The 144179-nt window shown below is 35.6% G+C and overlaps 3 protein-coding genes across 3 annotated transcripts; 2 read left to right on the plus strand and 1 right to left on the minus strand.

The window, feature by feature from the left end:
* The first annotated feature begins 43646 nt into the window (after positions 1-43646).
* Positions 43647-78747, plus strand: LOC138710878 (uncharacterized protein KIAA0513). Its single transcript, XM_069842062.1, has 8 exons — positions 43647-43784; positions 54731-55290; positions 59156-59257; positions 67617-67786; positions 69602-69791; positions 72540-72765; positions 73069-73163; positions 78141-78747. Exons 2-8 carry the CDS (start codon positions 54747-54749, stop codon positions 78203-78205), a joined length of 1392 nt encoding a protein of 463 aa, XP_069698163.1. The 5' UTR covers positions 43647-43784; positions 54731-54746; the 3' UTR covers positions 78206-78747.
* Positions 78748-89235: 10488 nt separating this feature from the next.
* LOC138710877 (phosphatidylserine synthase-like) lies at positions 89236-107405 on the minus strand. The gene is made up of 8 exons (XM_069842061.1): positions 107071-107405; positions 106414-106672; positions 103774-103932; positions 103475-103626; positions 99268-99522; positions 96610-96832; positions 94307-94409; positions 89236-89470 (listed from the first exon to the last, which is right to left on the minus strand). Exons 1-8 carry the CDS (start codon positions 107289-107291, stop codon positions 89385-89387), a joined length of 1458 nt encoding a protein of 485 aa, XP_069698162.1. The 5' UTR covers positions 107292-107405; the 3' UTR covers positions 89236-89384.
* A 3740-nt stretch (positions 107406-111145) lies between these two features.
* Positions 111146-126350, plus strand: mTerf3 (mitochondrial transcription termination factor 3). Its single transcript, XM_069842063.1, has 5 exons — positions 111146-111780; positions 113608-113790; positions 121401-121524; positions 123475-123565; positions 125371-126350. The coding sequence occupies exons 1-5, from the start codon at positions 111314-111316 to the stop codon at positions 125646-125648; spliced, it is 1143 nt and encodes a 380-aa protein (XP_069698164.1). The 5' UTR covers positions 111146-111313; the 3' UTR covers positions 125649-126350.
* The last annotated feature ends 17829 nt before the right edge of the window (positions 126351-144179 follow it).

Consider the following 144179-nt stretch of genomic DNA (forward strand, 5'->3'; position numbering starts at 1 on the left):
AAGATACATTGTAGTCAAATTTGGAATTCCTGCTACTTCATACTTTACTAGTGTGACAGCAGCTGGAAAGGATAGGTAAATCTGAAAAATCTAGATGTCTTTTCAAGTTTAAAATTATTTTCAGTAAGCTTATTTACTTACAAATAGCTTTTAAGGAACCCGCAGGATCATTGCCGCCCTCGCATAAACCCGCCATCGGTCCCTATCCTGTGCAAGATTAATCCAGTCTCTACCATCATATCCCACCTCCCTCCGATCCATTTTAATATTATCCTCCCATCTACGTCTCGGCATCCCCAAAGGCCTTTTTTCCTCCGGCCTCCCAATTAACACTCTATATCAGCGGTTCTCAGCGCAGAGCACCCTGGGGCTAGCGTCTCTTACCCGCGAAAACACAGTGCACCATGGTGCATTCGTAGCTGCTAGCGGGTATGCTCTCTACCTCTTCCTGCTGCACGACGGTGCACACGGGACGGCACCGCTTACCCTTTGCACATTTCAGCGAGTGCTGACGACCGCTGCTCTATATGCAGTTCTGGATAGGCCCATACGTGCTACATGCTCTGCCCATCTCAAACGTCTGGATTCAATGTTCCTAATTATGTCAGGTGAAGAATACAATGCGTACAGTTCTACGTTGTGTAACTCTCCATTCTCCTGAGGGTGGAATGGAATTTTATTAATATTTCTATTTAATCCTGTTGGAGTTATTTGATCCTGTTTGGTGTAGAAATAATAAATGTACTATTACAGCTGCTATTACAATAAATGGAAGTAAAAAGTGGAATGTGAAGAATCGATTTAGTGTTGCGTTATCTATGGCAAAACCACCTCATGCTCATTGTACTAAATTGAAAAAAATTAATCAACAACATATACAAAAACAATTAATTAATTTTAACATAAAAATTAAATTAAATTTAAAAAATAATTTATATGATACTTCAGATTATACCGAATTGCACGATAAAATTATTCAGTGTAAATGAAATTCTTAACTTAAAGATTTAATCCGTATTAACATATCGTCCCAGCCACACCTTCCGGTACAACCACTATGTTACGACTAACTTCATCTCTTTTAGCACCAAATATTTTCCTAAGAAACTTATTCTCAAACACCCTTAATCTCTGTTCCTCTCTCAAAGTGAGAGTCCAAGTTTCACAAGTTACATACCAACCGGTAATATAACTGTTTTATAAATTCTAACTTTCAATAATCTACGAAAAAAAAATAAATAAAGAAAAAGTTATCGATGGTAAATTAAAAAGAAAGAAAATCCGTCAGGTTTCAGGAGTATCATTTTTCACGCCGCAGCGAAAAATTGAAAATCTTAAGTTTTTCACATTTAGAAGAGGCTATGCTGAAGCGAGTAAAGAGTACTGTATATTATGTATGGGTGAGAGACAGAGAGAGAGAGGGGGGGAGGGAGAGGGACATTGCAATTTGTGGCAGTTTAGTTCTCAAACAAGTCGAGAAGTTTGCTAAACAATTTGGATTAGATCATTCCAGGCGAGTTCAGAATTGCTCGAAACATTCAAGCTTTGCAATGGAATTCTGCAACATGTTTAATCAGATAAACGTGTTACTGTATCTATATTGGAGTGTGAGAATTATAGGAGTAATGTGTTACGAGGACTTACTGTGTGCATTAAAGATGAACAATGCCATTGTGGGAAGAGAAGTAAAAAGAGAGAGTTACACTAGTATGACAGCAACTGAAAGGAATAGGCATTCTGAAAAAAAAATCTAGCTGTATTTCACGAGTTTGAAATTCTTTTCAGTAATTCAAGAAAAAATAAGAACCGAAGGAATAGTTATCGATGACGAATTCAGTTCATAAATCCGCAGAATTGACACAAAGGATTTCTTTTTTTCTTTTTAACCATTGTTAACTGTCCAGCATCTTACACATCTTAGCATCTAGCATCTCTCACTATCGTTCGTGCCATAATCATCAAGATTATCCATTAAAATATTATTCATCATCTTGCGTCAGGGATTTAATTTTTATGCAAATCTGGCTTTCAGGTAGTAGCACCCTGTAAAGCAGGTTCGAATAATTTCAAGGAAAAATTGTTCAGGTACCGGGCATCGATTCCGGGACCTTTCGCTTAGCGCACGAATGCTCTACTGACTGAGCTACCCTAGGAACCGTACACGGCACCATCACAATTTTTCCTTCATATCCACGCAACTCAAATGGGCTGACAAAGCCAGAACCCAACTTTGAGTGCACACAAATACTATATGACTTAAATTGTGGCCTTCTGTTAACGTACCTCCAGTAACGAATAAATTAAGCAAATCTGCTTTTCAGGTAGTAGCTTCCTGTAAAGCAGGGTTGAATAATTTCAAGGAAAAATTGTTCAGGGGCCGGGTATCGATCCCGGGACCTTTCGCTTAGCGCACGAATGCTCTACCAACTGAGCTACCCTAGGAACCATACACGACACCATCACAATTTTTCCTTTATATTCACAACTCAAATGGGCTGACAAGACGCCAGAACCCAACTTTGAGTGCACACCAGTGGTGGCTGATTGACTGAGGCAAGTGAGGTCGGGCCTCAGTCACTTGGCTTAACTGAAATCAAATTTTGTGTTTTATATAATGTATTAGTTATTTGAATGAAGCATATATCGCTGTAGAAGCATTTGAAAACTTTGATGTATATAGACCTGTTTTGCAGTAAAATTTGTTCCTGAGGCCAGGATTGCTCGTGCCGGATCTGGCTCGTGATGTATATAGCTCTGTTTTGCAGTAAAATTTGTTCCTGAGGTCAGAATCGTTCGTGCCAGGTCTGGCTTAATGTATTTCATGTCCTTTCGCGGGCTTTGAGTTTACGCTTAAAACGTTGTAGCTGAGGCACAATTCGGCTGGCCTGGTCAGGTTTCACTCGTCCCATCCATGGGCCGGCCTCAAGGGTAGAGTGGGGTGGGAATAGCAGTGGTGACTTGTCTTCCTAACTAGGCCATAAATAACAAAATTCCAGCTCTTTGGCAGGCAGAAACCCACTCGATTCTCTCCCCTCATGTCTCAGTTTATGACATAAGCGAGGGTGTTCTTTCTACTATTGTACTTCGTAGTACAGTAGTGAATCTGGGCCAATGTTGTTATGTATTTTGGGAAAATATAAACAGAAACAAATGAGAGAAATAATGCTGGTGCAGTTAATTCATTGTTAGAGTGTCCTTTTTCGAGAAGAAATAATACTAAAAGAAAGGAAGTTTTAAATAAAGAGAGAGACTACCGAGATACCTACGACATCGCTGATAATTTTTCTGACACATAATCTTAAAACGCGAGTTTCTATTGCATCCTGGTATGGGCAACATAAATGGTTATGTGGTAAAGTGATGCAAAATAAACTTCTCTTGGCCTTGTTTGTTGCTGTCAAAGGAAAAAAAATAAAAAGAAAAGAAAGAAAGAAAGAAAGAAAGAAAGAAAGAAAGAAAGGGGAATTTCAACACATAATATGGGATGCTTCATCACACTGAAACAATCACTGAAACTCAGAGCATAACAGCTTATTTGGTGAGTGAAATTATTATTTTTCATTGATAGTAATAAGAATAGACTAATAATAGTAATAATAATAATAATAACAATAATAATACCGTAATAATGATATTAATAATATAATAACAATAATAATTAATATCATAAACAAACATTTCCTATCGGAAGCACTTAAACTAGTTGCATCTGGCCTCACCGAGGATTTTGATCACCGGCCGCTACTGGTGCACATAAATACTATGTGACTTAAATTGTGGCTTTCTGTTAACGTACCTCCAGTAATGAAAAAAATCATGCAAATCTGGCTTTCAGGTAATAGCTCCCTGTAAAGCAGGTATGAATAATTTCAAGGAAAAATTGTTCCAGGGCCGGGTATCGATCCCGGGACCTTTCGCTTAGCGCACGAATGATCTACCGACTGAGCTACCCCAGGAACCATACACGACACCGTCAAAATTTTTCCTTTATATCCTTACAACTCTTCTTCTTTTTCCATCCTCATACTGATGAGGTATTTTAAACCTACTCGGTGTTGAACTTCCGGCAGGTAAATGGCTCTTCAATGTAACCATTCCCATGTGTTTGATTACATACTGTCTCCAGCGGTGGTCTTGCATCATATTGATCACAGGCCTAGGTGTCCCACCACATTGAACGTGTTGCTATTGTTCAAGTTCTCCACAATAGTGAGAAAAGCACTAGCAAAACTGCTCCCTCCTTGAAAACAGTCAATGACTCTTAAGGAAAGACTGAGTTAGTCTTAATTAAGGTAATTTCTTAATGACCTAGATCTCGATTACCACAGAGTGAAGCAATAATCATAGAGGAAGTCATGACTCTGCATTAAAAATAGCGCTTGCTTTCGCCATCTCGTGAATATTGTACTAATTGCGTTACCACGATCGCATTAATGTTGCTCGTATACATTTCGACAGAAATAGGAAGAAGGTTATTCTCATTACCCATATATACTGCACTTGTAATTCGTGTCGTTTTATCTGTTCTGTGTTGTTTTGTACTATGCTGACCACAGAGGCAAGGAATTTTATTATCCTGAAACTGTTAATTTGGGCATCCCTCGAGGAACTGTGTTAGGACCTCTATTGTTAATTACCTATAAATTATTATTGACTTATTAATGAGCCCAGATAAAATTAGAGGAAACCTTTACTCTTTTGCTGATGACACTGTTTTAATCTTTAGTGGTACATATTGGGAAATAGCATATCTAAATGTAAATACGGGAGTTAACATAAAAGTGGTTAGGTACGAACCTTCTACCTCTCAATATTAATAGCAGTGATATGTTTTTATTTCAATAAAACAGTAACTCCTCAAGTGAAATTAGTTCCCAAATAACCTTATTTACATGAAATTATTGAGATAATCCTTGTTTATGTCCTAAGATTCTTATACAAGTGACAGACTACAATCACTAATCGCGATTATCGACCTAATCGCGATCGGGGTTGTATTGTGTCACCAGGACGAATAGAAGAAATAGTGTAGCGCACTCTGTGAGTTTACACGGATCCGCCGCAACGCGGCGCTGTTACTGCTAAGCGCCAGCTAAGCGCGGACTCGGAAGGAATTCACAGTACTTGTTACGCTGAATGTAGTCTTTTTTTTTAAAGCAAATTTGTTTCATTTAACCCTGCTATTCGTAACTTAAGAAATACCTTTATAGTCTCTTATTCATAATTAATAGTATTCTATCAGGTATTACTATTATGAACGTTCGTAACAGAAAATACAATGGGATCTGAAACGTTGTGAAAGAAAATATACGTTCAGTATTTAAATAATCTTTTCGTAACAAGTTGCGAATTCAGGGACAGAAAAACCTACGAAATGCTAGTAAATAAAGAGTTGAATGATATTTTACGTGCCTATAAATGAATTAAATTATTCACCATGATTAGTTGCTTGCTACCTTTGAGAGTTTGCGAGTTAACTTGACGGATTTACGAGCTTGTAAAATCTTCGGATTTACTTTGTCCTGAAGAAGAATCGGCACTTTAAATAGTGGTAGACTAATTTCGGAATAATATCGATGATGTGTTCTCTGCAACAACCTGCTCCCGAAGACTGGATCGAAAGAGCGTCAAGATAGATCTCATCCCACATTGCACTTGCTGAGCTAATCTTTTCTTTAATTTTCAATTCTGTTTGAATAAGTACGTCATATACAGCTTGGGAGGGATGGTTTAAAAAACTGACGTTCCTACCTGATCGGTAGTCTTTGATTTGGGTGAGAGCAGTGACATTCCTGTCGAAGGGCACGGAGGGTACACGCAATAAACTTAGAGGAATGATTTACTACATAATCGTCCACATAATACACTAAACATGTCAATCAACGCAGCAGAAGTGGTATTCACCAACTCGGGCACAGCACTTTCCCAGTATTGACCATGTATTTTTTCATGAATAACATGTTTTTCTTTTACACAGGTTTCTACAGACTTACTAACTATCTTGTTGAGTAATTCCACATTTCGCGCTAATGTTCGCATTTGGTTCACAAACGATGTGAGTAGTTCATCATCACTTTTCGTTTCAGAGTTCCCACCAATGTTAAGAAGGATCTGCTTCGTAGTAAATGCATATGGAGGAAATCTGTCGTCGAATGATGGTCATCTGAACTGAGTGAAGACAAAATTCCGAAGTGATGTTCCAAGGGGTCTTGGGCGAGTTTCCTTGTTAGGATATACAGGGACATCATTTTATTTTTACTAACATTTTTAATATTAACCTGGCTATACCTTTGTATTAACGATTGAGAACCGGAAACACAGTTTGCTACCCCCTTCCATGATTGGAGTTCGATGATACTGGCGTAAAATACAAACAAATCGCTTTACTAGGTATAGGAGCGAATGAAATAGTTCATCCATTTACGTAAACTAGAACATATCGCAATTTTGATTTTGATAACTTTCATTAGGTTTTTGTTTAATCAAAATACAGTACAATATTAACAATAAGTTTTTTTACTCACGAACAGAGTTATCCATGCGAACGTATTCATTATGCAGTGTATATTATACCGTCTACAGCATGTTAGCTTACAATATAGAGAATGAAGTTAAATTGAAAAATATTCATAATATGGATATTTAAACACTTTTTTTCAAAATGGTGCCGTTCATTTCGATACAGACTTCAGTTCTTTTGTGCATATTATCGCACTATAGACTATTGCATCTAATTCCAATTACCAGTTTCATCCTTCATACTAGTAACTCATGTTGAAATAATTCTGTACCTACTCTATAAAATAGTAGGCCTACCTTACGTACTGTAAATTCAATCTTCACTTCTGCTCGATCCGAAAAGGTAAAATTACTCAGACATGCTATCTACTGTCCGTTCAAGTGGTTATGTCGCAGGATCGTAGAAAGGGGGAAATCACGTGACAATTAATTACTTAACGAGGCCTTTTATTTAAGTTATTTTAAACAGTTGTATAATATTACGTAGAGGTCCAATTCCTAACAGAAATTAATGTTTTCAGAAAAGTGCTGACAGCCCAGACGCTAGTCTTTGCAGAGACGCGAGCAGAAGCAAGCAGGGGAAATAGGGATGCGATGTAGGCAAACGGACGACAGTACCTGTGCGAAAATATGATTCAATATTGAAAGCTCTTTCGTCAATGGAAAACGCGAACATATTTCTGGAATGTACTATACTCACTAACTCAGTACCGGTACTGTTCAATACATGTGGCCTTGGTTCTGTATGGAGGACAGTTGGAACTTCATTAGTAGAAGGGGTGGGAATGAAGTACATCCAAAAACTCAGGTACAATAAAAATTGAAGTAAAAATAAAATGATGTCCCTGTATTTGTATCCTTTTCTCCGGAGCCATTCGCCCATTTCTAAGGTACTCTGCAAGGTTACTACTAAACATTGTTGTAGCAGACGAAAATGTGTTGGTTGTAGTTGTGAGACACTGAAGAAAATCAGTAAGGAATTAGTGATCAAAAGAGTCTTCATAAAGAGTCTTAGCAGAAATGTGTGAATTTAATGCGGCGGCAATACAGTTTAAATGCCTTGTAAATTCTTCAGTGTCCTCACTGCCTTCGAACCCGATGACCCTAATTCTCGATAAAATTTGAGGCCTTTGGAGACCTGTTGCTATAGAGTTGGAACGCGAGTCTGGTGGCATCCTTTCTCTTAAAGGACGAGAGATATAAATGAGCTGTTGTCAAACTGGGACAAACCCTACACATTCGCACATCCAGATATGTCTTCCTTAAAAAGTCTTCTATAAAAACTAAAATTGATATTTTTCTCCTTGCAAGAGAGTTCGATTTTATCATGGAAATAATTTCTTATGCAATTCAGTATGTGCACAAAATCTGAGAATGCCCGTATCTTTCTTTTTGTCGTCGAACGGATTAGGAATATAGTATTATGCTGGAAATTTTTTCCATTGGTTTCTAAGACTTCCAGGCCTTTCTATTTGTTTGACTGCCATCACAAGTGAAGCCGAATACTCTCGTCCCAACCGCTTCTAATTGTAGTATAACTTGTATAAGAATTTTAGCGAGAATGTCACCTGGAATAGCGTTTCTGCCAGCGTAAATAGCAATTGGTTGAATCCAATCTTGCATAAATACTAATGCATGGTTTGCTAATTGTTTCTTTTGGACATCAGACGTGAGATCTCCGAAATCAACAAATACGTCCACTTTAAGGGAATAATTATTAAATTGAATTTCTTCTCTGAATTTTACCTCATCGAATATTACCACTCCGCAACGTTTATTTTCATATATTTCATCATTTCGGTAAATTAGGGAAAATGTGAGGAACAACTCTTGGTTGTAATTTTCAACGCACTCGCGGTATTGCTGTCTTATGACGTTTTATATTAAAACAGTCTGATCGGTTATTTACCGAAAGCTGCCTATCTTTCCGCGGAATCGCTCTAGCCCACTTTCCAAACTCATGTTTTTCTTTGGGAGATGAAAAGAAATGTCTTGTTACACTATTTCTACTGTATTCCGATCTACAACCCGGAACAAAACAGTACGGAATTTTTGTAATTGTTTTGTAAACCACCACACAATATTGTTTTGTCACTGGTTAATTCAAAGCACAACCAATTGAAGACATCTACATAACTCTCAATAACAAAGCACATTAACAACTCCTAGCAACTTTCATCATTAAACGAGCGAGAAATATATTTTCGAGGTATCTGACTTCAGACAACAGATGGATCCTAGCGATCGAAGCGCCACTAGTTGTCAGGTCCGCCACCGACAATGGGAAAGCATGGAAGTGCGTACACTATTTCTTCTATTCGTCCTGGTGTCACAGTCCCGATCGCGATCAGGAGCTTAATCCTGTTTTCAGAACTAGATAATCGCGCTGAAGCACGGCCCAGTGGACGAAAGTAACATTTTAGTAATCTTTAGTTTCGAATCACCTCGATTTATATTATTTAGGAAGTCGTGGTAGCTTCTGCTGTTGAATTTTGTTATGTTCCCCTTCTATTGTATTATGGATATATATGGTATTATGAATATGAAAGAGAAACGAAAATGAATGACTACTATTAGACGTATTGGAGAAATTTAATGCAGGTGTGAGAAAAATAAAAAGAAATATATTAACAAATGGCAGACGAATTATTCATATATTATGGAGGACAATAGAAGTCTGCTTTTTATTTTTATTTTATTGGGTTATTTTACGACGCTGTGTCAACATCTAGGTTATTTAGCGTCTGAATGATATGAAGGTGATAATGCCGGTGAAATGAGTCCGGGGTCCAGCACCGAAAGTTACCCAGCATTTGCTCGTATTGGGTTGAGGGAAAATCCCGGAAAAAAACCTCAACCACATAACTTGCCCCGACCGGGATTCGAACCCGGGCCACCTGGTTTCGCAGCCAGACGCGCTGACCGTTACTCCACAGGTGTGGACTAGAAGTCTGCTGAAAGATGTTTCATTTCAATAAATAATGGATTACAAACTGGAACTGATTTCTTTTCCAGATTTTTAATTTCAATCTCCATTACGACGATATTGTTGAAGTTAGGAATCATTTTAAAATATGCTTTATTACAAAATAATATAAATCTTACGCTTAATGATATAAATTTTATAGGTTATAAAATCTCTTTCAAAAATAATAGTAATGGCGTAAATTGTATCAGTTTGGATTGTAAAACACGTAAAAAATTTAACAAATAAATTCCCATATCAAGCTGCAAGAAACATGCAAAAATAAAGAAAAAAAAGAAAAACAATGAACAAACACCAAAACAAAATATGAATTTCAGATGTTGTCCAGGAGGTAAACAAACATTTTAAGTATGTACATAGAGAAAATTATTTGCTCTATGGTAATTCAGCTGTTGACCAGAAGGGACCAAGCGTGACCTAGTGTTTCAACACATTTTCGGTAATCGCGATTGGAGATAATCGCGATAATGCTAATCGCGATTAGTGGCTGTAGTCTGTGTCTGTCACTAGTATTACATGCAAACACATGAGATACTGTATTTAAGCATTACAGTGGATCAAAACTTACGTTGGAAAAAAGAAAAAGAATTATTCACTTAAAGTACACAAAAATATTAATTCAAAATACTGTATTAATCATAAAATAAACATACCCCAGTTTGGAAGCAGATTTTCAAACATTTCTCCTTTCATTTCAATGCACGTGGCCGCACGGATGTGAATGGCGCGCGGTTCGCTTAGCTTTTCGTACCTCGGCAAGGCTGACCCTGATGAGAGGATCTGATAATCACCAAATCTATCTTCCCTTTCTCCCCCGTACTTCACATCACAGAGCACCCTCCGTTTAATTTACGTTCCAATGTTTGTATTACGATGCAAGCAACTCCAAAGCCTGATATGAATTTTAGATTTTTACGAATAAGTTTGAAACTAATAATATTCGGACACATGTTCATATGGCATTTTATGCTCAAAATGGCCTGCAGAACCGATTCCTAAAGCCCGAGTCATTAGTCGTGAATTATTCTGTATAGTGTGATTTATAGAGTATGATCTGCACTTTAGAAGAGTTCTATCGTAATTTTGAGCAAAAAAGTCATAATAACATGAGTCCAGTTATCATTAGTTTTCTTTATTTATTTCTAAAAATTCATGTCGTACTGTGGATCAGTTTTACAACTTGTTTGCGTGTTAATACACCTGCACTAAATGGAATAGGGTTCCATTGTCATACGGAGTACGAGGAAAAGAGTAGATGAGGTCAGATCTGGTGACACCAGCTGTCGATGAGTAGGCCTAACATCAACGTTTTGCAATCTTACATTGGAAGAAATCAGGCAATACAATGCTTGTGTTATCACTAGACATCGGATTTTTAGGCACTAAAAATTGCAGTTTTAGGCGCCTAAAATAAGCTCAAAATTTGTAAAATTAGGCTCTATTTTAATGAAAATAGGCATTTTAGGCACATCAAGGTATCATACTTATTTCTTTCACTGAAAGTTTTAGTTATACACTAAAATACGCACAAAAAAGTATGTTTAAACATTAAAAAAGAATACTATATTATATTTATAAACAGAGCTTCACAAATTTAATATATTGAAACTAATGAAATAATGATTATTGATATCAAGATTACTCATTTTGAGTTATTGAAATTCAGTTCCATGCTCAGACTTTATTATAATTATCTGCACAGTACACCACCAGAATTTTTTCTAAATTCTCCACAGTTAACCTTTGCCTTTTGTCACTGAGAATCATTTTGAAAGCAGAAAAACTTCTTTCAACCGAAACTGATGTGAGAGGCGCAAATTTTAAATTAGGTACAATAGAAACATCAATACTTACTGGAACATTTACACTTTCCCCCGATATCACTCTTGATACTTTTTCCAACAATGAAAATCCTACATTCTTATTTAATACGTTGTCCCACTTATTTTTAACTTTTTTCCCAGTTTCGCCCAAAGCAGAATGTATGTTCACTTGAGCTTCCTTTACTATTGCTATTTGGCTACAAAGAGATTGTTTTTCACGTTCTAATTGTTCAATGCTTGCAGGTATGAAAGAAAAGTTTGATGTTATGTAGGCAATATCGTTTTTCACTCGTGAGTCATTCAGACAATCTTTCACTGCTTTCACACACGCTGCACTATCAGTTTCAGGTAATTTATCAATAACTGTGACCACTTCTTTAAAATACTTAGAATAATACACCACTGACTGAATCCAGGTTCCCCATCGTGTAACAACCGGATGAGGTGGGAGTGGGATATCTGGAAAGTTCTCTCTGAATATTGAAATCCTGGATGGGGCTTTACAAAAACATTTTTTTGTGTTAGAAATAAACGAATTGACAAGAGGAAATTCATTCCGGATTGTTTCAGAAACCCTGTGAAGGCCATGTGCTAGACAGGTTACATGCGTGAGGTTAGGATAAAATGTTTTAAGAAGTGGAGCTGCAGCAACCATGTATGAGGCAGCATCAGTACAAAACAACAGAACTTTAGAATCGTCTATATTACCTGAGTATAAAGAATGTAGTCCTTTATTTACAAAAATAAGCAATGGCTTGGCTATTCACTTTCGAAAGTTCCTTAACACATACGAGGTGTGGAATCGAAGGTCCATCAGGACCTACTACCATATTTGCTATATACCTATTCATAGGATCTGAGGTTTCATCCACAGAGACCCATATGTAAGAATCACCTATATCCTCCCGAATGGAAGCTAAAGTTTCATTGTATATTCTGTCTAAGTAATTTTTTCTTAGGGTAGACTCAGATGGGATATTTTGTTTGCAGTATTTTTGTAAAAACTGTCTTAAAAGCGGATTTTCAATTGCATTCCAGGGAATGTTAGCAGCAACAAACGCTCTGGTTAAATCAGCATAGAAAGTGCTGCTGAGATTGGATGAAGTAGGCTGTGTTAGTAAAGTTTGTTGCAGTTGATTATTCTGCTGAGCTTTAGCCTTAAGAGCCGCTCCTTGCACATGCTGCTTTAGGTGGCACTTCTTTTCTTGCGAAATCTAAAAATGTAAATTAAACTGAATTAAAATAAAATCCTAATTGTTGTATTGCCGTATTTATATCACAAAGTTAGTGGGTTCGAACAATCAAAATTTTAATGACCTGCAAATACTTTAACTATCGGAATTTAAAAGGTTAAAGTGTAGTGGTCTTAAAAAGAATTATACCTCAGGATAGCACAGTCAATGTATAAATATTATAGGCCTACTCATTAAAATTAATAGAATTTATATATTTCAACTATTGTTACATACCTGTTTGCTACAAATCTTGCAGAATATTATTTTTCCACCATAAGTGAATTCTGAATATTCTGTTAGCCATTGCCGGATCAATGTAGATTTTGCACTTATATTTTTCGGCATTATCGCGTTAAACTTCACAGGAAAACGTCCTACCGCTTAAAACTTCTCAACACAAATAAGGTGAGGGAAAGAGCAACTGTTAACGAGCATTCAAATGAACCGTTGTTATTGAGATTCAATTGGACAAAAATACAAAGTTCCACTTATTGTTGCATTTCCTGGTAGTGTTAACACTAGGAGGGCCATTCTTTTAAATATTTTGTAACGGTTTACCCAACTAATTCGCAGTTTTACGACTTTTCATAAATATTTCAAAAACACTCTTTCTCCAAAAATTGTGATTTTATGACACTCTGAAGGGCAGTACAGCTAATCGGTTTCAGACCGAAAACAGTCATTTTTATAGTATAGTATATCTCTGAATCGGTAGCAGCACATGTTGTGATTGTTGCCTGCTTCAAAACTAAGGTTGGTTCTTTGTCGGCATTTATGCCTCCAAACATGTTAAATTCGGTGAAATCTATTGCGAGTGTCGTGAGATTCAAAACATTTTGTTTCCTTTATCAATGGTTTCATGGCCGGTGTGAAGCAAACTTTCCACTTTTTAAATGCCTTAAATTTCGCAGTGAATGCATGTATAAATTATAAAAAGTAAGAGTAAAATGCGAAACTTTACAGTGAGTTAGGCATTTTTAGGCGAATATTAACAAATTAGGCTCTAATAACCGTTTTAGGGCATTTTAGGGCACTATAAAACTCTTTGAATACCTTTCAATTTCCATGAAACACAAATATTAATAATTATTTTTACTTTTCTCCTAAAGAAACAAAATAGGCATTTGCCCTAGAATCCGATGTCTGGTTATCACCAAGACAGTTTCCGACCTCACTTTTCTCGTGAAGTTTATTATTACTTTTTCTGCGCTAATCAGACTTGTCAAGATACGATATTCTACGAGCGCGATTCACATCCGTGTGGTTACGTCCGTTGACGGGAAAAAGGAATATATTTAAAAATCTGCTTTCAAATTGAGGTATACTTATTTTCAAATAGAGTAGTTTTAATAACCTTTCAGTGTATTTTTAATTCTACTCACAACTATTTTTACTTTCTTTCTTAGGATACGAACGCCCGTGTAGCTCCTTAAATATTTATAATCGAACATATATTCGTGGTAGTGGTAGTGGTATTGGTGGTTATGGTGGTTAAATTTACTAGTCACTAGAGACATTTTACTGCTGAATATGTTTGTACTGTAAGACACAACAGAACAAATCAGGGACATCATTTTATTTTTACTAACATTTTTAATATTAACCTGTCTATACCTTTAGAGAACCGGAAAAACCGCTTGCACCCCCCTCCAAGACTGGAGTTCGATGATACTGGCGTAAAACACAAATCACTCTACTAGGTATAGGAAGGAAGAAAAGTAGTTCATCCATTTACGTAAACTAGGAAATATCGCGATTTTGAGTTTGATAATTTTCATTAGGTTTTTCTTTCATCAAAGTACAGTACTGTATTAAGAATAAGTGTTTTTACTCACGAAGTGAGTTATCCATGCGAACGGTATTCATTATGCAGTGTATATTATACTATCTACAGCACATTAGCGTACAATATAGAGAATGAAGTTAAATTGAAAAATAATCATAATATGGATATTTAAACACATTTTTGAAAATGGTGGCCGTTCATTTCGATACAGGCTTCAGTTCTTTTGTGCATATTATCGCACTATAGACTATTGCATCTAATTCCAATTGCCAGTTTCGTCCTTCGTACTAGTAACTCGTGTTGAAATAATTCTGCACCTATTCTATAAAAGAGTACTTTACGTACTGTAAATTCAATCTTCACTTTTGCCCGACCCGCACACATAAAATTACCCAGACATGTTATCTACTGTCCGTCCAAGTGGTTATGCAGCAGGATCGTAGAAAGGAGGGATATCACGTGACAGTTAATTACTTAACGAGGCCCTTTTATTTAAGTTATTTTAAACAGTTGTATAATATTACGTAAACGTCCAATTCCTAACAGAAATTAATGTTTTCAGAAAAGAGCTAAGACAGCCCAGCTTTTACAGAGGGGTGAGCAGAAGCAGGTGCGGGAAATCTGGATGCGACGTAGGCAAACGGACAGTACCTGTGCGAAAATATGATTCAATATTGAAAGCTCTTTCGTCACTGGAAAACGCGAACAAATTTCTGGAACGTACTATACTCACTAACTCTTGATTCTGTCTGGAGGACAGTTGGAACTTCATTAGTAGAAGGGGTGGGAGTGAAGTACATTCAAAAACTCAGGTACAATTAAATTGAAGTAAAAATAACATGATGTTCCTGTATATTCGTGGTAGTGGTAATGGTATTGGTGGTTATGGTGGTTAAATTTACTAGTCACTAGAGACATTTTACTGTGAATATGTTTGTACTGTAGGACACAACAGAACAAATACAACACAACATAAGGGACACCATTCTGCATTTAACGTATATACAGTAGCTCCACTTTTCCGCCGAAAATCTATCCGAAAACTTGTAAGATCAATTATTTTTTGGGATAGTTTAGGACGATTCTTAGGTAAGGGAAGGGCAATTATTAAATTTTGATTTATGCCAATGTGCAATATTTGTTTTACCGAATATTTTACTTCTATTCTCATAAAAATGTGAATGTTTCACGTAAAACTGGAAATGTCCTTGTACGTCGGTGGTCTTCCATTAAATACAGGATTCGACGTCAGTGTTACCAGTTTCTGCGGTTTAGTAGACAACCGCATTGTTCCTCACGTTTAGCTGGTAACACTCCCAGTTTACTGTTGCCGATAGCTTTCCATAAAACATTGCATCACAGATTTTAGCTTACTGTGTGCCAATCTTTCATTAGCTTGGTGACGACAAGATATTTAATGTGTAAGTTTCTTCAGTAAGTCCACACCTGTGGAGTAACGGTCAGCGCTTCTGGCCGCGAAACCAGGTGGCCCGGGTTCGAATCCCGGTCGGGACAAGTTACCTGGTTGAGGTTTTTTCCGGGGTTTTCCCTCAACCCAATACGAGAAAATGCTGGGTAACTTTCGGTGCTGGACCCCGGACTCATTTCACCGGCATTATCACCTTCATATCATTCAGACGCTAAATAACCTAGATGTTGATACAGCGTCGTAAAATAACCCAATGAAATTTAAAAAAATCTTCAGTAAACTGCGACATAAATTTCTAAGTGCCTATGTATTTTTATTGATGTACATGGGCATAGCATTAATACAAGGAAACAAATAGCATGTACGTGAAGTGTTTCGTTTTTTAACTTGTTCACTATCTAGTTCTAGGTGGAAGATAATTTAGCCTGAACACATTTAGAAAGGAAATAGGACCATTATCCATTGTGAAAAATATATCTTCCAATCATACAAATGATGTCTCAGTTTGTTTCATTACTTAGGGTGCAGTTTCTATTTAGACATAGGTAAGACTATAAAAATCAGTATAAATGTAATTCATTCAACATAATCATAGTTGACAGTATTCACAATGTTTAAAAATAATGCACAAAAGAACACAAAAATGAAGTTCTACAAAACATGGCCATTAATGTTCTTAGGCAAGGAAATGAATATCATATTATTTATATAATATGTATCATTTTTCATATTCGGTATATATCATATCATATATATCACATCATATACCATTTAGGGGGAAAGGAAATGGCCACCCTACCTCATTATCTCCTGACTTAGTTGCCTCACGAATGATGCATTATTGGTATTAATTATGAGGTTCAAACCTGTCTTCGAAAAGTTGATGAACATCATATATCATATATCATATCATATCATATCATATCATATCATATCATATCATATCATATCATATCATATCATATCATATATCATATCATATATCATATCGAGGGTATAATACTAGAAGGATGTATCAACAAATATAGGGTTATTGAAAAATTTTAATGGAACCTATATATGTTTGAAAACAATCGTTTGAGAATTACACTGGGCATGGGAAAGAATCAAAGAATCAAAGAAAGTAGACAAGGATAGAAAAATTATTCTATATTTAAATGACTCTAATGTAAGCTTGCAGTTTTGTTGATACACTCTTCTGGTATGATAACCTCGATATGATATTATGTACCATATCATATATCATGCCATATCATATATCATATCATATCATATATCATTATTTTGATCCAGTAAAATCACAAATGTACAATAGTACACGGATATTGGACAACTCAAAGCCATACAATAAAAATTACTAACAATACAATGAAATAACAGATAAATACCAATGCTATAAAAGGGATCAATACAATATTAAAGCAGGCTATAGACACAAAACAGCTGATACAATACAAAACTAATAAAAATTTACTTAAATTTAAAATGAATTTAGTTACTGAAATTTAAAATTCCAATATCCCTGAATAATATAAGAGCAGTATTCATAGATAAATGAAGAGAAGATAAGAGAAGAAATACGTACTGAAAAACAAAAGTTCCGTAGAAAATCATATACCGGTAAAAAAATAAAGACTTATGGGAAGAAGGTTTATAATAAAACATTCAGAAGTCAAACGAATTATCCTCACTAACATTAAAACTTATCGTTAGGTGCTAAAGTAGATAGATTCTGATAGGTTTGTACAAAGATCAGTAGTTGAGAAAATGTGTTGTAGTATGCCCGACTATAGTTTAGCTTGAAATGTTAATAGTTTGGCAAATATGTCCTTAGGGAGCGTTTTAACCCACGTAATTCAATTACAGCAGAAATTGTGTTTGGTCGGTTTGCCTTCTGAACGCCTCACATGTATCAACCACTTCTCACTCTCACTCTCTCTCTATCTATCTCTTTTGAATAACAAGGTAGAAGAATATTGCGAATCATGGAGACAACGCAAAAACCGAATGAGTAGCGAAAGTATAACATGAATAATAATAAAATCCTATCCCAAAGGACGCAGAAACATTGAGCCCCACAAAAAAGACATTGAGCTGAAATATATAATGTAGCTAGAGACGGAACAAATCTTTGAAATCAAGAAAAAATGTTAGCGTCAGCCCAAAGTGGCTTAGGTTTATGGGGATGGTAGGAGATCTATAGTGAGGGTCACATAAGAACAGTTCCTAAACAGCAAATACTGCCGTATTGTCAATGTTGCTAACTGTTACCATATATCACACGATCTCTCGTACTAAATGACTTATTTACTTACCGTACTTTATGTTGGAAGGTTATTCTAAATAATTCAATAATTTGTAACATGTTTTCGTAGGCAAACTATACGAGAAAGGGATCAACATGTCAAATATTTTGTCTGGCATTACGAAATTCATTGGTTTGACTAAACAATTGACTCACGAAACCTAACCTAAAAACGTACTGTATTTTGTTTGACCACATGAAATTATTAGTGCTAACTCCAAAAACTTACCTGACTATAGTCTTGAATTAGGCCTGTAACTACAACGCAAACATAAAATAACTATTATGTATTAATATTAATACTGATATTAATTAATTATTAGTATATTCAAATTTTACTAGTTTCCAGTAACAGGCTCAGAAATCTAGTAAAGTTTCAATTTCATGGAACTCCAGTACAGACAAATATTGTCGATATTTGTCTCAGCTGCCAACATACTAGTTACAAAATCACTACCATTTGTAGTATTTGCCAGTATCGAAATTCGAAAAGAAGTTGGCAAAAGAAAATTCAACCTGCAAACTAGAAAATCACCACAATTCACTAGCATATGTAGTAATGGGGGAAAAATGGTTAGGTTTCACTCTTACGGTATGAAGTAAGCTGACCCGGACTATAGCTTAAGGTGATATGGGTGTGGGAGAAGTTCGAGGGCCTCGTACACGCTTTCGGTTTTTTCACTACCCTCGCCGCTGCCGATGTTGTATTCTGTCCGAGTCGAGTTCACGAAGGTCAACAGTGGATCAAATTTCTACAGTGAATGGTATAGCAGAAAAGTTTTGGGAGTATGGCCTCGACTTTAGTCACCTATTTATAGATTCATAATCCGTGCCAATTGCTCCTTAATAATTATTTGCAATATGCATGAATAAAATTTAAATATTTGTAAAAACGTGTAACCTTTATAGCATACGGTATGGAATTATTAAAATATTATACTATGTGTTTTTGTTCAAACTTACAAACACTATTTAAAATTAATAAAAATTAGATGAACCAGGCGATTAATCGATTAAAGCATCTGGTTAAGACATCAACATTTTTAGTCGATCGACAGATTTAGTTAGCAGCAGCAGCAGTTTATGGACGACCCTTCAACACGCCGGTCAGACTGAGGCCTATGATGCACTCGTAATTGAGGCGGTAGCCGGAAAAGGGGCCCATGGGTGTATAGGCCCTTTTTTGGGAGAATGTTTAAATCGATTCTCCGTGTTAAAATCTACTTGCTTACGTAGTTTCGTTTCAATATCTTGTACACAAAGGGCAGGGTAGCTAATTGAATGAACCCATGCACTCTTGCGTAGTTGTGGAATGCAGCAAACATGAATACAGTCAGTTTGAGGCAGGCACTGCAAGCAGTATAATTGTGTTGTGTGTAGCAGTTGTGATCTGTGTGCGATCTGAATTGTTTCAAAATGGAATGAAATGAACGTAAACGAAACAAGAGGAGACCGGACATGAAAATGAACTTAAAACGGGGAGACAGAAAAATGAATAAACAACATGATATCATGCATGTAACTTCGAAAGGTGCTATTGTTGAAGGTAAGTTTTTGCACCCATTACTCCCTGCTACCAGAAGGAATGTTTCTCCAAGTTCACTGCTGATGAACGGAAAGATCTCTTCGAAATATTTTACAGTGGGCAAACAAAGTTACTGCAGGATGCTACAGTGGCAGGCTTGTTATAAAAAATCTACTAGTCATAAATGTAACTTAAAATCCAAAAGTAAGTCGTAAAAATGCATGGACATATTCTCTGCGTCGAAGTGGTGTTCAGCAAGAGGTGTGTCTTCAAATGATTTTGGGAATCTCCAAAATGTTTGCCAAAAGATTGAGAGTAATACAAGGGAAAATATTAAAAGTGAAACACTTGGGGGGGGGGGGGGGGGAAGGAGTTCCCATGAAAACAGACCATATAAAATGGACAACAATATAATGGGATTTACTGCAGTCATACCTACAATCGATTCCACATTGCAAGATCTATTATTGTGCACTAACCCAAACCTAAATATCAAGATTCTCGTTGGGTTATTCTGTGATTATTACAAAGAAAAGACAGGTGAAAAACTGAATGTGAAGTACGATACATATTAAAGACAGAAAAGTCAGACTGGGAGAAACTTCAATGTACTTAGATGATTCCCAAAGTGAGTGTGAGTCCATCAAGATGTGCACTGAAGTATAAACTGCACTGAGTGTGAATCCATTCTAGATTAATATTAAATAACTTATAATCTGTATTCTGTACCCAATAGATATTCTTGATTCTTACGTATTCGGTACAATTTTTACGTAACAATGAGATATATGTAAGAAATATAATTTTACTAAAATGATTATGAAATCGTAAGCCTCCGTAATGTGCGCCGTTCAATGCTGATATCAAATTTTGCTAAAATATAATCATACTGAAAGTATTTTGATAAAATAAACTTTTTCTCTGGAAAAAGGGCCTATAAAATGCTTCAATAAAATATATTCTTTTATTAACACTGTTAAAGTCGGAATATATTATTTAACAAAAACTTATAGACAGATATTATTGTAACAGTATGGAAATTGTTATCGTGATAAAAGTGCATCCAAATCGCAATGACATACAAATAAATTTTTCAATCATTGTTTTCTCGAAACATGACTTTTGCTTATGGGCCCTTTTTCCGGCTACCGCCTCAATTATGGAATGAATGAGGATGAGGTGTACTAGCCCACCGGCCGCATGAGACCCCTCTCCCGTTCACCCAATAGGTCCCCTATACCCCTCCCCCGCCCTAAGTTCATGCCACAGCACAGGATCCATTCCGACGGCCCTTCCAAGGTGTCGAAGCGCTGTTAAGGAATGAATCCTGGCAGAGATATTGAGGAAGGCTTGGAACCCAGAGACGGTTTCGGAGAGGACGCCTCTCTGGCAAGCGGATGAAGACATACGTCATGACCTGAATGTGGCATGGAATGAGATGATGAAGGTGAATTATGTGAAATATAAATTCTTGTTCTACAGGGAAGAGAAAGGGAAATGGACCGTGGCAATGAAAATTCCAACCCGACATTTGCCGAAGTAACTATGGAAGACCACGGTAAAAACCACCATCAGTTTGGTCAGTCCGGGGATTTGAACCGCAGATCTCCCGAATGCGAGTCTCGGTTAGTAAGTAGTAGAGCCAGCCGACTTCAGTCCCGTCAACTCGCATCTGAATAGGATGGCAGAGACGAATTGTGACTGGTAAACTATTATTCCAGACCACTTCAACAAGTGATTCCTGTTTACCCGTCTAAGCAGAGGAATAAATCCGGCTTCATTTTATCCTTCCTCAAAGTACTATGCTGATGGCAGTAATTCAATTGATTTGAGTTTTTTTATTTGTATGAAACATATTTACATACATTTTAATACACTTTCATATAATACTCATATTTCGTCTTTAAAATAATCTCCATACGTATACAGTAGCAAGGAGAGTCCACAATATTGGGCTGATGGCTGTGTTAATGGAATAGAATGTGATACACTAATGATGGATTGATGACTATACACACGTGGCTAATTAACTGAAACTAGAGCTTTGCTAATGGCTAGCAGACAGTGAATGTAATTTCTTTGTTTATTTACGCAACGTGTTTGCTTTGGCTAATTATATGTATGTTGAAATAATATGACATTTACATTTACCGGTATTTCAAATGTCATTATTAGACTTCGAAGATGAAGCACATTTACTCCGAAGTTAAGTGTACACAGAATAATACAGTATTTACAAAGCAGCTGACAGGAAGTCCTTTCCCCACATATACAGTAGACTACATATCATGTCAGTTTAATGGAGCTGTTGCAAAAACTTAAACGTTCGCCTGAAGGAAAAACGTAAATGTCATGTATGTTGCTTAGAATACATTGCCTTATCGTCTCTCTAGTGTAGAAACGTAATATTTTTCTTAAGCCTATAAACAGTCATATAGGGCAATACTATTTACAAAGGTAGGCTACTTTGCAACAATTATAGTAATAATTAGGGTGTGGATGTTTATGAAAAGTTTTCTTATTTTTCACATTAGGACGATGCCTATTATTATAGAAATGAATTTTACTTTCTTCTTCTTTTTCTAAGCAAATAGGTCAGTAGTAATTACCTACTGAATAAGTGAATAACAGTGAAGTTTGAGTTTTATAGTTTGAAACAAACTGTAGAGACCATCCCTCATTCCACTGAAAGCTTCATCTCACACAACGGAAGTAATATAAAATGCTTGACAACAGTTTAAATGAGGGCTTTGACCGCTACTGTTCTTTTGTCGGTACGAGTGTGTCTTTAGAATTTATGTTTGGAAGGGAAAAAACTTTCACCGTGTCCTGGACAGGACGTTGTGTCCCCATGGAAGGGAAAGGACAGTATTTTCAACACAACGATTGCAAGACTGCATGCTGCACCCACAATTTGGTTTGTCATTCACACTCCCCCATTTGGAAGATCTGGTAACAAAAGTGAAGGAAGAGACGGAAAATGAAGGCACTGACATGGATCACCACCGATTGAAACACATTGTAAATCCCCATTAAAATCTATAGTTTTCCTTTAAAACCTTCATTTTGTTTATATTATTGATTTATTAATCTGCCCTACAGAATAATATCTGTAATATTGACAATTAATATTTGAGGAGAAAAATTCGCTCTCGCGCCGGGGATCAAACCCGGGTTCTTGGTTCTACGTACCCAAGCGCTCTGACAACTGAGATACGCCGGATCGAACCCTCCTCCTTCAATGTTTCCCTTTGTGGCCTGATTCCAAGTCAGGCATATATGTTGACGTATATATCCAATGTTAACTGCCATTATATTAGGAGCGCACTCAGCTGAGTGACTTGTTTGGCCGGGATTCCGCAGTTACGTGCACAGTAATCTGTACAGACATATGCACTGCTAGCTATGAGACTATTATAGATTTATTAATTTGTCCTACAGAATAATATCTGTAATATTGACAATTAATATTTGAGGAATCCCGGCCAAAGAAGTCACTCAGCTGAGTGCGCCCCTAGTATAATGGCAGTTGACATTGGACATAAACGTCAACATATATGCCTAACTTGGAGTCAGGCCACAGAGGGAAATATAGAAGGAGGAGGGTTCGATCCGGCGCTGTAGATTCAATTCGGCGTAGCTCAGTGGTCAGAGCGCTTGGTACGTAGAACCAAGGACCCGGGTTCGATCCCCGGCGCCGGAGCGAATTTTTCTCCTCAAATATTAATCTTCATTTAGTTGCATGTTCTTTTCCTTTATCTTAGCTAAATTCTAGGAAGTTGCCTCCTCTCTCCGAGATTTGCAGGGCAGTCAATGAAACAAGGTGACTAATTTTTAAGAAGTTGTGGTGCGAGTACTTTTAATAATATTTAAATGTCATTTTCTTTTAATTTAATGTCCTTTTTCCATTAGTTTAAGGGCATTTTAATGATCATTTTAAGTAGATTTTTAGGTCATCAACATCCAACCCCTAGTAATAATACTTTATTATTATAATACTGGCCGTACCCGTGCGCTCCGGTGCACCTGTTAGAAATAAATATAAAGTAATTACATAATTAAAATAGGACGTTTGAGCCAGGCAATAACTTTTACAACAGCGCAAGATAATCTGCTTCGCTCATTACCCAATTTTTTTTTGCATTGCATTTATTGCATATATATTCTATGTATTTTAACACGATTCAATTGAGCATAGTTAAAATTTGAATTATAAAAAATGGATTGCTAAGCTAATGTACTTTTACTGCATACTAAATCAATACACTCTCGTTGTTCGTTAATTCTCTGAGATTAAAATGAGTGTACATAAATATTATTTTAAGAAATACAGAAAACGAATGTACAAAATAGCCTATCAAATTTTCTGTCCATAAGAAGCTATTTTAATCTTACCTGTCCTCGATTTACTCAGACGTTACTGTAATAACATTATAGCATTATGTCCATCTAGAGAAACTGCACTTTCCAATGGTGAATTAATAATTAATTATACAAATCGGTTAATTTAGCTTCTGATATTACTTCATACAAACACAGAAACATTCTCTGTAGGCTATGTTTAATAGATTTCGATTGTTGATGTCCCAAGGCCCCTGTTTCGATTGTTGTTGTCCAAGGTCCCTTATAGACAAGTCATTTGTTCTTAATTCATTGCACCTTCTTAGATGGCGTTATTTTAATTTTAAAACTCATTTATCTCATTAAATATCAGTCCTATAAAAATTTTGCATGGAATAAAACTTATAGGAAATTATTTTTAAAGAAACTCTTGTTATGTAATATTTTTTCATGAAAATCAATAATAAGCGAGATATTTCGATTTATTTAATTCAGGCCCCCTTATAACCCCCCCTTTAAATAAAGTATTTTGAATGCCATATAACCTAAAATCTAAGTTACAACGAACTTAATTTATATTCCTATTTTCATATAAATCGGTTCAGCCATTATCGCGTGAAAAGGTAACAAACATCCAGACAGACATACAAACAAAAATTTCAAAAATGCGATTTTCGGTTTCAGGGTGGTTAATTATATATATGTTAGGACCAATTATTTTTGGAAAATCGAAAATTACCAGAAAAATTTCGGCTACAGATTTATTATTAGTATAGATTTATTTATTTGCTAGCCGTACCCGTGCGCTCCGCTGCACCTGTCAGAAATAAATATAAAGTAATTACAGAATTAAAATAGGACGTTTGATCCAGGGAACATTCGTGTTTCATAGAAGGATAAATCGTTTAATATGTTACTTAATTTAAATTGCATTTAAATAATTAAAATGCGGTCATTTTGGTCCAGAGAGCAATCATTTGAAGCAATGGCAATTCCTTTAACATGTTTTTTAATTGTTATTACATGTAGCCATAGTTTAATGAAGATTGACATATCATTTAGTTTTAATGTGTATACTTTATATTACTTCCTATATGTTTCAGAAGTTACTGTAATAACATTGTAGAATTATGTCCATCTAGAGAAACTACACTTTCCAATGGTGAAATAATAATTAAACAATTAATTAGCTTCTGATATTACTTCATACAAACACAGAAACATTCTCTTAGGCTAAGTTTAATAGCTTTCGATTGTTGTTGTCCAAGGCCCCTTATAGACGAAGTCATTTGTTTTTATTTCAGTACAGCACCTTAGATGGCGTTATTGTAATTTTAAAACTCATTTATCTCATTAAATATCTGTCCTATCAAAATTTTGTATAGAATAAAACGTATCGAAAATTAGTTTTAAAGAAACTTTTGTTATGTAATATGTTTCATTAAAATCAATAATAAGCGAGATATTTCGGTTTATTTAATTCAGGCCCCCTTATAACCCTCCTTTTAAATAAAGTATTTTGAATGCCATATAGCCTAAAATCTAAGCTACAACGAACTTAATTTATATTCGAATTTTCATATAAATCGGATCAGCCATTATCGCGTGAAAAGGTAACAAACATCCAGACAGACAGACAGAGACATACAAATAAAAATTTAAAAGAGCGATTTTCGGTTTCAGGATGGTTAATTATACATGTTAACACCAATTATTTTTGGAAAATCGATAATTACCAGAAAAATTTTGGCTACAGATTTATTATTAGTACTAGCCATACCCGTGCGCTCCGCTGCACATGTTAGAAATAAATATAAAGTAATTACATAATTAAAATAGGACGTTGGATCCAGCGAACATTCGTGTTTGATGGAAGGATAAATCGTTTAATATGTTATTTAATTTAAATTGTATTAAAAAATTAAAATGCGATCATTTTGATCCAGAGACCACTCACTTGGTCATAAAAATTATTTTAGGAAATACAGGAAACGAATGCCTATCAAGTTTTCTGTGCATAAGAACCTATTTTAATCTTACCTGTCCTCGATTCACTCAGAAGTTATAGCATTATGTCCATCTAGAGAAACTACACTTTCCAATGGTAAATTAATAATTAATTATACAAATCGGTTAATTTAGCTTCCGATATTACTTCATACAAACACAGAAACATTATCTGTAGGCTATGTTTCATAGCTTTCGATTGTTGTTGTCCAAGGCCCCTTATAGACAAAGTAATTTATTTGTTATTTGATTACACCGCCTTAGATGACATTGTAATTTTGAAACTCATTTATCTCATTAAATATCAGTCCTATCAAAATTTGCATGGAATAAAACTTATCGGAAATTATTTAAAAAAAAAACTTTTGTTATGTAGCCTAATATTTTTCATGAAAATTAATAATGAGGGAGATATTCCGATTTATTTAATTCAAGCCCCCTTATAACACCCCTTTTAAATAAAATATTTTGAATGGCATATAGCCTAAATTCTAAGCTACAATGAACTTAATTTATATTCCAATTTTCATATAAATCGGATCAGCCATTATCGCGTGAAAAGGTGACAAACATCGAGACAGACAGACATACAAACAAAAATTAAAAAAAAAAAGCGATGTTCGGTTTCAGGGCGGTTAATTATATATGTTACGACCAATTATTTTTGGAAAATTGAAAATTACCAGAAAAATTTCGGTTACAGATTTATTATTAGTATAGATCAGAACACACCTTCATACATCAAATTTCTAGGACCGTAGAGAAGGACTACTGTATATTGGTAGCCGTGCTTCCGTAATGTTCGTGTCGGTGCCTGTATAAATGTTCAGCTTAAGCGTTTTTACCACGCGTTTGAATGCGGGGAGTGAAAGTTGGGCATTGACACGAAAATAGAAACACGAAAACGCGCTGTTGCTAGTTTGTAGAGTGTGTTGTGTTCTCGGAGCTTGGATTGTGTTGATCTATAGCATAACTCGTTAATTGCGAGGCGTTCCGTTTGTGTGTTCAGCAGTGCTGAATTGGAAAACAATTACAACGGTGTTTTACGTCGGACCTTGACACAGTTATGTGACTGTGCTCATGAAGGGCGGGAAGGATGTGTTATCGTCCGCCACCCGTGTACTGCACGATACCAAGTGGAAATTTCCTTGCAGGCGGAGGAAATGTAATCAGCGAAAACTATTTTTGGCATGTTAAGCATTTTAGGTTCCCATCCGCTGGATAAGGTATGATGACAACACGTTACACGCTTATTTGTTAAGAGAAATACCTATGTTGATTAGCACTTATGTAAATGTAATATTTACGGCTGTGGATTAGAAAGTGCAGCGCCAACAAACAAGTTTCTGCCTCCCCCCACCCCTCTTGGGTCATTCGAAAATTAGTGGCAAACTTAAATTAGGAATACCTACTTATCAGTAGGTAATAAAATAATAGCTGAAATTGTCTGAATATTTATTAAGAATGGAAGACAATAGACTTCCCAAAAGTAGCCTTAAACTATATGCCGAGGGGAAGAAGAGCTCGAGGACGACCCAGGAAATGCTGGAGACAACTTAGAAGCCGGAACGGGCAAATAGCCTAATCCTTGAGGCGGAGAAGAAGATACTTTTTATTTATTTATTTTATTGGGTTAATTTACGACGCTGTATCAACATCTCAGGTTATTTAGCGTCTGAATGAAATGAAGGTGATAATGCCGGTGAAATGAGCTCGTATTGTTTTGAGGGAAAACCCCGGAAAAAACCTCAACCAAGTAACTTGACCCGACCGGGATTCGAACCCGGGCCACGTGGTTTCGCGGCCAGACGTGCTGACAAAAAAGATACTTATTTATTCACAATTGACATACAGTTATCTCCACCAGTATCACGTACCCGGGTCGGCCTGGGTAGCGTAGTCGGTATAGTGTTGGTGGCCGTCTATACTCGAGGTTGCGGATTCAATCCCGGCCCAGGTCGATAGCATTTAAGTGTGTTTAAATGCGACAGGCTCATGACAGTGCATTTACTGGCATGTAAAAGAACTCCTGCGGGACGAAATTCCTGCACACCAGCGACACTGATATAACCTCTGCAGTTGCGAGCGTCGTTAAATAAACCATAATACAAATTTTTAATCACGTACCCGTCACCACATCTCTGGAAGGCGGCGGTTTCTGTCCACAGCGTCACTTTGCTGTAACATTCTCATTACTCTGCAACTGATCTCGATGGCTAAGAGAACAAAGGTTGTCTATCCAAAAAATTGAAGGAAAAAAAAGTAGTTATTGGCATTGGATGATTATCTTGGATTAATCTTCATTCTGGAAAAAAGCTAGTATGTCCTTCCTTGGAAATGCTACAAAATGATTGTTAGGTAAAATCCCATATTCTCAAAAACTTATTTTGCCATTTCCTACAGATTGTGTTTTATGGACATACAATTTTTGTATTCTTAATAGAGATGAACAACGATCGAGAAAGCAAGACTAGCAGCGCCCGAAAAGCCGAAAACCCGCACGACATTGTTCTACACGTCGCGTCGTTGACGTAAAGACTGCTTGTGAGTGTTTCGAGACGTCGAGATTGCTCACTCCCGAAGTCCCGAACGTCAAGCAGCCTTGAATCGCCACAGTTGTTTATACCAGACTAAACTTTTATCTACTTTGGCAACTATTATATATGTCTAAACAATCAAGTAGCCTATTTGAAATGTCATCTCTACTTTTCAGTGTATAATAATCCGTTCCCCAGTCTTTATTTAATTACTAGGCTCTTATTAAAAGGCTAGGAATTTTCTTTTCATATGTTTGAGATCAAGTGTGCAACCTCAAGTAAAAAGATGCAGTATTACCGTTATGTTTTATGTTTCCTAGAAATGCAACTTTATTTGAGATATTTTTTCTATTTATATAACCATAGGTAATATCATATAACCAGAACATTATGATAACTAAGATACTGTTCTGTTTTGTCTTTTTGTTTCATTTAAACATTTATAATGTTATTCAATTCAATTATGTATGTTATTCAAAGTTACGAAATAATACGAGATAATATTTGAAGGGATGAGGCCGAGGTATCGCTGTAGAATTACTTGACATCATCTTACAATAAAGGAAAACTTCTTAAAAATTCAAACCGCGACCATGCGCAGCTCCTGATCGGCAGGCAAATACGCCTATCACCTGAGCTACACTGGTGGCCTAATTTTTGGGCGCAGTGAGTGCCACACTCTTCAGCTGTTGAGCAGGAAGTCAGCCGTGTGAGAAATTGAGAATCTGCCGACAGAATCTCAGACGATATCAGGAGAAAAGTGATCAGTTCTTGCATCGTGCATCCCTCTTACAGCTCAGACTTATATCTATGCAATTTCCATATATGTATATTTTTTTTATTTGAAGAAAAGCCTGAAGGAAATCACATTTTCATCGGACGAAGCCCTGTAAACTGCTGTTGAAAATGGTTCACCTCGAGATCAAAGGCATTCTATGTGGATGGTATCATTCATCTGGTGTCACAGTGAGGGAAGTACTACGTTAACAAAATTGGCATATTTAAGGAGCAAGTTTGATTGTTTTCTTTCTACTAGCGATGGCCGGGCTTCAGTTAAAGACCTAATAAATACCGTATTACATAAGTGCAGAAACGGCTCATGTAATTATTATGAGGAGGTCATATTATTGCAATTGGAAAAATGATTCCAAAATTCCACTAGCATATTTTATATTTTGTATTTATTATTATTATTATTATTATTATTATTATTATTATTATTATTATTATTATTTATTTATTAATATTAATGTTATTTATTAGGCTATTATTATTATTATTATTATTATTATTATTATTTATAAAGGAATTTTCTGTGATAACACAGGTTTCCTCAACGAAAATATATCTTCCTTTTGCAGTTCTCTCGATCTAACCAGTCTTTATCTATCAGGTTTCTTTTCTGCATAATCATCTTCATTTCCTCTCCCCATGTGGGTTATGGTCACCTCTCTTCCTTCTTCCTACTGGTTTCCAAATTAGAGCTTCTTTATTTAATCTGTTTTCTCTTCTCATAACATATCGGTACCATCTTAGCTGCATTTCTTCTATCACTTTAAAAATATTTTTAACTGGCATTTTCTCTCTTATCGTGGTATTTATTTTTCCCCTTATTATTATTATTATTATTATTATTATTATTATTATTATTATTATTATTATGTATAAAGGAATTTTCTGTGATGACACAGGGTTCCTCAACCAAACGATATAGCCTATTCTATTTGTAGTTCTCTCGATCTAGCCAGTCTTCATCTATCAGGTTCCTTTCCTCTGTCCATGTGGGTTATGGTCACCTCTCTTCCTTCTTCCTACTGGTTTCCAAATTAGATTCTTTATTTAATCTGTTTTCTCTTCTCATAACATATCGGTACCATCTTAGCTGCATTTCTTCTATCACTTTAAAAATATTTTAACTGCCATTTTCTCTCTTATTGTGGTATTTATTTTTCCCCTTATTATTATTATTATTATTATTATTATTATTATTATTATTATTATTATTATTATTATTATTATTATTTTCCATCATCATCATCATCATCATCACCATCCTTACTATCATAGTTGGTTCATTTTTTTTTCTGTCCAAGGACAGATCTTTCACCGCAAACCCAGCATTCTCCAATCTTTCCTATTTTATGCTTTGCTCTTAGTCTCCTCATATGATCCATATATCTTAATGTCGTCTATCATCTGATATCTTCTTTTGCCCCGAATTCTTCTCCTGTTCACCATTCCTTCCAGTGCATTCTTCAGCAGACAGTTTTTCCTCATCCAGTGACCCAACCAATTCCTTTTTCTCTTTCTGATCAGCACATTAAAATTAATTAATTGATTAATTAATAGACTTTAGCTCCACGTCGCGTCGTGCAAGTCTGGTCAATAAGGTTGAAATTGCCGAAGTAAGTAGAAATGAATCCTTGAGTTAAGCAAACGTGTACCCTAATCAGACATGAGCTCTATATCTAGACAGGCAGCCTTGAGGACGACGCCGGGTACCAAGGTTCGATCGTTTATTTTAGACCACGATGAAGCGAGTACACATGCCTTAGTAGTTACACATGGAGGTAGCGGGTCTTGCTGCTGTTATTCTGTTGCCCAACAATGACGTATAAATCGCGCTGCTTCGACGTGCCGAGTGGAGTGGTTGCGAGTTCAGAATTCTGAAGTAGCCCTGCAGTGTAAAATTTATTGTGGTCGGCTTTCCTACTCGTACAATAATTTATGGGAGTGTACGACGACAATAGTGAGCGTGCATGAACCTTATTCTCAGTCGAAGGAGAGTTACTTTGCTTAGAAGCGTAATAAAACATCATAGGCCTATACAAATTATATTATAACATGTCTTGAAAATACTCAATCCAGACGCAGTGAGATATTTCTACGTTTGCATTATTTTATATTTCTGTCAGCTGTTTGTAGAAATGTACTTGATATTTATTCCAGCTCCAAGTTTTATAAGCTTTCGAGTATGAATTCGAGATTATAGGGGGGCAGTACCCCCTCCCCAAGTCAAAGTGACGTAGACTACTGTTTCTCTCTAGCATTAGGTATGAACGAAACATAATTCTGAGGAATTATAATACGTTTATTTGCAAATTAAGGCTATGAATCTCTGAAATTTCTAACTTCTACATTTTTACACCAATAGTAAAGCCATAGGTAGGGAAGTAAATCCCGTAAAGACAAAGAATATGATTATGTCTCGTGACGAGAATATTGTACGAAATGGAAGAATAAAAACTGGACATTTATCCATCGAAGAGGTGGAAAAATTCAAATAACTTAAAGCAACAGTAACAAATATAAATGGCACTCGGGAGGAAATTAAACACAGAATAAATATGGGAAATGCCTATTATTATTCGGTTGAGAAGCTTTTGTCATCTAGTCTGCTGTCAAAAAATCTGAAAGTTAGAATTTATAAAACAGTTATATTACCGGTTGCTCTGTATGGTTATGAAACTTGGACTCTCACTTTGAGAGAGGAACAGAGATTAGGGGTGTTTGAGAATAAAGTTCTTAGGAAAATATTTGGGGCTAAGAAGGGTGACGTTGCAGGAGAATGGAGAAAGTTACACAACGCAGAACTGCATGCATTGTATTCGTCACCTGACATACGTAATTAGGAACATCAATTCCAGACGTTTGAGATAGGCAGGGCATGTAGCACGTATGGGCGAATCCAGAAATGCATATAGAGTGTTAGTTGGGAGACCATAGGGAAAAATATCTTTGGGGAGGCCGAGACGTAGATGGGAAGATAGCCTAATATTAAAATGAATTTGAGGAAGGTGAGATATGATGATAGAGACTGGATTAATCTTGCTCAGGATAGGGACCGATGGCGGCCTTATGTGAGGGCGGCAATGAACCTGCGGGCTTTCTTAAAAGCCATTTGTAAGTAATATGAAACTTTTACCACATATTTCTCACAATGTGAACATGCAATACACAAATTTTTAGTTCGATATTCCAATTAGTTTACTTATAATTAATAATTTTTTTAAATACTGAATTATAATTGTCCCAATTTTCGAAGTTTATATAATTTTTCCTTAAATTTATATTTAATTTATTTCTGATAGATGTATGTAAAATATGACACATGCGTTTGATATTTCTCCAATTATTTGTTGAGAAAAAAGTATTTACCCTTTTAGTTGTTAAAAAAAATAGTCCAGGACGTTCATAACAATGCTGCGTTCCTTCCCCCTAAGTTTATCTATGGAACGTTTCTTAATTTGAGAATCCATTTTACACTCTGATATCTTATAGGCCTATATCTTGTTTTATCTTGCACAAGTTTTATTTTAAGAAACTCGAAATACTCATGATCGTGAATGCACGTGACCGTCTCAATATTGAAATGTATAACTTCGTAATCTCCGCGACTTCGAATGTGTGAATGTTGTACGATAGCTGCAACCTTGAGCTAACTCGGCGCGTCAGAACGAAACAGAACAGATATCCACCCTTTCTTAACTAAAACTAAATGAGCTATAGACTTGAGGTTTGTTTTAAAAATAACTTCCATCTTCGAAGAACATTTCTCCCACTTTCACCTCATGTACAATCAACATCAAAAAATGTTCTCCGCTGGCTGAGTTTTTCTTGTTTTCATGTAAACATTTCTGACTAAGACTGAAAAGAACGAGACATTCTTATCATTAAAATGTGACTAGTTGCAGGAAATGGGACCTAAAGTCGGATTTTTCATGTTTTTTTTTTTCAAAAAGAGGATGAAATACTGAGCATTAAAAAATCATGGTTCTAGGTGCTATAGTTTTTAATATATTACTTATTGAATGTTGATATTACATTATGTACTTTTCGAGAAAAATGCAATTAAAGTTTTCATTTTTGTTTTCTATAGTTTTTAATATATTACTTATTGAATGTTGATATTACATTATATACTTTTCGAGAAAAGTGCAATTAAAGTTTTCATTTTTGTTTTCTATAGTTTTTAATATATTACTTATTGAATATTGATATTACATTATGTACTTTTCGAGAAAAGTGCAATTAAAGTTTTCATTTTTGTTTTCTATAGTTTTTAATATATTACTTATTGAATATTGATATTACATTATGTACTTCTCGAGAAAAATACAATTAAAGTCGCATCCCGCCTAGGACTCGCGTTACGGAATGCGCGCTGGTTCGAGTCCTCATGGGGGAAGAAATTTTCTCATGAAATTTCGGCCAGTGTATGGGACCGGTGCCCACCCAGCATCGTGATGCACTTGGGGAGCTACGATAGGTAGCGAAGTCCGGTTGCGAATACCAGCTATAATGGCTGGGGGGATCATGGTGCTAACCACACGATACCTCCATTCTGGTTGGATGATCGTCCACCTCTGCTTCGGCATGTGGGCGTGAGGCCAGCAGTCGGCTGGTCGGTCTAGGCCCTTCACGGGCTGTAGGGCCACGGATTATTATTATTATTATTATTATTATTATTATTATTATAGTTTTTAATATATTACTTATTAAATATTGATATTACATTATGTACTTTTCGAGAAAAGTGCAATTAAAGTTTTCATTTTTGTTTTCTTAGCACAGTGCTTCTTAAATACCTAAATTTATTTAAGAAGCACTGTGCAAAACTACGTCCTAGTTTAGTATGTAAAAAAAAGCCTACAGGTAGCGCAAGATGTCAAAACATAGAAATGCAGTTTTTACACCGCAAATTCGTTATATCTTTCTCCTGTAAAATTTCCTTTTACGACTTCAGGTCCCTTCTCGTGCAACGGGTCACAAATGTAGATTTAAACTTACGTACGTGAAGAGTGAACTTCTCTTTACCAAGAGTAAAAAGAAAAAGTTTCTAACGGATGTAATATAGGATTTATGACGTGATATGTTTCGTGCATCGAAGATTTTGCATTTGGGGTAAATTTTCATTAGGCCTATATTGACATTTTAACCCTTAATTTCTTCGTAAGACATTTTTCATTAACGCCAACAGATGCAGCTTCAAATTCTGTACGTAACTACATATTCATGTGTTTTAAACGATTACTATATATTTTAAGAAAATGTAGCAACCTCGTTAGATTAGAAAAGGATAGCGCTTATGGTGAAATTCATGAGAAGGAAAGAGACGAATGGAGTCCATTCTCTGCTCTACTACAATTTAAGGTCCGAATACTCTTATAAAGTATGTGCTCCAAGATGGATGTACTGTAAGTAAAGTTGAACAGCGATCGTACAGTAGAGGGTCTCGTTTAGGCACAGTGAAAACGTAAACAAAGTGCAGGTAAAGTGTGGGGGGGAGGGAGGACGAGCCGTACGATAAACACGAGGGATGCACAAGGTTTTAGTTACAACATTTATGGCGGAACATTAATTGAAATTATATTCTCCAAAACAACACAAAGCAAAACAAAAAAAAAAAAAAACACAAATTGCATAACGTTATCATATACACATTTTAACAAACAAGCAATTGTAATGTTGAAATAATTCAATATAACAAATCAAACTTTGCTACTTATATGATGTTGCTTTCAAGCAGCATTTTTACGGCCATGAATTTCATTCTCTGTAGGACTAACATAATATCACCGTCTTCTGTGGCCGAATTAACAAAACTACAGTATTTTGGTTTGAAGTGACAACATTATTTCCTAAACATAATTACAGAACTGTAGTTTTGTTAATTCGTCCACAGAAGACGGTGATATTATGTTAGTCCTACAGAGAATGAAATTCATGGCCGTAAAAATGCTGCTTGAAAGCAACATCATATGGACTATTCCATACGAAATCGATCATTAAAAAACCTCGCATTTTTTTAATACTCTAATTTTTTCCCTATTTATACAAGGTGCTGAGGAGAGTGCATTTGCAAAAATATACTATCGAAAGTCAAACGGTTTTCGTATTGTTAAGCGACAAATTTAGTGTATTTTATAAAAACAAGCCTCTTTCAGCGCTCAGAACTCTGGAACCATTTACTGCAAAACATTGAACGGGAGCTCATTTTGAAGCTGACATTTGGTAGGATATGTTAAGATGTAATCCTTATTTTTATTGTATACAGAGAGACAGATAATCTGATTTTACTTACTTTTAGGCTTTTTGCCCATTTGTAAAAATGTAAAAAATATTGAGAAAAACCTTGCATTATTAAGAGAGATTCGGCAATGTTTGCTTAGTGGCTCGGCAATAAGTTTCGAGGGTATTAAATAAATTATTTTCACACGCCTGGACTTGAACGGCGCAGTACCGCGCGCACTGGCCGAGAGCAAGAAGATAAGCAAGCATTGGGAGTCATTTTACTCCTGTGTTTATAAAAACTTGTGACAAAGCTAGCCCAGCTATGCGCTACTAGACGAAACATCACGTGTTTATGTCTCCTGGCCTTGCTTGCCTCGGCTAGCTCCCGCCTCACAGTCAGCTGGTTAGTTCACGCGCGTACTATTCATTTTCTTTATTTGATATTTTCAATACTTTCTTATCAACGGTGCACCAGTAAAAAATATGCGTTTATTTGTTCTTTCAATGCGGAATCTAACCACATATTTTAAAAATATTTTTTTCGTGGGCAAAGGCGTCTTAATGAAGAAAAATCTATATTTCTCCATTTCCATAAAAAGTAAGAAAAACTGTTTACATGTCAATATAAACTTTAATTTCTCAGCATCAAAATAAACCATGATTTTGATCATTGGGTGAAAGGGTTTCGGAGCCACAACAGTTTAAAGTTGCTAATTTTATGAAAATACGATAAATTTAAATATTTTTAATTTAAACACTGTGAAGTTCTGATGCCTCAAACTTTACACAAAGCATTGTATCACAGTTGTCAACGGACAGAAAAAGTTTCATTGTATTTAAAAATTGCAAGGTCAATTTTCTCTATATTTCGGCCGATTTGAGATGGAATAGTCCATATAAGTAGCAAAATTTGATTTGTTATATTGAATTATTCCAACGTTACAATTGCTTGTTTGTTAAAATGTGTATATGATAACGTTATGCAATTCGTGTTCTTTTGTTTTGTGTGTTTTTGGAAAATATAATTACAATTGTCCACACCTGTGGAGTAACGGTCAGCGCGTCTGGCCGCGAAACCAGGTGGCCCGGGTTCGAATCCGGTCGGGGCAAGTTACTTGATTGAAATTTTTTCCGGGGTTTTCCCTCAACCCAATACGAGCAAATGCTGGGTAACTTTCGGTGCTGGACACCGGACTCATTTCACCGGCATTATCACCTTCATAGGCTATCATTCAGACGCTAGATAACCTAGATGTTGATACAGCGTCGTAAAATAACCCAATAAAATAAAAAAATAATAATTTCAATTAATGTTCCGCCATAAATGTAACTAAAACCTTGTGCATCCCTCGTGTTTATCGTACGGCTCGTCCTCCCCCCCCCCACACTTTACCTGCACTTTGTTTACGTTTTCACTGTGCCTAAACGAGACGCTCTACAGTACGTGAAAATTGCAGTTCTTCGTGGCAGAAATGCTCGTCAGTGTCATTCTGAGCTACGAATAGCATTTGGGTGATAGTGTTTTGCCTTATGGAACTGTTGCACGTTGGGTGGAGGCCTTCAAACGTGGACGCGTAGCAACTTACTGTTGACCTGCCGCGCAGTGGACGTCCCGAGTCCGCTCACACAGTTGTGCACGTGCCTGTTATCGAACAGTGCTTAACAGATGAAAGGCGTTGGACTGTGGAGGAATTATCATCACATGCTGGTATTCCTGCATCGACAGTATTCCGCATTTTACGAGAGAACTTTCAAATGCGCAAGGTTTGTGAAAAGTAGGTGCCACTCAGTTAACGGGGGTACAGAAATGGACTCGATACGAGACATGCCATATCCGTATGGAACGGTTTCAACGTGAAGGAAACGACATGTTGAATCGAATTATTGCAATGGATCAAACCTGGGCTCGAGAGTATGAACCTGAACTAAAGCGTCAGTCAAATGAATATCGTCACCCTGGTTCACCACGAAGACACAAGTTTCGACAGAATCTATCGCCCACAAAGATCATGATCATTTTGGCATATGATGGCCAATGTGTTCTGGAGTGTCATTCTGTTCGTGAGGGCAAAGCTATCAATCCCCAATACTATAGAACATTCCTGATGTACCATCTGCGTCGTACAATTAGGAGGACACGTCCAACACTGCTGGACAATGCCATAATCCTCCATGATAACGCAACAGCCACACTGAAGCTCCTGTCAGGAACCTTTTGTAGCGGTGGGGGGGGGGGGGAGATCTTGGAACATCCTCCCTACTCGCCTGAGCTCAGTCCATACGACTTTGATTTCATTCCGCAATTGAAGCCGCTGGGTGGAAAGCGGTTTGTAAACAGGAAGTACATCTTTAACAACGGTTCGACGAGAGGTGGTGCACATAAATGAATCGCACACAGCCGATGGTATTCAACGCCTACATTATGGTTGGCAAAGATATGTGAAGCCTTGAGGGATTATTTTGAAGGGTTTTAGCTGTGAGTAATGAACCTTGTTTTCTTTTGTGCAGTATAAAACAATGATTTCTATTTACGCATCTGTCAATTTCCCTTACCCATTGCCTCCTGTACCCGGACCCAATTTGATACTAGCATTGCGAAGCACATTCCAGTGACCTTCAATCACATATAGTGAATTTCTATTCTTGCAGCTTTATTGGCTGATATAATATAGTTGCCATGACATATGAAATGACCCTCGTATACATTATATGTGCTAGAAATTTCCATTTTACGCATGTGGGCGCATTCGTTTGCTCACGATAATAGGCCTAGGTATTTTTGAATTTGCTTATGATTCTAATGTGCCCTCTCCGTCTATGCTTCTAAGGCTACGCTGATATTTGGTTGGGCTTTTTCGAGGTTTTCTCCAACTGTAAGATGAATGTCAGCCACCGGCGTGGCTCAATCGGTTAAGGCGCTTGCCTGCCGGTCTGAAGTTGCGCTCGGGCGCGGGTTCGATCCCCGCTTGGGCTGATTACCTGGTTGGGTTTTTTCCGAGGTTTTCCCCAACCGCAAGGTGAATTCCAGGTAATCTATGGCGAATCTTCGGCCTCATCTCGCCAAGTATCATCTCGCTATCATCAATCTCATCGACGCTAAATAACTTCGTAGTTGATACAGCGTTGTTAAATAACCAACTTAAAAAAGGATGAATGTCAGGTAATTCCATGACGAATCCTTGGTCTTAATTCACGAAATGTCATCTCACTATCACCAAATTTATCGAAGCTTGATAATGTAGTTGATACAGCGTCATTAAATAACCGACTAAAAAGAAATATTATACAAATTAATAGTATAGCTTGTGTAGGCGTATTATGTCAACATGAAAGAAGCACATCGTTCTCGTCACGTACACTTAGAAAGTGCCATTTTAGTGACTCGGTTCACGACGATCGCGGACCCAAGTTCGAATCCCGGCTTTGGCGGAGTTGTGTTTGCGGTGCACAAAGCTAAGATTGTGAAGGTTTTCTCGAGGTTTTCCGTTTTTCCCTCGCCATTCCAACATTCTCCAAAATTCCCCTTTCAATATCATCTTCATCTCGAAGAATAGGGCACCACCTGTGTTTCCTTGACGCCAAATCCATTGTCCATCATGATGGATGTTTCTCTCAGTTTCCAAAATATTTGTATATGGCAGTGATCGTAGATCCTAGCTGACTCATACATCATAAAAGGCACTGAAGCCTCCTAGGTCCTTTCTTGCCTGACGAGGAGATGACAACTCATGTAAATTTGTGAAGTACAGTCTGCGTCACCATTTTTGGCGTGTAAAAAAAGTAAGGGGAACGTTAAGTGAGAGTGTTTTACATTTTCCGCAGTCAGTCTGACAACTGTGTTTGGCAAATGGCTGATGTGACGTGTATAGGAAGTGGTACCATTCTCAGCTGCACTAGCAACATGCTCACAAACTGGGCATTTCATATCTAGAACACACGCCAAAAACGCTGGCGCCAGCTGTACGGCAGATGATTTCCAGAATTATAATATACGAATTTGATGGCTGGACAGAAATGAGCAGTGTGGCGGATAGTGGAGCCAGCTTAGCAGGCAGCACAATCGACACGCAACTCTTGCCATTACGGTTGCAGAAAAAGCCTACTTGAACAGTTGTCTTCAGAAATGCTCCATGATAATAATCATCTACCTGTCAAATAATAGGCCTTGTGACCTGTTACGTTCTCCTGCCATCTTTAGAATGGTCAACCGACAAATCTTCTTTCTATGCCTTCCCTATGAACAAAAAAAAAATCGAAATTTTAGGGTTTTTTTTTCTATTATAAGTAGGCTGTACCGTTTTTCTAAACTTTTGACTTAATATCATGAACAATCACGTTATCATTAACTGCAAATTCATAAACTTTTTTAGTTGTGATTATTGTAATGAGATGATTGTGAAGTTTTATTCATAACTAAGGTATTTTCAATAATTTGTAGTTCAAGAGTCGTCGATGGTACGGAAACTCTTGTTCTTAGGTTCTTGTCCATTAAAAGTTGAGCAGGTCAATAAAGTAACCCAGCTACAGTGGAATTTCAATAATTTAATAAGTAATTGTTAAAAATCTTCCTCATTATATGCACTTTCCTTAATATATCCTTTGCTGTGCCAACTACTCTTTCTGCTAAAGCATTACTCTTATGGTAATGAGGACTTGCAGTTCTTTTTTTTTTCTTATATAATTAAGTAAACTTTATTGTGCAGAAATAAGTACATTATAGTTGTGCTTGACTGGAACGGAAAAAAAGGAGAAAATAACTTATAGTTCTGACATAAAAATTCCAGTCTTTGGCAAAGCTTAAAAATTCAAAAGAGCTAAATGGATTATTATCTGCAATTAAGACTTTCAGGTTCCAAATCTTGAAAAAAATGGTTTTAATCCTATTACCGCGCTGCTAGATTTGCTTTTAATTGGAATCACTTGAAACCGTTTGGACTAGGCTATTAGTGAACTAAGACAATACAGTAATTTTGGGATAACTCGGTAATATTAGCTGCAACTTTGTATAGAGGAATATCATCTGACTAAAGATCTTCTTTAATTTCATAGGAACCCTTCTTTCAGGACACACTTAAGGAATGGAACCATCTTCTTATTTCAGTAACTTACATATTGGCAAGGAAAGACCCTGTCCTGCCCAATAAGTACTTGTTAACACTATGTTTAGAACACATTTTACACTTCGCAATTAACTTGTGACTGCAACATTATCTGCTTAATTTCCTCGGATTTGGTTTCGGATATAGAAATAATTAACAACAGAATTCAGCCAACAAACAAGCTAGTCTGAACCATGGTCATCTGACTAACGTAGGTTCTAATGGATGTTTTAATTGACTACCTGCATAGAGCAGTCCGCATACTATGACCTCACATCTGTTTCAAAATGCCTCCAGGAAAAAAATAAAATAAAATACATACAGTCTTAGAAAAAAGTTTTATCGCACAGATACTCTTAAGCCTTGGTTTTTCTGAACCGACGCATGCGACGTGCGAGTGGCATGGTTTCTATAACTATGCGAGATCTCCGCACCTCGCAATTATAGACTATCTTTCGTGTAGTCCGGGTTTGTGCGAGGCGGGCCTCGCACCTCGCACGTCGCATGCGTCGGTTCAGAAAAATCAAGGCTTAGCAAGTCCCAGAAAGGAGACAGTGCACATGATCAGAGGACAAGCGACCTGGTTTACTAGAGAATAATAATAATAATTTATTTATTTAATCTGGCAGAGCTAAGGCCAGTAGGCCTTCTCTTCCGCCCAGCCAGACTCTAATTCTAATTGAATACAATTGCTTACATAGTTATTACATTAATATATAGACCATAAAACAATATAAAAGTAAATAATGAAAGTTGGATAAGTAATGTTAGTGTGACAATAATAATCATTGGTAAGAAATAGTTATAATAATAATAATAATAATAATAATAATAATAATAATGGGATAATTTAGATATTTATCTGTGATATATATAACCATTAAACATTGAGAAACCTGAAACAGCTATTATTGTTAACAAGAATTGTTAGAAAAATATTTCGTTAGCCTATTCTTAAATTGGTTTGATATCTGACAGTCCCTGACATTACTCGGTAGGGAAGGGTTAGTTTAGGTAATAAAATTAGTTTTGTTTCGTTGTATGTCTGATCATGCACATTGGCTCCTTTTTGGGACTTATAAGTTTTGTCGCATAGATACTTTATAAGACTTTATTATTACTTGCAGTACAAAGTAGCTTACTTTTATCCCTTATTAAAAAAATCGTAGACACTAAGTAGAAAAAAAAATACAGTGCATGTTTCCAATGAGTATCTTGAACGATGTAGGCCTACAAATTCGTGTCGCGTCCGTGACTCAAGCGCTAGCGCGCTCGTATTCCATCCAGGCGGTCCGTGTTCGATTCCCGTCCAGGTCGTTATGGAAATCGTAGATTTTCGATGATGATATGGGAAGGGCTTGTGGCTTTGGGACCTGAGGCTTATTAGGTACTGGTCTAAGGATGATACCTGACTGAGGCCTAAAACAGAATGGTCCACTTGTCAGCATCGGATTCACAAATGCCAAGGCCACCTGTCAGACTTGGACAGTCATCGCATATATGGGACGCAGAATGGGCCAAAGTAAGTCTTACGTGCGAGGAAAAGTCAAACTAAGACTCAAAATTCGTGACGTGTAGCACCTCTTATCACAAGGTCGCATTTAGTTTGTAACGTTGGAAATACTCTCCTACTCTCCATGAAAACGATACTGTACGAATAAAGTAACATGTTATTTGCATACCAAATATGAATAAACTGAAAAAAAAATCGTGCCAGTTGTCGTGACATAGTCTTAAAACTGAACACGGAATGAAGTTTGCAGTCTTACCAATAAAGTTCCTTTTACCTGTAAAACCTATTAATAGATTCGTTGGTTATTCCTATGTGTGTATACAGTTATATTATGCATACAGTATAAGGCAATTGTAGTAATGTCACAAAGGGAAACTTCATTATGCTAGAACAGGTGTTTTTTAAGTAGGTTATTTTACGACGCTTTATCAACATCTTTGGTTATTTAGCGTCTGAATGAAATGAAGGTGATAATGCCGGTGAAATGAGTCCGGGGTCCAACACCAAAAGTTACCCAGCATTTCCTCATATTGGGTTGAGGGAGAAAAACCTCAACCAGGTAACTTGCCCCGACCGGGAATCGAATCCGAGCCACCGGACCACCTGGTTTCGCGGCCAGACGCGTTAACCGGAATAGATGTTCCATACTCAGTATTTAAATGGGATTTAGCTATTTATTTGTTTATTAATTAATTAATTTATTTATTTATTTATTTATTTACTTATATATTTATTTGGTCGTAGTCGTGATTGTATTATTGGTGGTCGAGGTGGTGATCATAGTGGTAGTGGTGATCGTGGTCGTAATCATTGGTGGTTAGTAGTAGTAGTAGTAGTAGTAGTAGTAGTAGTAGTAGTAGGATATATTTTAATGCTAGAAGATGTGTTGTATTTTAGTACCATCATATAAACGAAAATCAGATTGGGCAATAAATAAATCAATAATACGTGCGGAGACTGGGTATGTAACTTTTTCTAATAATTTTACCGTTCTTTACTTCATCTCCGTCTTTCGGAGTTTGTGTCATGAGATTTTATGGTCTAGAAAATCGACAGACCTAATCAGATTGCTTTCATTTATATACTGCGAACTAACATAAAAATTTCGCTTTTGGCACGTTTTCCTTCCGTAAATAGTACTCTATTGCTATTAGTTTTATGGGTTGTGTGAATACGCTCCCCTGGACCATTAAGAACAGGGACTTATCCGGGAACGTCTTGCTTATACAATGTATGTTAGGTTTTCCGATGCCGCAATGCTGTTGTCGTGGTAACCGTGACGTCGCATATAGCGCCCAATCGAATTTCAGAGTCAGGTCGCTGTTCAGGAAAGCACGCTTGCTCCGGCACGTTAGCCCAGTTGTCAGACAGGGACAGTATCGAGTGAGTCGCTTGGGGAAGCTAGGTCGTAGTACATCGATACGAAACTGGCTCGTGGGTGGCTAGCTAGCTGGCCTCTTGCACTTAATTCCCTGTAAATGAGGTTCACAAAAGTGTCATTCTTAAGTGTGTGTATCATGTGCTAATCACCGGTGAATTACTTCGTTAGCTACCAGCGATTTATACGGATATTGATCTTGTGTTGTTTTCGTTTGAATCAGCTGATGTCAGTGTGCCGGTACTTGTGACAAGCGAGTGGTTCGTGACTATAAGAAACTTTGGAAAGTATGTTATATTTTTACTTTATTTATTCCATATATTATACTTTTATCTTATTATTTACTGTATAATGCACGTTTCATTGCATGCCATTTCGAATATTTCGATGTATTCAAATTAAACTAGTTAAGTTGTCGTTATTTTCTTACTATAGAGAGCTGTAGTATTATTATTATTATTATTACTATTATTATTATTATTATTATTATTATTATTATTATTATTATTATTACTTATTCGATTGAGAAGCTTTTATCATCCAGTCTGCTGTCAAAAAATCTGAAAGTTAGAATTTATAAAACAGTTATATTACCGGTTGTTCTTTATGGTTGTGAAACTTGGACTCTCACTTTGAGAGAGGAACATAGGTTAAGGGTGTTTGAGAATAAGGTGCTTAGGAAAATATTTGGGGCTAAGAGGGATGAAGTTACAGGAGAATGGAGAAAGTTACACAACACAGAACTGCACGCATTGTATTCTTCACCTGACATAATTAGGAACGTTAAATCCAGACGTTTGAGATGGGCAAGGCATGTAGCACGTATGGGCGAATCCAGAAATGAATATAGAGTGTTAGTTGGGAGGCCGGAGGGAAAAAGACCTTTAGGGAGACCGAGACGTAGATGGGAGGATAATATTAAAATGGATTTGAGGGAGGTGGGAGATGATGATAGAGAATGGATTAATCTTGCTCAGGATAGGGACCGATGGCGGGCTTATGTGAGGGTGGCAATGAACCGGGTTCCTTAAAAGCCAGTAAGTAAGTATTAGTAAACACAAGGGCTTTACAGATTTGACGATTGCAAGAAATACCTACTGCATGAGTATTTCTTAGTTCTCAATACGATGTGGAGGCCAGGTGTCGTGTTAACGCCATATCATTATGAGTCCTACTATATTCGTTTAGTGTCGCATGGAAAAATTCCAAATACAGCCTTAGAGGATATCCTACTCAAAATATGAACATGCTATACTGATGTTGATAAAGATTATTATTATTATTATTATTATTATTATTATTATTATTATTATTATTAATATCATTATTATAATTAAATCACAAATAATAGTTTAATAACTCTGTTAAAACACAAAACATTTCAAATAATCATTCATAAATTTACTTCAAAATCGAAAATAAAAACTGAGTTATGAAGGATTGTTTTTTTTTAATATAAATGCATGTTTCTCAGTACAAGATAATAAGTCACAGTTGTGTCTTAAAGATTATCTCCTACTTCTGTCGGAAGGAAAAAGAAAAAAAAAATTGTGAGGAAATATCTTGCATTTGTTTAATTTTGAAGTGTAAAAATGCAATTTAATAAATATAATTGTAAATTAATGTAGGGCTATGCTAGATTAAATTGAAGTTGAAAAAGGTCACCGGCGTAGCTCAGTTAGCAGAGGCGTTTGGCTCTTGTTCGTAGTTATATTCGGGCGTGAGTTCGATTCCTGCTCAAATTGATTACCTGGATGGTTTTTTCTTTCCGTTCGACGAATGTTTGGTTATCTATAGCGAATCCTCAGCATCATCTCGCTATCACTAATTTCATCGATGCTAAATGAAGGGTTCAGAGCCATAATGGGCCAAACGCCATTTATTAAAAACGGAGAAAGCAAGGGTTAAAGTTAAGTGAATACCGTAGTTTAATGAAGATTGACATATCATTTAGTTTGAATGTGTATAGGTACTTTATATTACTTGCTATGTGTTTCCATTGAATTGTGGTAATAACTTCATTTTAACCCTTGTTTTCTAAGGGTTTAGTAAATGGCGCATGGCCCACTATGGTTCTGAACCTTTCAAATAACGTAATAGTTGACACAGCGTCGTTAAATAGCCTATTAAAAGTGAAGTAAAGAAGAACTTTGTTAATATTTCATAGGTGTTGAGATCTGTATAAGGGTAAGTGTCGGAATGAATAGTGTTCGATGGAGGTTTCAAATGGATTCATTTTTTATAGTTCTGTTACTTTTAGCCACTAGCGTTGTATAGGTGGATTTAAGGGTGTTCACATCGGACTTGAAGGTTATAATTACTACAAATTAAAACGTGTAAAATTTTTCGCACGCTTATCTTATCACGTCTTATCGCATTAATTTTCCGCTTCTCATAACCTGTTGTTACAGTTAATTCTGTGCCATATCCATACAATACCTAGAATGTTTTTATAAAATTTAACCGCGTAATTCCCAGGATTACAGTGAAACTAGTCTCCATATTTACTGATTCTTTCTATTTTGGCGCCCTCGTATTAGGGTTATCTTGTTTACTTTACCTTGCTTCTCTACCAAGACACTTGGTTAATGTTGTAAGTTTCCTGATTGTAGCCCTAAAAGTGTGGTTCGTATCCGAGTCCTCTTTCTTTATTCAGCTTACATTCGTGCAAATAATAATAATAATAATAATAATAATAATAATAATAATAATAATGATAATGATGATAATGATGATAATGATGATAATGATGATAATAATAATAATAATAATAATAATAATAATAATAATAATAATAATAATATAGAAAATCGGCGTTTTCAAGTCAACCACACGACGGCAATCTTCTCTCCAAAATCTTCTCCACTAAAATGTTAGCCATTTTGTTAAAATAATGAGAAAAATATTAAAGGCGGACTACCGATTTTTACTGCCCGCGCGGCGAAACTTCAGGTCTAATGTGTGAAAATAATTGCCTAACACAGCGTTTCTCAAACTTTTTCGAAGTGGGGACCACTTTTTTAAGTAAGAACAGTTCCGCGGACCACCTTACTCTTGTTCCCTTCGAAAGCAAATTTATAACTTTTGTAGCATATTTTAATACCAGTATACTTATATTTTAAAATAGAATTAATTAAGTAAAAGTAATTAAATTAATTTTATATTAGTGTTAACTAATTAAGTTAATGTTAATAGAAGAAAATTCATTTCTTTTTTTAATAATTCAAGGTATTAGAATTTGGATAATCTTTAACTAATTAACTAAAAAAATTAATAAATATTGGTACTCGCATTAATGAGATGGATGAGCCTGCCGAGTCTTGCACAGTTGTTCTATACTTGGATGTATGCTGGTAAGTTTAAGTCGTAGATCGTCACATACATAAGTCGATTTCGGTACTTTGTTTTTATTAGAGTTAGTGATGAAAATCTTTTCTCTTACAGATGCGTAGAAGCAAACTGAATTATAATCTCTAAAGCAACATTGTACAGTTCACTGTATTCTCTTTTCATTTGTGATGAAGTCCAGAAATTAACCATATCTTCCGCTTCGAATTTCATTTTAAGTCTGGTGTCATTCCAGAGTTCAATTAACTGATTTCTTTCACTCAATGAAAGTTTGTTATTTTCAATATCGCAATGAAAGGGATCATGAACCCATGAAAATTCGTCATATTAACTTGGAAAATAAATTTCAAATTGTGATCTCAGAGTTGTATTATTGGTGTACTACGTACAGTACGTGACCATTTCAATGTGAAGACTGGGTTTCGGCAAAACTATTAAGTCATAAATACATGAAAAGGTTCGGTCCTCTGTTATGAATTCGGGTGGTCCCTGGCTCGGTTACATGCGCCATATGTGCAGGGAAAAGATGGCGAGAAACACCACGTTCATAGCGCTTTAAATCCCTCTTTTGTTGTTAAGAGTAGAGTGGGAAATCGGTAAACAGGTAGGGTAATAAATTTCATTAAATGTCAATATTGGGAGAAAAAGTGAAAGGCGATTGCCATGTGTCATTTTCAGACTCCGAGATTTTCAGCTATAGTGTGATACGCAATTCGTCTGAATTTTATTTTTTCTTCTGTCTTTTTTGAAGGACCACAAGGGCAGACTTCGAGGACCACAGATGGTCCGCGGACCATAGTTTGAGAAGCGCTGGCCTAACATGAGTACACAAATGTTTTTCTCGTGTAATAGCAGGGCGCTTAACTTGCCGTTATTCGCCTAGTCTTTACAAGAGTGGCTCATAGATGTTGCTACAGTGTCGTGAAGCAAGGACCATTTAGTTTGTCGGAGACTAACCAGAGTGTATCACAGACTGTGGGTAATTAATTGAAGGGTTCAGAACCATAGTGGGCCAAGCGCCATTTACTAAAATCGTAGAAAACAAGGGTTAAAATGAAGTTATTACCATAATTCAATGGAAATATATAGCAAGTAATATAAAGTATACACATTCAAACTAAATGATACGTCAATCTTCATTAAACTATGGTATTCACTTAACTTTAATCCTTGCTTTCTCCGTTTTTAATAAATGGCGCTTGGCCCACTATGGCTCTGAACCCTTCAAGTATGAAGATGGAAAATTGTTGGGATGTCAAAATTAAACCGGAGTATTCGGAGAAAACCCCTGTGTTGCCCGGACCACGGTCTTGTCCAGCACAAGTTAAAAATTCAGGCTGGATCGACCAGTGCTTGAACCCGGGTCCTAGTTTATAAACTGAGCGCGCTAGCACTGAGCCACTGTGGCGGTTTTATTACATTTAGATTTAGATTTATTTAATAATATATACATAAAAAAACGCTACGTGAAAGTACCCCGAAAGAGCAAAGCTCGTGTTCGGGAACAGTTCCGTTTTGATAGAAAGACTTGAAAATGACATACAATTTTACATTGTTCACCAAACATAGTTATTTTTTCTTAATTAAAATTTAAGATTCTGATTAGGCCTACACAGATTATTCATACCGGTAATTCACAAAAATAGAAATCTCCACTGTTCCTAAAATAAAATTTTAAATTCTTGCACTAAGATCACATTCTCAAGAAGAGTAGACAAAATACTTAAGAAAAAAGGTCATATAAAGATGATAATAAAATTAGTAATAATTAGACTTCGTGGAATTGCCACGAGAATCGTAAGGTTTACTACGCACGCGGTGTAGACTGTATGAGAAAGGGGCGTGCAACGGATGGAGTATGCCTCTAATGTAAGCACTGAACAGTATACTACGGTTACAATAAAAACTGCATCCTGCATTCAAGAAATATAATGAATGATCATTGAAGTAGGAAACTTCTAAACATGTAAATACACAATTATTTTATAGTGACATATATTAACTCTTAAAATTTAATGTAATTATACTCGCATCATTCTTGAATATGTGCATTGCAGTGAAGAGTTACGTACATTTTGAGCGACTCCAAAATGAACCTCCTCCGATGGTCACTCAAACAGTTTTTATATTGGGAAATTGTATGTTCAACAACACACGATGTAATACGTACATATTTGAAGAACGGAAAGTCACTACTTTTTAGTACACCAACTTCAGACGTCTTGTCGTGATCTGATGGTACATCATTTATAATACGAAGTTGTGAATAGGCAGAATTTTTAGCAATAACGTTTCTCAACTTATATTTCATTTTTCTGAAATTAGTTAATTGTTATTTTGGATAGCGGTTTGTGATACTTTATACACTATATTAAGAGCTTCTGAGAGTTGTAGTTTAGACGATTCTAACAGGGTGATGCTTTTGGACACGATTTTAAAATTAGAATCAATGAACAGAATATCTTCCAATAGCTGTTCAGAACGCAATGATTTTACAGCTGCAACAGCGGAACTGTCTGTACTATCCAATGCATCAATTACCTCCATTATTTTGCCGTAATGTTCTGCATAATAATTAACAGTATCCAACCACGTTCCCCAACGGGTCAAGAATGGCTGCGGGGGTAAGGGTATTCCAGGGGCAATTATTTGGAACAGCAACACTCTCATTGTAGTATGTTTGATTGAATTCTTGTCTGCACTGAACAAATGTTAAGCTTTGACTATTCCAACCACAGTAATGCAAAAACAAGTGCTTACATAGGTATACATTAGCTGTAGCTGCTCTATCTATTTGGACCGGTCACAACTCTTAACATGAACTGCTTATGCTACGAGACCGGGCGGTCGCTCACCTCCTCTATACTACCGTACATCGGCAACCTGATTGCATGCTGCGTGTGGCAATTCAACGAAGTCTAGTAATAATAATACTAATACCCATTTCAGTTTGGTTGATAGGCCTTCCCCTCTACTTACACTCTCAAGCATCAGTGAAGGGGAAGATGCTAGTATCCATCTTACTAACGTTCGACTAATTGACTTTTAACATAGTGAAAAATTATATTATTAAAAATGTTTACTGATAAACTATATTTAGAAAGTCTATACTAAGCGTTTATATTTTATTTTATTGCTGTTTATATCAACTGGCACATTAAAAAGCTACTGAGAGCAGAAGATAAATGTTTCCTCCACTGATAGTTGCTACTCTACAGCATATACATTGGGACAATCTGCACTGTGACACTCCCCCTGACTTTATAATACAAACTAACATTCCTTACTATAATTATTAGTTGAAATATTGTAAGAACGACACTAAAATATACTCAGTCATGTAATTGTCAAACATCTGTGTCACTGTATTTTATATCCACTTATGTACTTTATTTAATATTATATTTTCTTGTGTGTACAACTTGGGGGGTGCAGGTATAAGAGATAACAGCTACCGCCCTGTTACTGACGAACTCAGGGCAAGTAGAAGGGGAAAGAAATGCTTTCGCATCCTCTCAACTTGTATGAAATGTCGTTTAGTAATAACTGAGTGAAAAAAAAGAGATGATGTTGAGATTGGTGGATTAATATTAACTTATTATTAGTAGTATAATTATTATAGGTCATGTTGATATAGTAACCAAGATAAGATAGAAAAAAATATACTTAGGATAGAAATAAATGTGCATATAATATGTATTCGTCTCTGTACGGACAATGACCACATAAGACCAATGTCCTTTTCTGGACGTATAAAAACCCTAGAAATAATACTACGAAAATAAAACAAATTCCCAGTTCTTCTCCTGCAAAATAGAATCATAAAATTTTAAGAGAGAAAAATTGTTTGTAGACATAGGTTGGCAAAATTTTTTAGTATTATAGCGTAGGCCTATTGGTTGTTAACTAAACCAGTTTAGTTCTAATATCGCTATCTTGTCAGCTGTAAACATTATGAATGAGACTGCTATTCGTTGTTGCATGACAGACTTATCACTCTTTTTTCATAAACGATATGAATTTTATCAGGCGCGCAACAAAATATGAACAGCAAAGAATACATGACCTACATTCGTTTGTAGGAAGCGTCCTGTGAATCTCTGAGAATTGAAACACAAAGTTTTATATGACCTTGTTGCTCATTTTCCCAGCCTTGAGCTATTATATAGTCGTAGTTATTAGGTAGGTTTATTCCAGCAAGCCATTCAGAACGCGTTATGAATTAATACTGAACGTTTTTCGACGCATGCATTAGCTAAATACGTTCTCAGAACTAGTTCGGGATTTTACGTTGTTGGAATGTTTCTTGAACTGTTCAATCGTGATTAACGCTTCAGTGTTATGTTATGACGTATCCACATGGTTCAGTACGCTGTGCTAAGATGTTACCCGATAACTAGGGTTACTGGAGTGGCTGTTAATTTCTTGATGCTGGGCGAGATGCAAACCCATGCAAATTGGTAGGCGTGTGCCTTTGCTTCATTAGCAGCCATGTGAACTGCTTAACCAGAGAGAGAAGAGAGTTCGATGAGGCTAAGCGTTCGGTCAAATGTTTACTTATTTAAAAAAAATAGTATAATCCTGTTTAGTTGAGGGAAAACGTAACTTGTGTATTATATGGGCTATTCCATATTAATTCGATCAGTAAAAAACCTCTCATTTTTTTAATACTCTAATTTTTTTCCCTATTTATACAAGGTGCTGAGGAGAGTGCATTTTCAAAAATATACTATCGAAAGTCAAACGGTTTTCGTATTATTGAGCGACAAATTTAGCGTATTTTATAAAAACAAGCCTCTTTCAGCGCTCAGAACTCTGGAACCATTTACTGTAGAACATTGAACGAGAGCTTATTTTGAAGCTGACATTTGGTAGGTTATGTTAAGAAGTAATCCTTATTTTTATTGTATACAGAGAGCCAGATAATCTGATTTTACTTACTTTCAGGCCTTTTGCTAATTTGTAAAAATGTAAAAAAAATTGAGAAAAAACCTTGCAATATTAAGAGGGATTCGGCATTGTTTGATTAGTGGTCCGGCAATAAGTTTCGAGGGTATTAAATAAATTATTTTCACACGCCTAGACTTGAACGGCGCAGTACCGCACGCACTGGACGAGAGCTGAAGATAAGCGAGCGTTGGGCGTCATTGTACTCCTGTATTTATGAAAACCTGTGATAAAGCTAGCACAGTCATACTGCTAGACGACACATCACGTGTTTATGTCTCCTGGCCTTGCTTACCTCGGCTAGCTCCCGCCTCAGTCAGCTGGTCAGTTCACGCGCGTACTATTTATTTTCTTTATTTGATATTTTCAATACTTTCTTATCAACGTGCCATCAGTAAAAAATATGTGTTTATTTGTACTTTCAATGCAGAATCTAACTATATATTTTTAAAACATTTTTTCCTTGGCAAAGGCGTCTAAATGAGGAAAAATCTAAATCTCTCCATTTCCATAAAAAGTAAGAAAATCTGTTTATATGTCACTATAAACTTTAGTTTCTCAGCATCAAAATAAACAATGATTTTGATCATTGGGTGAAAGGGTTTCGGAGCTACAACAGTTTAAAGTTGCAAATTTTATGAAAATACGATAAATTTAAATATTTTTAATTTAAACACTATGAAGTTCTGATACCTCAAACTTTGCACAAAGCATTGTATCACAGTTCTCTGCGTACAAAAAAAGTTTCATTGTATTTAGAAATTGTAAGGTCAATTTTCTCTATATTTCGGTCGATTTGAGATGGAATAGCTCTTATATATTACACATATATAGGATGTTAAGAAAAAAGTATCCAATGTTTTAGGAGGTGCTAGTATGCATCAAAACAAGAAAAAATGTCTAATAAACATGGGTCCTACAACACATATTTTCTGAGATCTGAACATCTGTTCATGGGAGGTGCTCAATGTGACGGCAATGCATTTCTCTGCCCTACATTACAACAGACTAACAGATAATCATACCGTAGTTGACACCCCTGACATGAAATACTGATACGTCGCAAGGAATACTGAAAACAAGAGTCTGGTTACGGATATGAGCGGGGATTGAGCAGAGATGGCGTTGTGAATTTTCGTAATCAGCATGTGTGGGCTGATTAAAATCCTCATGCAGTTGAAGAAACAAGGCATCAGCACCTTTTCTCAATCAACGTATGGGCAGACGTTCTTGGTGATAGATTAATAGGGCCATACGTGCTACCAAAGAGATTAACTGGGGCTCGTTATCAGGACATTCTTATTAACGTACTACCACTGTACTGGTCGGGAGCCCACACCTTGGCCTGCTCATTTCCCAAACCTAAATCCACTTGAATTTTGGTTATGGGGACACATGAAGGAATTAGTCTATGCCACTCCAATCAACAATGTGCAGTCACTACACCAGTCATGTCAATTGATGCCCATAGGAGCAAGCGCGCGCTTTAGAGCTCAGGAGAGTCTGAGCGTTTTACAGCTGTAAGGAAAGAGACAGACGAAAGAGGTAGTATATGCCGCTTGATCGAGCTATATTCAGGGATGGCCAGCACTGATTCTATAGATAAAGGGAAGAGAACTTATTAAAACTGTATCCGTGTTAATTTTTAGATTTGTCTCAGAAGTGTAAGTGCATTATAAGAATGTAAGTTTTAATTTTAATGCTCATTTTTCACAAGTTTGATTTTTTATTCAAAAGAAATATTTTCTCAACTTCTTTTATAGAAAAGTGAAATTTTCAGATATAGGCCTATTTATTTAGTAGCCTTAAAGAATGTTTTCGTAAATCTAATATACCGTAAATACGTATTACTGAAGATAGTGTATTGAAAATTTTTAAAATATTCGCATCGAAATTGTTTGTAAGGAAATGAATTAACAAAGCAACTACTATTACATCATAAGCAAAAGATATGTGCCCATGTGTTGTAAAAATGTCAGCTCTATAGCTTCAACACATTTCGAGAAAATAATTTAATATTCTGATGTTAGGAAGTTGCTAACCAATATCACCTTGAAAGCATAATTCGATAAAAGTTTTGTTATGGAATATTATTTACACTTAAAACATATACAGTACCTAGGTAACTTTGCTTTGTACTGTAATATTGTTTTGATTAGTTTATTGATTACGTTTATAAGGCTAAAAGTACCATCAATATCAATTCCAACTATCATGTCATACTCAATCTCTTATTTTGGGATATCGCTTTCTTTATGATTGGTGTATTTCATCCATTTAGTACAGTATAGTTGTACTACTATGGAATTTATGTGAATATTTGTTCTTAACTCTTTATTATGTTATTAACGTTCAAAACACAACTGCAATATTAAGAAATTAGTGTTAGTACTTTTGTTTTACAGAGAGTATAGATAATATCAAACAGAAAGAAGCCATATAAAAATAACGACATAAAATTTCACGTTCCGTTTGAAGTTTGTGCACCACTGTTTTCGTAATCCAACAGGCTGCTTATTCATATACACAACCCTTCCTCTTTCCATACTTAGCGCTTGATGCCCGCGCACGACGTCAAGGTCAGAAAAATGCGCTTGCTTTGACATTACTGCACTACAGGATCGCGTTTTCAAAGCATGTCAGCACACACAAGAACAAGGTCAGTTTCAAAGAGTGCGTGTTTCCTTACGCCGAAGGGCAGAGAAATGCATTGCCATGAATGGATATCACATTGAGCACCTCCTATGGACAGGTGTTCAGATCTCAGAAAGTATGTGTTGTAGAACCCATGTTTATTAGACATTATTTTCTTGTTTTGATGGATACTAGCACCTCCTAAAATATTGAATACTTTTTAGCACCCTGTATAACGGGTATTAGAAAGTGAAATTTGTTTCACATGTATATGTAAGTTTCTAATTTCAGTTTGTCTTTACAGCTTGCTTGCTTTGGCAATGGTGGACTTCTTGAATTCAACTCCTAAAGATGGGAATGACGGCCACTTTCGACATATCATGGGGAAGACACAAGGTCTCTTAAAATCAAGACTTCTGTCAGTGATAGAAGGAAGCAATGATCTCATAACTGGTCTTTCATCGAAACTAGAATCTGCCCTCAGTCTCAGCACAGACTCTGTATCAGAAGAGAGTACAGAACAAACAAGCAATGTTGAAGTGGAGAATCTGGTGGGAAACAATCAAGCAGCCACAGAAGTTTTTACTAGGAAATTACGCTTCCCACACTTCGGCTCAGGACTCTCGTTCGAAGACTACACAACAATTGCGAGACATAAACAAGAAAAAGCCCACTCAAAAGAAAATATATTTGACTCAAGAAATGGTGAAAATGGACTGAAAACAGATGACGACACACAACACAGTGAAGGCCATTCACATGCGTCGAGTGAAAGTAATAACGATATATCAAGCAAGTTCAACCAACCCATTGAATTGAGAGCAACCGGTCCTGACCCCTATGACAAGCTCAGATATAAATCAGGTATGTCGTCATAACGTAAATACATTTAATATATTTATAATATTAGGAACAATGGAAGGAGTCCGTACCTATTTTTAAGAAGGGGGACAAAACTAACTGTGGTAACTTTCGAGGAATATCATATTTGTTGACGTCGTACAAAATTTTGTCCAATATTCTTTTGAGAAGATTAACTCCGTAAGTAGATGAAATTATGGGAGATATTCAGCGCGGTTTTAGGCGTAATAGATCAACTACTGATCAGATTTTTTATATTCGACAGATAATTGGAGAAAAAAAATGGGAGTATAAAAGTACAGTACATCAGTTATTCATAGATTTCAAAAAGACATGTGACTCGGTTAAGAGAAACGTTTTGTACAATATTCTTATTGAATTTGGTATTCCCAAGAAACTAGTTCGATTAATTAAAATGTGTCTCAGTGAAACTTACAGCAGAGTCCGTATAGGCCAGTTTCTATCTGATGCTTTTCCAATTCACTTCGGGCTAAAGTAAGGAGATGCACTATCACCTTTACTTTTTAACTTTGCTCTAGAATATGCCATTAGGAAAGTTCAGGATAACAGACAGGGTTTGGAATTGAACGGGTTACATCAGCTTCTTGTCTATGCGGATGACGTGAATATGTTAGGAGAAAATCCACAAACGATTAGGGAAAACACGGAAATTTTACTTGATACAAGTAAAGAGATAGATTTGGAAGTAAATCCCGAAAAGACATATATGATTATGTCTCGTGACAGAATATTATACGAAATGGAAATATAAAAATTGGAGTTTATCCTTCGAAGAGGTGGAAAAATTTAAATATCTTGGAGCAACAGTAACAAATATAGGCTAAATGACATTCGGGAGGAAATTAAAAGCAGAATAAATATGAGAAATGCCTGTTATTATTCGGTTGAGAAGATTTTGTCATCTAGTCTGCTGTCAAAATATGTGAAAGTTAGAATTTATAAAACAGTTATATTACCGGTTGGTCTGTATGGTTGTGAAGCGTAGACTCTCACTTTGAGAGAGGAACAGAGATTAAGGGTGTTTGAGAACAAGGTTCTTAGGAAAATATTTGGGGTTAAGAGGAATAAAGTTACAGGAGAATGGAGAAAGTTACACAACGCAGAACTGTACGCATTGTATTCTTTACCTGACATAATTAGGAACATAAAAACCAGACGTTTGAGATGGGCAGGGCATGTAGCACGTATAGGCGAATCCAGAAATGCATATAGAGTGTTAGTTGGGAGACCAGAGGGAGAAAGACCTTTGGGGAGGCCGAGACGTAGACGGGATGATACTAAAATGGATTTGAGGGAGGTGGGATATGATGATAGAGAGTGGATTAATCTTGCACAGGATAAGGACCGATGGCGGGCTTATGTGAGGGCGGCAATGAACCTGTGGGTTCCTTAAAAGCCATTTATAAGTGTTATAATATTAGGAACCTTTCACGCAGCCATTACAGCAGTGTTTCTCAACCGCCAGGTCCTGGCATCAATTATACCGGGTCGCGAGATATTCTCCTGGAATTTGTCATTTTACTTTTCTAAGCTTTTTTCACGAATAAATATTTTATAGCGGAAATATTTTTAGGAGAATAATGTTCATGACTGTGTCGAAAAGCGCAGATTCAGACTTTCTCAATCGAAACATACATGACATATCAATCAGATTTCTTTCTTTGTTTTTCCACCACATATCTTTGTGAAGCTGTATTTTCTGCCATGGTTGTGCTTAAAACGAAACAGAAGAACCGCCAGCGATTTTTTGTCTCCGTTTGGCTATCACTTTGCAGGAGAAAGAGAAAAGCATTGTCCTTTTTAATTCCCTTGATTTTCAAAGCAACTTTCGGTATAATTTCAATCACTACAAGATAAATAATGAAATTAGATATAGCCTAGGCCTACCGAAAGTAATGTTGACAACGCTTTTTCCTTCCTCCTGTAAATTTTTTTAAAACACATAGCGGATTTTGAAAGCTCAGCTATGATATGCTTTACAGTATTCTCTAGAATTCTAGATACTAGAAATGAACAACGATCGAGAAAACTAGACTAACAGCGCCTGCAAAGCCGAAAACCCGCACGGCAATGTTTTATTACATCGCGTCCTTGACGTAAAGACTGGATGTGAGTCTTCCGAGACTCGATATTGATCATCTCCCGAAGTCAGCAGTTGTTTATACTTGCCTGAACTTTTATCTAATTTGGCAACTGTTATATATGTATAAACAATCAAGTAGCCTATTTGAAACATCATCTCTACCTTTCAGTGTATAATAATTCGTTCCCCAATCTTTATTTAATTACTAGGCCCTTATTAAAAGGCTAGGAATTTTCTTTTCATATGTTTAAGATCAAGTGTGCAATCTCTAGTAAAATAGTACATTATGCAACGAGTCTATAATGGTAGTAATTAAGACGCGAGTATGTTTATGAAACGAGCGCAAGTGAGTTTCATAATTTTCATACGAGCGTCTTAATTACCATTATAGTCGAGTTTCATACGACTTTTTATGCTCGACCATATTTCTAACTTGAAATTATTCATAAGTATTCATGTTATTCTTATCTGACCTTGTGCAATACCTCGTAAATTGTGAGATGTGCGCAGACGCGAAAGTATTGATTTTTTTCCGAGAAACAAATGTCGACATTGACCTTGATATAATCCAGAGAGTAAAATAAACATTAATCTTGATATAACCTTGAAATTGAATTGATAATAATAATAGTAATAATAATCCGTGGCGCTACAACCCGCAAAGAGCCTAGACCAACCAGCCGGCTGCTGGCCTCACGCCCACATGCCGAAGCAGAAGTGGACGATCATCCAACCAGAATGGAGGTATCGTGTGGTTAGCACGATGATCCCCCAGCCGTTATAGCTGGTATTCGCAACCGGATTTCGCTACCTATCGTAGCTCCCCAAGTGCATCACGATGCTGGGTGGGCACCGGTCCCATACACTGGCCGAAATTTCATGAGAATTTCTTCCCCCATGAGGACTCGAACCAGCGCGCATTCCGTAACGCGAGTCCTAGGCAGGATGCCTTAGACCGCGACGCCACGGCCCGGGACTGAAATTGAATTAGACATTGAAAAACGAGATGACAAATTGAATTTATTTGAATATTATTTACAGTTAACGCTAATTATTATAGTAACAGAACTAGTTGTCTTTTGATTGCATATCCGAGAATAATTGATACTTGCGCTTTCATATTGGTACAATGGTATTTTCTGATTGGTGGAACACCTGAACTTTAATGAATAGGTGTACTTTAATGAGGTCCATTAAAGGGCTGCTACCAGGTGTATAATTACTACATTTTGGCATGGTCGAGCATAAGGATATTAACGTCATGTTTTGTTTTTTAGAAATGCAAATTTATTTCAGAATTTTTTTTTATTTTTATATAACCATAGGTAATATTATATAATAGAACCAGAACATTTTGAGATACTGTTCTGTTTTGTCTTTTTGTCTCATTTAAACATTTATGTTATTTATTTCAGTGATGTATGTTATTCAAAGTTACGAAATCTTTCTACGCCGACCAAATGCTATTTCGAGAATGACGAGCTAGACTCGAAGCGCAGCGAGAATGACGAGCCGAGACTCGAAAGACAAATGCAGCGAACACAGCGAGCGAGAGCGGCAGTTAGTTTTGTTCATCTCTACTAGATACAGCATGATTCAAATATATCCATTTCCCCAGTATATTTCAATTGTGTCTTTGGTTGTAATAGTCAGGCGTGGATTTTAATATTGATTTACATTAATATTATGAGATCAACATTATTTTCAGACGCATTTCGTTTACTAATTTGTCACTAGTGACAAATGCATGGACTTTGTTAACAGAGGCTCCCAGTAGCGGCTCTGCAAGTGATGGCGATGGATATGGTCCCAGCACAAGCCTTGACTTCTCAGATCATGATGGGAAGAAATATTGGGTGAGATCTGGTAAGTAGGAACGTGCAAATGGGACAGTACTATTACTCATATTTTCTCTCAGACAACAATATTCATGTTGGAAAAATTAAGACAACAGTGTTATTTGAATGTAACTTATGACCTGCACAATAATACTGACAGGGAAGCTTTGCTCATCAGATCGAAACCTTCTTTGAGAGCCTGCACAAGCGAAAATACTACTGTACTGAAAAATACAAGTGACATTCCAAAACGTAACTGCGAGTACAAACTGTAGACAATCCGTAATAATAAGTAACTCCTTGTCGGCCTTCATTTTACTGTGTAAACAGAAATATAAACTGTTTACATAAATTTTATGCCTGTAAATTTATTAGTAATGGTGTTGATTTCTAAATTTTAATCTCAGAAAGTGAGCTTTATTACCAAGTCAACTCAGTACTACTGAGTCAGTAGTCTTTTTTAATGAGCTATAAGAATTCTAAGCATGACTTTCTTCGAAAAGACGCAAAACCACACTAAAGCAATCCCGACCTAGGCAAAATTATCGTTTAGCTTCTCGCCTAGAGATAACTTGTCTCTCCCCACAAAGTTCTCTACTTTGCAGACAGATGGCTTCCTTAGAGACTACAGATATGCGTAAATTTAGATTAGCTTTTTTTCCTTTTAAAATTATCGAAATCCCCAGTAATATGCAATAGGCTACTCCAGAGTAAGAGAAGTGATCAGTAGGTTTCGAGTTCACATAGATATTCCATTAGCCCTAAATCTCTTTGTAACTATGCGACATACATAGGGGAAGGTTGCCTATATCGTACCACTTTTCAGTCTTTCTTTATTTATTTCGAAATGGGAAGGAATTTTAATTGAATATATTATTAGACATTCGGACAGTACCATGGGACACAAAATATATTTTTTTCAGAATTTTTAAATAAGTATCAAATGTTTTTAAAAGGCATTATTTAAAACTCTGTGAGCGGTACGATTTATGCGCCCGGTTTCCTAAATCGTACCTATTTGTAAAATATACATATAATTTTCAAAATAAGAACTATAACAGAGGCAAGCTACCCGACGTCTGTTATAGCAAGTTCAGAAAGAATATGTTGAACCAATTCCTCTTCTATTTCCCGTGGAAAAGCTGTATTCCTCCCGTTGACGGATCCATTTACAGGACGATCCAGACCTCTCTTCACCTTGCCCATCAAATGTCGCTTGAAAGTCTGTTTTTGAATTTCGTATTTACGGCAACATTTATTCAATCCCACTGCTCCGGATCGAAACTCCTCCAGTGCCTTAAGTAAATCACTTGGTTCCCATTTTACGTATTCTCATTTGCCCATTATCCAGAGCTGTCAAGGGTCTCCATGGTAACTGAGTGAGATCACTGGTCAGAAAGAGTGAAATTCAAGGAAAATGAGTGAGACAACAAATTTCTTCCATATATCCATTTATTTCATAATTAATTAATAGTAAAACACAATTTTTTATAATGCAAATTATTTTTATGTAATATTCATCATTTTTGTGGAAACCAACACAGCACAAAATAAGTTAATATATTCCAAATGTTGCACTTAATTGTAAACGATACAAATCTCACTCTTTATTGCAATGTATTTTATTGAACTGATGCGTTGCGTTCTTACCATTAGCCACCACTTCCTTTGGTGGTTCTAATATGTGGCATAGATCAGAGATGGCCATTTTCATGGTCAAGACAGGTGATAACGTACAATCCATGTTCAATGAAGGTCTAAATGCTGTTTTATTTTCCTTATCATAGAAAAACAAGTTCTTCGTCAGTATTAGAATGTGGAATTATCAAAACCAATTTTGCAACCTTAGATAGCTTCTTGTACCTTATTTCTCCATTTGCTAGTTTCATTTGAGATAAATATGCCCAAATTACATCCATTCGGTAAATGTACCGACTTACTTGCACTTCATCTTAAACTTCAGCACTTTCCCATACATGTTCACGGATACTGTCTTTGTTTTAAAATTTTATAATCCACAAATGCGTGAGATTTCAGCTCGCGTACGTGTGAGCGTGAGATCAGCCTCAGGTCCGTGTCTCACTCACAATGCTTCAGACTTGGCAGTTCTGAATTATTTATTCTAAAATTTAAAAATTTTATGCACGTAACGTTAATTGTTCACGTTGCCAAAATCGTACTGGTACGAGGTACGATATGAGCAACCTTTTAAAGGTACGATTCAGGAAACTAGCACCCCTAGCAAAACATTCAGATTATAACCTAAAGAAAGCTGTTAAAGTGACTATTTTTACCGTTTAAATAATGCAAACAATCTTATATGTTAGGTGTAATAAAAGACATACCGTATTGGCCCGAGTGTAAGCCGCACCCGAGTATAAGCCGCACCCTTAATTTTAGGGGGAAAGGAGAAAAAAAAAAAGAAAAATTGAGTGCAGAATGAGAAAAAAAGGAAAATTGAGTGCAGTGAAATTTACCTGTCACATTATCCAGTTACAAAACTGTTTACACTATTTAAACACTTTTTCTTCAATTACGGTATTACGTGGGTAAATCACCAAAAATACCGGTACAACTAATCACCGTCTTCTCCAATGTCACTGCTGACTTCACTACTACCGGTACCGGTATTTGTTTCATCACTGTCACTTTGTTCATCACTCTCCGCTCAAAGTACGCCGTCCTCACTGCCATCCAGCGCACATTAGACTCATCCACACTAAACTTTTTGCCGGCTTCTCTATTAGACGTACTCCTAGCATGACGAATAACTGCAAGTTTGAAACTAGCGTCATAACTGCGCCGAATTCCCAAGCTTGTTGAAGCTTTTCTTTCTACGTTTCCGCTCATGGCTGAACCCGTAGCTACGTACAAACTGTTTTAATCTGTCCTATCATACAAAAGAGTACGATCACTGTAATATGAAGACTGGTACATTGTTGCGTCATATACCATACTACTGCTGACAATTTCAAACACGAGCGCGTGGCATTGTTGCTCCATTTCAAAATGATAAAATTACCGGTAGCAACATGCGCCACATTTCAAGTTTAAATTTATCGGCCGCGCAAATAAGCCGCACCCCAACTTTTCGAGTTTGAAATTTGAATAAAAAGTGCGGCTTATATTCGGACCAATACGGTACATTAAATTAACTCAATGTTTCAATAAAAGCTTACGAAAGAGTAACAAAATCTTACATGAGAAACCAAAACTTAATATTAATTACGATTTAATACAGCTGTTGTCTTCGGTGAAAGGCGGGAAACTGAATGAGTGTCAGTTTCTATTTGTATTTCATGAAAAATTCCCCAGATGGTCCCTGCATGCAATACTTTCCTCAATATTAATAGTGGTACGATTTCGACGCCGGTACGATTTAGGCTACTTTCCCCTATAGAGTTAGGAATCAGTTCTATAGGTAATTTTGAGCAAAAATAATCCTATGAACATAGGACTGATGATCGATATTTAAGAAAATTTAGTTGTTTGAATCCTAAGAAAGTGGAAGGGCTTGTGAGCTGAATAAAAGGGAATCAATTAAAATGACAGGACAGGAAAGAAAAGAAAAGACCAGGATAGCAGAAAAAGATAGGAAAGACAAAGAAACAAAATTGTAGGGAAGAAAACGAATGTACAAAAAAAGAAAGAAAAATGATCGGGAAGAAAAAGAAAGGGAAGGATTGGAATGTACAGGGAAGGAAAGGGTAGAATAGGAAAGAATAGTAAAAGGAAGTATAGGAAAGGAAATTATAGTAAAAGGAAAGACATGTAAAGAACATGATGCAACAGAGATGTGATGAGTAGCCAGAGGATTGATAGGCACTAAATATGGAAAAGGAATACCGTATTTACTCGAATGTAAGGCGCACCTCAATTTTTAAAGACTTGAAATAAGAAAAAAATGTTTACTGGCAAATGTAATACGCAGCTGCGAAATATAATTTTACTTTACCAATCTATCTACCTACAGTGTATACAAAATTAGAACGGTATTGACAGTTCTCTCTCACACGCGAAAATTGAGCGACGTTGTAAAGTTGTGCGACCGCCTGCCTGCCTGTCGTGTAGGAACTGAGCAGCTGACGCGAACTCATACTAATTATTATTATTATTATTATTATTATTATTATTATTATTATTATTATTATTATTATTATTATTATTATTAAGCCAGTGAATGTGAATATGGCACAATGTGCAAACAATATGTAGTATAAACCATAATCAAGATTTCATGTTATAAATTTGGAGTTCTAAAGGAAAGATACAGTTTCTAGCTCCCTAGAGTACCTTACATCAGCTAATAATGTCTGGTGGAGAAGTGTCAGACCTACACAAATCTGAGCGTCATAATGTGACGAACATATGGTTCATTTCACCCAGACTTTTCAGATATAGCATCAGTAATAATGACGCGGAATTAATTAGGCCTATTTAATTTTATTCCGATGACTTAGAACGAAAGGTGATAGTGATCCTATTTCTGACGATCCTACAAGGTGGATAATAAATGAATTCCTTCGCAATCATATCGCTAAATGAAGTTACGTTACTCAAAATATGGACAGTGATTTTAAAAATTCACGCAGGTAATATTTTAACTTTCCGAGGTACACTTAAGTAAAAGTTTGTTTTACAGAACCATGAGAAATGATGAGAAACAACAAATAAAGTGTCATTTCTTTCCAATGACATCTTGCGGCTATTGACTTTTTTGTACTTAAAATCTAAGTTATTTACGATAGTGTCCAGAGAAGAAACGCTGACTTGAAAGATTCTGCATCTCGTAGCGAAATTTGCATTTTTTTTACCGTAGACTGTAATTTAAATACACATGCCGCGGGAATAACTACGAAAACAATAGGCACGACAAAACACCAATACTTTCTGTGACACACTAACGAAGATTAAACTTCCGAACAAAACAGCTGGCTACCACGTGCTCGCTACGAAACAGTCGGCAACGCCGATCTGTGACCGTGGAATCTGGTTGGCTGGTTTGAGCAGTTACCATGGTGACGCCTTGAAGCCGCTGAACTGTCAATAGCTTTCTAGTTTTGTATAGACTGTACCTACACTTGCCTTGATATACCACAGGCTATAACCACCTCATTAGCTTTACTTCTAATTGTGTCACTAGTCAAAAGGGAGCCCTTTCTCCTCCTTTCTTATATGAATTTCAAAACCTCTATTTCAGGATCATTTCTTGTTGTGGGCTGGGGAACTTCTTCCTCGTTGCTTCAGACGCAAATATCGTCATTCTCTGTTGGCGCCATAAGCGAATGTTGCTCTCTGCTGTAACGAATTCTCTTGCAGCCTGCCTGTTTCCGTGGTTTTCAGCATAAAGTGCAACCTTTCGTTTGAAGCTTGGTTCATATGACACCCTTCGCTTTTTGTCTTCCATCTCGTGATCAAGTACAACTCACTTTGAAGTTTTGGGAGGTAAAAACGTAATACGGCGAACGCTAAGCTCCGCCCACGACCCCTTTCCACTTTTCCCCTGCAAGCTCACCACACACTCTACGTGATAGGCTAGTGTTGTGTCGAATGCACATTTCATGTGGGTGGGGATAACTTCCCCTACTGAGTGTTTAACGATATTTTAACAACAATGCCTACAAAAATACGGACGCACTCAAGTGAGTAGTGATGGGCGAAGTTGTTCTTTTCCCGGAACAGTTCCGACTGTTCCGGTTCCGAAAAAATACTATGTTCCAAATAACAGTTCCGAAATAACAGTCACCAGTGGTGATGAGTCGGAGTCGTTGAGTCGTTCAAACGAACGGTACAGTACCCTCCCTCTTCACCATAGACAAATAACACCATGCAGCTCACACTGGAGCACTCACAGGCATGACATAGTACACATTCTTATCTATAGATGGCACTGCAATGCACATTCGAATCGATTTTGGAAAATTGCTGTGCATGCGGACAGAACTCAAAAGCTTAATGTTAGTAATTACACAGCTGTTGACTACAAGGACAGAATACAACACTTTGTTTTCGTACATAAAGTTATAAAGACATGGTAGCCAAGTAAAAAAAAATAACATAACATTTAAAACATATGGTATGTAATTTCTGTTCTCTCTATTACATAATAAAAAAAAACAAATCATTAATTTTTAATTTTACTTTTCTTAATGCACAGTTATAATAATAATAATAATAATAATAATAATAATAATAATAATAATAATAAATATTACAATTTCATAAATAAAAAAGATATATATTGGCAGTACTGAAACCTGGAAACCCCGCAGTGGGTTAGTAAAATGTTGGAATCGCATCTTTACCAAAGTGTAATTTAAACTTCGCATTAAACCTCGCTCTCCAAATCAGTACTTATATGGGTAGTTTCCAACAAATAATGCTACAACATTTTTGTCGTTCTTTGATAACAGAGAAGATAGCACAAAAACTTGTGCTTGTCAGACTTAACCTCAACAAACGACATACAGACATTGTAACTAAACCACTCATTACCATTTACGACTTTAACCTTTGTATAGAATCAGCTGATCAATTAATTAATAATAGTATGCGTACTTTATGACTTTGTAGAATGTTTATAAAACAGAATTAGTCAACTAATGGTGAAATAAACCATAAAGCGGGAATCAATATTACAGATTATTGAATACTTACTATAACATTACAGATGATTGGCCAGTCTTACAAATGTTGATATTAAAGTTCGCGCCACCGCAAGGATTTCAATGTCCATGCGCCCCCCTCCAACCACGTGAGAGTTTAAAGTACAGTGTAACTGCAGCTGTCGTTGGTTCATCGGAACAAGCTCCGACGTTCCGACTGTTATCTCGGAGTCGGAACATACCTTGTGCAACGCGGTACTGCGAGCCCGCAACAGCTGGGCAAGTGAGCAGCTCGGAGTCGGAACACTGTTGTTTCGGAACAGGAGGTTCCGACCTACTGTTCATTTTTGCAACAGTTCCGAGGGAGTCGGAACATACCTTGTGCCACGCGGTACTGCGAGGCCGCAACAGTTGGCAAGTGAGCAGCTCGGAGTCGGAACACTGTTATTTCGGAACAGGAGGTTCCGACCTACTGTTCATTTTTGCAACAGTTCCGAGACCGGAACAGTTCCAAAATAACTGTTGTGTTATTTTTTATCCATCTCTACAAGTGAGGAATTTTGAAGAACGAGCAATGGAGTAACTCGAAAAGAGCCAAAACACACGCAGAACCCAAGCAGAATTTTCGAGTTTGCATACGAATCTAGTGCGCCATCGATTTTAATGTGCATCCCAATTTTTGGAGATTAAATTCAGCTGAAAAAAGTGCACATTAGATTCGAGTAAATGCGGTATTTGAAAACCTGCTTTCAAACCTGAGCTGTGCTTATGTTCAACTTAATGCAGCATTTTTAATAATCTTCTTATGTATTTTTAATTGATCATTTTATGAGACTCCTTTTCTTTCCCGCTCTTTTACCTCCGATTGAGGTTCTGGCTTGATAGCCTACATCTACGAGTAATATAAACTCATACAATGTCACACACCACACAAAGCACTTCACTAGTCTCTTCCTTAGTTCCTTTATTTTGCTATTAAAAGCTTCCTTTGCCATTACTATCCTCCTTTTGACTTCTTGGCAGTTACTGCTTGTAGTATACCCGAAGTATTTGAAGCTCTCCACTTCTTCCGCTGCCTCATTTCGAATTCGCAGGTTTACCTTCTTTAAATATTTTAGCAATGTTTTGCATAAAACAATTAATGCTCAAAATACTTGTAAATTTATTTGGTAGATTATTGTTTACATGTTTAAACCTAAAGTGTAGCTACAATATAAGGCCAGTGATGGCATTTACGAATTTTCAGCTTGACTCCCTAATGAAAATGATGCTCACTGACTGGTAAGGCATATCACATACTCAACCGCATGTATGGCTCAAGTGCCATCGTTCCGCCAACACATTTCATCTTCCCCTCACTTTATCATATAGGCCTACAATACACTGTGTCCCAAAAGTCGTCATGGGTTTTCAGTTCTGCTTGACGTCACTCTACTTCTCTTGGGACATTGTGTTCATGTGAGTGCCGAATGCTGCATAAAGTTTTAAAATGCCGTCTTTACAAAATGCAAATGGTTCAGGCATTACAGGAAAGTAGACGTGCATTTATGCATGCATGCACAGTTGTCCCCTATGAATCTTATTCCTAAAGTGCGAGTCATACTTCGTGTGTATCTTTCAGATTTTTGTGTTCTCTTATTTTCACCTTGTTAACATCGTAATCATCATCATTATTACTTTAGAGGACATTCGTAAGAAATTATGATTTATAACTCTTCAATAATAATGTTGATAATTTTTAATAATCCTCGACTTTGTTTTCTGTGTTTCATGAATGTGTAGGTTCTGAGGGCTCAGTCCAGTCGTGGGCCTCAAGTTTAAGCTTCGACAGTCAGTCCGATGAGATTACAGCTGAAGCAGTGGAGTTCATGAGAAAGTTTGTTGGAGATCTGTTTAAAGACAGCGCAGCAATTCCGTTGGACCAGAAATCTAAATTTGGGCAGCTTGCTCAGGTATTTTATTATTTATATTGCAATATTTTATTAAAAATAGTATTTTTGTCATAAATGTTTTCACCTCGCTTAACAACTTCAACAGAATTAATTAATATATACCGTATTTTCTCTAATACCTCGCGCCCTCGGATAAGCCGCACACCCCATTTGAAAAAAAAAGCACTCACAAATTACAAAAATAAAACTTAATATAAAGGTAAGCGTCCACTACATCGTATCGCACTCGTACGAATCGCACGCAACGGATATTTTAAGTGCGCACTGTAACGGCTCCACCTCATCGGATTCCCCAATCAGCTGTTTTTTAAACATGACGTCGTACGATATTGACATTATTGAAAACATAGGAGTTGAGGTTAGGTCTATTAATTACGTCTGTTAGCGAATAAGAATTTGTAATTGCTTCATGCGTCTTAATTGAAGAGGAAGAAACGAAAGAAATATTGGTTACATAATAGATTTGCAAGAAACGACTTGATTACTATAATGGGAACGCCTCAAATTATATAATTCTCCGCAATTTTCTACACGCGAAATAAGTTTTCCGTCTGCCATTTTGGCGCGACACTGAACATGGCACAACATAATAGTAACAGTTGACCAATTAAAATTGGTTTATTAAAGAAGGCCATGATCGCAGGCATAGGAAAAGTTGCCCATCCGAGAAACGTGAACGGATTAGCTGAGAGGCGATGCGTCTGATACGATGTAGTGAACCCGGTTACGTAACAATTACAGCAAAGATAGTCTTTTTCCGATCCGTGTGATTCGTCCGATGAGTGTGATACGATGTAGTGAACGCTTACCTTAATATATTTGTCGTCATACCAACTCATTCTTTATAGACCATGATTTTCAGACTACTCATCATTACAAATTTAATATGTTATTTCTTTATTAATTGTTTTATAATGATGTCATACAAAAAAATACCATATGAAACATGTTTTATAATGCTATACAGTTTCTGCATTCATCAAAATTAGGAAACTCTCTTCACTCATTTCCTAAATATAGACTCGTGCATTATAAACTAGTTTCGATCCTGCAGATTGAAAAAGAAGATAGGGTATACTTAAATTAATAGAAAACCTATATTACGTTTTGTGATTAAATGCACAGTTAATTAGAAAATTGAGTTGAAAGTTTCAGCAATCTGACATCGCCACACTGCTCTTTCTTCTTGTAATACAGATGTAAGAAGTCAACGAACTCAGGTCTGTCTCCCTAGGTGAACTATCTCCCACCTCCCTCTCTGACTACAATGTTGCAATCTGTTTGCATTGTTCAGTGGCTTGAAGTTGTGGTTTTTAAATAAAATTTACACGAAAATCATCCACACTATTGAAATATGTCGGAAGGGTAAATGATTCTTTGTTAGATTTTTTATCAATATGGAAAAAAATCACGATTCTACTCGAAATAGTTAGCGAATAAGGAAAAAGATATTTTTTCTAAGAAAACTATGAACTTTCCACCAATACATATTACACTTTTTTGTTACATACAACATGAGCTATTTGCTCTGAAAATCTGCAGGGTTATATCATTTTTACCTTGTATAGGGTGTACAATGGGATAAAGCAACCCTAAGTACAAGGCTCAGTCCTGGGTCCGGTTTCCAAAAAGCCAAGCCAAACTCACCTGCAAGAGATCAGATTCATGGAAGGCCACTTCATGAAATTGCATGAGATTAACTTTTCCTCTGCTATGATCTGACCACTGTGATTTAACTTGCAGCTTATGAGTAATGATTATGATGATGATGCTGATAATAATAATAATTCAGACTTTTGTTTTTGTCTCCTTCAGCATGAAGCTGGAAGACTGTGGTTCGCACGTTTTGTGAATGCTCAACGCGTCCACAACAAGAAGGTTGATGAGTCAACATTCTACAGCCTTGTACAATATTTTGCTATTGTATTATTTGAGTGTGCTGATGCTGACGACTTTTCTCCAGCCAAATCACTTATGAACATGTGCTTCACATTCTACCATGAAGGTAAACAAGAAACACAATGGTTATTCTATAAAATTAATTTCTTATCAATACTTTATACTATAGGTACTGGTAAATAAGAATAAATCATGATAGCTGAATAATGTATATGAATATCGTCGTTGCGCCTACAAAATCTGCCGTATCTTTTTTTTTTTTTTTTTTTTATGCAGGAGAAAGAAAAAAGCCTTGCCACTTTTAATTTCCTTGATTGTCAAAGCTACTTTCAGTATAATTAATCATTTTTCATGTAATGATCGAAATTATACCGAAAGTAATCTAGAGAATTAAAAGTGATGATGCTTTTTTTTCTTTTGGCTGCAATAGTAATATGCGTTACAAGAGCGGTATGTTGAAGTTTTCATGTTCGAGGAAAAGTTTGAAAAAGCGAAACGTAGTTGAGCTTTTTTAATTTCCGAGAATTGAAACAAAACATACCGCTCGTGTATTGTACATTATTTTGTGCGAAGATCGTTTATTACATACCTGAAAGAGGAATTTCTAATCAGTTGCAATGAAATTTCCATCTTGGTTTCTGTTCAATGACGGCAAATTTGCAAAACAAAAATATCTATCTTCAACATTGTTGCTTTAAAATGTTTTCTGTGTTTACTATACTCCGGCAGGCCGTGATATACGTCTGTCTTTTTTTTCCCCCCAGTCTATGATGAGTCTGGAATCTTGTTGATTTTTTCACGGCTTCCTTATTGTTACTTGCATCACGAATTCAGTAACTTTAGTGGAGTTGTAGAGTTTACTTAATTTTTGCAAATATTTAAAAACAATAATTAACAGTGCAATTTAGGTGAAATTGTAGTGGTAAGTTTCCAATTTATAATTATTACTATATTGAATGTCTCTAAAAATAATATGTTAAAAGTCTAAAGCAGTAAAATCAATATGTCACTTAAGCGGTAAGAAGAGGGAAATTGTTGTGTGTGTTAGGTTGGGAATACTGAATGTGGAATTTTAGACTTTCCGCAGATTGGTTTTGTGCGGAAACCAAGCAAATACGCACGATCTCGCACAAAATCTTTTTAAAAACACATAGTGTATTTTGGAGGCGCAGCAACAATATATAATAGGGGAAGCTTTAATATTCTTTATTTCCTTTTCATACAAAGTTATGAATACATTAGGTTTTACAGAAATACATTTTCTAACCATTTTTAATAAAGAAAAAAATACTTTTGTTGCATTGTCGTCACTCTCTATCTCTGTTTACCAGTCGCCAGACTGTCAGTTATTGGCCTATTTGTTAGTTATTTGTTCATCTCTTGGTTTGTCATTCTTCCTCTCTAGGTCCTCTCATGTCTATCAGTCTCACGGTCTGTCAGCATATGATTCAGTCTCATGTTCTCTCAGTCTGTCTGACTCCATTCCAGTTGAGCTCTCCTTTTGTCGAACTGTTAGTCTCACATATTGTTAGTCTTCCATTCTATCTCTGTTTCTGTCGACCTTCCCTTCTGTTACTGCTCCTGTTGATCTTCCCTTCTGTCGATCAATCAGTCTTTCATTCTGCCAGAGTTCACTTCAGTTGATTACTCCTGTTGAATTTTCAGTCTTCCATTCTGTCTCTGCTCCTGTTGGTCTTCCCATCTTCCCTTCTATTAATCTGTTGAAAGTATCTGATAATTTCTTTCAGTTCATAGAAATGAATTAAATGTAATTGCATTGTATAATCACATTATCAGAAGTACGGGTGAGAGTCGGTACCTAAGTTACAAATTGAAGCAGTGACCTACAGTTTTGAATGAGATGCCTGAAAATATCACCACTAGAAGGCAGAATTATCTATGTATGCACAAGCGAAACAAAGAAGCAGCAGTTTCGACATGGCTGCATCTTAATCAGATCACTGATGCACACTTTGCCTCAGGCTGGTAATGTTGCAGCCAAGACTCATCACCTGGAACCAGGGTGCGAATTAAGATTTCTGATTAGGGAGGGATAGAATTCTAGATAGAGAATACTATACATAAAATTATTATTATCCTCATTCGATACAGCTCAACGCTTGGTCGCACTGAGTTGCTTGTCTTGCATCTTGATCATTGATTGTTGTCAGCTGGCCAGTGATGATAGTGCATCAGTATTATTTTCTTTGCTTACTTAATACTTTATAAAGTACATATACTTGCATTAAAACAATTATATTTTGTGAAAAGGGGATATAAGTTATCCCTGACAGGGATGTTAATATGAATTTATGAGAGGGGGGGGGCAACTATCCTCCCCATTAATTTGCACCCTGCCTGGAACTATCCAGGCTAGCATATCGTCCGCTTCATCCTGATTGCTTGGATCAAGTCACAAATCTGTCGCACATTTTCCTCCATGACAATCTCCATTGGCTGACTTACTTGTCCACCTTTCAGAGAATTTCTTAACCAAATTTGTAGAGGCAATGCTCGCCATACAAAAGCAGAATATCCTTATATCTTTGGTTGTACAGAAAAATTGCACAATGAACTACTGCTCAAAAATGGTACACTTGTGCTTAAGTGCTGTCATCTTGCAACTGCTGTTTCTTTGTTTCCCGTGTGCCTGTTTTGTGCACATTGACAGCCTTCACACCTGGATAATACTGCCATCTAGTGATGATAGCTTCAGGTATTTAATTAAAAAATGTAGTCATTACTTCGATTTGTAACTTAGTGACTTGCCTATGTATATTTGGAATAGTTTTCATGGAAATTTTGTTAGGTACTGGATGTGTGTTGACCATGCTCTTCTCTTCTGTCTTTTCAGTGGATGTGCCAGGCTGTGAACCTTACAAAGAGTACCTGTACACATATCTAAAAGACCAAACCATTTGGCATAGTCTGCGCTTCTGGAATGCAGCTTTCTTTGATGCATTACAATGTGAACGCGTTCACAGACCTGTTGTGACACGAGAAGACATCCAACACAATAGCTTAGAGGCTATTACAGATGAAAAGCAGTACCAAGAAAACATCACATTCGGCCAACTAGGGTGAGATTTTGTAATACTTTGTATTCCAAGCAAGATTTATTTATCTTATGTTCCTTCTCTCACTTGTCTTTTGGTATTTCTTTTCTTCTATTTCACTTTCTTCCACTGTTTGCCATGTATTTTTTGTTACATACTAGTCATTCATAATTTCCAGGCAAATATTGACAGAAATCTTGAATTACAAGTATAAATGCATTCAAAAGAAGGTCACAATGACAAATGGCACTGTTTTCTTTATCCCTCTTTGATGGAGACATTTCAAGTAAAAGTTCAGATTTTATTAATTGTTCGTTTTCTTTACAGGACTTTCACATGCAACATGCATGCATTTGGTCTTAGCAAGGAACTTTGTGCAGAGTTTCTGAGAAAACAGTGCACAATTGCGAATTTAAGAGAAGGTGAGTCGTTTCTTTGTAGTTAACATTTTAATGAGCAATATATGTAATACCAGTGGCTGGCTTAGGTCATATATGTGTTTGATCATCACTCAAATCCATCATAGTATATTACGCTTTGTATTTATTATGACACAGTACAAAGAGAATAAAATATTTAAGTCATCTGGCAATAAGGATGTACTGGCACTGAAACCTCATGTATGTCTGCTTTGATTAATAGTATAATCTGATTCCTGGTACGCATTTCTGTTGGAGATTGAGTGAACCCCAAGGTCGTATGAGTATCAAATGTAAACAACTTTAAAAAGTGATAACTCAAATATTTTTCTTCGGAGACCCTACATTTTCAATTTTAAATTGCTTGTGTACAACCCCTCTATAAGCAGATAAATTTCTTCAGTTGAATTCTAAAACACACTGTAATTCAAATCGAGCTTTCAGGTATAACTCCCTGTAAAGTTGATTTGAATAATTTCGAGGGAAAAATTGTTCTGGGGTCGGGCATCGAATCTAGGACCTTTGGTTAAACGTACCTCAAAATTATTCAAATCAACTTTACAGGGAGTTATACCTAAAAGCTCAATTTGCATAATACACGTCACTGTTCGTTAACAAAAAAGCACAATTTAAGTCACACAGAGTTAGTGTGCACTCAATGTTGGTCGCTTGACAGTTGTCAGCCCCCTTTGAGATCTGTGGATATAGATGGGGAAAAATTGGATCAGTGTCTGGTAGAGTTCCTGGGTAGCTCAGTTGATAGAGCGTTGGTAGGTTTAACCAAAGGTCCCGGGTTCGATACCCAGCCCCGGAACAATTTTTCCCTCGAAATTATTCACTTTGTAATTCAGTTTAAACTCAATGTCAGAGCGACAATCAAAGCAAAAGATAGATAGTTGAACTGATAGAACTTGTAAAATAGTGCATACATACTAAGGATGCAGAAAAAAATAATAAGCATTAAATTTTCAAACATTAATTTTCTGGTAATTTTAAAATTCTACTTCTTCTTCTACTGGTATAAAGTAAGACATGCTTCATAATTTCAGTCGCCTTTTAAAGGCTCTCCTGAAACACATTTCTCACGATGGACATAACACAGTGGATGGAATTTTGTGTCGTGTAATTGTTTACATAAGCAACCAGTTTTATTTATTGTTCAGTATTTATTTTCAATTTTCTTATATGATAATATTCTTTATTCTGTACTGTCTATTGCAAACTTTAACTGACTGTAATAATCCAATTTCTATTGATTAGAGCTTGTACAGCCTTACACACATAAAATGACCGCTCTCCTATAGCGTGAATTTGTCTAAGTCCACTTCAGACAGCGCCCAGTTCACACGACTAGGGAAAGGATGTTTATTTTGCACCTAACTTACTCCTTGAATATATCTTTTTTTATTTGGTTATTCAACGACGCTGTATCAACTACGAGGTCATTTAGCGTCGATGGGATTGGTGATAGTGAGGTGGTATTTGGCGAGATGAGGCCGAGGAGTCATAGGCAGAGTTATGGAGGTGGGGGCAACTCTTTTTTTTTTCTATTAACGTTATAAAATATTGAATTCAAAAGATCTTTTTTGCTTCTGTTTATGATTAAGTTTCTGTGCTTAAATTGATGAATTAATATCTTCAGATCATGTCTGGACTATAACATTTATTTTAAATTTCTGAATGTATAAGAATTCCTATACCTCATTTGAGGAATGGAAGCACTGTAATTTTTCTTTTGTAACAGCCTGTACTCATGTGTTACAAGTCTTCAAGTGTTCAGGCCACCAATTGGAGAAATATGAATAACACTGCACAACAATGCAGGAAAAAGAAAAGTGATCCCGGTATAATATATGCAAATTTAAAGATGAAATTAAATAAAATAGAATTTACATTTCATATGATATCTTCAGGAAGGTAAACTTCATATAAAAAAGTTTTTGTTAGCACTGTTACATAGAGTTATTGATGTATGCATGTGTTTCTGTACGAGAGAGAAAAAGAGGGAGATTGTTTTAAGTTATGCACTATTATAATTTGCAGTAGACTTACAGTTCAAGCCCTATACAACTCGGTCCGAAACATCGCGGATATGGATGTAACTCTGTAAGAAACATGCCCCCGAAAATACCTTTATTAAATGATCATATTCCGATATACTGTACCACGGTTGAGTTATAATGGGAAGAGGAGGTAAATGATGTCCTCTATAATCCCATTATAGGTTTTGCTTTCCCTCCCCAAGCAAACTGTTCTCTCTCCGCCTATGCGAGGAGTCGCCATAGATTACCTGACATTTGCCTTATGGTTGGGAAAAACCTCGGAGAAAACCCAACCAGGTAATCAGCCCAAGCAGGAATCGAACCTGCGCCCAAACGCAACTCCAGATCGAAGCGCCTTAGCCGACAGAGCTATGCCGGTAGCTAATATATATATTTTCGTTATAGATTATTCATAACACTTGACTTATAAACGTACTTACTTACTTACTGGCTTTTAAGGAACCTGGAGGTTCATTGCTGCCCTCACATAAGCCCGCCATTGGTCCCTATCCTGAGCAAGATTAATCCAGTCTCTACCATCATATCCCACCTCCCTCAAATCCATTTTAATATTATCCTCCCATCTACGTCTCGGCCTCCCCAAAGGTCTTGTCCCCTCTGGCCTCCCAACTAACATTCTATATGCATTTCTGGATTCGCCCATACGTGCTACATGCCCTGCCCATCTCAAACGTCTGGATTTAATGTTCCTAGTTATGTTAGGTGAAAGATGCAATGCGTGCAGCTCTGCATTGTGTAACTTTCTCCATTCTCCTGTAACTTCATCCCTCTTAGCCCCAAATATTTTCCTAAGAACCTTATTCTCAAAAATCCTCAATCTCTGTTCCTCTCTCAAAGTGAGAGTCCAAGTTTCACAGCCATATAGAACAACTGGTAATATAACTGTTTTATAAATTCTAACTTCAGATTTTTTGACAGCAGACTAGATGACAAAATCTTGTACTCCCACGAAGTCTATTCTATATCTAGCGAGTTCTTTTGCTACTAATGTTACCCCTCCTGTTCTATAAAGACTAGTTACGTTCCATGTACCAAATCTTATAACCTTATTCCTTTGCTGTGGTCGTGCCGGAGAATCAGTCCCATTCCGAGGCTGATTGTTAGGTTTCGTAACAAGCTGTTTTTTACGGTGATGGGTTGTTAGCCCTTCGCCCAACCCCCAAGCTGGAGGACCACCCCTTATCGGCTGTCCACGACTGCTTATTCAACATATTCACAGCTACCCTCCATATCTGGATGCCGTCTCCTCTATCTGCAACTTGAGGACGCGCCATGCCGTGGCGATAGGGACCCACATTACATGGCTTGACTTATAAACAGACAGAAAAAAGCAACAAACTAACAAAACAAAGGAAAGACAGAGCGGAGTCGTGCATAAGAAATTCCTTCACTTGTAAATGTGCGCTCTCACAGAATCAATCGAAGTCTTCTGACGGGGACTTAGCATATGGCAGCAGGTTATTTTTTGTGTCTAAGAATGTACATTTTCTTTTCTTTGTGCAGTACAGAAGTTAGTTTTAAAATACAGATAATACAATATAATATTTGTTTTATTCAGTCTTATGACAAATCAATTATTAAAACAATGACATATATTTCATAACATGTAGTCATTGAGTTTTCTACAAAGTAAGTTACCAACGTTTTCGCCCATTCAGGCATCTTCAGGTTCTGTGTACAATATCTCATTATTAATCTGTATGATAATTACAATAATAGTCGATGAGATGAACTGTTTAAAATTGCATAATTAAAATGTAATCATGTTACAAGGTCATAAAATTGTGAAGACTGTGAATACGTAGTGTTTTACATTTTAATAATAATAATAATAATAATAATAATAATAATAATAATAATAATAATAATAATAATAATGGTCATGATAATATCTTTGAAAAATATTGGAGTGCAAGAGGTCAAATGACTTCATTGTCAAATGCCTCGCATTAGAAAACAACAACAACATTTTAAACTTCATAATACTCAGTGTAGATCTTGGTTTGTAGATTCCATTAAAATGATGAATTGTATCTGAAATATATAATTATGAAATAGAAAAAAGCAAACCTTCAAACTTAAGAGTGTGATTGGATTGAATTATCAAATGTACTCACGTTATTAAAACGTGGCAACTGCACAGGCTGTTGTGATATATCATTATGATCTGAAGTAGTGTTTATCTGTAATGAAAACTTTAATGTCAAAATTTTTGAAAATTAAAAAAAAAAAAAAAAAATTTTTTTGACATGAAAGTTTTCATTACAGATAAACACTACTTCAGATCATAATGATATATCACAACAGCCTGTGCAGTTACCACGTTTTAATGACGTGAGTACATTTGATAATTCAATCCAATCACACTCTTAAGTTTGAAGGTTTGCTTTTTCTATTTCATAATTATATATTTCAGATACAATTCATCATTTTAATGGAATCTACAAACCAAGATCAACACTGAGTATTATGAAGTTTAAAATGTAAAACATTACGTATTCACAGTCTTCACAATTTTATGACCTTGTAACATGATTACATTTTAATTATGCATATGTTTGTACATTTTATATATATCATGATCAATTTTAAACGGTTCATCTTATCGACTATTATTGTAATTATCATACAGATTAATAATGAAATATTGTACACAGAACCTGAAGATGCCTGAATGGGCGAAAACATTCGTAACTTACTTTGTATAAAACTCAATGACTACATGTTATGAAATATATGTCATTGTTTTAATAATTGATTTGTCATAAGACTGAATAAAACAAATATTATATTGTATTATCTGTATTAACACTGATAATCTGAATATTTACAACATGCTTTCTAAGTTAGTTTTAAAATGCTAATACCAATTATGTGATACTAGTTCAATCATTTACATATAACTAATTTGTTTCAGATCAAGAAAAAATGTTGAAGGACAACGTAGAACGGATGTACAGAGAAACAGACCCCTGGCGATAATTTGTGTGTTCTTCTTGAATGAATGAAAGCTGTCAATTGGAGCTACAATATCTGACAACAGAGGTCATTACTTCATGTTCAGATAGGTGGTGGCTTTATTATGATTGGGCATTTCGAACATGTTACAATTTTTCTTTGCAGTCTTCCAGTATTTAGTGCGAATAGAGTAAATAAAGTTGTAACTTAATGGTTCCTAGATTCTATTCTATCTATAAGTACTTTGTACAAAAATGTTTCCTATATTTATATGCTTATAGTAATCTTGTATACTTTCCAGAACACTGTTAATGTTCTGAGAATGGCTTTCATTAAACATTTACTACTATGTTTCTGAAGGTTTTCTTAAACTTAATATACATGTGAAATGCTCAATTCATATTCCGTTTTCGTGAGTTGAGTCAAATGTTTGTAACTGTCCTGTGCCATTATCTTAATTTATATTAATTATTTAAATATTTATCACATAAATTATTCACAGTACCTTGCTAATATATTTGAGAAGAGTTCTTTCTTCCCAAAACATACGGTATTTTACAAAAATGCTTTTCAAAGAAATTTACATAATTTGGTACTTCAGAATAACTTGGGTTATGTGTAAGAAAATGAATTTCATTAGCAGAAGTCAGATATAAGAAGTGTGAGGAACACGAAAATGTAATCCCAAAGAAATTACTCAGTCATTGTTAAAAAATCGAGAAACTGTTTATAAAAATGTGGTACTGATGAAAGTCAGTCTTTTTTGCACTTTCCACTATCAATTCACTTTTGTTTTAAAAGCTATTTAAGCATATAACTAAATTCTTAGTTCCATGCCATAGCTACATGGTCTAAGGTGTAATGTCTTGAAGTAGCAATACAGAATGAGTGCTGATTCGAGTATTCATGAGAGAAGAGATTTTCCTTGAAATTTCGGCTAGTGTATGGGACTGGTGCCCACACAGCATTGTAATGAATTTGGGAAAATACAGTGAGTAGCGAAATCTAATTTCTTGTGATTGATAATGTACACTACTGTGCAAAAGCCTTGGGCAGGAATTCAGAGTCTGGAGTCCTGTATTGTACAGTAGTGGTAAAAAAAATCGGACTGACCCTTGTAGCTGATTTCAGAGCCTTGTTCATTCCAGAGCACGATAGACTGGTAACTAAGACTTTCGTGGTTCAAATCCTGCCTGGGAAGGAAACATTTTTTTGTTCCTTATTCAAATTTATTTCCAATACTTTTCGATTGCAGCGATATTTTATTACTTAATTAACTTATTATTCCCAGAACATAAATTTTACCAGGTTATTTTCTAATGGCTTTCGAAATGGGCTATGTCAGCAGTCGAAACAGCAACAATTTCAATAGATTACTCGCTATCTTGTGAAGGTTATTTTACGACGCTTTATCAACAACTTAGGTTATTTAGCGTCTGAATGAGATGACTGTGATAATGCCAGTGAAATGAGTCCGGGGTCCAGCACCGAAAGTTACCCAGCAATTGCTCATATTGGGTTGAGGGAAAACCCCGGAAAAAACCTCAACCAGGTAACTTGTCCCGACCGGGAATCGAACCCGGGCCACCTGATTTCGCAGCAAGACGTGCTGACCGTTACTCCACAGATGTGGACTTATCTTGTGAATGCAGGCATGACATGCGCAATGGCTCATTTCGGGGACTTCGGTTATTCCGTCAGTCCGGTTTTCTTTTGCCTGAGGGGTCTAATATATATATAGAGTGGAAATGAAATAACCTGCAGATTTTCAGAGTGAATAACTCCTGTTGTATGTAACAAAAAAAAAAGTAATACCATATTGGTGGAAAATCCATAGTTCCTCAGAAAAATTGTTTCCCCCCACCAAATGTTTAACACCCTCTTATTCGGTAACTATTGCGGGTAGAATCGCGATTTTTGTTTTTACCGATAGAAAATCTAATAAAGAATCATTTATCCCTCTGGCGTATTTCAATAGCATGGACAGTTTTCGTGTTAATTTAATTTAAAAACCACTAATTTCAAGCCACTGAACGATGCGACCAGATTGCAACATTGTAGCTAGAAAGAGAGATGGGAGGTAGATGACCTTGGCAGACAGACCTGAGTTCGTTGATCTCTTACATCTGTATTACAAGAAGAAAGAACAGTGTGTTAGCCGTGATGTTATCGGACTGCTGAAACTTCAAACTTAATTTTCTAATTAACCAAGCGTTTAATCACAAAACGTAATATAAGTTTTCTATTCATTTAAGTGTATCCTATTGTCCCTTTCAATCTGCAGGATTGTTTCACTTCCACCCTGTATATATTCTTTTATTTTGCACTTGAAGTAGAGGGGGGGGGGGGTTCTTATAAGCAACCATGTAGTCAACATGGCACAAAACAACTGTTAAGAGACAGAGACGGACACTTGTTATGGAAGGTAGAAGAATCTCCACTACTGGGAATTTAATATAGTTCTACTGGATTCGTAAATACCTCTCTAGCGTCCTTTATAAATAAAGTGTTTCTAAAACTTGCTTTTTCTTTATAAAAGCTACATATGGAACTCTGCAATCAAATCAACTCGTTTTCTACTAGATTGAACTAATATGAGAATTTTTTATTCTTACCATTTTCCTACAATCATTGTTTGCATTTGACTCTTCTCACCTTCTCAATTGGGATTGGTAGTAGTAGAATATTAAGACTGACTAACTTCACCTGGAATGTAGAGTTGTATGTTTAACATGAAGTACCGTGAATTGTTACGGTGATGAAAAATTGAACTAAATGTGTTACTGAAACAATATACATTCCCCAGACTGAAATTGCAAAGCAGTGTTGGTGTTTTGTAAAAGAATAATATGGGATATGTGATAATATAATATCTAGTAATGAAAAATTTGTATTTCCTTTTTTCTTAAATCACTTTTATGAAATTCATATACTAAAAATCTTAATAGGTTTGCTACTCTGAAGGAAATGAAGGTCCAAACATAAATATGAAACATACTTTTGGTAAATTTTATTGAACAGATATTCTTAACGAACACATAGCACATAAATGCAACTTCCCTACAAAACTAGTTTAGTATGATCAAAGATACACATGAGGTCAAGTTGAAAACAACATCGAATATGACACCCAATGACACATATTTCATCTATTTGGATTAAATCTTATTTACTACAGTGAAAGATAAATCGCAATCAAGGCACTTCAATATCCACATGACGAGTAAAATTAAAGTACCTTCACAGTTTTTCATGCAATTAGAGATGGGTTATTGTGAGCTTCGAAATAACTAAGCCATATAATATCAAGAAGGTGACATAAATTAAAATAAATTCAGTGATAGTATTAATCTCATTATGATTGCGACTATACAGTGAAACCTCTCTTTTACACTTCTCATGGTGATAATTAGTGATAGTGAGAATTGTGGAAACAGGAAAACTGAAGGAACAAAAAAAAAATTCAATGGTGGGAATTTTCACACCCTTTGTCACGGAAATTGGTCACTGTTCAGGGACTAAGTCCCATCTCGAAATAGCTCGGGAATTATCATGTGCGCTGTTTACATGCATGCATTTTACATAGCGATTCGAAGCCTGATCTTTGTAACGAGAAGAAAAGAGCTCTATCGCTAAGTCATAAAGGCTTTGTAGTATATTGTTCCGTGACATACAGATAGTTGCTGCTATGATTTGACTTCATCCTCGGACCTTGACGCTTAATATTTCTCTGTGTGAATCTCACATTAACCCGAACGACACTTAGAAAAATTCATGCTACAGGAGAGTAACAATTTTCCGTGTCAAAGGATGTACATTGTGAGAATATGAAAGAGGATCGACAATCTTTATATTGATAACTGTTGAAAGAACTAGTAAGAGGCATTGCACAGTGAGTTTTCTAAGGTTTATCTTTTTGTTAATGATATGTTCATAGTTTCCAGCTAAGACATGTCAAGAACATACATAATCTTAATATTAACTTTGCTACAGAAGGTAAGAGGAAATATTATTTTTAATTTCAAATGCAGATGATAAAATTCTCGCGCTCTCTTTTTACGTGTCTGCATAATTTTGGAATTCATACATTCAGAATTGTAATTTCCTTATTAGGATTACTCTCTCTATATGAAAAGTGTATTTCCATAATTTATGTCTTTAACAGGCAAGGTTCACAAATTACCTTGAGTAGCTTCTGTTAAAATTTACGCTAGTATAATACGCACACTACTGACTGAAATGACCAATGCTGGTTAGTGATTTCTCGTCTTTTGCGCATTTCTCATTTCGTAATTTCATGTCCACTTTTGACAGTAGTAATTATTAATACGAATATTACTTTTAATTACTGTAATAACTTAACACTTCTTTTCTTTTATTCTGAGATTTTATATAATATCGCATCTTTAATTAAACCAAAACAATTTGCCAACAGTACAATTACTGATGAAAGAATGGCATAATGTTAGTCACTGTCAGTCAATGCTCTGACATCAACCTAGACTTGTCTAATGAAGTTCCAGTTCCGATACTGCAAATGAGGATGAATGTGATGTATAGTGTGTCCCGAAATGATTACCCTGATTTCAGACTGTTATTGCTTTCCACTGATGACATTAATTTCTGATTTTCCTTCGAAAGTGAGATGGTGCACTTTTAAAGTTTTAGCGGTTATGTTTTTCAGTTCCCAATTCCGCCGCTAGGAGTGCTGCAGATGTGAAATGGTTTCACTACAGGAAAAGGCACAGTGTGTACTGTTCAAATTTCACAGAAGGATCCCTGTGGGGGGGGGGGGTTAAGCTAGTAATTCAGAGCTTCTGAAGGAGCAGGTGAATGGGGGTGGTGTCACTGGCTGACTGGAACAAACAAGGCTCAGTCACTGGCCGGCCAATCCCATGTCGGGGAATGGTTGTAAGAGTGGGGAGAAAAGTCGCATTCTTCCTTGCTCGAATTTTCTCCTGAAATGCAACCATCTCACTTACAAAGGAAAATCAGAAATCAGTGACATCAGTGGAAAGCAATAGCAGTCTGAAATCAGGGTAATCATTTCGGGACACTCTGTATAGCAAGAGGTAAGGGTGTCTTTATAACCTGTCATGATAATATAATTTTAGTCTTCAGTGGTTTCTAGCACAGGTGCGTATTATATTCGCCAGAATTTTTTTTCTGGAAAAAAAATTGAGGTGCGTATTATATTCGAGTAAATACGGTAGGCCTATAATATTAATTACAATAAAAAACAGTATGGCATATAGTATTCTGAACCCCCATCTCTAATTACAGTTTCACATCTTGCGAGACTTGCAAAAAGCAGCCAATTAATTCAAAGAAGGCAAGTGACAGCCATATATACTTTAATAGACATTTATTAGCGTGACTTTTTGCAATTGCAATTTAAATATGTATTCTTTGAAAATAATATCAAAGTTCTTGCATCACTTTTTTTTTTCAACTTGAAAGATATTTTCTCAATTTTTTCTTAATATACGTGCTAATATTAGTAACGATAAACTTCGAGAGCAGTTTATAAAATATGGCTAAAGATTCGGTTTTCTTAGCATTATTTGAATTTATGACTAGAGTTGAGCAGTTTCTTACTGATACTTGGTATTTCCTTCATCAAGTGATGAATGATACCTCTCTCCATTTGCACAAATATTTTCACGTTTCACTTGATTATGAAGTGCTACATTTCCAGTCTGTGAGTAGGTTATGCTAATACAAATATTTACATAACAATTATAGATAGACTGTGATGTATGCTCATGGATATTACACAACAGAAAATAACACAAATTATTTTCTCTGTGTGTAAATAATCCACACATGTGGCTGTATTAAAACTGGTCAGTGTTTGAACATGTAAGATGTGTCAGCACATATTTGCTGCTCTAGCAGGAAATTATTTTATTTGCATTTGCACTTATTAAAGAAGAGGATGGTACAATGACATTCATGAAAGTTCGATGATGCACTGACTAGTATCTTTGTGTAAAATAACGAAAGGAACATGCACTTTTTAATATATTTAAATATATTAAACACACTGTTTCTCTTAGGTTAATTAAAATTTAAAAAATCCTAATTGTTAATTTACTTTGTCTTTCTTTCTGCGAAATATAACGATATGCACGAAAAATCTAAAATTGATTTTGAAGTTACTGAAAATGAAATGTTTTGTTAACATTCTGCAATAATGAAAGTATTTAAAATGACTATTACACTTTCACTACGTCATACTACTTTTGACCAATAAAATGATATGAAATGACGTGTTTCAATTAATCGTGGTTGTTTATCGCTACAATTTTATCACTATCACACTACTGCATTGTTTATTTTTATTACTTCCCTAGCATTTGTTTGTTTTTATCACTTCCCTAGCATTTGTTTGTTTTTATCACTTCCCTAGCATTTGTTTGCCAACATTTCAAACTGCAAATTCTTCATGGTACTATAAAACATGTTGTTTTGGTGAAGCTAAAACTAGTGAAATAGAATTTTAGTAAGTCAATTAATATCTATTTTATTTTATTAGAGTACTTTATTTCTTCTAATCTTTGTATACTTTCTTCTAACCATGTAATAGTCAATTAAATCCCACTCGAGTTTATTTACGAAAAATTACACAATTTATTACAATGTGTTGCAAATTTGTCTTTCTTCTCTTACCAATGACTCTGTTTTCATTGTACCATTCTCTTACTTATAATGAAACCCTGTATAAATATACTGAACCCCATCAAACATAACATTGTCATATCAGCCATTCTTGATGGGTGGAAGGAACAGACATGTTAACATTACAGAAGCAGAAGTCTATAAAACAAGCTACAAAGGTCATGACTTGATTCTTTACATTGTTATATGCCTGAAACTTCAAGACTGTATTTAATTTAAAAAACGATTAAAATAAGAATGATATGGAATATTTAACGAACAAGTGTTTTATTGCTATTTTCTATTGTTCATGTATCAGTCCAAGATCAAGATATAAATGCACAACTTTAGCGTGTGCAATTTCAACATTGGAATCATGGAAACTAGTTCTAAAAAATTTAATGTCTTGAATTGGAGTTTGCATTGAGTCATTTCCAATTCAAGACTATTGGCTATCTAGGCAGCAGATCAGTTTGAAACAACTTATCTTTATATTGAAATTATAAATTTCTATTAATGTGGGTTCTGAAGTAAAATGCTGGTAGACGCAGAGCATGCTTGTACCCTGGATATCCTATGTGAGTCTGAGACAGTCTTGTTTCAACATTCTCATTTTTAAGAAATTGTTTCAAAATTTCTGACAGAAATGCTGTAAACACCCCGCTTAAGAAAAATCTTGCTTCTAGGGAATATATTTGAATGGATCTGTGAATACACAACCTATTTTGGCTAAATTACGAATCCGTTCCAAATGTTCGTGTTTGATTTTTGTACAAGCCAAGAAAAACTTGTGGAGAAAGCAGAAAATAGGAAAGATTGGAGAATGCTGGGTTTGCAGTGAAAGACCTACTCTTAGGCAGAAACCAATGAATGAATATGGTGGAGCTAGTGGAGTACATCGAAATCAATAACACATATTGATAAGGACACCTGATTTTCGCGAATGATTTTTTTACGAATTTCTGCTAATTGAAATTTTTATAGATATGAACGCGATTCATTCTGTAGGCATGTTTTATGATAGCGATTTGTCGCGAATTTTGTTCGTTTTCCCCTTTTTTTTTTTCGAATTGGGTTTTTGCATGAAAAGTGGTTTTTTTTAAACATGGCTGCTCATTCAGCTGTGAAAAGTGAAAATCTGTGTATCGTACATGTGCAATGCTTAGGTTTGTTGCACACTAAAACAATAAGAAGAAATGTGTAAAATATATTTACCCATTTTCAGCAAAAGTAAGCAACGAAGATTAAGGACTAATGAATTTTTTATAATTTGGCAGTCAAGCAGTGTGTCACAGTATTCAAATGAACAAAGACCTAATATTTTTTATATTCACGTGACACTTTTCTCCATCTAATGTGTAACTGGCTTTATTAATACTGGGAAAGACTGAAGGGGGAACAAGTGTTTTATTACCAATTTTTAAAGGGATTTTCATGTTTAAATTCAAACTTTTTCTTCACGATTTACATATTTAAATACATACTTTTTTCATGATTTACGTATTTAAATGACAGCTTTTTTTCACGAATAACAGTAGTGTTATTTACCGGACTAGGTATATAATATTTACCATTTTACATACATCAATAGTAAGTCAAGCTAAAGTCAAATGAACTTAATTACAATAATTAAAAATGTTACTGTGATTTTGTAAAAATGTCACATTACGGGTTTACGAAAATTTTTGCCTAAAAAGGGTGCTTCAATTTTTACTCTGTCCTTCCTTGCTCATATTAAGTGAAAAGACCCTTTTAAGAAAAACCCGCACTTAAGAAAAGCATTTATGCTTCTAGTCTGGTGAAGAAAAAAGTCAATGTCTGGCCACGCCCTCCTTCCTCTCTCCTGAGCATGCACAACTCAGTAGAATCCAGCAGTAAAATATGAAACTCGCTTCTATTGGGGCAACCATTCACGAAACAAAATAATTCGTTCTTACTATTTTCCTATGCATTTTCTTACAGTTAATTTACCTTTCTTACTCAAATAGTTATTTTAGTTAAAACTTTGATGTTGATACAAAAGTTTTTTTTTTTTTTTATTATTATTTTAGTAGGTTATTTTATGATGCTTTATGAACATCTTAGGTTATTTAGCATCTGAATGAGATGGCGATAATGCCGGTGAAATGAGTCTGGAGTCCAGCACCGAAAGTTACCCAGCATTTGCTCATATTGGGTTGAGGGAAAACCCTAGAAAAAACCTCAACCAGGTAACTTGACCCGACCGGGAATCGACCCCGGGCCACCTGGTTCCGCGGACAGACGTGCTAACCGTTACTCCACAGGTGTGGCTTGGTACAAAAGTACTATTTGTATATTCAAATTGTAATGGTTTAGATTTATGGACTCAAATGTACTTAATTTGTTCAGTATCGTCCTGCAAGCTGACTGTGACACTGCACCAAATTTTTAAATATTTTTTACATTGTACATTGGGTACTCTAGCTGCCACGATGGTCTAGTGGCTAGACCGCTGCACTTATAATTCTGTGGACCGGGATCGATCCCCGGCGTACTTCCAATTTATAACTTGTGTTGTTAGTTGGGAGGCCGGAGGGAAAAAGACCTTTGGGGAGGCCGAGACGTAGATGGAAAGATAATATTAAAATGGATTTGAGGGAGGTGGGATATGATGATAGAGAATGGATTGATCTTGCTCAGGATAGGGACCAATGGCGGGCTTATGTGAGGGCGGCAATGAACCTCCGGGTTCCTTAAAAGCCAGTAAGTAAGTAAGTTGGGCAAGCTTATGGTCCAGATAACACAGGGGTTTTCTCTGGGATCTCCAGTCTCTGTGGCATCCTAACAAATCTCCATAATCATCTCCTCTCATCGTGGTTGTAGTGTCTCCTATGGCGCACCCTGGGCAACAACTCTGTTGGTAAATTAGTCTACACAATTGGCTTCTTACGAGAGTGAATGACGAATAGTCAAGTACCTGCCATTGGCAAAAAAAAAAAAAAAAAAAAAAAAAAAAAACTCTGTGGAACTATTTTCTGCAGCTGTACAACCTATGATGTGGAGAGGAGTGGGGAAAAAATCAGACTCCGCTTTTTTTCTTGACCAGAAGAAGAGTATAGTCCCTCAGATATTCGTTAAAAAGAGGTTTCATTTGTCTTACAAAGAACCCAAACTGCAATGGGCTTAATGATGGAATAGACCCTACTGTACCTCTAGAAAATATATGCATGGAATGGGAATTTTTAATGGATATATAATAAAGTATAAACTTTGTGGGTTGAAAGAGGAGACTGTCCGACATGTACTCTATAAATGTGATTCAATACTTAATCTTCAGAAGATATTAATTGTTTGCTACCACAAATGTTGGAAACAAAATACCACCAAAAGGAACTGTGAGTAAACTTCTGAAATTGATTAAAGCGTCTGATTCTACCCTTTTCACAAGAGACCCTGGAACTAGTGGTGGTGCCAGTATTCTATTTCTTAACACCTAATAGATGCAAAGCATAAATAAACAAGTTGAAGCTAAAATTGAAAGATTTAACAAATTAAAACATGAACACTGTTACTTCATACACAGTGATAAGAGAAAATGCCAAGTATTCCCAAGAGGGAAAAATAGTAATAAATAAAAATCATGAAAATAAATAAATAATTCAGTTGAAGTGTTCTGAAACAAGTTTTAGATGAACTTTCAATATTTGTGCGAAATGGGGCAAAAGGGTACGCACTAGTCCACTGAAGCCCCCTTGCCAGTGTTGCCCTTCCTTGAAACTGGACTGAATAAGCTAATCTTACCTACCTCCAGTTCCTGGTCTCTAAATCATAATAAAGATTAACTTTCGCAGGAAATACTACCACATTAGAAATTCAGTTGCTAAAATAATACTGGTTCATTAAAAAATATAATACTTTTGAACCAATTTTGACTAGCAACTAGCAGCTAATATATTTGAAAGCTTTCGCAAATTTGTATCTCTTTGCCAACTTAAGTAACGAAGATGTCCTTAAGAAAAGGAAAAATAATAAGTAAAAGGAAAATAAACTAAGATGATCTTACTGCACTGACTGCTAGAAAGCCAATATATCTATAAGATATGATGCATAATACACATCACTAGCATACCATAATGCCAAAGCAACTATTTTACCTTAAGAGAAGAAACTACTATGGCATTTTAAAATTCTCACACATGATACAGACATTAGTCACGTCATTTTAGTAACACGAGAGCAATATGAGGTGATACTTTAGTTCTAGGACTAACAATAGAAGAGGAATAATTACATCGACATATATCCTCTTAAAACTAATCAGTCACCTTTGGCATCTGGAACAAAAACAAAATCTCCTTAACAGAACTCTGTTCCTAGCTATCAAAAATAGTTAATTACCTGGAAAGACTAACAGTGCTCACATTATTAAACTATTTGCAATGTTCCTCCCAAACAAGAAGCTGCACTGGCCTCGTTCCGTGTATCACAGAGTATGAGTGTAGTACAACTTATGGCAAACACCCAAACACAGTTGCAGTACATATATTATCACTTTGTACCTTTGAACTTAAGCTCCTACTTGTTAAAATGGCTCTGCACCACCATTGCGAAAAGTCACATTCCTCTTCTTAATGTCCTCAGACTTTGGCATATCATCATGTAAGGAACCTGAGGAATGAATACAAGAAATCAATCAGTCAATCTTCTCAATGTATCCAGCGGTTTCCTGACAACATAAAGTCCACTATAGTCCACGCCTATTCAGTTTTTGTTTTTCATGAGAAATAAGAGGTATTCTGATTGATGTTCATTATAAATGCCTGTTGCTAGTAGCCAGAGTTGGAGTTTAGTCAATATATACTAGTGATGGGTCGTTCGCGAACAAACTGACTCTTTTGAATGACTCTCTCCTTCGAGCTAGTAACGAGCTAGCTCACTCGTTGAGAGCTGGTCGTTAGCGAGGCACTTCCAGCTCCTTCAGCTCGTGACTCTCAAACAGCTCACAGCTCGTCTCACGACTCCCGCTCTCGAATAACCAATGGCATTTAATGCGTGATCACGTGGCATCTGCAGTTATTTTGAGAAAGACAGAGAAGGTGAGACCGCGCCATACACCAGTAGCAGACGGATGTGGAACTAATATTACGCAGCTCTCTAACAGCTGATGCGTGGGTAGAAAAATATACTTACAACATTGTATAACGTTTATGTTGCAGACTTTGTTTTTTCATCTATTTTGTTTAACATAATACGATTATCCCTGTTATCCTCTTGATTCCTAATGTCATTAGATTAGACTATTATTGACATTTCGATATGTTACACAACCAGCTCTTGAACAAAGTCATTCGCGAGCTGTATAGTCATTCGAGAATGAACGAGCTGGCAGCCAGCTTGCGAACGAAGGAACTGTCAACCAGCTCGTGAACGAACCGACTCTTTTGAACGACTCTCTCTTGGGAGTGCGAGCTGACGAGCTAGCTCACACCTAAGAGCCGGTTGGATCCATCACTAATATATACTGCAAGGCTGTGTCTTCTGCAACTGGTACTGATGATTTTAATTTACTTCTTTTGTGGTTTATGGATGGACAATATAGAAGACAATGATTATTACACCACAGACAAGTAGGAATATCAGAAAGGTGAAATCGGTGTAGGTACAATTGTGTGACAATGTGACCTGTTCTGGTTCTTGTTAAAAATGTTTGAACATGTCTGGACAAGTTTTTGTACATTTTCAGGTCATTTGGTTTCTTTTGTATGGACTGTAAAATTATTCCTTTGTCAGAAGAGAGCCAATTGTTGATTCATAGGTTTATAAAATGAGACTTTACTGAAGCAAAGGCACTGGATAGAGATATTACTTGAAGAGGTCTTGGTTGCGAATACAAGAAATGAATACAATAGTAATAAAAAAAATTAGTAGTCTTATACCAAAGAAGTTATAATTTGAAAATCTCGTCAAGTAAAACTAAAATTACTGGCCTTTAAGGATAAGCTGTTAGTGAGGAGCAAGATTTGCATTGGAAATTTCATACTGGAACAGTAATAGTAACATTAGCTGTTGCCAGGAAGTCAAAAGGAGGATAGCAATGGCAATATACACACATTTATCAATTAAAATTTGACATCAGCGAATTTTACATTGATGACTTCAGGGGTCTTGAAATATAACAAAATGTTAAACAAAAATGGTTAATAATACAATTAAATGCTGCATTTTATATTCATCTTGAATTTAACTTCATCATTTTTTAATTTTATTTATTTAGTTTATTTTATTATTTTACTGAGAAAAATATAGCTTTTAATAGAAAAGTGAGCATCTTCTGCGGACCACTGGAAAATGAACTAAGGAAGAGACTAGTGAAGTTTTTTGTATGGAGTGTGCCATTGCATACGGCAGAAACATTGGCATTATGATGAAGTGAAGAGAAATAACTAGAAGCATTTGCAATGTGAATATGGAGAAGAATGGAGCATGTCAAATGGACAGACAGAATAAGAAATGAAGCAGTGCTACAGAAGAGTGACTGAAGGAAGAATAATGCTAAAACTGATCAGAAAGAGAAAAAGTAATTGTCTGGGTCGCTGGCTAAGAAGAAACTGTCTACTGAAGAATGCCCTGGAAGGAATGATGAACGGGAGAAGAGTTTGGGGTAGAAGAAGATATCAGATGATAGAGGACATAAAGATACATGGATCATATGTGGAAGGTGAAAAATAGAAAAGATTGGCGAATGCTGGGTTTGCATTGAAAGACCTGCCCTTGGGCAGAACACTATGATGAATGAATGAATGTCATAATAATAATAATAATAATAATAATAATAATAATAATAATAATAATAATAATAATAATAATAATAATAATCCGTGGCGCTACAGCCCATGAAGGGCCTAGACCGACCAGCCGGCTGCTGGCCTCATGCCCACATGCCGAAGCAGAGGTGGACGATCATCCAACCAGAATGGAGGTATCGTGTGGTTAGCACAATGAGCCCCCCAGCCGTTATAGCTGGTATTCGCAACCGGATTTCGCTACCTATCGTAGCTCCCCAAGTGCATCACGATGCTGGGTGGGCACCGGTCCCATACACTGGCCGAAATTTCATGAGAAAATTTCTTCCCCCATGAGGAATCGAACCAGCGCGCATTCCATAACGCGAGTCCTAGGCAGGATGCCTTAGACCGCGACGCCACGGCGTGGGACAATGAATGTCATAAGACTCCGAAATTAATGTAAACCTTCACTCTAATATCGTAAATTCAAGGCCATATTTTCAACTAACACTGCCATCTGTTTCTTTCCTCTTCATATAAAACACACAAGAAAGTACAGTGATACTGCAAAACACTACTTCGAGATTTTCAAGAAAATGTGGTTTTTGGAATACTGTCTGTTTCATACGGTAATTTCTCTTAAATTGTACTCGCATTTTGTTCATAGGACCTAGAAGTAAATTCACATGGTAAGTAACTGCATGAAATATAATGATTTTTACTTCAAAAGCAACGTATGAAGCCATTATTGTAAAAAAAAAAAGTTATTATTTACTTCAAGTTTGTTATAATGATATTCTTGATCTTTTATCGCACAAAAAATAGTACCAAATGGCAAAGTATAGGTCGTATTTCCTAAAAAATTGTTCGGTTCAGAGCAATTATAATTTGATTCATGCTTGTTAGTAAATAAGTATTTTGAAATCTCTAGGCTGCCAACCACACTGCCAAGCTTATGGTTAAGGATTAGGGCAGATGTTGGAAGCCTGTAAATTGCTGTGGGTAGCACTCCTTGCTGTTACAGTGTTTTATAGATCCTGCAATGGGGGTTCAGATTAAGTAAAATCTCTGGCTTTAAAAATATGATCGTGGATATTTTTATTGATCTTTACTTAATGTGGTAGTTATTTTAATTGCTGCATTATATACAGAGTGTCCGAAAAGTCCTGCAACATAGGACATATCATAGTATGTGTTTTATATATGCTTGGACAGTAACTTTTCTCACTGAACTCATTGCAAAGGTCCCATTGATTGGGCTCCATGCTCGCCAACTTGAATTCCCTGGATGTTGCTTCCCGGGAGTGTTAAGTCGCGAATCTACAGTGTCAAGATTCGAGACACAGAATATCTACACCAAAAGATCTAAGATGAGCGCTATTCTTTGTGACCTGTGTTTTAAACAACATGCGGATTTGCCTCCAAAAATGTGTGGAGCTTTGTGAAGCACATATAGGACATGTACTGTGATTAGTCCTGTGGTGCGGATTTTTTCCGACACCCTGTATAATGATAAAGTACATGTCATTTGATAACTACCTATACTTTTATTTGCAGCCTGAAACAAACTTCATAACTGATATTTAATCAGAACTTTTTGACATTCAGTATACAATCTTGAATTTATTTTAGTACGTTATTTTACGATGCTTTATCAACATCTTAGGTTATTTAGCGTCTGAATGAGATGAAGGTGATAATGCTGGTGAAATGAGTCTAGGGTCCAGCACCGAAAGTTACCCAGCATTTGCTCATATTGGGTTGAGGGAAAACCCCGGAAAAAACCTCAACCAGGTAACTTGCCCCAACCAGGAATCGAACCCGGGCCACCTGGTTTCGTGGCCAGACGCGCTAGCCGTTATTCCACAGGTATGGACATACAATCTTGAATGAAAAGTAGCTAAGAAGAAGAGGCCGAACACAGAGGAAAGTTAAATAACAATTACCCTTTTTGTGTACAGTAATAAATTAATGGTGTCAGTACTATTTCAGTTTCTTCACAAAATATCCGTGTTCTATTAAGATCCCACTTTAATGAATTACAGTACATGTGAAAATCTGTCAAGTCATGTGATTCTATCTTAAATGTTTGAGATATGAAATATGAAAACTATTTGTAAATGTCTGTGAGGAGTTTGCTGGATCAATGTACTCTATTCCTGTCAATTAAATTCGGGTAACAACATAGTTAAGGAACACTACAAATATCACTGCATGTATTAGAAAATCCAACAGAATTAAATGAGAATAAGTAGGAATAAAACAAATTTTAATATTGACTTCTATTTCATCATTTCCAACATACTTGACACACAATTCCTCATATCTCCATGCAGAAGAAAAATTGTTTCATAAAACCTCAAACAAATAATATGTACAATTTACAATTCAAATACAATAAATAAATGTAAGAGGGAAAGACGTGCCTTACAAATAGGACTAGCCTATGTTCAAAATATCTAAAGTAATGTATGGAAAAATAAACAACAAAAACAAAAGTAGTGTCAGCATTTTAAAAATCAAGAAGTCTGCTAAGATTGATTTAAAATGGGGAGGAAAAAATGGTGTATGAAAATGAATAGTCTTTCTCAAATGACATTTAAGTGAAAAGAAAATAGGCCTATATTATAACAAAAAATTAACAAATCTGATAAAACTAAAAACTTCATATTTCTTTAAAGTTCTTCACTTCTATTATCAAAATTTTGGCTTTCCATACCTATTTTCTCAGAGGAGTTAGGGTTTAACTCTGTTGTTTGTTCTTTATAGCCAGTATCAGGAGATTTGCAAGGGGATGATTCCCTTGACATGTCATCCTCACTCTGAAAAGAAATCATTTAAAACATTCCATGTTTTATTAATGCTGAAGTAAAGTTATAACACATACGGTACATACGCATGTTTCACAATGCAGGATATAAGCCTATGTCAAATGAAACTTCACAATCATGCAAAAACAAACACCCCAGACTATGTACAAATTCCAAGGGTCTCAGTTTAAAAGGTCAATTTCACACGGAAACTCATGATTATCATTTATTCATACACATGGTATAATATTCTCTACATGATATCTCACAGTAAATAATTGTTCTGTCTTTTACAGAAGTAATCTCATAGAACAGGCTATGAAATGACAGTTACACTACTACACTATCTAGGGATAGACTTGTAAGCTGTTCTGGGGAAATTCTGTTATAGTAAAGTCTCAAAGTAAAATAAAACATTACTGTAATAAATTCAGTTGCATACAAAAATTTAAGATAATATATATAATTAAAATTTATTTTTAACTCTTACATATATGAAGTGAAATATGCAAGTTTTTTATACTTTTCATAAACAAAATTAAATTAAAAATTCCAGAATTGGCGTTTGTCTGACAGTCTTACTAATAAACCGTGTAGGCCTGTAGTTTTTATACGAGACTTATGCAGAGATGGGACAGAAAACATTACTAATAAACCATACATAAGCGATGGATGTATAAACAGCTTGTAACTATACATGGAAATTGTTTTGCAGTAATTATATGCATGAAACCCCTTGTTTAAGCATTGTATATAGACAAAAAAATGGCCGCCTCTCTAACAGCTGTTCATATCAATTGTCATTTTATGACGATGGTTGTCTTGTAACCACAGAAGAACAAACCAAAGATAACCACAGAAGAACAAACCAAAGAGCACAGAATAATTACAATATTGCTGTAGCTGTACTCTTTGACAAAAATATAACGTGGTAATCAATCAGGGTCAGTTGTACTATCGGTACTTAGGCCGTGTCTCAAAGCTACATTTTCAGCTGAAGTGAACTAGATTGTTGACTAAATAGCCGGATGTGACGTCAGAAGTTATGATCCAAAGCTACATAGTGTATAGCAATCAAGTCCGTAGTAGCTAGTAAACGAAAATGCTTGCTTGATTGTTGACTTGTTCACTAAACAAACATGGATACCTCATCAGCAATTGGGGTTATGAAATCTGAAAATGCTTTGGAAGTGAAATAATGTAAATATAATGTAGAATAACAAGTTATCTATGAACACTGACATTGTTAGTACCGGTACCTTCTGTACAATGTTTTAAACATTATTGTAATATTATTAAGTCCTCATCTTTTCCACATAATTCGTAATGAAACTGCATTAGGACACTGCCTTCTTAATTCAGTGCTGCACCATGATGTCATGGTTTTTAGAAAAATAGTCTATGAAGGCCATGTTTCAAGCATACATTTCCAAAGTTCCCTAGTGTGTAGTTTACAAGTCACCTAGTTGCTAGTCACTAGTGTGTAGTGTGGACTTGAGCTTTGAGACACAGCCTATGTGTGGCACACTAGCACTCACTATTGGATCCAATAGAGAACCTTTGTTATTTTTTATTTTGTTACCTTTCGTAATGAAGTAATGACAAAACTATGACGTAGCTATGTAACAGTTGTACTGTTATGTACAATGTTTGTAGTGATTATTAGTAAGGAATTTACACATGACTTATAAACGAGCTGTTCATTGTATAAGTATAAGACAAACGTCTGCATAAGAGTTTTATTAATAAGACCGTTAATGTTTAAATTATGCACTAAATAAGAACTTGAACTATGAGGCTGTCTTGAACATTATAATTTAATAAAAGTACAGCTCATGCATTTTGTCAAGACACTCACGATGTGCAGTACGGGAACAACGTTCCTGTAGAGGGGGTAGGAGTAGAAGGGAAGGGTGTGTGTCTACAAAGTTCAAGGCAAAGGCTAACCCATTCCCCTATAATTCGTAAGTAGACTCATCTGATCTCGTGCGCAGCCCTGTAGGAAGAGAGGGGGAATGTCTTGACAAAATGCACGAGCTGTAATATATGCCATTATAAAATTTCAATGTTAGGAAGCAGAATAATAATTGTACTCTGCTGGTACACTCATCACCATGTCACTGCAGGTTTTCCTTTAGTACTTCACAGCGCATATTACTCAAACAAACAAAAAGGCATGCCACAAAACATTAGACAACATAACAAGACGTACCTGGAAATACTTATGCCAAAGCACACAGCCATAGACACAAAGAACTGAAAGCAGCAGTTGCAGAAGTAGCCAGATGATAATATTGATAGCTTGTGTCCTCTCAAACAGTTCTTTGCCATTTTTTATACACAGAAGTGCCTCAGTAACCATGATGGCACCATATACCCAGCACTGTGTCCCGACTCGTTTGCACTGGGTGTCGGTTACGAAGCTGTAGTATTGCCTGCAAATACTCATACTGCTAGTCTAATACAATTCGTTATTTGCATACAAATGGGCTAACTTTCTCTAACCACATGAATAAGAATTGTTGCAATCTCATAATGCCACTAACTTGTACACTTAATAAACAATGAAATTAGTCTGTAGATTCGGTGAAATAGGATATTCCTGAGTTTTCAGTGGTCTGTTAGAATTAAATGCTAAATTCGCAGTTTAAACCTAGCTAATGGCGATGTTTTCTTTTTTTAAGTAATTATAAAAATTCTTAGCGTGACTTTCTTTGGAAGGACAATAGAAATAGAGATTTCGTGTTACAGATTTACAAGACATAAAAAACCTGGTCTGGACAGAATTACCAGCCAGCTGTTTCTTGCTCTCCACGTAGTTCTTTGTATTAGGGCAGAGTAGTACATTTGTTTTCCACGATGCTTACTGACAAAGTGGCTGTATGATTGGGTCATGAGATCTTTGCTTCCATGTTAGTCCCAAAACTCGAGGACAGCTGTTTGGAAGAGTACAGACAACCAAATGGTCTACGTATATTTCTTATTAACTTAATATTTTTAACTTTTTTGTTTCAATCAATGAACATTTTGTTAGTTATTGCAACAATGTGATAGACATAAAAAGATAGACATAAAATAACAGCTTTCCCAATGACGGGACTGCCTCATTGGACAAAGCATAATACCAAGGAAACCAGCATATAAACAAGTTTGTCTTTTGTTAGGCTAGGTGTACACAGAATCAAACGCGACACGTTTTGCTTTATAGTCTCTCACAATGCCTTGTGGAAAATCGTATGTAGCTGCATTTAGATTTGCAACAGTCATGTTTGGCCAAACACCTACATAGAATTGGAATATATCAATACTCTAACTGCCCATTGTGCAACTCAAACCAAGCAATGGATTCGGAACACCTCAAAATCTGTGCTTCCTTGGCTGACCATGATAATATCTTTGAAAAATACTGGAGTGCAAGAGGTCAGATGACTTTATTGTCAAACGCCTGACATTAGAAAACAACAACAACAATGCCTCGCGACAGCTTAACACAGTCTGCTCGCGACAACTGGGTTTAGAAAACTGGCATAGGCTAGAAAATTGCGTTAATAAATTAGGACTGTCTATATCAGAAATTCTATTGTATTTGGTTATTATTTCCTGTTCAGGATAATAGACAGGGTTTGGAGTTGAATGGGTTACATCAGCTTCTTGTCTATGCGGATGACGTGAATATGCTAGGAGAAAATCCACAAACGATTATGGAAAACGCGGAAATTCTAGTTGAAGCAAGTAAAGCGATAGGGTTGGAAGTAAATCCCGAAAAGAATAAGGGCGTTTGAGAATAAGGTTCTTAGGAAAATATATGGAGCTAAGAGGGATGAAGTTACAGGAGAATGGAGAAAGTTACACAACGGAGAGCTTCACGCATTGTATTCTTCACCTGACATAATTAAGAACATTAAATCCAGACGTTTGAGATGGGCAGGACATGTAGCACGTATGGGCAAATCCAGAAATGCATATAGAGTGTTAGTTCGGAAGCCGAAGGGAAAAAGACCTTTGGGGAGGCCGAGACGTAGGTGGGAAGATAATATTAAAATGGATTTGAGGGAGGTGGGATATGATGGTAGAGACTGGATTAATCTTGCTCAGGATAGGGACCAATGGCGGGCTTATATGAGGGCGGCAATGGACCTCCAGGTTCCATAAAAGCCAGTAAGTAAGTATTATTTCCTAAGGATGCCTAATATGCCTAAAAATCTATATAACTGGAAGGTCTTAAAGTTAAAATACTAATATAGAGCACAAACGTCATTTTGTATGTTTATGACTACTTTACAAGCCACAGTAATGAAAAATATATTGAATCAATAATGAGTGATGGTAAATAGAGCAGAGAAGTAGGCCTACTACAAATTATTATTATTATTATTATTATTATTATTATTATTAATAATCACCTGGTGCTTTCATCTCATTTGCAATTTCCTCCCATATTTTAGAAACCATTATATTATATATTATATTGTCGTGATATTGTTTCAAAGTGGGACTGTACAGAATGTATCTTTCCTGTACTGAACAACCAATTTATCTGCATCGAACTCCATTATGAATAATGTGCATTACATAGCAATAGTATCTGTAGATAGTGGAAGCGTGCAATCATGGATGTGGCTATCAATGCATACGCAATACTCTGCAGGCATCAGACTGTCTGCTCGCGACCAAGTTCAAGCAGTCATCCAATGTTGTCTCCCCGTGTCTGATCCTGTCTGCACCCCACTATAAGAAATCAATGGGAGACAAGTATTATCGGATAAAATGTTGCGTCGTGCTGCGTCTGATCCTGTGTGCACCCAGCCTTAGGTTTTTAGAATGCAAAATTGTTATGTTAGAAGTTTTTATAAAAAAATTCTACACTCACCTGACTGATGGTGCCACTATTACACCAATGAGAATAAGTCTTGCCACAACAAGAGGGTGAGATGGTGGCATTTCAAAAATGTGTTTCAAAAAGAAAGTGTTGAGCTCCGAAACTTGCCAGAAGATGACCATCTGACACAATGCAAAGAAGCGCATATATGTGCAAGTTGGATCAAGCCAGCGCACATGAGTCCAGCTTCCTGGAGTGAATTGCAGCATGGCCCGCTTGATCTTGCCTGATGTTGAGTGAATGTCTCTGTCATAATATTCAGTTATGTAAGTAATGAATAAGTGACTGAAAAATTAACATCTGTAACCTACAGTAAATAGATTTAAATTTCAACAGTAATACATTTAAATTTTAAACACACACAATGCAATGTTGTATTTCTTTATACTATGTACTAGCCATACCCGTGCGCTCCGCTGCACCCGTTAGAAATAAATATAAAGTAATTACATAATTAAAATAGGACATTTGATCCAGGGAACATTCGTGATTGATAGAAGGATAAATCGTTTATTATGTTATTTAATTTAAATTGTATTAAAAGAATTAAAATGCGATCATTTTGATCCAGAGACCACTCATTTGATCATAAAAATTATTTTAGGAAATACAGGAAACGAATGCCTATCAAGTTTTCTGTGCATAAGAAGCTATTTTAATCTTACCTGCCCTCGATTCAGTCAGAAGTTACTGTAATAACATTATAGCATTATGTCCATCTAGACAAACTACACTTTCCAATGGTGAATAAATTAATTAATTATATAAATCGGTTAATTTAGCTTCCGATATTACTTCATACAAACACAGAAACATTCTCTGTAGGCTACCGTATGTTCCATAGCTTTGAATTGTTGTTGTCCAAAGCCCCTTATAGACGAAGTCATTTGTTTTTTATTTCATTACACCGCCTTAGATGGCATTGTTATTGTAATTTTGAAAGTCATTTATCTCATTAAATATCAACCCTATCAAAATTTTGCATGGAATAAAACTTACCGGAAATTATTTTTAAAGAAACTTTTGTTATGTAATATTTTGCATGAAAATTAATAATAAGGGACATATTTCGATTTATTTAATTCAAGCCTCCTTATAACCCCCCTTTTAAATAAAATATTTTGAATGCCATATAGCCTAAATTCTTAGTTACAACGAACTTAATTTATATTCCAATTTTCATATAAATCGGTTCAGCCATTATAGCGTGAAAAGGTAACAAACATCCAGACAGACAGACATACAAACAAAAATTTCAAAAAAGCGATTTTCGGTTTCAGGGCGGTTAATTATATATGTTAGGATCAATTATTTTTGGAAAATCGAAAATTACCAGAAAAATTTCGGCTACAGATTTATTATTAGTATAGATAATGGAAAAACAAAAGAAGGAAAGTGAGAGGGAATCGTTAATTTTACTCTGATGTGCTTGAACAGGATGGCAACATTTGTTTCTATAGCAATTTGTGCCATACTTTGTTTTTCTACCCTACTTGCTTGGCAGCTGTCATAAGTTATCGTTCATAATATAAAGCAGGCTCTTTTCATGCCATGTCCCTTTATGAGATTACATTTTATCACAAGTCATTTAGGACTGTTATTAATTGTAGTGGTCTGTCCATCTTTTGCTCTGATTTTCAATTGTTTAACACTTAGTTTTATCATTTATTTGGTCTTTGTTCCTTACATATCAATCATCACCATCAACAATGTTAAGGTAGTTCATTAAGGTCTGTTCTGCTTCAGAATAATTCATCTCATCGCAATTCGAGTCTTGCCACATTCCAACATCCTTGTCTGTACTGATAGTCTTTTTCTTTTTTCTGTTAATCTCGTTGCATCCATTCTTTCGATATGTTCCAACCATTTCTGCATAGTATCACTATTTTTTATTTTACTGTTTAAATCAAATATATTAAGCTGCTTTTTATGGTATGACTAGGAATGTGATCTTTCAGGGCATGATCCAGCAGGATATCGAAGAACTTTATTTCAGAAGATTTCATTAATCTTCAGTCTTCTGGTCATAGCAAAATTTTTAGATCCATACATAATCATGGAAATGCCATAATTTTATAAATCTTAAAATCGTCTCTATTCTTGTTTTATTTTTTTAAGTAATTTTAATTGTTCTACATATATACCAGTATTAGAATTTTCAATTTTCTGGTTTAAATCTCTGCCATCTCTAAGGTATCGGCAGCTCAAATAATTCAAATTTCGAATCTATTCTACAGTCTTACTATTTAATATTATTTTTTACCTTATTTGAAGCTTTCTCCATTTTGCTTTTTCTTCTAAAATTTCTAAACTATATTCCAATATTATTTTATCGAGTTTTAGAGTAGCCATCTGTAACTGATCTTCTGTTTCTGCATAGGCCTAAATTACCTGGTCATTAGCAGAAAAAAAAAAGATAGTACAGTATCTAAAATCGTATTTCCTACATAAAAATTATTTCTCAGATGTTTCCAACTGGTTTTAATAAATTATTTTCAGATATGTGTCTGCTATTGTTTGCCAATTCTCCTCATTCCAGATTTTCTCTATTTGGCTGTCTTGCATCACAGTAATCTTTATTTATTATGATTCTCCATCCACACTGATTTTAGCAATGACATGGCACTGAATATTGTTGGTAATTTTTTAATGTCTCTTTTCGTACCGAGATTTTTTCTCAACTTAATACTGCCTCAGATTGGGAAAGTACCTTGGTAATACATGAAGGACAAATAATAATGTTAGGTATTAGTCATTCAACGAAATAACATGAAATTTATTCAGAATAATAAAGTGAAAGTTTGTAATGAAATTACATCTGGTGGAAATGTATGGAAATAACCCTAATAATGACTAAATATTAATTACTGGTAATGAAATAAACATGAAAGATGATTCTCACTGAAATAAATAATTGACTCTGATATAGTAATTATATATTTTGACAAATTTACGTTGGATGACAAGTCAAACTGCTAAAAATAAACTTATAATTTTCGATTCATTATTTTAATACTGATTTTCTTTTTATATTTAATAAGATTACGGGATATATAATTAATGGCCAGACTAATTTTCTGTCCTGTTAACTCCAGCGCACAGAAAATAAAGAACATGTCATACTTTAATATTTATTGTTGTTATTATTATTATTATTGTTATTATTATTATTATTATTATTATTATTATTATTATTATTATTTATTATTTTCTGTATTAATTATTATTAATATTTTCTGTATTAATTATTATTATTATTATCATTATTAATTGTCATTATTGAGTGTAATTAGTTACCACTGCCACTGGGTATTTACCCATTTGCAGTGTGAAAAAAAAAAAACAAAAAAATAAACGGTATCCAATGCTGAAGACTGAACTTAATTTTATTTTATTGTCATGTTGCGACAAATCATTGTTAATATTATAAATTTGCTAAAATTTTCAAACCGTGAAATTTTCCCGAATTTTAGGAAAAACATTCACTATTTACCTTTTTCTCTTTACTGACTAAATTTACTCGAAAAAGGAAATTTCTATAGAATTATCACTGGCATTGAAGCATGATAGTCTTTAGTCATTTAAGATACAAGGGAATTCAGCCAGCCATTCCCGTCCATATTTAAAACATCACCAAGAATTAATAATGTTTATAATTGACTGCTTATACTTATAACTATTTACCAATCTAGAACATAAGGATAAAAGACATTTTTAACTAAGACATTATTTTTTGCGGATAATTGTTATTTTTACAGATATGTATTATTTCATACAAGAAATGGCAAATTTTAACTCTTTGCCATAAATAGTTCCAAAGAAAGTGGGGAAAATATGCCAAAAAACTGCAAATTTTTCAGAAATCAAATTAAAAAATTATAAAAATTTACAATTTTCTATAGCAATCATTATAAAAAGCACCTGTTATTGAGGATAATCTTCCTATTATGACAATGCAGCCAACTTAAATTAAATTTCAGCTACAAAATAAAAAAAACAGACCTCTAAGCCGAACAGATCTCAAAAATAGATTTAATGAGATGAAGATTTGAGATTTTTGTATGAATAAAATTACGTAACAGAAATGCATTAAATACATAGGTACTTTTTTTTATCATATCTTAAAATTACATAACATCTATAAATTAAGAGACTCAATTCTTGAGAAAAAAAAAGTGAAGGCTTTTTATATATTTACCTGATGCTAACCCATTTGTACTCTCTCATCTCGAGACATTTACATATCTGAAGACCAACCCAAATGCCTAGTCCATTGCACAACAGAACATCCAAGATGAGAGCATCCCACCAACACTCGATGAAATTTGGCAAAAGATGAGCAAATGCAATCTGTAAAATAATTATTTTCCCGCACATTTACATTACAGTATGTTCAGGATACCAAAAAGAATTTAAAATAGTATTAATTATTTTAAATTTAGTACGTTATTAAATAAATGCACTGCTCAATAATCAATAATATATCTTATTTCTAACCTCTGTAAATTCCCACATTACACTTATGGCCCATAATATACCGAAATGCCGGACTAATACAGCCTTGAACATCCAGCCTAAGAAATGTCCCCAGGCAAACACATCTAGATGGCTCCAGATCCTTTCAATAGTGACATCTGAACAGTTTACTCCATATTCCTGAAAAATAGAACTTCTAAGTCGAATAGCCTTCGATATATTGCAGTATAATTGTGAGAATAAAGATATTACGTAAATTTCGTGTCATTCTCTTTTTCCCTTCTATTACTGTGAAATAAACCACATTTTTAATTACAATATAACACATTTCTTTGTTCCACATCTTAAATCTGTATGAAAAAATCAGGATGTCTTTTATGTGTAATATAGAGCATCCTAGCGATAAGTACTGGTTTATTCATTCGCTGCAGAACAACATGGTGCTGGAGTGACCACCGGCAACCGGGCCCTTAAACTCATGGCACTTCACCGAATTAAACTTATGTGCATACTTACTAACCATAAAGAATATATTATATTTAACATTTTATTATTATATGTTATATTAATTACAGAATTTTGTATTTTTTACTCTCATGACAGTAGCTGCTGGAAGTGTTGACCATTTTGCGCTATATAGAGTTTACATCGTGACGCAATTAGAAAAATCAGTGCAGTGGAGCTCATGAATGTGAACTATGGTTTTTCACGACGATATGCAAAATGGTCAACACTTCCAGCAGCTACTGTCATGAGGGTGAGTACAAAATCCTGTAATTAATATAACATATAATAATTAATGTTAAATACAATATAGGCCTATTATGGTTAGTTGTTGTTGTTTTCTAATGCCAGGCATTTGACAATAAAGTCATTTGACCTCTTGCACTCCAATATTTTTCAAAGATATCATGACCAGCCACTGAAGCACAGATTTTGAGGTGTTCCGAATCCATTTCTTGGTTTGAGTTGCACAATGGGCAGTTAGGGGACTGATATATTCCAATTCTATACAGGTGTTTGGTCAAACAATCATGGCCTGTTGCCAATCTAAATGCAGCTACAGACGATTTTCGTGGTAAATCGGGAATTAACTGTGGATTTTGATGCAGAGAGTTCCATTTTTTCCCTTGAGATTGTGTTATCAAATTTTGTTTGTTGAAGTCTAAGTATGTAGATTTAATAAATCTTTTCACAGAATAATACGTAGATTTAGTAACAAGTCTGTAAGTAGCAGTGCTGCCCTTCTTTGCTAAAGCATCCGCATTCTCGTTTCGCATGATTCCACAATGGGATGGTATCCATTGGAATACAATTCTTTTATTGAGTGATATTAATTGAGAGAGCAGTTATGGTTATGGTTAGTAAGTATGCATGTAAGTTAATTCGGTAAAGCGCCAGTGAGTTTAAGGGCCCAGTTGCCAGCGGTTGCTCAAGCACCATGCAGCCCACCAGCAGTTGATGAATAAACCGGTACGTATCGCTGGAACATTATGTAGAATTTTAACATCTCCATAAGTAGTCACCAAGTCACTCAATTCAGTGCGCACCTTGTATAATGGCAGTTGACTTAATATAAAATGTCAACATACATGTCGAACTTGGAATCAGGCCACAAAGGAAAAAACACTGGAGGAGAGGGATTCGATCTGTAGCTGTGAATTGAACTTTGGTGTAGCTCAAGGTTAGAGCGCTTGGTATGGAGAACTAAGGACCCAGGTTCGAGTTCCGGCACCAGAGCGAATTTTTCTCCTCTAATATCAATTGTTACCGTACCATAAGATATATTCTGTAGGACCAAAAATTAATCTTTACGCAGATTACACTTTCTTGTTGGCATCACTGATAATTCAAATCAGATCATTGAGAAACCAATTATTGTAAACAACCATTTATTCCAACATTCTTCTTGATATTCTGTCACTCTGTATTCGTTTTGTATGTCCAAAATATTTCAGTCTGTTAATTTTTACACTGTCTTTTAGACATTCAATATTAGTGCACTTAAGGGGACACTCAACTATATTTTGGAACTTTTTTCCTATTTGACCAATCTTTTTCAAATTTCGAGAAAAAGTTTAATATACACATGAGAAGTAACATGCAAAATCTCAGCTCATTAGATCCAATACTTTTCAAAATAAAAAATATTTCAATTTTTAATCAATCATTAATTGAAATATCACTTTTAATTATCATTTTTTTATTTTTTTGCTTTGTGCATTTGACTGTGACTTCTCAATGAATAGGGGAAGAATACTGCATATTGATTTAGTTCTGTCACGTAAATTAGTGTAGAATTTTTTTTTTTTTTTCATTTCTATGACACTTTTTCTCCAATTTTTAAGTTGAGTGTCCCCTTAAAGAACTGCTCATTTTTATAAGTTACATTCAATCCTTTAAAATGTTTTCCTCAACATACTGGTAACCCATCAAAATTTCATTTCACTTGTCCTGAATCTATTATGCCAGAAAAGTAGGTCTATGTAAGGATAAACCTGAAGAAGGTACCGATATAATTTACATTAGGCCTACAATTTTGCAATTATAGACAGTATGCTTGTCAACAGTGTAGCCCTTACGGTACTGGCATCTATAAAACTGAACTCTTTGTTATTATTTTGTTTATACAATAACTACAACTACTTTTAATATACATACCTTATCCATATCAATGTGAAAATCCTTTAAAGATGGATCTATCCAGTACATAATTCCATTTACGGTTTTGTAACTTTGAAATAACAGAAACAGCAGGCCAAGAAGATACAGAACACTCATTCCAAAAACTATCCGCCACACCGCTGGATGAGGCCTCGTAAATGGCCCATTTGGAAAAGCTAGGACTGAGATAATTAAAAAGAAAAAAATTACACAACATATTCCAGCCCATATGTTGTCTTGCACATCTCCTTCGTTTCTGTAACAAAAATCACACAGGTACCGGTACTTGATTAAAAGCAATTGGCAATTTACTTAAAGGTCAGCACTCTGGTGCATGACTTACTACACTTAAATCAATGACAACAAAGATTCTTAAGTTTCAAATATATTACTTACTGAATTAAGTAAATTCGTTTCTGTGACATAAAAATTACACAGGTACCGGTACTTGATTAAAATCAATTGACAATTTACTTAAAGATCAGCACTCTGGTGCATGACTTACTACACTTAAATAAATGACAACAAAGATTCTTAAGCTTCAAATATGTTATTTACTAAATTAATTATTTATAATAGTAACTAGATGTACTAATTGCTGAAATATTAAGAGGTGTTAGTTTAAATTATCTGAAATATTATAAAAACAATTACCTTGTAAAGGCTGAATAAATCACTGCACCTATTGAAACCGCTAACAATGTTATAGTGTGTGGTCTATAAAACAGTTCTAGAGATATATCGTCTACTGGACGTTCATTAATGGTACTAAAACTGTCCGCAGATTTGGAACTTGTTCTTATTGAATTTGGGCGATTGGCCATTTTTAAACGAAGCACCTTAAATGCATTTAACATACATCCTGGTAACCACATACACTCGACAAAACACAGAGCAGACAATAACACTACGATACGATTGCTACAAACTCACATTCACAACACAACAGAGAAGGTCTTCAAGCATACAGTGCTGGCAACGAATTCGAAATCAGGCACACCAACAACATGTATATAATCAATAGAGCTGATATAAACTTCTTTTACTATTCCTCTATTTGTTTGAATTTTGCGTTGCATATAGCTTCAATAATAAGAGTTGATTTATGTTACTTAAGAAGTGTATGACTAAATGAAGATATATAAAACAGCAGTAATTCATTTGCTATTGGTTATTTTGATATGTTGTTTCCTAACCTATACATCGTGGGCGGTCCTAAATGAAGTGGGGGATTTGAGGTACACGTGCTACATTAGCATTCATCGTACGATGTTATGATAGATGACTTTGTTATTTCCAAATAATTACGTATCACAGCTTTACGTTTTAAGTTCGCAGTAATTTAAGATGAAAGCGTGGGACACGAACTCGTGAACTTTGCACAATGACGGTTATTTTTCTATCATTTTCTACAATCAATTGCATCATTTTTTATAAGAAGATTGATTGACCCGCACTTATACATTGTTCACATTTATAAGGACATATTATAATGTGCACTGTTGCGTAATAGGCTTACAATTGCCGGTAAAACATTTTAATTTCAGTAATGTCTAAACTATTGCCTTTATTTTATATTATGCAGAGATACTGTAAGAAAAAATTCTGTAACTGTTGTCAGTTTTATTTTTGATTTGCAAGTAAACCTAATCTGTCTACCATCCATAAAATAACTCCGATATTTGAGTACTTCTGTTCCAAGTACTATTGCTTTACTCCGCTAAGATACGAATGTGTAGGTTTCTGGTATGCCTTGCATATTATATCTACGCATTTTAGTTGCTAGGTGGTGTGGACAGACATCCGCCTTCCTTTGGCAACACTTTTGTAGAAAATTAACCCGCCTGACATTTTTTGCACACATGTCTATAGGCCTACTTAAGGGGTTAGGTACAGCTTACAGCAGTAAAATTTTGGAAATATTCAACATTTTTTCCTTCATTACTGCATCTTGTACAATAATGAAAATTGCTATGTGTAAAAGACTGTCCTGCTATATGAAAAAAAATATGTGCTATTTAAAAAGAATTATTGGATTTTTTTTTCTTTTTTTTTTTTTTTTTTCAAAATTCAGTTCACTGTGCAGTGATGAAGTGTTTCCCACATACCGGTAACTGAAAAAACTACCCAACATTCTGTGATGAAATTTTTTGTGTATATTTATGCATGTCATATATACAATATGATGCAAGATCACATCTCTACCTTTGATAGATTGTCTGATAAAAATAAATTCATTCAAAAAAATGGTCAAATAACAGTATTTTCTTCTAACACAAAATAAAAAAGTATTATTTATTAAGAAATGTAGTTGAAAGAGCATGGTACTGTAAACATGAGTTTCAGCAATAAAATAAAAGAGAGAACATGAAAAAACTAACAAGTTTATGAGTTATGAGAGAAACGCTTCATCACTGCACAGTGAACTGTTACCATTTTGAATTTTGAAAAAGATATATAAATAATTTTTTTAAAATCGTAAAAATATTTTTTTCATATAGCAGAAGGACAGTGTTTTACACTGGTGATAGTGAATGAATCACCCTCATTTCAGTTTTGGAAACTCCTTGTATTGGAGTCAGTAATAATGTAACAACTTGCTAACTGCTGGTATGTTATGCATTTGAACAACCTAGGTCCAAAAATCTTTTGAATGCTCTTCACACATAGGGAGACCAAATTTTGTGAATGGCCACCCTACCCCATTATCTCCTGACTTAGTTTCCTCATGAGTGATGCCTTTTTGGTGTCACTTATGAGTTTCAAACCTAGACTAGACTAAACAGCATCACAATAGGCAGGAAGAACATTGATTTTGTTATTGACCCAACAATACATTTTGAAGACAGTGATATTCATAGCAAAGAAATATATTGTAAAAGCTAGAGGGATTATGAACCTTGCTTCAAATACCTGGAAAAAAATATCATATAACGGTACCTGAAAATCGCTGGGAGGTGTTTGGATCATTGTTTGAAGCACGTGGAACTGTTTCAAAAGTCTGTGTAAGTTTTTTCCATAAATTTCATATTGATACATAATCTCCAGGATATATATCTACCGAAATTTTAATTTCTTCTTTGTTAATTCTAAACCACCATTTGTACATTTTTTTTTTAAATAGGGGAGGGTACAAATTGTAAACTCTATTTATCACATATATTCTCCTATTCTTTGTATAATAATTTTCAAAAAGGGTCATGTTACAAGAATAATCATATAATACAGAATAAATATTTTCCCATGGTAATTAATTCTGTTTCATTTTCATTATTCCCAACTTTCCAACAAAGAAATGTTATTAAACTAACACTTTTATCTGATTAAACATAAACTATATGAATGTCACTGAAATAACAAAATTCCCAAAATGTGAGTGAAGTTTGTGGTAAGACTGCTAAGAAAAGTAAATTCATAGTGTGAGACAAATGTGTATTTTTAAACATTTTAACAAGTAACTTCGAATTCGAAAGTAGTAGCAGTAGCTGTTGCTGCTGTTAACCAGGGGCGTATTTTGCGGGCTACCGGGGCTACCGGCGGTAGCCCAAGGAAATTACAAAAGAAAAAGTTTATAATATAACATAATGTAATAATTTTGTATTATTAGTTTTACCATAGTAATTAAAATTAAAGTAATTGTTAGACATATTTTGTGTAATAATAGGGTCAGCGGTAGCCCAAACCCTTTAACCAGTATACGCCACTGCTGTTAACTAATGCTGAGTTCTTGGCAATAAAGCTATTAACTCTCTTGCTCTCCAATATTTCTCACACACAGTGGGTTTAGAGGAAAAGGCTGGACATCGCTAAAGATGTTTCTCATCCATTTTTTCCTGAAGACTGTACAATGGGCAAAGTGGCGAAGAAATAATTTAATTTTTGTTCAAGTGTTTTGACAAACACGTATGCCCTATGAGTAATGGAAAGAATGTAACAACACTTTTCCTTGGATACTCTGGAATTATATTTTGTTGTACATTGAGACTCTCATCTTTCATTATTTGAAATTTCGTGGAAATGATATGATAGGCCTATATCTTGATATTTTGAGTAGAGCGATCTTTTAATTGTTGAAAATCAGAAAATGATAAAGTTGAGATGGAGTTTTAAACCATTTTTTTTAATAAAGAGGGAGAGTAAGTTTAATACATGCTTAATACATGCTACAGCCCTTTAAGACTATAGTCGACTGCTGGACTCAAGCCCATATATCGAAGCAGAGGTGGACGTTAATCCAACAAGACAACAAGAATGGAGGTATCCTGCCGTTGGCTTTCGTAACCTATTTCACTACCTATCGTAGCTCCCCAAGTGCATCACGAACACGGAGCGGGACAATACATTTGTATTACACATTATGTGAGATTATTTAGTCTTAGATCGAAAATGTTTGCAGCGCCACCGTTTCGTACTTACTCCGCAGTGCCATTCGTGTAGGCCTACTGTTGTTAACATATCAACATAGTGAGTGATATATTATTTGTTGATTTTTATGGATATGTTAAATTCCTTGCATAATAATTTACATGCCATACAAGGTCACGCGTTGGTGCAAATATGGGTATTTCATGTGACAAGTAGGTAATTCCTCCCTCAGCATTGGGGACACTGCAGTGCTGTGCAGCTCTTAGCAGTGTTGCCAACTCTGCGGTTCTCCGATGTGGAGTTTTTCAGTGTTTGTTCAGTGGAAAAAAATTGTATTGTTCATAAGAATTTTGCGGTCGTTTTTAACACTCACAGCGGTAAAATCATATGTTACATTGACAATATAGCAATTTAAGCACTGTTTCTTAGGCGATTATGAGAAGCGGATTGGCAACACTGGCTCTCAGCTTGTGGCAGTGGTGGAGTGTATGAATTGTGTGTTTGTTTTTGTACGTGCGATAATTTTTCGAAAATGCGTGCATTTATGTCATGTATACAGACATTTTTAAGAACTTCAGTTACAAAAATAGGAATGCAGAACCGTCGTGTAGAAATTTATAGAATATTTTCTTACAGACAACTACAAACAATACATGATAAATTAAACGTAGTAAGTCATAACACTTCAGATTCCATATCAAAAGAGTCGTCATCGCAAAATGAAGACGAAGTGTTTGCTGTTCAAGTTAATAGTGATATTACAAAAGAACGACTTCAGCAGAGTGATTATTCAGTAATCGAACCTTGTAGTGAAGATATATCAACAATCGCACCGTATTATAAACCATCTTTTAATTTTGCGGCCTATGTTAATAAGTCACCAACACTTCAACAACTTGTCAAACTTGGGGTTGATTTACATAAACTCGAAGGAAAGAAAAACGTACCTGAATTTATATTAAGGTTGGAATTCGACAGGGATATGAAAGAGCATATAAGGTAAACGACAGGTAGACTTTAGTTTTAAATTTCGCTGAACCTTCATTGCTGTTGCTGGTGTCACTTTTCCTACCACACTTTTGCTTTACTGGTTTCTATGAGATGTTTCTGAAGCACTGTTGTAGCTTTCCTCCCCTGCTACATTTGAGGAGATACAGGTTGCAATATTAGGGAAACTGACCATTTCTTGCTTATTACGTTGGTAGGGCTAACTTAATTAATTAGTAACGAGGAGATATAACACTGCATAAGAATATACAAGTAAGTCTCATACGCTTTTTATGTTTAAAGTATTTGTGGCTGCAAAGTAAAACCATGTGCTTATCATTATATTACAGCTCGCAGAAACTTGTGAAGCAGAAGAAAATTGTACCTTCTTTGGTGTAGCTTTTCTGGAAAAATAGTCTACCATGGAATTTATTGATATGTTATTGTTTTCTGAAAATGACACATTTCAAGTGATCCCCTCAATGTCTTATGGTTTGTTGTAATCTTACGGGGGAATAGTTCATGACATGTTGCAATTGGGACTTGTGCCTATATCTTGTTCTTCAGATCCTGGATACAGTGTGGTCTGGTTTGAAGCCACCTTTCTTTGAGATATGAAAAAAAAAGCTGTAAAGTCTGGGGATTGAGCTGGCCAGTTGATATCACTAAACAAAGAAATTAAGTATGCAGGGAAAAAGTTCTCAAAACCAGCAGTTTGTATCTGGCAATATTGACTATAGTTCCGTCTTGTTGAAACCAAATGTCATCCCTGAATAATTTCGAGGGAAAAATTGTTCCGGGGCCGGGCATCGAACCCGGGACCTTTGGTTAAATGTACCAACGCTCTACCAACTGAGCTACCTGGGAACCCTACCTGACACCGATCCAATTTTTCCCTCTATAGACCTCAAAGTGGGCTGACAACCATCAAGCAACCAACATTGAGTGCACACTAACTCTGTGTGACTTAAATTGTGGTTTTCTGTTAACGAACAGTGACGTGTATTATTCAAATCAAGCTTTCAGGTATAACTCCCTGTAAAGTTGATTTGAATAATTTCGAAGGAAAAATTGTTCCGGGGCTGGGCATCGAACCCGGGATCTTTGGTTAAACGTGCCAACGCACATAGGTGACCTTAACATATGATTTCCACGAAATTTCAAATAATAAAAGATGATAGAGTCTCAATGTACAACAAAATATAATTCCTGAGTATCCAAGAAAATGTACAGTTGTATCCTTTCTATTACTCACAGGGCATGATTAATTTTGTCAAAACGAACAAAATTGAAAGTTTTTCTTCACCACTTTGTCCATTGTGCAGTCTTCAAGAAGAACTGCAACAGAATCGTCTTCACCAATGTCCAATCAGCACTTTCCTCTAAACCCACTGTGTGTGAGAAATATTGACAAGCAAAAGAGTTAATGGCTTTATTGCCCTATATACAAGCGATATTTTATACGATTATACTGTACTAGACTGATTTTAAGTTGCCGGATATCAACATAACATTAGTTGGGCTGGAATGTTGATGCATCTGGCCTTAAGTTCTAAATAACCAGCTAATGCCACCTGTGAAAGTTGAATAATGGCTACATCACTTCGCAACGCAATTGAAATTACTGGAATAACTCAGAAATAACTTGTGTGAAATATTTTAAAAAGAAACCTGATTTAAATGTGTAGTTTTAAATGTTTTGTTTAAAACTTGTTTTAATCAACATATTTGTTTTAAACAATTTTGAACACTTTGCTTAGAACTTTTTATTTTAAACATGCCAACCGTGCTAGTTCAGTAATATGCCGTTTTCTGAAGCTCCTTTTGTTACTCTTTCAGGTTGTTACATGATTTTGGTGTTCCATCAGACGAGCTTGGAGCCTTTTTAACGAAGAATCCAATGATATTTAAAGAAGATTTAGATAATCTCCAAGTTCGTGTAAATTATCTTCAATATAAGAAATTTTCAAATGAAGTGATAGCACATATAATAAAGAGAAATCCATTCTGGCTGTCACACAGGTACATTTTATATCCCTGGAGATGTTTCAGTTACTTAGTTTATATTCGATTTTTAATGTTGGAAGGCTTAAAAGCCTGTATACGTCATCCTTTTAATTTTTTGTATCCCCTTGAATGTCTAAATTTATTACACCAGTTGTGACCCTTAGACATTTCAAGACCATTGAACTTGCGATAAAATTTTCTGCTGAACAGTAGATCCCAAAGAATAACTTATTCATATTTTACTCTATCAGTCTTACTAATAAACCGTGTATAGTTTTTATACGAGACTTAGGCAGAGTTGAGACAGAAAACGTTACTAATAAACTGTGAATAAGCTATGGACGTATAAACAGGCTGTAACTATACAATGGGAATTGCTTTGCAGTAGTTATATACACGAAACCCCTTGTTTAAGCGTTGTATATAGGGAAAAAATGGCCGCCCCTTTAACAGCTGTTCATATCGACTGTCATTTTATGATGAAGTTTACCTTGTAACCACAGAAGAACAAACCAAAGATCATAGAATTATTAGAATAATATTGCTGTAGCTTGTACTCTTTGACCAAAATGTAGTGTGGTAATCGATTAGAGCCAGTTGTACTATCGATATTTAACACGCCACACTAGAGCGCTCTACCGGATCCAGTAGAGAATCTCAGATATTCTATTACCTTTTGTAACGAAGTAATGACGAAACTATGACGTAGCTGTGTAACAGTTATACTGTTATACACGACGTATGTAGTGATTATTAGTAAGGAATTTACACACGACTTATAAATGAGCTACTCATTGTATAAGTATAAGACAGTTAAATGTCTGTATATAGAGTTTTTATTAGTAAGACCGTATGATAATATGTATTAATTTAGTTCCTTCTGATTATACAGATGACGTATATACTCATAACACACAAAGGAGCAAAAGCTCGTGCTCAGATGCAGTTCAGTTACAATACCTATTCAATGCAAATAAAATAATAAGACATATTACAATACATATCAAATGAATCAGAAACAATACAAGGATAAGAATAAAGGTACGATATAAAGTATAAAACACAATATAGAAAGCCACCGGCATAGCTCAGGTAGTAGCGAGCCTGCCAATCAATCTGGTGCCACATCCTGGCATGGACCCGACTCATGCCTGGGCTGATCACCTGGTTGGGCCCTCCTCTGGGATCCTTTCCAACCGCAAGACAACTGTCATACAATCCACAGTGAATCCTCGGTCTCATCCCACCAAACATTATCTCACCATCACCAATTCCATCAAATGACATCTTGATTATCAGCAGAGACCGGAACTTTGGCAGAATGCCTTTTTAAATGTGTTAAATCTATCTTCATTTTGAAAGTAAATCTGTACGAATTATACCTTTGTGATTGAAACGTCACAGTTTTATGTTGCCCTTTTCTGCCTTTTTTAATATAAATGCCTAATTTACAAAATAAATGCTTTTTTTTGCCTTTTTTGATTATTTATCTATTACTTATTAATTTATTATTAATAATTGCCTACAGGTATATTTTAATTTATTTCTATAACCGCTACAATGAAAGTGACTTCACTGAATGTATATTATTGTTTTTCAGTCAGTTCATATTCTCTTTGCAACAGTGAGTGCTGCCATGCAATAATGTATAACAGTAAGCATTTTAATTATTGCTTGTGTTTATTTGACAAGACAACAATGATTGCAGGTCTAACGTTATTTTTAACGGTTTTTCTTTCAGTTTTCATTGCGATGTTGTTGTAGCTAGCAGCAAGATGCCGGAATTCAGTGTTCCTTTATGCAGTAACTTGAAGAGTTACATTAATACTTTTCCGACGTACAGTAGCATGCAAATTAATCCGAACACGACATATTTTTACATTTTCTGTCACTGTTGGCCTCACAGCTGCTCATACCGCTTTAATTGACATCTGTAGTACGTGTAATTCCATTGTTGAAGGTCTGTCATTATTTTTTTATAATATGTGACATTTTGCCTGTCGTTTTGTACTTATAAGCATTTCAGTTGTGTTGAAGACTTAATTCTGCAATCCTGTGTACATTCTGTCATCTTCACAAATGGATACAACTCCACGAAAACAGTCTAAAATTATATCATTAGCAGGGCATTCTTCTATGACACAGAGGCAAATTGCTGCAGAATGTCACATCGGTTTGGCTACTGTTAATTCGATCATAAAATGATACAGGGAGACTGGATCCATCACACCCCAGAAAAAAAAAGGAAACTGTGGCCGGAAAAGGAAGACCACCTGCAGATGATCGTTTAATTGTCAGGAAAAGTAAATTAAATCCTAGACTAACTGCTGTCGACTTAACCTGCGAGTTAATGGCTACCACTGGGGTGAATATTCACGTTACAACAGTGCGGTGTAGGCTTTTGGAAACCGGACGAAGGGCTCTTAAGCCTATTAAGAAGCAACTGCTAACCCCAGTTATGTGCAAAAAACTCTTAATGTGGGCAAAATTACATCAACACTGGACAGTGAATGACTGGAAGAATGTACTTTTTTCGATGAGTCTCATTTCGAGGTCCACGGCTACCGTGTTTCTTACGTACGGAAAGGATCCGAAAAAGTAACAGCAGCTCATCTCCAACAAGCACCCAAATACCCCCCTAAAGTAATGTTTTGGGGTTGTTTTACACATGAAGGGCCTGGAGCATTAATACCTATCAAGGGAATGATGAATTCTGACAAATATATTCACTTATTGGAAACCAGAATCGTACCCCAGCTGCAAAAATCATTTCCAGATGGCAGAGGTGTGTTCCAAAAAGACCTGGCACCATGCCATACGTCTCTAAAAACTACAGAATTCTTCAACAAGAAGAATATTCAGGTACTCCCCTGGCCAGGCAACTCACCCGACATCAACCCCATTGAGAACTTGTGGTCAATTTGCAAAAGAAGAATGCAAAAAATGGATTGTTCTACAAAGGAGAAGATGATTTCTGCCCTCATTGGTGTATGGTTTCGCGATGAAGAAATGAATATTTGTGGAAAATTAGTGGAATCCATGCCAAATTGTCTCAGAGCTGTTATTAGGAACAAGGGAGGCCACATAGATTACTGAGGTATGTCTTAGATCCTTTTTTTTATCCCGTTTGAGTGTTTTTGCATAAGTAATACGTTGTTCGGATTAATTTGCACGCTACTGTATTTTGTACTGACAGTAAAGTACTTACATGCAAAATATGTGAGCAGTCAGTGAACTACGAAAAAAAATATTTCATATCGCAACAGATCAGTACAACCAAACACAAAACTGCACTTTCCAAGGCTACTGGGAAGAAGATTTCTTTGCTTCCAACAGTAATTGCAACATCAAGTCGATAATCTCAATTTGCATTCGACTTATGTAAAGCTTTTCTTGCTGCCGAAATCCCTTTGTGGAAAGTGCAAGGTTGTGGGTTTAGTGCAAGGTTTTTGTAATTGCCTTTTATTGCGTATTTTAGCTATTTATAACGTCTTTTTGCCTGCCTATTTTAGCTATTTATGATGCCTTTTTGCCTGCCTATTTTAATCATTCATAATGCCTAAACTTCGGTCTCTAGTTATCAGCATCTGTTTATTTGAAAAATGCTTGTTAATGTTTTGTTTTTGATCCATTTATGAATTACTGATAACACAGAAGAGTTTTGAATCAAAAGTATTGGTAAGAGAGGATATCTATCTTACTATTTTATTCAATGCTCTGATGACTATATATGTACACACTGGGACTAGGGAGGGTGTATCAATTCGCTACATCTCCATACGGGTTGAGGCTAGCCTTCCGTCACAATGTTACATCGCGTTATATTGGTGTTCTCTGAAAGTGCTGTGTTGTTGAGTTTTGTTTAATCAACAGTGCATGCATGTGTATGTTACATGTTAATTTTGTGCAAAATGACTCATACTGAGAGAACATTGAGATCATTTGTAGAATTAAAAAAAACTGTTTTGAAGTTGAATGTATGAAACAAAATGTGCTTACAAAGATAGGAGATCGACACCACATTTAAAAATTAAAATAGCAGATGAAGGAAGATAAAATAGAAATTTTCAATCTTCATGGTATAAGAAATATTCTTGGTTAACAGGGTTCTCCAAGACAAATAAGTTATATTGTTATACCTATATTCTGTTTGGAGGTGAAAATGAGTGGTCATCATTTTCATGTGGGGTCTGTGTCACAAAAAATTTTGATAGAAAAGTCAATAAACATCTGCATATAAAAAGATACGAGGTGCATCCAGAAAGTAAGTTTCCCTATTTAAAAAAAAATAACACACGCTTTCAGGAAAACATTTATTGGCAACAGGTACAGCAATGTTTCAGCTATTTTTCAACATAGCCACCATCAGAATTGAGACACTTGTCGTATCATGGGATCAACTTTTGTATCCCTCTGTCGTAGAACTCTGCAGTCTGTGAATGGAACCAGCGTGTGACAGACGTCTTCAGCTCTTCGTCGTTGCGAAAACGCTCACTGGAGGACAGGAATTTCTTGAGGTGCAAGAAAACGTGAAAATCGCTGGGAGCAAGGTCAGGACTGTAGGGTGGATGATCAAACAACTCCCAGCCAAATTCCGTCAAAACAGCTGCTGTGCGCCGAGCGGTATGTGGACGAGCATTGTCATGGAGGAGCACAACACCTGCAGTAAGCATTCCATGCCTCTTGTTTTGAATGGCACGTCGCAATTTTCGCAGTGTTTCACAGTAACAGCCAGCATTCACTGTTTCACCTCTTGGAAGGAAGTCAATGAGCAGAATGCCCTTCCTGTCCCAGAACACCGTGCACATCACTTTCCGTACCGACAGCGTCTGTTTGAATTTCGTCCTGACCGGAGATCCACTATGCCGCCAATGCATTGACTGCTGCTTGGTTTCCGGGGTGAAGTGCGAAATCCAAGTCTCATCGCCCGTTACAATTCTGTCGAGGAACTCGTCGCCGTCATCATGATACCATTGCAGAAATGTCAGTGCTGCTCCTAAACGTTGCATTTTGTGTTCGGGTGTCAGGTTTTTCGGCACCCACCTGGCACACACTTTTTTGAACAGCAGGTGCTTAGTGACAATCTCATGCAACAAGGATCGCGATATCTGCGGAAAATGGCTGCTCAGCTCCGTAATCGTGAAGCGACGTTTCTCCATGATGCACTGCCGCACCAACTCAACACGATCATCATTGATGAGGGACTGTCGCCCACTGCGCTCTTCATCATGGACACTTTGACGACCTTCGGAAAACTGCTTACACCAGCGACGCACCATCTGCTTACTCATGATGTTCGGCCCATAGACCTGACAGAGCTGCCGATGAATTTCAATTGGCACAATGCTTTGTGCATTAAAGAACTTCATCGCCGACCGAACCTCGCAGGCGGTGGGAGAAGGAATAAGTGCTTCCATTTCGGACCACTGCTGCCACGCTACTGACACCAGGCAGGACCTGTCCGGCTGGCATATGATTGATACGTTATAGATCTATTATGTATGCGCAATTTACACGGCTAATTACGTTTACTTTCAATGGGAAAAAAATCGGGAAACTTACTTTCTGGATGCGCCTCGTACTAGGTAAGCAGATTTTTTCAGCTTACTCAGTATTTACACCCTCGCTTCAAGAAATGGTGGATTAAAGATACCTGCAGGGAAAGGGAACCGATTTACTGTGTGCCATCTAGGGTCTGAAAAAAAAACGGGATTTTATTTTTACCAGAAAGCAAGTGAGTATTTCGATCTAAATTGACGTCAGGTTATCATGATGAAATGACATTCAAAGACTGATTTTTGAACTGATTCATTAATTATTTGAAAGATAGATAACGCAAGTTATCATTCAGTAATTGTTACATAAATTTTGAACATAAATTCAAGAATGGTTACAACGAGAAGGATTTCATTTTTCACAAACAGAAATTAAATCTGGATTGTTACAATGTGTATTGCCATTCAAAAGTCAGCAAAGAATGTGTGAGCTGGACCAACTTGCTAATGAAACAGGTCACCAAATAATACGATTATCACTAAATCATTGTCAGTACATCGCCATTGAGCTTGTCTGGTCTCAAGTAGATTGTCAAGTTGCTAGGAGAAACAATACATTAAAAATCGTTGACGTTGAATGACTTGTTCACGAACTTGACAATGTAACACAAGAACAATGGGCTGCCTGCATAAAACACGCAGAACAATTACAAGAAGATGATTCCGTAAAAGAATAGGATAGGACGATATTTTAGGACCAATTGTAATAAATTTAAAAAGACAGTGACACAGAGGATGAAAGCAGAGTTGTCAGTGACAATGACGACACCAACGAGACTGATAAGAGTGACGAAGAGCCCCTATCCATTCCTCTATAGTAATCATGGTCAGGTATAGTACGATGTACCGAAGTACATATGATATTTCCGTGCAGAAATTCTGCGTCATCATATGATGAAGAAAGAGTGGAACGGAGAAAAATTCTCTCTGGCACTGGGATTTGAACCCGGGTTTTCAGCTCTACGTGCTAATACTCTATCCACTAAGCCACACCGGATTTCCATCCTGATGCCAGATTGAATCCTCTCAGTTTAAGTTCCATCTCTTAGGTTCCCTCTAGTGGCCAACCCTTATGCACTGCATCACAGATGTGTGACAGTGGTACAATGTACACACAGTGTGCAGAGGTGCACTCATTACAAGTGATTAAGCGGCGGGGATCTGATGGAATAAGTGCCGTCTTAAATCACGTTAAGTGATTATTTTTCGCATATCATATACCGTATTTGCTCGCGTAATTTGCGCCCCCGCGTATTTTGCGCACCCTACTTTTTAAGGGATTATTTTGAACTTTATTTTTGCTCCGTGTATTTTGCGCACACATTTTACGTACGTATTTTTTTCAGTGTAGTAGGGATTTTCCTTCCCTACAGTCCATCGTAGGTCATTCACCAGCAACTTTGTATAATTTAGGATTATCTACAGTGTTATGCTATAAAATTATAAAAGATGACAAAATTACTGTATTCTTAATTACCATACTGAACTTACCTATACATATACTAATTGAGATAACTCAGAACAGGACCTCTTATTTGAAAAATCCGCATATTTTACGCACCCCAATTTTTCAGTGGCCAAAGTTAATTAAAAAGTGCGCAAATTACGCGAGCAAATACGGTATTACAATATACCGAAGTTGGCCACTAGAGGGAACCTAAGAGGTGGAACTTAAACTGAGAGGATTCTGTCTGGCATCGGAATGGGAATCCAGCGTAGCTTAGTGGATAGAATGTCAGCACGTAGAGCTGAAAACCCAGGTTCAAATCCCGGTGCCGGAGAGAATTTTTCTCCATTCCACTCCTTCTTCATCTATGGTCAGGTATGTTTATTTTATATTATCTCATTAGCAGACTAATATGATATCTTATGAACTGCATGACTCATTACATAATTAGAGATGCCATCTTACAACGCAACAGGGAACTGATTTTTCTTCCTCTCGTGCAAGACAGCATTATTACAATGCCTCAGCAATCTGTTATTGGTTCTCGCCATATGCAGAAGATTTGCTGCGGATAATATTTGGTGATGCTAGAACATGTTATTTATTTCTTTTTCTTTTGACAGCACTGAGGAAATTGATGAACGGTTAGGACACTTTCAGGTGACTTTCAAATTGAGTGGAGATCAAGTTCGAGAGGTTGCAAAGAAGTCTCCGAAGCTTATTACATATGACATGACTCATATTAAGGTAAGGTGGCCAGATTTTCAAGTCCCAAAATTGGGACACCTCGCAAAATGGAATAGTAAATGAATGGTGAATTTTTTTTACATAAATTTACATGAGAAATATAAATACACAATAAAAATAAATAGAATTAAGATAGGAACAACACATTGCAATACATGCATACTATAACTAAAACCACAAAAATTAATGCAGTCTGATCCATTTGGGTATGGATAATATTAATTTATTATTATAAAGCTATTATGATCGTAGGAAAAATTTCTTGCTGGTTATATTATGATTAAAAGATGGATGTTTCCATATATGACAGTCAACAATGCATAATGTGAAAGGACAAATGAAAATCGTAGATGATTAAAATGGCTACTACAAATCAACAGCGGGCACAGTGTGTTCTTTGGTATGCTAAATTTGAGTGTTAAGAGTTCAAAGAAAATTTCGACGTATGGTGTGCGTAATGTACCTAAATATGATTTCTTAGTGTTGTGGTATCGAGCATTTGCAGAAAAAAGTTCTGTGTTAAAAAAAAAAAACATGCAAGAAGTCACAGGTGAAACCCAGTATGAGAAGCAGCTGTCTTTTGGCTTGGTCCCCAAACTCCACAGATCTAACCCTTCCCGATTTCTTCGTGTAAGGTTTTGTTAAAGACATTGTCTATTCACAGAAACCAAGGAACATTGATGATCTGAGAGTAAAAATTACTCATGCTTTTCAACAAATCACCTCTGTTATCGCTAATATGTTTTCGTGGGATATCAGCAGAGTTAAAATTTTGGAATGTTCCAAGCTTTCAGCTGCTATCTCTGCAGCCATCTTCAGGGAAGTTATGTCTGGACAGAAAGTCATAGAGATGTTAGGCTGTCTCAGGTGATACGGGATTGGTTGGTGGATCGGCCAATCCGGGGCCGGGAATTATCATTCCTCGGCTGATATCCTGCGAAAACATATTAGCGAACCAATGCCGAGAAAGCCTCAAATCATACACACCCCTGTTATGTTACAACAGACATGGGCTGAATTGCTTCACTGTTATGAGTTGTGCAGGGTGCCCAATGGGGGTCATGTTAAGCTCTGAGGAATCTCCCATCTTTCAGTATTGTATGCACAAAGTTTCAACAAATAAAGTTCAGTAGTAAATGTTTTACAGTGTTTTTATTTTATCCATATCCAAACGGATCACCCTGTATATTATACACATTAAAATCGATTGCATGTGTTGAATAATTTGGTACAGAAGGGAGTCAATTGATCTTCAGTGTTTTTGAGATTTTAATTACAAATTTCATCTGGTCCAGTTAGTTGCTTTCTTGTCTTTTGCGTTCAGAATGGCTGCTCTTACTTACGCTATGCTTATCAGTTCTGTGTTATACGACTCTTGTAGTGCTTAGATTACCTCTGTTGAGGAGAAAGGAAAATTATTTTTCCCAAGATTCGATTGGGATCTCCGTGACAGTGCTGATTAACTTTTTTCTAAAGACAAAGTGCTCTGGTAGTGCCTCTTGAGATTGGGCTTATTCTTGCTCTTCCGTGATATTAGTTTCCTATTGAGACTGTTTTATAAGTTTTTTTTTCTTTTCTCTGCGTAGATTTTCCCTGTTTTTCAGCAAGGAGATAATTTGCTCACTCAGTATTTTCGTCAATATGAAGCATCATAATTTATTCACACAATATTTTCGTGAATATGAAGCGTCAGTTTGAAATTTAGAACTACGAAATGTCAGTAAATATTGATTTGTTTAAGTATATCCCATTTAAGCTGAAATCAGTTGCAAAGAGTCCACTACCAACATTTGAAAGTCTAGAGTCATTGTTCTAAAAGATCACTTGATTCTTTCCTTAACTGATTATTTTCAAATCTCAAATTTTATTTGTGTATGTATGTATAAGGACTTAATATTAAAATTGTTAATATTGCAACTGTACAAGATTCTACTGTGCACTTTGTTTTAGGTGAATACATTTTCTGTGAAAGAGGAGATGGGTTTTAATGAAGATGAAATGCGAGCTTTGCTACTAAAAGTACCAAAGTTATGGATGAAAAGTAAGTTAATTAATCTTCTCTTAAAATGTTGCATCTCTTATCCGTGGGTAAGACACGCTAGCCCGAGGGTGCACTGTGCTGATGACCGCTGCGCTAGTGGTCCAGAGATTAGTGCACTGGATTCCATTAATGCTGTCTCATTTCTTAGTCTTACTGACATTGAAAACTGCGTCTTCTACCTCCACACCTACTCTGCACGTGCAGGTTGACTTGCTTATATTTTGTATTCCGGTTTTCAGTGGTGTTCATGGTAAAGTAGTAGCTACACAAGTAGAACTGGTTTGCAATGTATGCCAACATTTAAGATGTGCAGTGGCACGCCACTGCTCATAACAATGGCTTTCTGTGTCTGTTGTATACAACTTACTAGCATAGCCAGTGGGAGGGGATCAAGTACACACGCAGGGGGAGAGAAAGAGAGAGAGAGAGAGTGGGAAGAAGAGAAGGGGGACGGGAAAGAGTGGGGGAGGAGATGGAGGGAGAGAGTTTGTGCGTGTGTGTCGATAAAAAGTATGTAGTAGTATCAACCAGGATTTTCCATTTCTTTGCATTTTTAAGCAGCAGTAAATAAAAAAAATCTGACATGGATTTTTATATTTTTAGATTTGAAATTCTGTCTTGTGTTATTATATTAATGTAAAAGAATTATAGTGTGAGAAACTGTAAAGATGATTTTGTGGCCAGGAGGAAAAAGGTCTTTAGTCAGATTTTTGTGAAAATGAGATTTTTATATATTCTGAAAGCAGAAACAATTCTATACAATCTGGTAAAATGGTTAAAGTCAAATAAGACTCCTGACTGGATTTATAGTGCGTTACCAAATGTCCTGAGTACTTTTTGAATCGAACACACACAGAATAAAGGACTTAAGAATGTTTAATACTTCATTCTTTACAAACACCACATGTGTACTTTCCATGCTTCCCTATTAAAAAGGTCTAACTTGTATTTTAGCTATTTTATCACATACTGATGCCCTTTCCTTTTAGAACTTTAAGCATTAGTGTAAATAGTCTTATAATTGTTTAAGTCCCATTTTGCATTCCTAATAATGTACATTTCTCATTTATTTTGACATGAAAAATGTCTTATGTTTAAGTAGTCCCTTCTACTCAGTTTGGGTTCTAGTCTTAAAAGGGCATAAGTGCGGCTACTTTTGGAAATAATCAAGAAAATTGTTAAATGAGCAACATTACCTATTTTAGAAGAAATATAAACAAATAAAATTCAGGAAAAATCTCTTAATTAAAAAACTCTATAATTGACACCAATTTCAATCATTCTACTGCACTCCTGAAAAGGAGGCCAAATATGTATTATGTATTTGCATGAGTTAATATGTTAAAATTGAGATTTAAAAATCACAAAAAATATATAATATAATTTAACAAACGCTGATATACAAGGTACAACAAAAATCTACTTCCAGAAATTACTAAAATATCCCATACTTGCAGAAACTTGCCCGAACGTGTTCCGTCTGAGCTACGTCGGAAACTTCTTTCTGCAAGTATGGGATATTTTAGTAATTCCTGAGAAGTATAAAATTTTTAATTAAGATCTTTTACTTCCCGGTCACAGACTGTATCATTTCACATGATATAACTTTTGTTGTTTTCAAACATATTATAGATCCAACAAGTTTCTTCATCATCACCACCACCAACCAACCACCCACCCACCCACCCACCCTCTATCGCAGCTTTTATCATATTCATATAACATTGCAAAATTGTCTCTGTGACAAACTGAGATTTTTAATAGTATGAAATATATGATTGCCTTTTTTTTATTACTTTTTACAGATAACAAGAATCTGGTGTCAGTCTTTGATTATGCGCACAATACAATGAAGTTGCCACATCAACAGATTGTTGCTTTTCCACATATTCTCGTAAGTCGAATATTTCGCGTTAAACAACGTCATCTGTTCTTGCAGTTAATAGGCAGAGCACAATACAACCCTAATATGGAGGGTTATATTTCACCTAAAGATCTGGTTTCTGGTACAGACACTGAATTTTGTCAGATTGTAGCCAAGTCTTCAGTAGAATCATTCAATGTATTTCTTAAAACAATTTGAAGAAGTGGATGTCACTGCAAGTCGTTAACTGTTTTATACAAATCGAAAGATTACCAAAGCTAGTGCTGAAGGAATAAAGACAGTAGCAGACTGAAGATATTGGATGTAGCAGTCTCTGAAGCCAAAACAGGTCCACTAGGCTTAAATCTATCGAAGAAGAAGGAGGAGAAGATGATGAAGAGAAAGTAAACAAAATAGTACATGCCTTCTTTCTAAGCAGAGGCGGATTTAAAGCTTTGGCTGTTCTTGTGTACAAAGCATATGCTGCCCTTTTTACAAAGTAAACCCATAGTATTCTAAATTGAAATTTTTCTTGAGAACCAAGACGATTTAAAGTTCGTTTATTAGTAACTATGTATGTTTATCACTGTAATGTATGATTTAATAACAAATAGAGAAATAAATTTGTTTGTAAAGGTGCTTGACATCATGAATAAAGTAAGAAAAAATAAAAAGTGGTGGTTTTCATTTCAATATTTTGAGGTGTGAGACCAAAAGGCTTTATAAATTCTTGTCTCTCCATCTCTTCTTTGTGGCTCACGTGTTTAGTATTTAAATTTAATTGTTATTGTTATTTAAAATCAAATCCTTACTGCTTTTTAAAAACATTTTAGATTTCATTGTTATTAGTGGAAAGAAATATCATCTCATTTATAATGGCATTGTAAGATACAAATTATAATTATTATTTATTGTTAAAATAAAGTCATATATATTAAAAATTTTTTGCATTTAATTTATTGTTCGAAAGGGAATAAAAATAAAAGTAAAACGTTTCATTTCTGCTCAGTTTATTTTCTTTGTTTTAAGGATCGAATTTTCTATATTTTATCAAATAATCGATAATAGCATTGATAATTGTTTTGAATACTCAAGATTGCATGGTTTTAAATTCCCCTTTTTTGACAATAAGTAACGAAAACCTCAGTGATTTACTTTACTTTATGATAGAAAACATAACAAACGTCTATACTGATGCAGACTGAGAGAAGAAAGAATAAACCCGTTTTCTGTACCGAACTCATCCCAGTTTTGGACTCGTCCAGTATGCCCTGCCGTGCATATTGTATACATGTTCCACTTTGTGATGGCAACCCTCTTGTGTCCTTGTTGCTGTAAGGTGTTTGTTGTTTCTCAGAATCAGTTGAGATGGGTCAGGATGTCTAAGCATTGCGCATAATCATGTGGTGAAATAAGTTAAGTTCCACCTGTCCTAGCATACAACAATACTGAGAAAGAGTCTTTATCTTGTGTGTAAACAGGATTTTAATTACACTCTGATTGTACCAGGCTATCTTTGCTTAAATTTAAACTGCATGTGTCACTTAATCCTATGCCTACTCCCAAACAATGGATAACACCACAAAGTGATAGATCTATAACCTGAAGGTATGAAGCAAGCAGTAGCTATTGTAGCAGACGCAGGGCAGAGGGAGTGGATTAATAAAACTTGCAAAAGGCCAACAATCTAAGCTTATCGAAAAACCCTGATCTTGAAAAAACTAGTAAAGTGCAGTGATTTGAAGTTCATGGTCGTAACCACGCATTCACCACAAGTTTCCGTTAATGTTGAGTGGTCTTTTTCCTTCAAAGGCATTTTACATTCAAAGAGAGAAAATCTGACCTTTAAACATATTGAAATATTGAATGTTATGACGTACTGTACAATTCTTGATGCAGTGAAGTGAAAATAGAATTGATTATGCTTTCCTTATTTTATTCCTTTATGTTCCCTTTTTTATGTTCCTTTTTTTTTTTTTCTTTTTTTTTGACAATGTTTTCCTCTTTTTTCTTTTTTTTAATTAATATATTTCCCTTTAAAATCCAGTCTCTAGTTACAAACAAAATAAAAATTAGAGTTTCATATAGCTACTCATACCTATCTAACTCTTTGATACCTGTATCGTTTCGAAAGTTATAAAAGAAACCAAGATTCACATCTAATAATATATTTCTATAACAGTTATAGTTCCATCGCTCTAATTTCCGGCAGCCAATCACGTTGCAGGCCGGCTACATTTAAATGTGTGCGTCTTGTGATTTGCTGATGAAGATGTAAAGCATTTCCTAAGGCTGGATAAATACTTAATATATAATCGCCCACCATTTTGGGTCTTTCGTTGGCGTTCGCAGAAAGCACACGAGGACGTTATTTGCCGCCCAATTATTTGCTGAATTACAGTGTGTTTGATTTATTATCATAGGAGCCACGACATGATAATGTTTAATGGTGTGGCAAATAGATCCCTCGTCTGGTAGCTCGGCAACGAAAGAACAAAAATGGCGAATGATACTACCTACCTAGCTACCTAGACTTTATAGAGCCTTGACTTCTTAAGACGTAAGCAAAGAGGAGGAGTAACGCTGGGAATAACAGCGTCGCGACTATATCTTTTATTTACAATACATGAACATTTTTCTTAAAGTTTTTCGAATAATTTCGGAAAGAGTTCCAACGAGAAACAAAATAGAATGAATTTAAATAGCTCTATTAAGCATTATCTTGTGTATCTGTGCTCTCTGATCATGTACAGTGTTTTGTGTCTGGGACTTTGTACATTTCAATGGTCCAAATTTTGGGTAACTGTATGAATCAGTCTCATGTGTGTCATGCTCTTCAAAATATAAATCATTACCTTTAAGAAGCTTCTTTCCCAAATTCCCAGCCACCTTTCATTTCTAAGTGACTCTAAAATTCCAATTGTCCTTTGATCCTTGAATTGCTAAATTGCAAGAGGCAGTACAGTACATGAATCAGGTTGCTGAAGTGATTTATTTATGAGATTTAATAATAAATAATAATAATAATAATCCATGGTGCCACAGCCCTTGAAGGGTCTAGACCGACCAGCTGGCTGCTAGCCTCACTTCCACATCCCAAAGCAGAGGTGGGCGATCATCCAACCAGAATGGGTGTATCGTGTGGTTAGCATGATGATTCCCCCAGCTGTACTTAGGAGATTTAAATTAGCAAAATCAGTGGCAGTCTGCCCATGAGAGCACTTGGGACAGTGTCTTACCTGACATTTAATGTTAGCATTATTTCTGTATTTGAATATTGAATAACATTTAAAATATATCGTAATACATCTTTATTTATTCCCAATTCCTGTTGTGATGTGGTGCATATTTGCAGAGCTCTAACATTTTATGATGGCTAACTAGTCTGCATGATCGAACTGGATACTGACGCACAATTTTCCATCACAAATTTAAACTAGACGCTTTTACTTATTATAGCAGCGCCTATTAAAACATAATCATATATTAACTGCACTTGTAACTTACAATATAATATTACTTTTTACTGAAAAATTCACCACTGAAAAAAATATTTTGTGTCCTTGAACATGTCTACTAGTTTTAGAACTAAAGTACGATTTGTCTCTAGCATTATTAAGGCTTAACCCTCCGATAGTAACAGGGGTTGCGAGAGATTTTCTTCTATGTGTTACATTGGTATTCCTCTTTCTTATTTCATGCCCGTCTATGTAACCTCATTTCATTATTCAAAGATTCAGAATATTTGTTGCCCTAACGACAGTCACGTTATTTCCAGTTCTAAGTAGATTTAATTATTCTGTTGTGATTCCTTCATTTATGATCTTTGCGAACCTGCCTCGACTCACTTATTCTCTTGTTCACTATCCACATGGTAAATCTTAGAAGAGAAGATGTTCATTTCCTTCTCGCCGCCCTTGTTTGAGAAAAGGGAGATCAGCCTGCAGTAAGAAGGAACAAATGCTAATGGCCATGCTACTTTTTCCCTGCCGATATTACATCACCCTGCCAGTGCCCGCACCCCACACTTAGTTCAATTTAAGTCTACAAGAGAGTGCTGTCACGGATAGCTTTCTCCCACTCGCCTCGGCATGACGTCACGTAACGGGGAGGAGCCTGTATCTAATAACGCGAAAATGGATACCGCTATACATTATGATTACAGTATTATGAAAACCCCACATTCAAAAGCATTTTTTTTTTTGGAATGGTCAAATAGATTTTAAACACTAATTACATTTTATTCACAGGTTCCCGTACATTTTCCCGAATCCGCATTCCCGAACATCAATTTTCCCGAATCCACATTCCCGACAGACATTTTCCCGATTTATTTGATTTCAATTTTGCCGAAATTCCATTTTTCCGAATCCACATTCCGGATTTATTTGATTTCCATTTTCCCGATAAAACATTAGGCATAGTGCATATTACCATACAAATGTATTTAATATAATTATGGTATAATTAATTACACTTTCTCTTTACAAAGTGAAATATAATGTCCAAGTGTCCTCAAGTAATTTGAGGTGTCTGTTATCGGCTGCATAGGTGTGATCACTGTATAATATTCGTGTTTGAAGTTGTAGCTACTCTCTCTGCGGCTGGCTCTTTCAGTACTTGCAGGTTATTAGGCGGGCCAGAAGTAACCGTCCGCGCAGAACATTCTTTGGAACGCACTTTTGTACAATCCCAGTGTATTTTTCCTCCAGCCGCACTCTTGTTCTTTAAATACACGTAACCTTCCAGAAAAAGCTTTCCACCTCCTCGCGCTGAAGTTATGATATTGTAGCTTCATCAGCCATATTTCTCGTAACATCAAATTAATAAATTTCTTTGTCTAAATGTAGTTTTTGTATTTTTTTTTTCCTGGCAACATATAAGTAGTAATTGTAATTTCATGTATTTTAGTATTCCGGAATTTCTCGCATAATGTATCCTGGAAACGGAATAATAAATGAAATTCGGGAAAACGTCCATTCGGGAATGCGGATTCGGGAAAATGGGTGGAAACGGACTAGAGTGCATTGGAGGGTCAGTCACGGACATGACATCTCTCCCAATCAAAGCTGACTTTGCCAGGCCTAGTATAGAGTATGTTGTAGTGTTGAAACAATGAAGTGTCTAACTAAAACCAGAATTAAGAATTTTATATTTTGTTTACGTTGTGAAAAATGTAGATCTCAACGTCTCATTACAAATAACATGTAGTTTGAGAATACTAAATAGGCAAAGTTCAGGTAATTATTTACCATAGCTGACGGCACGCCGAAACGAAGTTTGTTCAGAACACATTAATTTGGTATGGGGATTACGTAGAAAGTGATTTAATCTAGCGGGAAGCAATATCTTATATTTTATATACGTAAGAAATGAGAACTGAAATAATATTAAAATATCAATGAAATGTATGAACCTGATACAAGATTGCGCCACATGCGAACATTTGACGTTCTTTACACACCAGCTGGCTTTGAATGAGTGTCTCGTTTGGTCAGTCAGCATGTACATAAAACGAATAGAATTCAGTTCTTAAGTTTAATTTTGGTGTGGTGGAATTTGTCTCTATAGTTAATGATGTTGAGAAGTTAAGAGAATTTTTAGTTGTGGATGGTATATTATCTAATCAGTGCGTGGTTCAATTGTGGACAGTCTTCACAATTTCTTCAAGACTGCTAGGCTACTGTATCTTTCTTGGCATGTTTAATAGGTGAGTAGTTGAACTAATTTTTTTACTATATATTGAAAATAATTTCTGTAGTCTAATTATTTAGAAAATTGCTTGGTGAATGTTACTTATGTCCCACCCACTATAGGAGGCATAGGCTAGTTTTACACTAATCCTAAACATTTAGTATAACGGTGAAACGAGCGTCGAGCGCCTTCCGCCGATTTTGGAATAGACACCGACGCACTTGAACTGCCAACATAGAAAACAAAAAAATCACACTCAATCGCTTTCACCTTCATCTTGACGGGATAATAAAAGCCTAAACTAACCTAACCTAAGTGCGTCGGTGTCTATTCCAAAATCGGCGGAAGTCGCTCAACGCAATATGGTGGGCAGTGGATACTCTACATTGACTCTTTTCTATAGCATGCGACAACTTCCAACTTGCATGTTTTTAAGTTCTACGGTGCGGGAATCTGTGACAGGTTAGTTTAGGCTTTCCGTATATGAATATGTAACAGGTTAAGTTAGTTCAGGCTTTGCATATGCCTTGTATATAATAAGTGAAGTGAAATATACGTTTCGTGTTCATTTTGACGCGTTCTACCTCTTTATTTCACGTGTTAAATGATCAGTTTTATGTTACCTACACTGATAAATTCTTTCCAATTTTAGCTATTTCTAAAATGTCCTATAAGAGTTCTTCTCATTCCAAACTACCTTCCCTCCGAAAATTAGACCATTTTCCCAATTTTTTCGTAAAAAATACTTCAGTACCGATTGCTATAGAAAACCCGCGTTACTATTCTGACAGTAAACAGCGTCTGCACCATTTCTTCAAGGTGACCGATGTGTTGTATTGTCGAAGCATAGGCTGATTAAAACGTAGGCTATTAAAAAAATATTGAAACTTCGATCTCGCTACACATCACACACGGAACTGATGTCTGAATTGTGTTGCGTTATTTCATGATCAAATAAAACAGAGAGATGGTATAACTTTACGAATATAGGTCTACATACTCGTATATCTGGAACATACATCGGCAAAACTTACCTTCCGTATACACCAATAGAGCTCAATAGACTCAGCACTCAAATGGAAGGGGTGAAAGGGGGATGGGTACGTTTCCCCTTACCACAGCAGTGCCGGACTGTAAACGTATCTGTTAGAAGTACAACCACAGTCTACTATATACAGTCACGAAGTTTGAGTTTTGAGGGTGCTAGAAACACTAGACTGTGACGGTACTATTTTGCATTGCCTGTAATGAGGCGATATTAGCGATCCTAGTGGTGAGCAACTATCTAATGTTTGCATATTTACTACGTATTGAGCTTCGCGACTGTATATATTAGACTGTGGTACAACGTTGAACATCGTGGTTATTATTGATACCGGTATATTGTAATTCAGTTTCTTCGTCATTTTTCACAGACTTCGTGGAACAATGAATGATAAAGTATAAAAAACGAAACCGGAACAGTAATTCAAAGAAAATTGGCTTTTGATTAAGTGATTAAAGTCAGGAGTAAAATTACATATGGCTAATTTTAAGTGTGAAATGAGATGCTCATCTGTAATACGAGTTCTTTTTTATTTTACAATTTTAATTTTTGCGTAAAAATTTATTCATAAATAATGTGGAGGCAAACATGGTTGTGATTTTGACTGCATAAGACCTCAGGTCAGCTATTTTAATTTGTTTAGCAATTTGAAAATATTAACATCTTCCAGATCTTTACATAGGGTTTCCAATAACATGTCGTTTAAGAAATACACAATTTCCTCTTGTAATTCAGGCCATACCTTCATTATTTATAAGCCAAAGGATTTCCATGCAATTGAAAATCAGTTTCAATTATTTTACATTCAAGTAACGTTTTGTTATGAAAATCTATTTGTAGTTAATTCAAGAGGTCAATGTAATAAAGGCCTTGTATACAGTATTGCTAAATGAGTATGCAAGGAAAATTCTTTTCTGATAAATTTTGCTTCCATACGTCTACAAGTAAAATAAAGAATTGATGCTGTCGTTCTTATGAGCTATATTTTTTATTATGCCCCTGAAGCTACCGATTTAATTTGTTGAGGTGTTCTGAAATGTCGGCAAGGAATAACATCTAGCAGCCAATTTTCATCCCTCAACTGGAGAGTTTCTATGCCCTTTTAACAGTTAATTATTTATTAACATTTTGAAATCCTAGGCCAGCGAAATATATTTCAAACATAGGCGACAATTACCGGTACTTAAAATTTATTGTTATATGGAAATATTATATTACTGCACCTTTTCCTTCATAAAAACAGAAATTATTTTCCGCGTGTCAAAAAACCGACGAAATATATTTTCCACGGCTGACCTACCTTACAGCTCTATAGTATTTATGGCGAATCTGGCATTCTTCCCCCATATCATGTACTGTAGGAGTTTCCGGAATTGCCGATGTTTTAATGACTTCAGATTTATTTGGTTTATGATGTCAGCTACAACTCCATAACATTTTTCATATTGTTTTGCTCCTCAGTGCTTCTTGGTGAATTATAGTGGATGAAAGTTAAATCATTAATCATCATCAATATTTAATTGTGAAATTACAGAAAACAAAGTTATAAGTTTTAACATAATTATAAAAATAATTGATAAATCTTTCACAAGGAGATGGCCGAAATTCAAGTCTCCGTAAATTTTTCAAGGGTCTTGATAATGACAGGCCACCAGCGATAATGTTACGTTATGTCCTAGATCATATATGTAACAGATAACTCCTAGCTACGTTAAAATCGGCAGCACTTTGAAGAGAACAACCGCCAGGATCGCCACCCGTCCGCCGTAAACGAACACGAGATAGCAGTACAGTCGCTAATGCAATTCAAATGGAAATTATGACGTGACTCCTTATGTAACAACTAGATGGCAGCGTAGTAAACCTGACAAAAGTTGTTAACCTCAAAGCCTATAACCCCGACATATCTGTTACATATATGATCTAGGGTTATGTACAATGAACTGCATGTCCGTTGTGGTGGTGGTATGTTGTTTTCTAATGCCAGGCGTTTGACAATAAAGTCATTTGACCTCTTGCACTCCAATATTTTTCAGAGATATTATTATGGTCAGCCACTGAAGCACAGATTGTTCCGAATCCATTTCTTGTTTTGAGTTGCACAATGGGCAGTTAGGGGACTGATATATTCCAATTCTATGCAGGCGTTTGGCCAAACAATCATGGCCTGTTGCCAATCTAAATGCAGCTACAGACGATTTTCGTGGTAAATCGGAAATTAACTGTGGATTAAGTGGTGGGGGTATAGTCTCTGCTACTCCGCTTCGCTTCCTTCGTTTTCCAGGGGTTGACTCGCGAGTCACAAAACACCTACAGTGAAACCTGTCTAAAGCGGCCATCTGAAGTTACCTTGTAAAATGGCCGTTTTATCAGGTGGCCGCTTTTAGGACTGTGCGCGTACAACAATCATGCATATTAATGTCAGCCTCTTCCATTCTTGCAATTAGCCTTTTCAAAACTCGCTTGCGGTACCTCAGTTAAAATGACTGGATAATACCTTGATCAAGGGACTGGAGGTGTGATGTCGTATTTGGAGGAAGAAACACCAATTTCACGGATCACATTGCGATTTTGTCGTTTAATCTTAGAATTGAAATCGCACAGCTAATTCTAAAAAAATGATGTCATCCAAGCTTTATTATTGGCAGTCCACTTCACCTCCAATAAGCCCATGTCAATATTTTTCAAACATCTCGGGTTCAATGATTTCCCTATCATTAAGAGTGGTTCTTTTTATCCTGCAGTGTTAAAACAAAAGAGCAGGTTTGCCAACTGTCTTTTGCCAACTTCCTCCCTTTACACTCTTTTTTCTTAAAACTTAAGTTTTGTTAGGGAGGGCCCTGAAAAGAAACCTGTTTCGTCAACATTGTAAATGTCTCTGAGTTCATATTCCGCAAGAATTGAAGGCAGTCTATTTTTTCCATTCTTCAATAACATTGGTTGCAATGTCACCTCCTTCACCAGACACAGAACGAATTGCAATGTTATGCCGTTTTCTAAAGCACTCTAACCACCCATTACTAGCAACAAAATTTCATACATTGAGTTCTTTGGCAATTTCAAGAGTTTTTTTTTTAAATCATAAGCCCACTTATTGGCAATTTCTTCGCCCTCGCACACTTTGAATTATTCGTAAACGAAATCATTCACATTACTAAACACAGATTCTCTCTTCTTCCCATTCTTTTAATAGTTCATTTTTATTCTTAATTATACCGTTTATTTGTCCTTCCACATTTTAATATTTCTGCAATTTTTCTCGCAGATGTTCCCCTCTCACTTTCTTCAATCATTTTTCGTCTCATCTCTAAACTTAACACAACTCTAAATTTATTGTTAGACATGATTTCTCTCTCAAACTAACTTCACAGCTCCTCTGAATCAAGTGAATGAAAAGAAGAAAAATTCGTAAAAGCTGGTCCATATAGAGAAAGATAGAAAGAGGAGAAAAAAATTCGAATGGTTAACTACCTAAAACATACTGTGACATTTTCGATAGAAAAAGTCCGTGTTTCAATCCAAACGAGTAAGAATTTATAGCTGTGCAGGGTTGGAGTGGAAAGTGACAAAAGAGTCATAAAACAGTAAACAACTAACCCCAAGATATGGAGGGTACTGTTGTACACTTAGCTATTGCTTCCTGTCCTCTAACCATCGAAAAAATAGGTCATACAGTATCCGTGAAAAGATTTTTTGTTGGACAGTGACCGTTATAGTCAGGTTCCAATCCAAATAGACCCCGGCGCATGAGGTGGCCGCTAAATAAAGAGAGAATTTATACTGATCTTATGGAAAGTCCAATTGGTTCCAGAGAAAATTGGCCTTTTGGCCAGGTGGCCGTTTACATGAAGTGACCACAAAGGCAGGTTTCACTGTACTATGATTTGGAAAAATAAATAAGCGACTTTACGTAAGATCAAGGATCAATGACGGGTGAGGTTTGACTTGAATATGTGTTTTTTGCTGGATAGGTAGATAGATAACGAGTTTTCATAAAGTCGAAGATAATTGAAAGGTTAATTTGCTTTGTTTATATGTTTTTTTTTATACAGAAAGTTAGTTTTCGTAAGGTCTAAAATCAGTGATGAGTTGTTATTGGCTTTCTCTGGCTTTTGGTGTGACTTGCTTTAGGCTAAAAACAAGATGTAAAATATCCAGCACTAAAAATTAGCAGAATACGTTAAGAAGAACACAAACAATGTGTAAAACATAATTGGATCATCGTTGCTATGGTTACGCCTCTATGATTGTTTGATTGTGACTTGTTATTTTCTGATTGACTGTGGACTAAATTATTTTTTATTAAGCTTGTAATATCTTTTGATGAATTTTAATGCGAATACATTGTAGGAAATACCAGCCTAACGAAAAAAGTTTCCTTAACTCAATTTTTTTCCTGTGACTAAACTCGTTTTGTTCACCACCTCTTCGCCTGCTTCTGTTGGTGGTGGATTTAAAATAAAATAAAATAAAATATTGCGGGTAGGTGATAGAAAACATTTATGAAGTTTAATTATATTTTGTATTTCCTGCATTGTTAATTTCGTTATTGAAATGATCCCAAAATGTTGTTTACCTCACATTTATTGATATAATTGTGTCTGAGACTGTAAGATAACACAAAATCTTATTTCCTGTACCTATTCTGCAAATTCATTACTAATGAAAAGAAAAAGTCCAAAACTCGACAATGTGATCGTAAGAGTCACCGATGCTGCATGGTGATGCTCTTATTATTTTCTCATATTAACAAACTTTACTCTTCGTTGAAGAGTTTACAATTGGTAGGAAATAAATCAAATGAATACTGTATTAAAGTTGTACTTAAAATTGTCACTAAAATCTACTAAATTCTAGATAAAAAGCAAGTAATGTCTATGTAGACCGTATAATGTTTTGAATTATATTCCTGTCTTATCTTGAATGGTTTACAATAATATTGTGAACACAAAATAAAGTGAATAGTATCTAGTTCTCCGAAAATTGAGGTCAGAATCAGATAAGATAGAATTCTTTGAAATGGTATGGTGAGGAAAATGAGTATAAAAACAAATATGTTATGGTTATTATTATTATTATTATTATTATTATCATTATTATTATTATTATTATTATTATCATTATTATTATTATTATTATTATTATTATTATCATCATCATCATTATCATCATCAATTATCGATTGAAAAATTGGTCTTGAGTTTTGTGGAATAAGTATTAATTCAAATGTGTGGACTTCATCTCACTAGAAAACAAAATGCGTTGACGAAAGTAACAGTTTTTAATATGTTTAGTGTTTACATTTCTCCACATATCTCTTATTTTATCAATTCGCAAAGGACATTCCCGTTTATAAATAATTATCTTGGACTATTATGCGATAGACATTTGTAAAATAACTCTTTTAACGAACATCCAATATAAGACGACAAGCTTTCCTTTCTTGATTAAGCACGGTAGGATTTTAGTTATAAACCTATAGAGTAATTATTCATTAATAATGGAAAAAAAATTGCTACGGCACTGGGGATCGAACCCAGACCCTCATCCCTCGTAATATTACAAGTTCGTGAACTGGTGTTTGAAGAAAAGTCAATACGATTGTAGTAATGACACAGTTCTACTTTTATGAAGAGTTCAACTCTCCGATCTCTTGCTCAATGTGTTCTTAGAGATTTTGGAATAAATGTACCTAATTGCAATAATTGCATAATTGCTTCTAATATATTATATGTCTTTGTGGAGAATTAGAGTGTTTCTGAAGATTGACTATTGTATTTTTTGTGGCACTGCGTAAAGGTAATAATCAGCGTGCAAAGTGATTATTTCGCTCATAGGTGATTTTTCATACACGTGCTTCTAGAGTAACTTAAAACACTAATATCGGTGCGTAAACATTAGTCACTGTCGTAAAAAGAGACTATTTGCAATGCGTGTGTGTGTCTAATGCCTACTCACTTCACTTTGCGTGATTCGGGTTCCGCATACTGCTGATAGATGGCAGGACTGTGACCCATTTGAAATTGCTCTTCCGAGGGCCATCGCTGTGCATGATCTGTATCTGTGAAAAGTTATATCGTGTACTAGGGTGACTGTATGTTAAGTGTTCGTGTAAATGTAGTGTAGGGAATGGGTGAGGAAGGGAGAAGGAGAAACCCGGTGCCGGGAAGTAGCCTATTCCTGTCGAATAGCACCAAGGGGGCCGCCAGGCTTAACATCTCCATCCGATGGAAGAATCACCATCAACATATGCATTTTATTTGCAGTGTGAAAAATATAGTGTATTCTTATTTGTGTTCACAATAAGCGATTTCTATGAATGTGAAATAAAGAAAATTATGTATACAACTGCGGATACTGTTGCTATCTGGATATATAAATAAATTTAATATGTAATTGTTAATTATATTGAAAATTACACTTCCAGTATTAAATAGTTAAAACTTTTGATAAAATAGCTTCTTTAAGCACCAGTATTTACAGATATAGTGTAATCCTGTTTATTTTCTCGGATGCAAAGACAATCTCTTAACTTCAGAAAACCGAAGAGAATTGTGGGCCACATGAAATGACTTAGGAAAAAAATAGTTTGGCATTAAAGAATAAGCTAAATCGATGCAATACGTATTTGGAATTTCTTACATTGGACTTGGTAGAATGTTGTACAATTTGGTGACATCTAAATAATAGTCTATATACAATGAGTTGCAGACCTACACAATATGATATATGCGTTGTTTATGAAAGACGCAATTGTGATTATTGTTCATAGCTAGTGATGTTCAGATATGGTAAAGGTCAACGTAATGTCACTTCAATTGTCTTTGTAATTTTAAAGCTTCTAAACCTTACATACGTAGCTAAACCAAGTAAAGGCGAGTTGAGTTCTTTAGAACCACACATCCTACGCTAACTCGTTTTAAATTAGAGCTGTTAAGTAAAACGAAATCCACTTTTTTTTCATAGCCTTTTCTTACATCGTATGTCCCTTTCATAGTTGACATAAATCTCTATTACATATTATAAGCTCATAATTACTTGAACAGATTACAAATTAACCGAAACACGACAAGCTCTCCCGGTCAAGCTCCTCGTAGACTTCTCATACTCAGTTATTCACTATCGGTGATACGCAGATCAGTCGATTTACAATTTATGATTCTATTTCCATTTCAAAATCTTTCAAATTAACATACCTTTCTGTAACTATAGTACTTCCAATTCAGTCTTAAATAGTTATGCCTGTTGTTAAAGGTTCTTTTTTTTTTGGTCTCGTTTCGCAAACACATGAGGGACAAAAAGATAACTTTACGAATTTGTATCATACAATGTTGTTTCTACGATAGCACAAATTTAGGCCTACATTAAATAAATATTTCAAGTTGAAGCTGTTATAAGATTGCGATTTCACGGCCTTCTAAGCTTAGAAGCATAATGAAATAAGTACCGTATATTTGGAATGAAAGCATTTTTATTCATGATAAATATTTCATGGTTGTCTAAACCGACCATATAATGAACAAAGCGGTTAGGGAAAGTTAATGCTACATCTTGTCAGAATGAGTACTATAGATATATTACTCGACCGAGGTGAGTGGAGCCGCGGGCGTAATGTGAACTATCGTAATGAGGTATTACGAACGCAGGAGCAGTAGCGCCACGGCTCCGGGTTGCAAGACTCCACTGGCCTTGGTCAAGTAATAAATTCAATACAATATTAGGGATAGAATGTAAATATGAATATTAAATCTGTTACTTATTTGTGTAACGTGTAATATTTATGTCATGAAAGATCGAGGTACTGCATTAATTTCTCACTAAATGAAGTTCGTACAATTCATATTGCATTTTCTTTGGCAGTGCGTAAAGTGATCATTTACCATTTCACGCACTAGTGTTTTAAAGAATCACTTTACGCACTGATAAAGTGTGTAAAATGCAATTTTACGTGCAAAACTCTCGTACCAAAAACTAAGAATCGGCACTCATGGCTCAAGAGATCAAGCAATCCTAGGTGTAGTCAAATAAATGTGACATTCATTTGAAGCAAGTGAAGGCAATGATTACCAGAAATTTACAACTCTGAAGAAACGGACACAATGCTTCAGAAAAATTTATCCAATGAATATGACCACACTGAATCCAAGGTCTAAACATAGCATATTAAATGATATCCTCATATGTTTTATGGGCAAAGGACCATAATTATCTTCAAATGCCGATTGTATCCCAATCCTTCTCCTGAGACTTGTTGGATCAGTAAATGTGAATTTATTTATTTGGAGCCAACTCTTTTTAAATTAGAGGTATTAAGGGGAGACTCCTCTCAAAATCATGAACATTTTCCAGAAAATTTTTGTTGCATTTCTTCAGAATGTATATTTTCATTCGACAAATAGATTTAGTTCAGTTCTGATTACAAATATGTTTAATTTCTTTTTTGAATTAAGGCTATAAGGAGGCGTGGCATTTAAAGAGCTGTCAATATTATTTTTCATCAAAGAATTTCTTTTATAAATTTATAATTACAAATGTAACTTTTTGTTCTAAAGTTAGCTCCCTGAAATTACTAGATGAATGTAACGGAGAATTTTAATTTGGGTAAATGTTCATTTTACTTTCAAATCAATTTTTCGGTAAGTTTATTTTTCTTGATTCAACAACAACTTTTTTTATGGCAAATCTTAATCAATACGGATGAAAATTTTACTGCAAATATTTATGAGGTAGCTGCCAGTTTCTATATATATATATATTTTGTGAGGAATGGCGCTAGTTTTTTTAATAGTAATTCTTTCATGAATTATAAGGAAAATAATATTTAAAAAATTTCAAAATATATTTCAATGTGAATATACGAGATATTTCATAAAATGAACGCTTAGAAATGTTGCTCTGTGTTTTGTGAATGTAACAAAAAATAGGGTTAGAAATTGAGATTTTCTCCTACGAACTTGGGTTTCAAAGTATTTCTAAAAGAATAGAAAAGATAAACAAGAAATTTTGGTATCTAAAAATTTGGATCTTGTTAATCCTTTACATAGTAAACTTGGTCTCAAAATTTTGTTAAAAGTGATTAGGGAAGAAGTTGTCATTTTTAGTGGAGTATCCCATTAACTAGAACAAAATCCCCTCTTTTATTTTGGCTTTTTTCATAATCCTTTCCTGCCTTCTTTGTCTTCTATATAATCGACTTAAATCTTTATTATATTTTTGACCATTGATTGAACAGATTTCAAAGAAACCAACCACTTAGAAATAAATAATGCAACATAAATTAAATACACGGATAAATCGCAATATAGCGAACGCCAGTAGGAGAAGTTATCCCCACCGGCATGAAATGTGCATTCGACACAACACTCGCCTATCACGTAGAGTGTCTGGTGAGCTAATAGGGGAAAAGTGGAAGGGGTCGTGGGCGGAGCTTCTACGTTCGCTATATTGCGATTTATCCAAATATACGAATAAACACATTTTTTACAAGTTATAAATGTCAATTTTATTTCTATTTGTATACAATTAATTGGTAACACATCAATTTCGAAATCAGTACAAAGTCCACCTGCCTGTGCAATAAATATATTGAAGAACAATAATTCTACAACCTACAATGATGAGATCATTAAAAGTAATATCAGAGATCTGCATTTCCCCTTCAGTCAAACCCTTCTAGTGTGCTGGCACAAATGTAGTGATTTCAAGCTGTGGCATACCTATCTTGGGACTTAAAAATAACATCAATACTAAATGTTTGTGATCAAACTATAGGTATAGTAGAGGAGGCAATTTCTACTTCAAAATCTTTGAAATGACCATATATTTTAATAAAATATGTGATATTTTCATTCAGTTTGTTAATACTTTTATAGAGCTTGCTGATAGCGATGTTTTATTTCTCTCATGCAGTTCTTGCATCAGGATATGTATTATGCTACATTCAGTGACAATTAATGACATTTCTGATTTGCCTATTACTGTAGGTGCTAAGTAGTTGAAATATTCTTTATTTTGTATGGTTTTTATACTTGAACATTTTTAATCCTGTTCAAATATTATTCACACTTAGCGATTTTCAGAAACATGCTGCTTAAAGTAGCTACTCAGGAAGTAGGATAGCTCATGTTGCAGGTGAATAATATTTATTTTATTTGTGCCTAATATTTCAACTGAATTACTCAGAATTAAAAAAGTTAATTGGACGGAGTTACGCAATAATATACCAACCGACAATTTGAAATAAAAAATGGATATTTGACAAATCTGTTGATGGCAGGCTAATTTAACTCTGAAAACAAATCAAGAATGCGATATCTGAATTTTGCTACTATTTATAAGCAAAAATTCGTTTATTGCATAAAATTCATTTATTTATTTTGCTTTGAAATATTAATTCAACTGCTGGTTTCTTATTAAAATTCGGTTACCCTTTTTTGGTATTATTTGTGCTATTTTTTTTGTAATAGTATGAATGTTATAATACTTCCTGCATAAAATGTTACATATATATATATATATATATATATGTAACATACTTCCTGCATAAAATGTTACACATATATATATATGTAACATTTTATGCAGGAAGTATTATAACATATATATATATATATATATATATATATATATATATATATATATATATATATATATATATAAAGAGATTTAGTTCAATGGCCAATATCTCGAAAGAGGTTTCTGGCGCTTGGTTTCTTATTCCGTAACTCCGTCCAATTATATCCTTCCCGAATATATTGATTTTTATACTGTTTATACGGTTTTGTTAATATAAAACTGTATATCATATCAGATGAAAAATACACATAAACTGACAGAACAGTAGAATTAAGAAATAATATTATATCTTATAATGAAAAATACAGTAAATAATCCACTTTCTTTAAAATAAGTGTTTTCTCCCGCATCTAAAACTTTACAATTTTCTTCATACTTAAATATAGCATTTCAAATATGATTGTAAAATTCACAGTGATTACTTGTACAGAAATAATATTGTATTTGTTTCATACAAAATATTCTAGTTCCTTGAAGAAAATAGTGGAATTACTGTCAATTTTTATACCCTTCTTAATTTATAATAGAAAAATAATGCGAACAGTAGAACCTCGATAATCGGAACTAATTTGATCGGTGTTAGATCGGATTATCAAACATATGGAAATATTCTACCTTTAAAAAAAAAGGACAGACTACATAGTAGCACCGTATAGAAAATGATATAAATCAATGTTTTTCTTTATTTCTTTCTTACTTTATTTCTTTCTTATTCGCATGAACGTCCCGTTTTATCCGATTTGCAAACTTCTCCGGATAGGAGAGGGAGATTCATTGGATAGCACATTACAAATCTCATAAATGTGATATTTCCTGGCTGTGGGTTCGACATGATACAGAGAAACTCCTGAGATATCACAGGGCAATTAGAGCTCGGACGAGAAGTTATGGCACCAGCGCGAGGGACGCATTTTAGTTCGTTTGCTTGGACTCGCCCTCATACTCAACTGGAGGGGTGTTGGGTTAGTTGGTTACTAGCATTCCGAGTGTTCAGATCGTTCTGCTACTACCGCTATTGCTAACACTGAAAACATTGTCCTTCTGAGCGCCCTCATTATGGCATTGTCTAAGGTGTGAAATCATGGAGTAGTTCATAGTCAATGACATGAAATAGCATACAATGTATGGAAATTCATGTCAGAAGAGATTGTAAATGAAATACCAATTCCATTGAAAAGCGTGTGTGCAAGAGTACTGGCTGCCACTGGTATTTCAAAGCGAACCTTGGCAAGAATCAGGAAAGAAGGGGGGAAAAAATGTGGCAGGAACAGCAGATTCTTTCTCCAGTCCGGAAAAATCACAGCCAAAAAAGAAGATTATTGCAGCTGTAGACAGTTTTGATGAGGAAGTCCTAAGAAGACTCATCTATAATTTCTACGCTACGCATAAGCAGAGGTCGACTCTGCAATCGCTGCTTCCAAAAATTGATATCAGTG

This window comes from Periplaneta americana, chromosome 12, assembly GCF_040183065.1.
Source record: "Periplaneta americana isolate PAMFEO1 chromosome 12, P.americana_PAMFEO1_priV1, whole genome shotgun sequence".
Lineage (NCBI taxonomy): Eukaryota > Metazoa > Arthropoda > Insecta > Blattodea > Blattidae > Periplaneta > Periplaneta americana.

What these genes read in the sequence shown, in the direction of transcription:
- LOC138710878 (XM_069842062.1), top strand. Translation starts at nt 54,747, where the DNA reads ATGGTGGACTTCTTGAATTCAACTCCTAAAGATGGGAATGACGGCCAC. An exon ending in CTTCACATTCTACCATGAAG is followed by an intron (nt 69,792 to 72,539) that starts GTAAACAAGAAA and finishes CTGTCTTTTCAG; the next exon opens with TGGATGTGCCAGGCTGTGAA. An exon ending in AATTGCGAATTTAAGAGAAG is followed by an intron (nt 73,164 to 78,140) that starts GTGAGTCGTTTC and finishes AATTTGTTTCAG; the next exon opens with ATCAAGAAAAAATGTTGAAG.
- LOC138710877 (XM_069842061.1), bottom strand. Translation starts at nt 107,291, where the DNA reads ATGTGGTTACCAGGATGTATGTTAAATGCATTTAAGGTGCTTCGTTTA. An exon ending in TACAAATGGGTTAGCATCAG is followed by an intron (nt 99,523 to 103,474) that starts GTAAATATATAA and finishes ATATTATGACAG; the next exon opens with AGACATTCACTCAACATCAG. An exon ending in ATAGTGGCACCATCAGTCAG is followed by an intron (nt 96,833 to 99,267) that starts GTGAGTGTAGAA and finishes GAGTATTTGCAG; the next exon opens with GCAATACTACAGCTTCGTAA.
- mTerf3 (XM_069842063.1), top strand. Translation starts at nt 111,314, where the DNA reads ATGCGTGCATTTATGTCATGTATACAGACATTTTTAAGAACTTCAGTT. An exon ending in CCATTCTGGCTGTCACACAG is followed by an intron (nt 113,791 to 121,400) that starts GTACATTTTATA and finishes TTCTTTTGACAG; the next exon opens with CACTGAGGAAATTGATGAAC. An exon ending in ACCAAAGTTATGGATGAAAA is followed by an intron (nt 123,566 to 125,370) that starts GTAAGTTAATTA and finishes TACTTTTTACAG; the next exon opens with ATAACAAGAATCTGGTGTCA.